The sequence below is a fragment of the Entelurus aequoreus genome, linkage group LG07 (genome assembly GCF_033978785.1).
Source record: "Entelurus aequoreus isolate RoL-2023_Sb linkage group LG07, RoL_Eaeq_v1.1, whole genome shotgun sequence".
Taxonomy (NCBI): Eukaryota; Metazoa; Chordata; class Actinopteri; order Syngnathiformes; family Syngnathidae; genus Entelurus; species Entelurus aequoreus.
This window is the reverse complement of record NC_084737.1, coordinates 32,816,976-32,961,154: the sequence shown is the minus strand read 5'-3', so window position 1 is coordinate 32,961,154 and position 144,179 is coordinate 32,816,976. Positions and strand designations below refer to the sequence as shown.

At 39.6% G+C, this 144,179-nt stretch overlaps 3 protein-coding genes and 1 non-coding gene across 8 annotated transcripts in view; all 4 read right to left on the bottom strand.

Annotated features, from left to right (window-relative positions):
• LOC133653689 (protein phosphatase 1 regulatory subunit 12B-like) overlaps positions 1-16,402 on the bottom strand; it is a 21,913-nt gene extending 5,511 nt beyond the window's left edge. Inside the window, exons 1-7 of one of the 4 annotated variants that reach the window (XR_009826762.1) lie at positions 15,918-16,402; positions 6,766-6,782; positions 5,273-5,399; positions 3,621-3,725; positions 3,499-3,549; positions 3,340-3,390; positions 119-368 (exon numbers count right to left, since the gene is read on the bottom strand). Coding sequence is in view for 3 of the 4 variants with exons in the window: in XM_062053249.1 (XP_061909233.1) it covers positions 1,168-1,209; positions 3,340-3,390; positions 3,499-3,549; positions 3,621-3,725; positions 5,273-5,399; positions 6,766-6,782; positions 15,918-16,019 (495 nt within the window). In the remaining variant the exon portion in view is untranslated. Of the gene's footprint in view, positions 1-118; positions 369-1,149; positions 1,210-3,339; positions 3,391-3,498; positions 3,550-3,620; positions 3,726-5,272; positions 5,400-6,765; positions 6,783-15,917 lie in introns of all 4 variants that reach the window. The other 3 variants (XM_062053249.1, XM_062053250.1, XM_062053248.1) reach the window with 3 other exon arrangements.
• A 29,693-nt stretch (positions 16,403-46,095) lies between these two features.
• Positions 46,096-66,637, bottom strand: zgc:66479 (uncharacterized protein LOC327541 homolog). The gene is made up of 5 exons (XM_062053247.1): positions 66,162-66,637; positions 60,136-60,590; positions 58,444-58,597; positions 48,702-49,059; positions 46,096-48,620 (listed from the first exon to the last, which is right to left on the bottom strand). Exons 1-4 carry the CDS (start codon positions 66,435-66,437, stop codon positions 48,724-48,726), a joined length of 1,221 nt encoding a protein of 406 aa, XP_061909231.1. The 5' UTR covers positions 66,438-66,637; the 3' UTR covers positions 46,096-48,620; positions 48,702-48,723.
• Positions 66,638-87,917: 21,280 nt separating this feature from the next.
• On the bottom strand, positions 87,918-117,881 carry LOC133653686 (immunoglobulin-like and fibronectin type III domain-containing protein 1). Of its 2 annotated transcripts, XM_062053246.1 has the most exons (29): positions 117,753-117,881; positions 116,346-116,407; positions 111,579-111,638; positions 110,625-110,747; positions 110,365-110,504; positions 110,158-110,257; positions 109,411-109,462; positions 109,164-109,320; positions 108,759-108,852; positions 107,197-107,469; positions 106,815-107,114; positions 104,247-104,321; positions 103,914-103,994; positions 103,581-103,655; positions 98,065-98,151; positions 97,917-97,985; positions 97,713-97,826; positions 97,106-97,230; positions 95,444-95,585; positions 95,048-95,344; positions 94,675-94,971; positions 91,286-91,465; positions 91,076-91,204; positions 90,711-91,010; positions 89,960-90,045; positions 89,650-89,842; positions 89,289-89,585; positions 88,143-88,469; positions 87,918-88,063 (listed from the first exon to the last, which is right to left on the bottom strand). In XM_062053246.1, exons 2-29 carry the CDS (start codon positions 116,383-116,385, stop codon positions 88,059-88,061), a joined length of 4,218 nt encoding a protein of 1,405 aa, XP_061909230.1. In that variant the 5' UTR covers positions 116,386-116,407; positions 117,753-117,881; the 3' UTR covers positions 87,918-88,058. The 2 variants fall into 2 exon arrangements, with proteins under 2 accessions (XP_061909230.1, XP_061909229.1); XM_062053245.1 differs by lacking the exon at positions 87,918-88,063 and having other exon boundaries at positions 88,088-88,469.
• Positions 91,967-92,039, bottom strand: trnam-cau (transfer RNA methionine (anticodon CAU)). Its single transcript has one exon. It is a non-coding gene; the product is annotated as a tRNA-Met (tRNA).
• Positions 117,882-144,179: the final 26,298 nt, after the last annotated feature.

The following is a 144,179-nucleotide window of genomic DNA, read 5'->3' as shown; positions in this document are numbered from 1 at the left end:
GCTGGTGGTGTGCCTCTGGACTTTTTATTGAAAAAAATGTGCTTTGCCTCAAAAAAGGTTGAAAAACACTGCTATAGTGGGCTTGGAGGACGGGTGCAGGGAGACGTGCACAACCTGCCTGAGAGGAGCACAGTGGAGGAAGAGCGGGTTATGGAGGCACCAGAAGGAGGGTTGTGCAGAGAAATGGGGCAGGAGGAGGAGGAGGAGGAGGCTTGAAAGGAGAACAGGTGAATTCAGAGGTCCTCTGTCTCCGGCACGGAAGCTGTCTCAGAGAGGCAGGACAGGGCACGCAGCAAGGCTCTGTTCTCGGCCAGGAGACGTTCGTTGATGCTCCGCAAGGTTTGCACCTGAGCCAGAGCGGGGAAAGTCTGCACAGAGGAGGAGAGAAGAATACAAGGAGGGGGAAGGACAGAGAAAGCATGCGAGGAAGAGGATGTGGGTGTTGTGAAGCACCCCGAGGACCTGAGAGACTCGCTGGCAAAACATGGGGAGGCTTCAGAAAGAAACGCATTAACAAGCAAAGCAATTTATGAAAAAAAGGAATTGCTTTCAAGCTTAAGATGATATTATTAAGATAAATAATGATGTCATCATTTTAGTTATATAAAGCTTTAGAGGTTATATGCCTAATTGTTTGTAATCATTAAACGGATGTTTTTTTCTTGGTTTGAATAGTTGAGGTCAACCTAATGTGTTCACTTGATGCTAATCCCGAGGGTACTCCTTTGAGAACACACACACACATACACACTCACACGGAAGACAAACAAGGAAGACATCTGGCTTTTTTTTTACAAGACTGAAACACAATTTCATATAAGCCATTTAAAGCGAGCCCATGTTTGGGATTTACCAGGTCATGCATGTAATGTTCTTTTTCTGAAGAAGTGCCCTTGGCAAGAGAAGGTAGTGTGACAAGAATTCTTGATGCTTTGTGTCATTATAATCATAATACTGTGCACTGTGCATTCAATTAAACTTCCTCATTTCAATACTGGGAGAGCCGTAATAGTGAGATTGTGACAAAGTGTGTGCTAATCATTGTTTTGATTGTGGCCACACGTGTAAACATGCCCTAGTGTTTGACAGAAGAATTATCACGTGGGGTGACAGGCATGTGTCACTATTCAACTCATGGCGACCACTCACCATTCCTACCCACACCCCTCAGGGTTGGTACCCACAACGGAACCGCAATGGAGGGTCCTGCTGAGGCAACCACGAGAACATCACACAAAGATCTACTCTAACCTCAATATCGGTCTGTCAGAGTTCTGTTATCTATGTGAAGCAAGTGAAGTTAGAGGTGTCCTAAATTCGTGTTTGACTAACCAATTCTATAAAAAGTGGGGAAAACCGGCAATGCCAGAAAATCTTATGAGAGATTACTGGACTGGAGAATGTTATAAAAATGTGAGTGTGTAACTGTACAAAGCTGACCAGGCCTGCACTCTTTGCAGCTCTTTGTGAAGTGGAACACACACTGTGCAGTACAAGAATGTCTCACAAAAGCCTATTGGACCAGGTTTGGTATTCAACTGGAACTAGGTCACCACGTTTATTCCTATCGGTGGGATAAGCGGAGCTGGGGAGCCGTGGTGTGGACTCCTCCTTAGCTTGACAGGAACTGAACCAGCAGAGCGCTGTGGCTAATAAGCTTTTAACTTTCTCTCCTTGACTGCCCCAAACCCACCAGTGTGGGTCATACTTGATCACTTTTAAAGAATATAATGTCATGGCTGTCTTGAGTTTACAATCATTTGTACAACTGTTATTTTTCTGTGGTAGAGTGATTGGAGCACATTTGACATCACATGGACAAAGATAAGACCTTCTGGAGGAAAGTTCTGCGGTCAGATGAAACAAAAAAATAGCTGTTTGGCCACAATACCCAGCAATATGTATGGAGGAGAAAAGGAGAGGCCTTTAATCCCAGGAACACAATTTCTACCGTCAAGCATGGTGGTGGTAGTATTATGCTCTGGGCCTGTTTTGCTGCCAATGGAACTGGTGCTTTACAGAGAGTAAATGGGACAATGAAAAAGGATGATTACCTCCAAATTCTTCAGGACAACCTAAAATCATCAGCCCGGAGGTTGGGTCTTGGGCGCAGTTGGGTGTTCCAACAGGACAATGACCCCAAACACACGTCGAAAGTGGTAAAGGAATGGCTAAATCAGGTTAGAATTAAGGTTTTAGAATGGCCTTCCAAAAGTCCTGACTTAAACGTGTGGACAATGCTGAAGAAGCAAGTCCATGTCAGAAAACCAACAAATGTAGCTGAACTGCACCAATTTTGTCAAGAGGAGTGGTCAAAAATTCAACCAGAAGCTTGTCAGAAGCTTGTGGATGGCTACCAAAAGCGCCTTATTGCAGAGAAACTTGCCAGAAGCTCGTGGATGGCTACCAAAAGCACCTTATTGCAGTGAAACTTGCCAAGGGACATGTAACCAAATATTAACATTGCTGTATGTATACTTTTGACCCAGCAGATTTGGTCACATTTTCAGTAGACCCACAATAAATTCATAAAATAACCAAACTTCATGAATGTTTTTTGTGACCAACAAGTATGTGCTCCAATCACTCTATCACAAAAAAACAAAAGTTGTAGAAATTATTGGAAACTCAAGACAGCCATGACATTATGTTCTTTACAAGTGTATGTAAACTTTTGATCGCGACTGTATATATATATATATATATATATATATATATATATATATATATATATATATATATATATATATATATATATATATATATATATATATATATATATCCATCCATCCATCCATCCATTTTCTACCGCTTATATATATATATATATATATATATATATATATATATATATATATATATATATATATATATATATATATATATATATATTTATATATGTATATATACACGTATATATAAATATATATTCATCCATCCATCCAACCATTTTCTACCGCATGTCCCTTTTGGGGTCGCGGAGGGTGCTGGAACCTCTCCCAGGAAGGCGGGGTACACCCTGGATAATATATATATATATATATATATATATATATATATATATATATATATATATATATATATATATATATATATATATATATATATATATATATATATATATATATATATATATCCAGGGTGTACCCCGCCTTCCTGGGAGAGGTTCCAGCACCCTCCGCGAAGGCGGGGTACACCCTGGATAATATATATATATATATATATATATATATATATATATATATATATATATATATATATATATATATATATATATATATATATATATATATATATATAAAGCTGAAGCAATCAAACAAACAATTTGCAAATACTGACCTTTATTTCGTCTTCCATGCCTGACACTCTCTTCTCGAGGGCCTGTTTCTCCTGTTATTAAAAACAATGTTTGATGGTCTTGTCATTTGAGGATAAGAAACAATCATGCAAGCAACAAGCATGTTGAAATAAAGATACACGACTATGGATAAAACGTACCTTTTTCTCAGCTTCAAGCTGAGTAGATTTCTCCGATATCCTGTCTTGCCTCTGCAAATGAGAACGATGTTTCATCGTGACGAAGCAATCGTCACATTTACAACGGAATGATAAAGTCATACCTGAGTTACTTTGTCCAACTGGGAACGAATGTTGACAAGTTCTTGTTTGCTGTCCTGCAGCCTAGACTTAAGGCGCTCATTCTCGTGTAGTGCTTCTGCGTACATCTAAAAAACAAACAAACATCATAACAATGTGCCTGTGTGTGGTTTCAACTCCCACAGTCCAACAAACATGAACAATTGAAGACACTGAAACAAGGCTATTCAACTAAATTGTTCTGGGGGCCACATTTCCAGAAAGCTGAGGACGGGTGGATAGACTGTACTATTTTGAAAATCAGAATCCTTTGTAGTGGACATTTTCTTGGTTAATATTTATTGTCAAGAGTTATTTGGAAAAAAAAACAACCTTTATGCAAAATTTAAGTGTCCACTGCAGTGGATTCTGGCCTAGAAGGTTCAAATGTCATTACAAGGATTACATAGGTCCAATATAGATGATCTTTGACTTTTTGCAGAAGGTCCTTAACTGTAGATTCTCAGAAAAATACAAAATTATAATAACAGTGAAAAGAGAAGTCCCGACCCCATGGTCCTTAGCTCTTTGGAAATGTGGCCCCCAAAACAATTTAGTTGAATAGCCTTGCTCCAGTGTCTTTAAGAATTTGCAACAAAAATATAAAAACATCTCCAAGTTTTAAAATGAACTCTGGGGCCATTCTATTATTATTATTACCTCCATATATTCATTGAATAGCTTTGCTTTAAAGTTTTCATTGTTTCAAGGTTTCTCTGACTTAGACAAACTTTATTGATCAACAAGGGAAATTGTTCCACACAGTAGCTCAGTTACAAAGGATGGAAAGGGTACGGCTGGAAAGGATCATGCAGGTATTAAGTAGACAAAAAATGTACCATAATAGCAATATAAAATATAACACATATGTAATATTTACATATTATATATACAGTATATAATATATACTGATATATTATTATATGATATTATTTTTGTATATAATATATACAATATATAACAAATCAGATGACAATATATAACAAACCACAGATGAGGCGCTAACTGTCCAAAGTCGGGACCCAGGGTGGACCACTCATCTGTGCATCAGTTGGGGACGTCCCCACTATGGACTGGACTCTCACACTATTGTGTTAGATCCACTATGGACTGGCCTCTCACAATATTATGCTTGATCCACTCGACGTCCATTGCACCAGTCACCCACATCTGCGGTCCCCCCAAGGTTTCTCATTGTCATCCCATTGGGTTGAGTTTTTTCTTGCCCAGATGTGGGATCTGAGCAGAGGATGTCGTTGTGGCTTGTGCAGCCCTTTGAGACACTCGTGATTTAGGGCTATATAAGTAATAGTTGATTAATTGATTGATTGAAATCCCAATTACCATGTACAATATTACAGTATATGTAACAGCTGCAGAAAAAAAAATGGCAGCATAAAATAGAGAGTAGATCCAGCAGAAAATATACATTATAAACAAAGAGAGGTAGCTAACATAGAGCGGTCAAGTAATAGACAGATATCATCTATTGCTGTATGGCGAGTGATTACACAGCTGGATGGAGTGCAGAAGGAAGGAGTTCTTGAATGTGTAAATGCTTTTTTTTTTGGTGCCCTTGTACCAGCTGAGAAACTATCCAGCTCACATGTGAATTTGAACCCCTGCAAAAAGTCACCTTCTTATAGTCTTTGCTCGTGGTGTCTTGCTCCTGCTTACTCAGAGAAGCCAGTCTGGTCTCTCTGCGGGTGTAGGAGCTGGTCCGCCCCAATTTGTCTGCCACATTATCTCCACTGGAGTCATATCTACATGCAGCACAGACCAGATTATTATTTGTAATATTTACTGATTGTCAGAGAGCAAAGACGTATATCGTAGGGATGTAACGATATTTTGGTTTCAAAATGCTCGCAATAATGTCGTGGAATGTGGCGTATCAAATGAGAAGTAGGAGTACTCCCACTAGTGTAGTTTTTTTCTGGCGCTATTGAGTGGGCCGATCTGATCAGTAAACTACATCTCCCATGGTCCCCTGCAGACCCTCCTGTGGAGTTTAAATCAGAAGTAGGGATGCATTTTGGTTTAACGGTGAACACAAAAACAATGGAGGTCTCTCATCGGTCCTATGAATGAGTATACAAGCAGGTATTTTCTGCAAAATAAAACTCTGACATATTTTAGATCCTACTGTTCCGATATCCCACATGTGGTAGTACTATGCCAGTACACATGACATGTATTCAATTATTTAAGATGTCAATAAACTTCTCAATAAATCAATCAATATGCCATGTTGTTCGTTGTGTGTTATTATCGTGCCGCTGTTTACATTCACTGCACTTTATAGAATTGCACATGGAGTTGCACTATGCCAATGTCGATTGATGACCCAATGCAATCTTGTTACCTTTTGTTACAATGACAACAAATGATTGAATCATAAATCTATTTCCTTCTGGCATAACTCTTCATGTGGTAGCGTGGATATGCAAAAAAAAAAGTTTGCAGTGCACACACTCTACAAGTAGTGTAAGTAGTGACTTGATGAACCATCACCCAGAAAATATCCTCGATGAGAAGCCAAGAAGCCAGCGAGGCCAAACATGTGAGGTATTTACATTATGCAAAGTTACATTGTCAGTTAACAACCTAATAACTTGCATTCTCAACACTAATATAAAAATGTCCACTGCACAGGACACTGCTTTTCAGGAAGTTGAAAGTTAAAACTGTCAGTATTTTTTTCATATTTGCATGTTACTTGAAACACTGGATGTTCCTGCACTTAAAAAATAACTGGATATGATAATAAATAGGTTCAAATCATTTCAGCATTATATTGGTGTACAATTACATTAAATGTGTTTACCCCTAACATTCCTGCCACTTCATTTTACACACTACGACATTTTTACCAAGTCATCTTTATGTTTTTGACAATACTGCAACAATGCTGTGCCGTGGCCATAATAGAGATTTTGACATCGTTACATCCCTAGTAAATACACAAAAAAACATTCATATTAGATACAATTGCATTTATGTATATCATATTGTCAATATGAATCTTTGAAAGAGATTTTAAAAAGTGTATTGTAACTATGTCAACTTTTACACTAATTAAAGGTTTAATGTTAAGCTTTTTTAAGAGGAGAAAAAAAAAAGATTTACCTTGACAGTCTGTCATGCTGAAAAACAAAAGTGAAACAATTGAATTGGGGTTCATTAAATGCACTGGAAACAATTTAGCGTGCTTGGTTCCAGATGTATCTGTGAGATTAAAGAACACATATTTTCCATTCTGAGACAAGCGGCCCCAGGTGAATTATCACAGCATGCACAGCATCCTGAATGGACATCAGCACTTTGCCGTTCAGGCAGGTCATACTTTGCCGGTGTAGCCGATTAATCCGTGCACTAAGACGACATCATCAGAAGTAATCAGATTGTTGTGCATATTATACCATTTTTGCTGGTGCAGCAAACATGGCTGCCAAACAGCCTGATGTGATCTCATTTGGAATTTATTTCCTTTTCACAAAGGAATTCAAGGCCTGTCATGCCTTCAGATGAGTTGTATGTTTTCAGTGACAGCAATGCTTTTAGAATCTACGTCTTCAAAAATCTGTCAGGGATATTGATGTTACGACTTTCCACTGCCCAACGAAGAAAATGTAGAACTTGCCACCAGTAGCTTGTAAACCTGACACATACGTGGATGTTTACGAGCATTTACTTGCCGAAGTGAAAGCCCTGCTGATCCTTGATCTTTTCTGCAATATCAGCTGTGGGCTTATGAACCCTCCACAAACACCTCTGTTGGCAATGAACGTCAAGGAACTGGCGCACTGGAGATGGCGTTAACCGCACACGCTTTGCAGGGGAGGAATTGACGTCTGAAGCAAAAGTGCTGACATTTATTCACATGCTCCGGGATATTGTACACGACGTCCAAGGAGGAATTCGTTAACACGTGTTTACACAACCGAGCCAGCGCTGCGTGTCCTTATGTGGTCATGTGTTTGAAGAGAGTGGACCAAACACAGACCTCCACATCTCCAGAGAGCCCCCGCACACTTTAAATCTTTCAATGTCAGACAGAAGAAAGCTATTGAGGAGATTTACAGCACAACCTCAGTAAAGGGTTTTTGGGGGTATATAATTGGACATTTAAATTTAGTGGCGTGGTACACCACACACACACACACACACACAGGGCAGCAGATTACAGAATGCTGTATTGTTCATTTATCCTCAAGACCACACTGTTCTCACTTCATTCGATTTTTTGCCAGAATGTGCCTTTTTTCTTCATAACAGAAGTATGAAAACAAGAGTAAGACTCACTCTGCTCCAACTACCTCCAACAGGCATGCTCAGTACAAATGTGTCTCATTGACAACCTCAAACAAGTCAAATAAGTGTCTCAAACTCAATTTAACTAGGGGATTCTGGGTAAGGCTGGACCGCACAAAGTACTCACTTCAGACCACATGACTAAATATGTAAACACTTCAGCTTGTTTGACGCAAGTTGCTCTTTGTGTTGTGCAATGTGTTTGTTGCGCTGTAATTTTTGTGTTGCACCGTTTGTGCAGTTCCTGACTAGTGCTAGGGGTCTTCAACGTTTTCCAACCTGGGCGAGGATCCCCTACTTAAGTATTGTGTAAACAATTGTGTTTTAAATTAAACTGGTCTCAAAGGTATGTTGTTATTGTGCAATACTAAGCTATTCTAATAAGTAAGTAAAGTGCTGCTAATCGCTAGCTGGTAACAAGCATGCTAATCTCCAGCTGGCAGCGAGCACTGCTAATCGCTAGCTTGCAAATGCTAAATTGGATTTTTTTCTTTAAAACCTGAAAGTGCAGTGAGTAGTGTGGCCATGTTACTGACATTTCTAAACTACACTGGATCAATTTTAATGTGCGTTTCAAGACATTTAAATTTGTGGGAAAACTTTAAAAAAATATATGTTAAAGACATATAGTCGAGGTTTCTGTGGTTTATCCGTTATACAGTACTCATCCCCTGAAGAGCAGGGAAACCTGCAAAACAGGCTTGTAGGGATGAAATAGCCTCTGTGTTTTTTTCCTGACCTAACATATATGTTAAAGAAATATATAATAAGAAAAAGTCTAATCAATCAAAAATGTCACGACCACCATGTAGTCCCTCTGCGGACCCCCGGTTAAATACCTTGCCATAATATATTTGACTATCAGCCCAGGGTGCAAGGGGTGCAATTGCACTAAAATACAAAATTAAGTACAGGGCCACAAAATAAACAAAGACTTACTTCCTGACACTTTAATAGTTGTGCTGGATAATGAGTTGACAGCCCGTGACTTTAGCTCTTTGGCTAGTCCTTCTTGAGTAGCTCTCAATCTGCAATAATTTGCAGACCCTGGTTCGAGCCTAGCTTGAGCAGAAGGGTCAGGATTTCGGGGATGGATTTTATCTGAATAGACCCAAATCTGAAATTTACTTTTGAGGGTGGGGGAACTTGCGGAAGTAACGTGCAGTACCTAAATCCAGCAGAGAGGCAGCAGCTGTATAATGTTCAGTTTCAGTTTCAGTTTATTTCGAACATGCATATGATACAATGTAATGCACCACATATTTCCAGTTGTTTCATTACAGCACGTCCGAAAAGGAGTAGGAAGAAGCAGAGCTTATTTAATCCTACCCCTTTTCCTACCATAGCAATTGTATCCAATTTCCTTGTTCTCTGTAACAGAACAGTGAACAAATAAATAATTAATAAATAATATACCATAGTAAGCAAACAAATATTAAATACATAAATACTCTTTGTCTCATTAAAAAAAAGGGGAAAAAAAGGGTTCAAGATGTTCATCATAATTCTTGTTCTGTGTAGTTTGTGAACACTTGTAGTTTGAACAGTCTCTTAAACTGAATCATATTGGTGCTTTGTTTGATTTCTTTGGTTAATCCATTCCATAATTTAATTCCACATACAGATATGCTAATGGTTTTAAGTGTTGTACGAGCATACAAATGTTTTAAATCAGATTTTCCTCTAAGGTTATATTTCTCCTCTTTTATTGAGAAGAATTGTTGTACATTATGGGTAGCAGGTTATAGTTTGCTTTGTACATCATTTTAGCTGTTTGCAAATGCACCAAATCGTTGAATTTAGCCCGCATACAGAAGAAATAACCTTTCAGGAGTTTGACTAAGGCACCTGCCTGAGACCTACGCATGAGAAGACCGTGAACATGAAAATATGATGTTTTTGACAACAACACGGGCCGTGATGAAACGGGGGATGATTCCTTTTTGGGAATCCTATTTGAAAATGTCACTCTGCTGGTTTATTACATTTTAGCTTACAGTCAGTAGAGGTATGTCCAAAGAATGATAGCTAATATTATGTGCATGCTTACATTGGAAGAATCCAAACAATTTTGGTTATTAATAATTTTGCTTTGTTAAAGCATATCAATTGTAAATGTAAATGTAGTGTTTTTGTCTGCTTTTAATGGGGTCAGAATTTGAAAGTTGGTATGTCTTACTTTTTATGCTAAAAAAATCCATCACTCATCTGGGCTATGTCCCAGTTCTTCTCCAATCCTAAATCCGCCCCTGACCACGGTTACACATGTAAATACTCCAAATAAACCAACAATATGACAACTTACGCAATCTTATCGGGAGCTGTGTCAAACATTCTAATGCTTCTAGCCTGAAGTGCATGTATCCTTATGAACGGGTTGTATTTGTTTGTTGGAGAATATGTCTGTTCGCTTTACACAAGCCTCCAAAACATCCCCCAGTTGTCCTCCTAATCCCCAACCCTGGAAGTGACTGACACTAGTCTCATAAAGTCTTCAACTCTTCACAGCTCTGTGGAGAATGATGTACGTGGTACCTCAATTTAAGAATGCCCCAAGTTAAGAGTATTTTGAGATTAAGGCTGTCTCTCAGCTAATTTAATATATTTTACTTGTATCCTCTTTGTATATAATTTAGTTTTGCATGTCTCATGACACATTATCTGTATGTAATATTGGCTGCATTTCAGATAGTTGTTGGTGTCCCATGTTGTTCCAGACCACAGCAAACGCCACCTAGCTTGCCAAATATTGTAATAAATCTATTAAAAGAAGACAGCCTGCCGTTTCCTTTAACTTGGACACACACATGTATACATTTGGCCATTAAAAGCCAGTAATTTCCAGGAGTTATCTCACCTTCTGAGTAGCCTCTGATTTACTAATAGTTTCTAATGTTGTAAAAATGTGTACAATAAATGTTACATTTCAACATTTCTGTCAACGAAGATTTGCTTCAGCCTGCGACACTTAGTAATTTTGATAGTAAGGTATTATAGCTAATATAGATACTTACGTCATGTGTTGCCTTCATTGTAAGATTTATATACGTTTTTTCATTTTTTGCGGCCCCAGACAGATTTGTTTTTTGTATTTTTTGGTCCATTATGGCTCTTTCAACATATTGGGTTGCCGACCCCTGGCCTATAGCTATAGTGCCTTTGTTTTCTTTAATCATTGGAAGGAAGTGTGAAGTATGAAGGACAGTTAGGGATGGGAATTGATAAAATGTTTCCGGTTCTGATTTCAATTTCGATTCTGCTTAACGATTCGGTTCTTTAACTGTTCTCTTATCGAGTCTTATTTGGGAAAAAAAGAGAACAAAAAGGTAGATTAGCATAAATTGTGTTTAGTTCAGAGCTAACATGACCTTACAAACCCTACAGTAAGGTCTTAGGAGGCACATAGCCTAGAAAAAACATTACTTGAAAATAAATGTAAGAAATACATATTTTGTAGAGTAAAAAAAAAAAAAATGTGTGGAAAATACTCAAGAATGTAACATTTATATGAACATTTTTAAACAATTCAAGAATATTTGGTCATCTCCCTAGAAAATATATCGGTGACACACTTGTTTAGATTTACAAGATGAAGGCATGTTATACATAACATGCAAAACAATATATTATAAGCCATCTTTTGATTTAATTTTGATGATTATGGCTTACAGTTTATGAAAACCTTGAATAGCTTTTATTCCCACATGTGACTTCTTCCCGGAAGTGAAAACCAGTGGTGGTCAACTAAGCTAAGATGGCTGTTGTACAGCAAGCAGTCCGCAAACTATCTGAGTAAAAAAGAGGCTTAAATCTTGCTGCAAAAAGCAGATACGAGCAAAAAAATCAAACGAGATCCCTATACTTTATCAAAAAAGATTTGTTGAGTGGTATCAAGTATTATATGTCGGTCGCATTCTCAAACATATTGAACGATTGTATTGCCATTCTACAGGACAAAACAGATGAAAACTTGTAAAAGCATGGAGGTCAACAACTTCTTTGTGTGTGGCTGGGTCAAAGATATTGGTATCAAGACTCTCCCTGATAAATATGCATAATTTTTGCTGGGGTAAGGTTGCATTTCATGCGTCTACAGCCACGTTTGCGGCTGTTGCACACGCCATTTACAAGCTGTGCTTTTCCTGTCTTTATAAAAATGTAACTATAGATGTCTACATTGTGTATAAGCTGAACTCTTCATTCATGATTATTGCCTCTGTTAAAAGCATAACACTTTTCGGTTTTGCTCACATTTGCTTTCTTTTCTTTGGACCCGCTGAGTTGGTGTTTTTCGGAACACCCGTGGCAAACATGTGTTTAAGAACTACAAATAATATCAAAATAATAATTAAATGGAAAATAATAAACGTTAAAAGTATATCAAAAAAACCTTTAACGAAGTGATCACCGCAAACTCATGCATTCTTCGACTCCGCTCCTTTGGACTGGAGTGTGAGCTGCATGCTTTTCTTGTCGTCCTTTTCACAAATCTTGCACTTTTTCACCATTTTTGATTTCCTCTTGAGGAACTCTGAACAAACGTTTATCTTTTCCGCGATTTAAACAGTTTGTACAGAAGAAAACGACACAGGCGTAGGGCATTTTTTCTTCGAGAAAGGCTAAACAGCGCCAAGTACTCATTGAGAACAGAGCTAGCTTGACCACCACCAGTATTCATTGGGCGGGACGTGAGCCGGACGTGACGTCAAAAACATCACAACAAGCCTGCTCAGTGGCCTTGTGGTTAGAGTGTCCGCCCTGAGATCGGTAGGTCGTGAGTTAAAACCCCGGCCGAGTCGTACCAAAGACTTTAAAAATGGGACCCATTACCTCCCTCATGGAACTGGGGGTTAAATCACCAAAATTATTCCCGAGCACGGCCACCGCTGCTGCTCACTGCTCCCCTCACCTCCCAGGGGGTGGAACAAGGTAATGGGTTAAATGCAGAGGCTAATTTCACCACACCTAGTGTGTGTGTGACTATCAGTGGTACTTTAACTTTAACAATTGAAAATCTTAGAAGATGTGGGGTCTTTAAAAACTGTAAGCCAATGATCATCAACATTATCACAAATACAGCCTGACACATCTCACTTTGCATGCAATGAGGTAATATCACATATTAGTTTCACATTTGAAGTTAAACTGCTGACATGAATGAACTTTTACACGATATTCTAATTTTATGAGTTTCACCTGAATGATGGAAACGACTGAGTGAAAATGTGGTTGCAGGAAAACATGCAACTTTTCTCCGACTACAATTGAACATTCGCTTCTTGAAAATCAGGAGCACTGTGGCAAAGGGGTGCAAGCTTTAAATCGCAAACTTAGTCACTGCTCGTAAAATTTCCCCGTCGCGATGAAAGGGGACGCTATAGCGCTGGGCGGCAGACATGAATATGGAGCTAGTACTTTCTGCCTGCCTGGGAGCCAATGATAATCTGTCTCTCGTCTTGCTCATCTGAATGAGAAGGCATTCATTTCAATTTAGCAGATAATAGCACTAACCTAATGAAAACCTCAAATAAAGCCAGAAATCTTGGGGTTATTTTAGATTCTGATTTACATTTCGACAGTCACATCAAATCAGTAACAAAATCGGCCTACTATCACCTCAAAAATGTAAAAAGACTTAGAGGGCTCATGTCAGCTCAAGACTTAGAAAAACTTGTACATGCCTTTATTACCAGTAGGCTAGACTATTGTAATGGTCTCCTTGCAGGTCTTCCCAAAAAAACTGTCAGGCAGCTACAGCTTGTTCAGAACGCTGCTGCTAGAGTTCTAACAAAGACCAAAAAATGTGAGCACATTACACCAATTCTTAAATCCTTACATTGGCTCCCTGTACATCAGAGAATAGATTTCAAAATCCTCCTGCTCACATATAAATCACTACATGGTCTAGGGCCCAAGTATATCACTGATATGCTCCCACTATATACGCCCTCTAGATCACTAAGATCTTCTGAGACCAATCTGTTAGCGGTTCCAAGAGTAAACTCAAATCAAGGGAGATCATCATTCAGTCACTATGCAACACATAGCTGGAATAAACTTCCTGAAGATGTCAGACTCTCCCCAACTCTGACTACTTTTAAAACTAGACTGAAGACTTTTATGTTCACCTTAGCTTTCAGCTAAATCTTTTAATCTTTTAACTTTTAACGTCTGCACTGTTTTTATTTTTATTGTCTGCATTTTAATTTTGCTTTTATTTTCTTTCATTTCACTTTGTTGTCTGTGAAGCACTTTGAGTCTGCCTTGTGTATGAAAAGCGCTATACAAATAAAGTTGCCTTGCCTTGCCTTGCCTTGCCTAATAGGCAGTGTTAGTTAGTACCTGTTGTATTAACGGCAGATGACATGCTAGGATGAGATAGGAGTGGTTAAAACCGCAACTTTCATTTGAAGTTGTTGCATGCTGTGTGTTCAAATATTTCAGCATATTGCTCGTATGTTGCTACTCCTGAAGAAGTAGCAACCTTACAGTCATTACAAGTAGCACTGTTGTAATCTTTTTTTGTAAAATCTAGTCAACTTTAGCATCATTTTGCGTGATGACATCATCCCCAACCAGTGGCATCGATAAGGGAATCGCTTGAAAAATTGGCAAGAGATTCCAAGGAATCTATACACTCAGAACCGGTTGGTTTTCGATTCCCATCCCTAAAGACCGTGCTGAAAAGAAGAAGTGGATAATATTCATTGAATTAAATGAATAAATCACCAAAACATGACGGAGCATGTAGAGGACTTGGTGAGACAATTTGAGTGCATCACTGCTACTCAGCACTATGCTGAAGCAGAATAAGTCTAACATCAGCCGAAAATGTAAAAATAATATTTATCCACGAAAATATGGAAAAGCTGCTGATGGTGTGTTTGACAGGGAAGCATCTGGAAGGAAATACCAATGTCCACTCTCCAAGGTAAAGACTGTACATTATTATTACATCACTTCATAAAACTACTGTAGTTGTTAGTAGTACGTTATATCGTATTGTTTTTGTACAGTATTTGTTTTCTAAAAGTGTGTTTTTCCATTTTAAAAGGCATTTTACTTGTTGAAATTGTGCTGTTTTGGGACTATAAAGCAACAAATACATTGATTTCAATTAATTTCAACGTTGATTTGAAATTTGAGTATTTGATTTGAGTATTTTTTGGTTACAAGCTGCGTCACAGAACTAATCAAGAACATATATTGAGGTACTACTGCATTTCTAATGATTTGAATAAGTTCATACTTCTTCCTGATTTTACTCAGGCAGACCAAAGTCTCATAACAACATTGAGGCTAAAATAATGCACCAATCAATGCTTCACATTCTCTCTCATTTGCAACTGACAGTGGACATCCATCATGGAAAAGGAATGCGTATGTTTTCGCTCACTTTTTTGGGGGGGGGAAAGATGAATTAATAACTGTGTCTGCAACAAAAACAAAAGGTAACGACTTTGCTGCAGCAAACAAACTCTGTGATGGATAATTCCTCTGTGTCTTTAACAGTCGTGCAGATGCTCGGACATAAACACAGAAGCCCACTGAGAATAGCCCACTTAAAGTGGGGAAAATAACAGGAAACAACAAAGGGGAAAGTTGTCTTTTTTCACAAAGTGCTGAGATTGCAGTTTAGTGTGTCATGTTTAACTATGAAGCAACGTAAAAACAATTACAAAAATCAGAACATTAATGTGTTCTGACAGGATCGTAACAAAAATAAATAAATATCGCACCGAAGACACAAATATTATGCAGATAATGTTGTATTTCAGGGATTAAAAAGCCCTTAAATCCCCTGTCAAGTGTATTAATGCTCCAGTAACACCTTCCGGATGAACAACCTTCACCAAGGAGATGGACATTGATTTGACAGAGAAGAACATCAACACAGAGATTTGTTTTCACAATGTTCATGACCAAAAGACATTAAAGAAGTACTTCTCAGGAAGAAACGCTCTTACTCGGAAGCTTTTGTCAGTAGGGGATGGAGAGGATGGCGGTGAGTCGGTGAGTGACCTCCTGGTATGAGTCAGGTCTTTGGTACGTGTGAAGTAGGATGACATCTCCCTCCTAAAGCTTCTCTTGCTTCCAGAACACCAGATGCAAAGATTCCCTCAGGCGCCACGGCCCATGATGGCGCTCCGGGGAATCCTCAGGGAAAACAGGTGTGAGCCTACTTTGGAAAGACTTTGTGCTCCTCGTTTTCTTCCAAACTTCAACACTGAAGCCAGCAGTTAGATAAAGACCGAAACGGCACAATGGCTCATTTTCTTTAGCCTGTCAACATAGATTCCACTCACATGGAGAAAACAAAAAAAAGATAACAGCCAAAAGTTTCTTCCTGTGCTGCCTTCTTCCTGCGATTCCCCCAAAGTTATACTCTCTCTTCATCTGCCTTCCTCTCTCTCTCCTCCTCCTCCTTTCATGGCTCGCTCGCCCTCCCAACCCTCCTCTCCGCTTCGCTTGTCCACCAAGCGTTCTGTGGCATCCTGCCAGTGGCTCTGCACAGGGACGCGCCACTGAGGCCTAACATTGTCCATTTAAGCACGGGCCTGCGCGGAGGAGGCGGAGCAACAAGCAAGAGGCATGAGAGTTTCTTCCAGGAAGGTTAAGAAGGTCACCTGAGGCGATGTCCACAGCCGATATACTGAGTTACTCTAGTCTTACCTGCCAGGTGACGGAGAGGAAGTATGCAGTTGCTCATCATTTTTACAATGCATCCAATTATATAAATAAAAATCAAGTATAAAGCTTCTTCATTGATTGGACAGCATAGTGACTGCAGAGTGCACAGAGGCACTCTTAGCGTCCAAATGATTGAAAATTCACTAACAAGAACTTGTAAATGGATTATACTTGTAAAGCACTTTTCTACCTTCAAGATACTCAAAGCGCTTTGACACTATTTCCACATTCACCCATTCACACACTGATGGCGGGAGCTGCCATGCAAGGCCCTAGCCACGACTAATCAGGAGCAAGGTTGAAGTGTCTTGCTCAAGGACACAACGGACGTGACGAGGTTGGTAGAAGGCAGTGACGTGCAGTCACTAGAGGCAGGGGAGGCACGGCCTCACCTGCCATCATGGAAAGAAAAAAAATGTAAAAAGAAAAAAAAAAAAATTAAATTGTTAAATGTATCCAGTGATTACACTAAAGTTATTTTCCATTTAACTTCACCGGTTTTAGATTATTTTTATTTCTATTTTCACATTTGCAGTTCAAATACTGAGAAGAGACGGTGATCAGCAGCCAGTTGAGGCACGTCACTCAGTTGTGCCTCAACATGGATTGTGCACAATGACTCGGCTAACTGCTGGCCTGCTGTGCAGTGAGATCGTATTGCTATATGAATTATATTATACATTTCCATAGTTTAGTTAGCTGAGGTATATAATGTACAGTGTATTTTGTCAACAACTGTATGTGTGTAAATTATTTCTTGTGCTGAGCGATCATAAAACTGCTGCGAAGACGCACTGTGAGAGGCTCGCCTCATAACTCCGCCTCCTTGTGCCAAGCACCCCCGTCGCAGAGTGCACCGCCCGACGGGAGCGCCACACCAACCAAAGCCCACACCCAAACCCTCCACGTGCAAGACCGAATCCACCCAAAAAGTCACTTAACAAGAAGCCAAAAAGTGCAAAAACAACAATGCTCGCGCCGAAGGAGCTGCGAACGACCGCAGGGACACAACATTAGGTACACCTGCAGACTGCAGCACGGATTTCATATTTCATTCATTTACAACTCCTCCAACACAAACACCACTGTTCCCGCACTTATAAGTAAAGGGAAGACCATAATAACGTTTTTTTTTATTAAATGTGCTTTTTTGTGTGCTACAGTTTGAATGTGTAAAGTTAAAGTTAAGTTAAAGTACCAATGATTGTCACACACACACTAGGTGTGGTGAAATTATTCTCTGCATTTGACCCATACCCTTGATCACCCCCTGGGAGGTGAGGGGAGCAGTGGGGAAAAGTGGGCAGCAGCGGCGCCGTGCCTGGGAATAATTTTTGGTGATTTAACCCCCAATTCCAACCCTTGATGCTGAGTGCCAAGCAGGGAAGAATGCTGGTATGAGCTTTTAAACATAACCCGTTAACTGCTGCCAATCAAATGGTGAATAAGATACTCTTTAGGGTGCATATGTTTGTAAATCTGACTGTGATGAAGTCAGTGCCTCACCAGTCATGAACCTCACCGCACGTCACTGGTAGAAGGTGGGGATTGAACCAGGAACCCTCAGGTTGACGGCACGGCCACTCTCCCAACTGCGCCACGCTGTCCCCGTAAGTAAAGTGCATGTATTTTTCACTCCTGAAAACGAATCTGCCAGTCATTTCCAATAACATCAATTAGTTGATTGATTGATAGATAACTAAATGTAATTGGAATTCCCCCTTTTGATATGCCGCCCCCTCTTGGTGGGACGTCATCTGCAAAACTGGAGTCCGATTTCCCCGCATAGACAGTGTGGATAAAGGCATGTCAAATATTATTTTGATCACTTAATTGCAAATGTTTGCAATGAGTACTTCAAAACTGATATGGTTAACATTATGGGCAAAAAATTACATACAATAGGTGACTGAATTTTACACTAGTTTGGACAAACGTGGCTTCTTTGCAAGACGACTCCGATTCAAGGTCTGGGTCGGAGATTTTGCATTTGGATTATCTTGACGAAGAAGCTGCAAATGGCCAATTAGCTCCCAATGGAGAATTTAACCAAACCGCTTTTATCTCTGAAGCCAAGGCCGTGTTCTTTCAGCATTTCCTTAAGCATCTTAAGCTAAAACATCAGTAGAAGAGGACGCAAAATAGAATACCGGCGGTTTACTTTCTTTTTCTCTCGCTTTTGAGTGCTGCATCTGCTCGTCTTTTTTCCATTTTTCTTCAAGCTGTGACTCAGTTTTTCTCCCCTCAAGGGTGCTCCTGGATCGCATTTGGCGTGAGTCTTTTACATTTGTTTCCATCCAAAAATCCTTCTTCGAATCATTAAAATAATTGCTGCAAATTACAATCCTCTGGTTTGTTCAAATTTTGCTTGGGTCAATTTGACTGGAGAGGTCCATACTTTCCTCATATTCTCATTGTTTTGAAATGTATGCAGGCTGACCCCTTCTTTAATTGTATTGCTACACCTGCAGCCATGCATCCGGCAGACATATTTGCTAATATCTTCAAATTCTTAGCCAAAATACTGTGATACGGGATGAAGATGCTACCAAAACACATACCAAGCAATATGCAATTGTCTCCAGTCTTCCGTGAGTGACGTCAGCAGACTGATCACATCACATATTGGAGATGAACGTGGCCGTTCCAAAATGTGCTGCAACTCAATAGAAAGCAAGCCTAATAACACTACTGTGTCTATTTTGTTGGTAATTTTACCTATAAACATACTTTTTAGATCCAGAACTATATAATAAGTACCAATGTTGTCAGCATTAGAGGGGCCCATTAAGTGTTACAGAGGTATGGCTTTCATTTTGTAAGACAAACTGCCTATTTGCGAATCTAATGAAAGAGATTAAAATGACCTTGGTTGCTACCAAGAGAGGTGTTTGAACATTATGCTTATTATTGCAAATACATGCAGTGGTGTTGATCTGACTCACACTGAAAGCTGTTTCTATTTGTACCATGACTCAAAATGATTCAGTGCAGTTTTACAACAATGCCAACTACAATTATTGAATAACCATAAATAAATCATGACCTGAATGTGTATTGGTATTGTGTTTTGGCATGACTTTATTGTACAATCCGAAGATTTTACATCATTAGATTGTGTCGATAATGAGGTCCTTGGTCAATGTGGCCTCAACATTAAAGATTACAATTGGCTATGAGGAATTGACACTCCTAACACATGACTATCTTTTTCCTTACAGAATGTGGCAGCAATTTGTCTCATTTAAAGACCACATCAGCCTTGTGCAAATTTCCGAATTTGGAATTCCAATTCAGTTACTTTGAAAACAATTGGCTGAATGGAATTATAGGAATTATCATTAGGTCAATTGCAATTTCGAGAAATAACGCAAATAATGTGTCAAATTTAACAAAAACAGTACATGGGCATTTTAAATATTTTCCAAATGCAAAAATTCCTTTTTTGACCATTTTCCATAATTTGGAAGATATATCACATTGAAATATGGATTTTTGTTTTGTTTTTATGTTTTCAATTGTTAATTAAAAACATGTCCTGTAATTTAAATAAAATGTGTACATGAGGGTCACAGTAGTAATACTTAATAATGAATAATAATAATGGATTAATTAAGTACAATAAACAAAACAGTCAGGTATAGAACATGGTAAGCAGGATTTTATAATACACAAACATGATCAGTAAGGATTTCACGGAATTACAATTACTTCCTGTTTGCAACCTCAATTGAAATTCATGGAATTTAATTAGTAGTCGGTATGCATTCTCAATTCAGTTCAATTTTGAACAATATGCTTTTACATGACATGTAATGTCTGGAAACAATCATTTCTTGTTTAACCAGTATCGTCATTAATGTCAAAGTATTCCTTTAAAAAGTGACCTATGATGATTCTAAACTTCACTTAAAACACCTCCTTGTGGTCAATATAATGCACATTGGGTACTGGATTTAAATTTTGCTCCAGTCACACATTTTACCCATTTATGAGTATGCCTATAAAATGTTTTGTTTCGGGGGAGGTCCTTTTAGATACTTTTAGATACCTTTCAGAGCTGACTAACCTTTCTTCTCTTCCTTGTAGTTCTTCAAATAGTAATGTCGGTATCGTGTCGTCTTTTAGCAGTAATTCTGCGGCTAATCTTATTTCTTATAGGCCCATATTGACAAAAAAGTCCCATGTAAAATGTTATGGTCAAATAAACACAGAAATATTTTCTTTTGTTGACTAGGAAAAAGCAAATGTATCCACATCTGCCTTGTTGTTAGGAAGCCTAAACAAAGCTAACTTCCCCTCACACCCAAACAAACATTCTCTTAACGTGCTAGCACTGAAGATGCAGAAAGTAGAGCAGCGTACAGGTTGGCCGAAATAAGAAGGAGGCTGGCCGTGGGCTAGGATGTCCATATATGCACGTCCGACACAGATTGACATCAATGTGACCCCCCTATTGAAAAAAGACTGGAAAATACAGCGTTCAGTGGCAACCAAAACTGCAACTATTTAGAGACTAATTCAGAAATGTAATGATTGGGACATTTCAAGTCAAAATATCTACCAAGTATTTACCAAGCTAATACCCTGCCTTCCACCCGAGTGCAGCTGGGATAGGCTCCAGCACCCCCCGTGTACCCAAAAGGTCAAGTGGTAGAAAATGGATGGATGGATGGATTAACACCAAACTTCCCAATATTGCCCAGACCTCCAAGCATAGGCGCTGATCTACATTTGTGCCAGTGGGTGCTAGACAAAGCTCGAACAAAATCTCGTTGACATGTATAACTTAAGTGTTATTATGACAATGACAATAAAAGAAATTGATTGATTGATTGATTGATTGGTGTGTGTGTATTAAAAAAAAGAAAATAGACATTCAGAGAAGTGAATATCCCATATGATTTGTGGCTTTATTATTGTTGTAAAACGGACCAAACTTGCCACAAAATTAACTACAACAAGATTGATTTTTCTAAAACTATTTATTTTAAAGGCCCCGAAGCACCCACGGGATCGGCGCCTATGCCTCCAAGGCGAGCAGTCTTGGCTCAGCAGAAGGGGGAGGATGCCACATAAGTCTGTCCGTCAAACTGTGGTGCCACAAATGTCCCACTGTTTAAAAAGACTGCAAAACACAGCGTTCAGAAGCATGCAAGCTTACGTCTTATGTTTTGACTCTTTGGCATTGTTTAACACGAGTATCCAACATTGTAACGACATTTATAGGTCAAAAAGATGTCACATTTAAAGTCGCACAGACACACAAAAAAACGCTCTCACTGTTTGCAACAGCTCGGCTCGTTGCTATCTTCCTTATATAATGATGTCTGCACGACATCCTTCCTTGCAGGCCAAACAGATGATTGGAAAGATTGTACTGGACAAACCCAAACAATGGAAAGAATATGGAGATTACTGCGATGCCCAAAGCGAGATCCATGCTTTTATGAAGTGCGGCTCCATAACGTGTGTTGTTTTAATGTCCAAATCTGAATAATAGCATTGGTATTCATTGTGTATACAGAGAGCGGAGCACACTGTCACTGGTGCAAACTAAGTTGCAGCTGGAGTGTCCCCAGGCTGACCCCTCCCACCTTCACTTCCTGCATACGAACTAGCATGCATTGCAAGATATGAAGACATGTCTAAGTAAGTGTGACGGGTGAAGACAATGATTCCCCCAGCCATGTACTTTGGATGTTGGTGCATTCTTGATGACTTCACTGGACACCAGCGAGGTGGCAGGATGTCTGAGTTGAATCCCTCTGCACCTGTCTTCCTGCTGTTTGTGGCCTCAAAAGCTCTGTGGAAAATGCGCGGGGATCATAGAGGAGCCAAACAGAGGTCGGTGCAAGTGACGGGCAGCACTGCCACTCTCTCGCAGAGGCCTGGCTGTGATTATCACAGACAGATATAGTCCTCTCAGTAATGCCGAGAGACTCTCGTGTTACCGCCGCCTGATCTCTGTTTCTGATTCCACCGTGGAGAGCAGCTGATCCTCTGACCCGGAATCGGCGAGCGATGAAATCGCTTTCCCTTCATACTGCGAGGGACATTTACAATGTGCTCTTTGACACGGTCCTCCAAGAGTCGTCCCTCACTGTCTAATCATCTCCTCGCCAGGCTGCAGTGGGAGGACTCTCAGGGTCAAAGTTCACACACACATAGCTCAGTATCAGCTAAGAAGGTAAAAGTAAGGGAGGCGATGCCGCTGATTCCGAGGCTCTGACTACACAGAGAGCGCCTGCCTTTTGCCCAATATGGTATGGAATGCCAAGGCACCTCAGCCATGTGATGCGAAGAAGCAAAGCCACTTCGAGGGGGGGCGGGGGTGTGTGCTCAGTCCTCTGTGAGATGCTCACATCTACGGTTGCAGCGTGTCTTCAAATGTTGCATCAGAGATGTGAGCTTAGCTGCCTTTGAAGCGCAGATGCCTTTCGGCTGACAGAGAAGCCAGGATGAGAATGTGGAACGAAGGCCATAATGGCAAAGAAGTCATCCCAAGCTGTGATAATGGAGTCGGTGCCTTCATATCAGTTGTGTAGATATTAGTTTTACTCTGTCAATTATAACTTAAGTATGTTATAAAACTAGTTTATCCTCAAAGTTCCTTTAATCTATCGGTTTGTGTTGCAAACAATTGTGAATAATATTTTATACTGGACTTGGTAGAGTACAATGGAAAGCACCATGACTCCCTCTAGTGGTAGTAGAGAGACTGACACAGAAACGGCACTGGAAACATTTTCACAGCCATGTTACAACTAAAATTAGATCTGTTTCCTATCTCTATGTGTCAAAACTAGGGCTGTCAAAAATAGCAAGTTAACTCATGTGATTAATCACCAAAAATATTACATGAATAATTTATGCATGCAGATTAATTAATTAATTATTTCATGGTTACCTTATAGGGGAACTGCACTTGTTTTGGAATTCCGCCTGTCATTCACAATCATTATGAGAGACAAGAACACACAGGTCTTTTTTTAGGATTCTAAAGATAAAACAACACTTACATGATGCAGCTAATGGGAGTCCCCTATATGGCCTTCAAAGCCCTCTAAAAGAACTTCATAAACTTGTACATATATATATATATATATATATATATATATATATATATATATATATATATATATATATATATATATATATATATATATATATATATATATATATATATATATATATATATATATATATATGTATATGTATATATATGTGTATATATATGTGTATATATATATATATATATATATATATGTGTATGTATATATACGTGTATATATATGTGTATATATATACATACGTGTATATATATGTGTATATATATATTTGTATATATATATACGTGTATATATGTGTGTATATATATACATACGTGTATATATATGTGTATATATATATTTGTATATATATATACGTGTATATATATGTGTATATATATATTTGTATGTATATATATATATATATATATATATATATATATATATATATATATATATATATATATATATATGTATATATATATATATATATATATATATATATATATATATATATATATATATATATATATATATGTATATATATGTGTATATATATATATATATATATATATATATATATATATATATATATATATATATATATATATATATATATATATATATATATATATATATATATATATATATATATATATATATATATATATATATATCAGTGGCGTGCGGTGAGGTTAATGTCTGGTGAGGCACTGCACCATCACAGTCAGATTTACAAACATATGAACCCTAAATAGTATCTTATTCACCATGTGATTGGCAGCAGTTAACGGGTTATGTTTAAAAGCTCATACCAGCATTCTTTACACAACTGTAGCACACAAAAAAGCACATTTAATAAAAAAAACATTATTATGGTCTTACCTTTGTTGCTGGACAGCCTTTGCGTGTGTACCACGCCGTTTGAAAAGAACGGGTCTTCTGTCCCGAAGTCAAAAGCAAACCTTTTAGCTCCGGCGTTGGTATGCCTTTAATTATTACTTCCTGCTTCGATTGAAAGTCCAGTTTAGAAAACTGTTTTATTTTACATATGTAATCCTCCATGTTTTTAATAAAAGTCCAGGCTAGAGGAAATAAACAATCGCTTGCAAACTTTTCTTTTTTTTTTTTTTTTCTTCTGCGGCCGAGGAATGATCTCTGGGATCACTACCGCCCTCTACCACCAGGAGGCCGGATTACTGCGAGCCTCAACCAGTACGTCTTTTGCAGCAGATTTATGAATGCTCAGCACAAGAAATACGTTACACACATACAGTTTTTGACAAAATACACTGTACATTATATACCTCAGCTAACTAAACTATGCCATAGTTTAGTTAGCTGATATAATTCATATAGCAATACAGTCTCACTGCACAGCAGCTCAGCAGTTAGCCGAGTCATTGTGCACAATCCATGTTGAGGCACAAATCAGTGACGTGCCTCATCTGGCTGCTGATCACCGCACCGTCTCTTCTCAGTATTTGAACGGCAAATGTGAAAATAAAAATAAAAATAATCTAAAACTGGTGAAGTTAAATGGAAAATAACTTTAGTATAACCACTGGATACATATAACAATTTAATTATTATTTTTTTCTTTTTACATTTTTTTTCTTTCCATGACGGCAGGTGAGGCCCCGCCTCCCCTGCCTCTAGTGACATTGTCACACACACACTAGGTGTGGCGAAATTATTCTCTGTATTTGACCCATCACCCTTGATCACCCCCTGGGAGGTGAGGGGAGCAGTGGGCATATATATATATATATATATATATATATATATATATATATATATATATATATATATATATATATATATATATATATATATATATATATATATATATATATATATATATATATATATATATACTGGCAAAGCTACGTAGCATAATTACATTTCCCAGTAGCTTGGCAGTAGCTTAGCTACTTTTTGAACGAGTAGCTATTTCTAGACCAGGGGTGGGCAAACTTTTTGGCAGCTTCCTCCATCAGTGTGTGAATGTGTGTGTGAATGGGTGAATGTGGAAATAGTGTCAAAGCGCATTGAGTGCCTTGAAGGTAGAAAAGCGCTATATAAGTATAACCCATTTACCATTTACCACATGTGGAGTTACGTACTTAACAAAAAAAGGTGAAATAACTGAAAACATGTTTTATATTCTAGTTTCTTCACAATAACCACCCTTTGCTCTGATTACTGCTTTGCACACTCTTGGCATTCAAGAGGTAGTCACCTGAAATGGTTTTCACTTCACAGGTGTGCCCTATCAGGGTTGATTAGTGATATTGCTTGCTTTATCAATGGGATTGGGACAATCAGTTGTGTTGTGAATGAGAAGGTGTGTCCAAACTTTTGGCCTGTACTGTATATATATATATATATATATATATATATATATATATATATATATATATATATATATATATATATATATATATATATATATATATATATATATATATATATATATATATATATGTGTAGCTTTGATGTAGCAAGCTATTTTTGCCATGTAGCTTGTAGTGTAGCTTGCAACAATTCTCCGGAGGTAACTCCCCCTGTAGCTTAGCTACATTTAATGGAGAGTAACTTGTAGCTTAGCTTAATACATTTGCCAAGTAGTAAATGTTGTAACATAACATTATATAATACAGGTAAAGTTCAATATAACGCAGTCCGATATAAAGCAATATTCTATAAAACGCTGTTGTGTCATAGACCCTGAATTTTTGCCCGTATTTTTCCACTGGAGTCAACCGCGTTGTTTTTCACCAAATTATCGGCTAGCAATACTGTATCAACCTACTGGTCGATAGTGCCAGCCCCATTCTGTGACATGGAGCACAAGCCACCATTCACGTCACGTCACTTAGGGGGCGCTCCACCAACATCGTTATCGTCATCAACCCTCGCCATTTGCCAGCAGAACCGTAAATCAACTGCGACAGATGTTTACTTTCAAGATGCCTTGTTCAGCTTTGCTGGGCTCTTTTTTTTTCTTTCGCCTGCTTACATCAAGAATAAAACAGACCTTTATGTTGTTGTTTCTGAAGCGGATCATTGATGCGTGCCCCCTTTGAAAAAAAATGCATCCTATAACTGCAACGAGACAGGATTATGCAGTCTTAACACTCACAGTGCATGTGCCTCACAATACGAAGGTCCTGAGTTCAATACCGGGCTCGGGATCTTTCTGTGTGGGTTCCCTCCGGAACCCACACAGAAATGCGTGGGTTCCCTCCGGGTACTCCGGCTTCCTCCCACCTCCAAAGACATGCACCTGGGGATAGGTTGATTGGCAACACTAAATGGTCCCTAGTGTGTGAATGTGAGAGTGAATATTGTCTGTCTATCTGTGTTGGCCCTGTGATGAGGTGGCGACTTGTCCAGGGTGTACCCTGCCTTCCGCCCGAATGCAGCTGAGATGGGCTCCAGCACCCCCCGCGACCCCGAAAGGGACAAGCGGTAGAAAATGGATGGATGGATGGAATACTTACTGTATTTTTGTCATTTGAACTTATTTCCTGGGCGCATTTATTTCGGTGCTTCCTACCTCCGGAAACCAATGTGTGTGTGTTCTAATCATGGCAGACTTCGTAACAGACAATGAAGACGACTATTTTTGGACACATTTGGGATTCACAACCTTCCCTTCTTAAAACTATGAACTGCTGGTTATAGAAGGTAAACAAGCACAAAAAGAGGGTAAAACACTGGAGCAGACAGAAGCCGAAAGAGAGTCAGGCAAACTGTTTGGGCTAACAAATCCTGCAGTGGTAGGAACCTTTTTCCACCTACTTTACCCAAAATCCACTAAAAACGTCACCGACCTGCTTGACCAATCGGACAAATGTCCATCGTGTGTGTCACTATAACATTGATCATGATACACGCAGCCATACTTGCCAACCCAATACTCCCGAATTTCAGTGCCCCTCACGAAAATTTCCCGGGACAACCATTCTCCCAAATTTCTACCGATTTCCAGCCGGACCTGAGTGAGGACAGCCTGTCGTCACGTCCACTTTTTCTCCATATAAACCGCGTGCCGGCCCAGTCACGTTACAACATCTATGGCTTTTAGAGCTCAGTGCGCAACTGCACACACAACAAGAAGGAGACTATTATATATGTCTCCGTTATCCATAGGTTTATCTATAACCCATAAAGTAGGCAGGCACGGAGCTATTGCTCAGCGTGTGTTTATTCCAGCTGGCACGGTAATACACTGACACACAACATCCGGATTCCCATCATGCATTGCTTCAAAATTACGGCAAGTAGTAGAGAGGAGTGTTATGTGTGTGTATATGTGTAAATAAATGAACACTGAAATTCAAGTATTTCTTATATATATATATATATATATATATATATATATATATATATATATATATATATATATATATATATATATATATATATATATATATATATATATATATATATATATATATATATATAAATAACAGTGTTTCCCACACATTCATTTATTTGTGGCGGCCCGCCACGAAAGAATTACGTCCGCCACAAATAAATAAAAAAAATAAATAAAATAAATAAAAATTATTATTATTATTAATATTTTTTTTTTGTCCTGTCCAGCTTCTCAGGCAAATCATATAGTTGATGTAGATGCCCATATAGGCTGTTCAGATTTACTTTACAAAAGAGAAGTGTAGGATACTTCTCTTGTTGCCTTATTTGTATTTGACCACTGCAGTTTTCTGTTTATTTGTTACTGACTGTGGCAGGACAACTCTGCCTCTGTTTCACTTTATGTTGCTGGTAAATAATATGGTTGTAGTAGTAGGCTAAAGTTAAATTATTTAGTATGCACTAATTAAAGGGGCAGAGCTTTAAGAGACATTTTAGCTTTTGTATTTTATAAGATATATTTTTTGTAAGAACCAGAATTAATAAATATATTTCAGTGAATAACTTATTGTTCAAATCTGTATATAAATATGTACATAAAGTGTTGTGATTATATTGTAAAATGGATGGATGGATGGATGGATGGATGGATGGATGGATGGATGGATGGATGGATGGATGGACGTTTAAAACAAAACTGTTATTATTCATTAGTAAGTATATATTTTTTTAACCTTTTTAGAGAAAATAATATCATTGTAGTAAATTATGCAAATTACTCGATGATGTCATGGTGACCACACCCATAGCCACGCCCATAGCCACGCCCCCACCGCCACAGGTATCTTGGCAGTTTATGGGAAACACTGTATATATATATATATATATATATATATATATATATATATATATATATATATATATATATATGTCCAGGGTGTACCCCGCCTTCAGCCCGATTGTAGCTGAGATAGGCTCCAGCGCCCACCGTGACCCCGAAGGGAATAAGCGGTAGGAAATGGATGGATGGATATATATATATATATATATATATATATATATATATATATATATATATATATATATATATATATATATATAAAAGAAATACTTGAATTTCAGTGAATTCTAGCTATTAATATACTCCTCCCCCCTTAACCCCGCCCCCCGGTCCGCCCCGCCCACTACGACCCCCCTCCCCCCATCTCCCGAATTCGGAGGTCTCAAGGTTGGCAAGTATGCACGCAGCACGTCATGCTTGTTATTACAACTACATACACTGTCAAGCTAGCTGTGTACAAACAAAACATGAAATCTGGGCCACTAATTTACAGATGTGTACAAAAGACTGTCTCTGTAACGCTTGTTTTCTTTTTGTTTCATTGGGTTGCTTGAGTGTAGTTCACTTTTACGACACTGGAGAGGGCATTGGACGCATCATTGCGTCATTGCTCCGAAAGTGACTTCGTTGTCAATTGTTTAATTGGCAGTGTGCGTTAATACGAAGTGAGTTACCTTTTATACACTTTATCATCACTTGCTATGTGCTTAAAACTGTATTGCAACTCATTTTGTCCGTCTTATTGTAGTCTAATGGTTGTTTGGCATCAAGTTCACAAGCTAACTGCTAGCTGAATATCATACCCTGGTTGGGGCCTGTTTGTAGCATTGGACATCTTTGTTAGCCCCAATTTCCAATTTAGAATTGTCGTTGTGATGCTATTTACATTATATTAATCATTACATTACTTAGGGCTGATATGTTCACATTCTGTGTATTTATGCACATGCTAAGTCACATCACAGCTAAGTGATGTATATTTCAACAGCCCTGTAGCAGGCTTGTGCCTATATTTCATTGCATTGTGGTCACTTTAGTTGATTCATAATTATTGTATTTGTTTTGTATACAGGGTTCGTACGGGTGCTTAAAAACCTTGAAAATGCTAGGATTTTAATGTTGTGTTTTCAAGGTTTGAAAAATGCTTGAATTTTAAGATTAAGATTAAAGTACCAATGATTGTCACACACACACTTAGATGTGGTGAAATTTGTCCTTTGCATTTGTCCCATCCCCTTGGGGAGCAGTGGGCAGCAGCGGCGCCGCGCCCGGGAATCATTTTGGGTGAAGTGCTTGGAAATGCTTGGAAATGTTTATCATATTCCTCGGCAGTCTGACTCAATAGGCTAAATATAAAATGGAGAAAAATAAAATACGTTTCCTTAAAAATGAAAGCTATGTGCTTGATCTGTTGGCTTTGCACGAGCCCTTACATTAGGTTGTTGTTCTTCATCGTATGGGCAGCTGTTTTCCGGCACCCGGACCTGAGGCCGAGGGTCTATGCCTTTTACCACCCCAGGCCCGGGGGGCCCTCCCGTTCATATGTCAGGACACACAGAAGTGAGCCAGGTCACCGAGCAGTCATCCAGGTCCGCCAGGCCACGCAAACCATTAGGAGCACGATAAATCGGGCAACGCAGGATCACGTGGTCGGCAGTCTGCTCCTCCGCGCCACACTCACACGTCGCGTTAGGTGCTAAGCCCCACTGGAACATGTTTGAGCGAAAGCGACCGACACCAGTTCGGAGGCGGTTAAGCCTCACCCAGGCCACTCGTGGTAGTGAGAGGCCTGGTATTGAGCCGGTGTCAGGTATGAAGTCACGGAGTCTGGAGGAGATGGTATGCTCCAGGTCCGTGCTCCATTTGTGATTCGCCCAGTGAGCCGCCCTGATGTTGTTGTCACTGCATTGCTGCAGGAGCTTCAGGGCGGCTGGTACCAGTGGGTCTCTGGAGGGGAGGCGGGGCGTTGGCTCTGAGGAGAGTGTGAGCCTTTCATGGAGCAGGTGGTTCTCATCCATGTTTGCCCGGCCCGCCAGAGTTGCTACAGCACCTTGGCGACGAAGCTCAGCGGGTTGGATGCCTGCTAAGATGGGCAGTAGCTCCACAGGGGTGGGGCGCAGGCATCCAGTGATAACACGCAAGGCTTCGTTGATCGGGACATCAAGTTGTTTAGAGTGAGTACTGCGCGCCCAGACAGGTGCGCAGTACTCAGCAGTTGAGTAGACCAGGGCAAGTGCTGCTGTTCGCAGAGTTCTTGCCCCGGCACCCCAACCGGACCCGACCAACCGTCTCAGCAGTGAGACACGGGTGTTGAGTTTCTTGCGTGTTGCCAAGAGGTGTTTACGGAAAGTGAGCGACCTGTCCAGGGTGACCCCAAGGTATTTAGGGTCAGGGCGAGGGTCTTCAGGTGTAGGACGAGGCCGGCATAGGGTAAGGGAAGCCCCATCCGGCTTCCGCACCTCGAACCTGATCTCACGATCCGCTTCCCAATTGTATAGGTGGAAAGCTTGTGTCACCGTCTTGGATTCGCTGAGCTTCAATCTCCAGTTATGGAGGTAAGCCACTAGAGTCTCCATGTCCTGGCTTAGAGTTCCCTCCAAGGCCTGCCAGTCCCTGTCGGAGTGCAGCAGCGCGAGATCGTCTGCGTATGCGAACCTCCGTGAGACTGTGGCAGGCAGGTCGTATGTATAGATGTTATACAGGAGGGGAGCCAGGACAGATCCCTGGGGGACGCCATTTTTCAGGCGCCGCAACCTGCTTTTATCTCCGTTACTGGTGGTGAGAGTAAAGCTGCGGTTCCAGACAAGCTCCATGATCATTTTGACCATGTGCCTGTCTGGAAGCAGGCGGAGAAGTTTGCAGGTGAGGCCGCGGTGCCAGACTGTGTCATAGGCAGCAGTCAGGTCTATGAAGACGGCACCGGCCTTCTTTTTCGCCTCAAAGCAGTCCTCGATGTCCTGGGTAAGGAGGGCGACCTGATCCACCGTGGACTTCCCACGTCGAAAACCCGCCTGCTCCCGGGGGAGTTGGGGGTCTATGATGGGCTCGACACGGGCGTGAATCAGGCGCTCGAGGACTTTAAAGGGGACGCAGAGCAACGAGATTGGTCTGTAGCTCGTTACGTCATCCTTTGGCTTGTTCGGCTTGGGGATAGCGACAACAGTGGCCCTTCTCCAAATCCTGGGGATCCGGAGTTGGCGCAGGCAAGAAGACAGGAAAACTCTCAGCCAGGACTTCATTGCAGGGGCAGCGTGGAGCACGAGTTCTGGGCAGATGTTGTCAGGCCCAGCAGACTTGCCTGGTTTGGTATACTGGAGGGCAGCTGTGAACTCCTCCGGTGAAAACTCACCGGAGATGTTACACTCGCTAGATGTTGTTATCCTCCAGAGGTCTGCAGTTTCCTGGCGCACCGCCCGGGAAAAATCTCGATTTATCCCGGTATATGCCCCGTTTTTCACAACCTGTGCTGCAATAGCATTTGCGGTAACGGGGCATGTTCGGGGTGCGCGCTCAGACCTACCAGTCAAGTTGTTCAAAGTGCTCCACGCGATACGGCTAGTGTGCGAGAAGTCGATGGAGTGGACTGCCTCTTTCCAGCGCTGGTGCCTCTTCCTTCCAAGAGTGGAAAGAAGGGCAGTGGCTGAATTGTTAGCCTCCGGGCCATAGGGAGCCCGGAGGAAGGCGCTGTAGAGGGTCTCGCACTCGCCATCCCAGCATGGTTTGTAGTTCTTACGCCGGCCGCGTGGGATGGCTTTTTTGGCCGCAGATGTTAGTGCCCTACAGAAGTCCTGGTATGCCTCGTCCACGTTGGGTGTGTCTGGTGGTGGGAGACACCGTGTGGACTTGTTGGTATGGAGGCGATAGAGTTTCCAATTGGCCTTCCGGAAGTTCCATCGCTTCATCGGTCCGCTCGGAACTGTTGTCACGAGGTCGGGCACCGATATCAGCGACGGTCGGTGTTGCGACCTGGGGAACATTCCTAGAACACGTCTGTCGGGGAGCTGGGTGTCCACACCGACACTCACGAAAGCCAGGTCAGGGTTCGTGTCAGTGTTATGCCGAGCGGAGTGAAAGCTGGCTGGGCCCTTCGGGTTGTAGAGAAGGTTGAGCGAGTTGCGCTCTGCCCAGTCAGAAAGAGTTTCCCCGCTCGGTGAGGTGGTACTGTATCCCCACCGTGTATGCCGGCAGTTGAAATCACCAGCATATACACACGGTGGTTCAAGCACTGGCAGTGACACTGGCGTGAGTTGTGAGGGTGGTGGTTTGTAGACGTTGACAATTTTGATGTCGCCAATGTCCACTCGCAGCCACTCGATCTCGGAGTTGTCCGGTGATCGATCGGCGAGGGTCCAGCTCAGATCGTTGTGGACAAACGTGGCAAGGCCATGCTTCTTGCTCAGGATTGACCCAGCTAGCGTGAAGTTGGTGATCGCTAGCTTGTCCGCTGTTGGGCGGTGGGTTTCCTGAAGGAGGATGACCATGGCTTGGGTGGTGTGGGCCATGTGCTCGATGACGGATGTTTTGGCATCTGTGAGCCCTTCAACGTTCAGTTGCAGTATTCTTGGTTGGAGACCGGCAGCAGTGTTGCTACCAGATCTCCGCCCAGACTGCCCCTGGACGCCAGAACGGGAGGGTACCCGAGTTGAAAGTTTTTTGTTTCGCCGCGTTGCCATGGAGTAGAGCAGCGCGGTTACTTGCAGGGATCACGGCGTGAACGTAAACTTTCTCGATCGGTTGTTGTCATGCCAGCAAACGAGTAATAACCTGTGGTTGAAATCAATTAATCCAAATAAAAAAATGTGATTAACCTAAAAAAAAAAGCACTAGTCCAAACACAAAACTTTCTTTAAAGTGTGAGGTAATTAATCCCCCCCCCAAATATGAAAATAAGTCAATAAATATTGATCATTAGGACAGCAACAATTAATGGATTAAAATGATTGGAAAAAAAGCTTTGATTTATTTTCTCTTGCTTCGATTAATTGTTTAATGAACAGCTAACTGTACTATCTTCCCTGAAATACGCATTGAGGCAATAAAATGTGTATTATCCGATTACTCGATTAATTGAAAAAATGTATCAATACCTTAAGCGATTGCTAAAATAACCGATAGCTGCAGCTAAAAGGTTGATATATTTATATAATCTCTTCACTGACACGTTTATTTGTCTGAAGTTGTTGGAATGATAAGGTTGGGGTTAATGTCAGTGAATTACCTCTGCAACTATGTCCTCACATTCTTCATATCCATCCCAAACATGTCGTCTGCCTCTGACTATTGTGCTGAAATGTTCTTCTTCTTCTTCCAATGGGTTCTGGTTTTCATCTTTCCACCGTCCCCCACCAGCTGCACATATGAAATTGCATCACCTATAAACAAAAACGTTATATATTTTTGTGATGATCATTGACAAACGCGAAAACTGACCTCTGAAGAAGTTGACGCTCGCGATGGAGGGTGAAGGCCGACCACAGGGCTCAGTGAACTCAGCCACACTTTGTAACGTGGCTCTAATGTTCCCCTGCTGCATATTCACACAGAAACCTTCAATTGTAATATTGTGATGTATAAAGACAACCTTTAACATTGCAAATGAATCAATTGGAAGAGAAAAACACACAAACCGCATCAGTGTTGCTCCATCTTGAGATGATTTTGGCTTCTGTTGAGTTACTCTCGACTTTCTCTTCCAGCAGAGACTCCTCAGAACGGCTGCTGATATTCTGAGCCTCTTTTAAGTCAGTCAGAGTCACACCCTGCAACGCATTCACTGAGTTTTATCAGTCACACACACACACACGCACACACACACACTAAGGCTGCAACGATTATACTATACTACTATAAAAAAATAATTGTCAAATATTTGTTTTTGTTAACGAATTGTGTAAAGTAGAACTTAATTTGTTATTGCAATGTTGCCTGTAATTCACTATCTCTATGATAGTGAATTAACACAATTAACACATTGTTTTTTTTAATGCATTCTAACTCGTAAATACATGTAAATAAAAGTCAGCTTACAATGGTAGCCATGACATCTTTGCGTCTATTGTTTTTATTCTGAACACAAAACACAATAAATAACAATCCAAAAACCGGCAACAATACTCCATTTACCTTTCATGGCCTGAATATTAACCAAGTATTAGCGATATTGGTATTATAAGTGCTAATGTTCTAAGGACCTACTTTTAGCGTGGCATTGATCAGAGAGCGACACCTTCCTTATACTGCTGTATTGACGTCATCAGCTGGTGAGCTGCTTTCTCGCCTCAGAGCTTGTGAAAGGTAATTTTAGATTAGTGATTCTCAAACTGTGATACGAGTACGACTGGTACGCAAACTCTATCTAGTGGTACGCCAAAGAGTCACTTAAAGCCCCACTTAACTTAGCCTGCTCAGTGGCCTTGTAGTTAGAGTGTCCGCCCTGAGTTTGGTAGGTGTGAGTTCAAACCCCTAGCCAAAGACTATACTAATGGGACCCATTACCTCCCTACTTGGCACTCAGCATCAATGGTTGCAATTGGGGGTTAAATCACCAAAATGATTCCCGAGCGCGGCCACCGCTGCTGCTCACTGCTCCCCTCACCTCCCAGGGGTTGGAACAAGGTGATGGATCAAATGCAGAGGGCAATTTCACCACACCTAGTGTGTGTGACTATCAGTGGTACTTTAACTTTAACTTAAGAAGCTTCAGTTTTGGTCGATTTTGGCGGCGCCAGTGGACCAAAGCGGTAGTGTTTTGCCAGAAGACCACATTTCCCATGATGACCAGCGCATATAGCGTCATACTGACATGATGTCTGCTGTGATATTGGCACAAATATTACTTCTCTAATGGTTATGCTGATGTTAAATAGCAGACACTATCAGGAAATGATCTTGGATAGCACTAAAAACATGACGCTACTACCAAGAATGAATCTGGGCGGATGCAGGTCTGAAGAGGAGGTTTTTTTTGAAGGAAGTAGTAATGAAACGGTCACGCTGGTGGCCATTTTTTGCTACCAGGCACATTTCCGATAGCTAACATTAGCATTATCCTTTTGATTTCAGCATCGAAAATCACTTCCCCGTCTAGCAGGAACAGGGCCAAGGCAGCATTGGTCTGAAATCCCTTCTTGTCTTTCTGAAAGCCGGGCCAATGTTGATCCTTGACTGTCCTTTTATCCGGGTCGCCTCCCTTTTTTGGAGCTTTGGCCATGATAGCAGTAAGGTGTAGGCGTTCTTCGTCTTCTAGTTTTCTGGCGCCACGCAGGCGTTCACATCGACTATCCTCTTTGTAACGAATGGACAAAGGGGGGAGGGACGTATGCCGTAAAGCAAGTCAGCACATATGTCGTTTTTTTGTGTGTTCCTGCTAGTATTGTCCCGATACCAATATTTTGGTAACGGTACCGGTATTAAAATTATTTCGATACTTTTCTAAATAAAGGAGACCACAAAAAATTGCATTATTGGCTTTATTTTAACAAAAAATCTTACGGTACATTAAACATATGTTTCTTATCGCAGTTTTGTCCTTAAATAAACAGTAAGTAAGTAAGCAAACAAAGGTTCCTAATTTAGCTGCTGACGTATACAGTAACATATTGAGTCATTTTCCATTCTATTATTTTGTCAAAATTATTAGGGACAAGTGGTAGAAAATGAATTGTTAATCTACTTGTTCATTTACTGTTAATATCTGCTTACTTTCTCTTTTAATATGTTCTATCTACACTTCTGTTAAAATGTAATAATCACTTATTCTTCTGTTGTTTAATACTTTAACTTAGTTTTAGATGATACCACAAATTTGGGTATCAATGGTGAGGGGGTATAGTACCGAATATGATTCATTAGTATCACGGTACTATACTAATACCGGTATACCGTACAACCCTAGTTCCTGCTACCCTCTTCAAAGTTGCTTATTGCCAGTGAAAGTGATACAGACTGCTTCAGGCCATGACACAGGTGTCATTTAACTAGTTGTAAATCCATGTATCATCCCAAAAGTTATGAAAATATTTTATGAAGGATGTAAAGTTACTTAGTGGCACTAAGTAACAACAGTAAAGCTGCACTAAGTTAGTGCTGCTTTACTGTTGTAATGTAACAGTTTTATTTTCCTATACTCAAACACAGTGTTACTGTTTAAATGGTGTGTGGTGTTACAATATACTTACTAAATAAAAACTTTTTAAAATGAATACTTAAGCCTACTAAGATACTGTATTTTAATGTATAATTATGTAATTATGGTGCTACTTGGAGAGCCAAGTTTTTTTTGAGGTAGTACTTGGTGTAGATTATAAATCATACCTCCTACCTGGATAGTAAAAAAAGGTGGACATATACTGAGAAGTTGGTAAACTCTGACAGCCATTTTAGACCCGGAGATGGCGAGAAAGACACACAAAAGACGCAGCTTAGCACACACCTTTTTTTAACACTTTGCAAGGATTACAGTATGAGTGATTCTTTATCTAAAGGTGAATATATCAACATCCTAACAGTCAGCATCCCAAAGACAGCCAACATTGTACAGTAAGTGATGTTTAATTATGTTTGTTAGGTCTCATGAAGTCTGCATTAGGGGTAGTCAGTGTTGTAGATGAAGGAAAAAGTGAACGTTGTGATGCGTCTATTAAATTTATTTGCCGCCATATGCTTAAAATGAGCAAAATAAATAAATATTACATGTTATTATGAATGTGCCTGTTACTACATTACATATATACTTTCAATGTTATATAAAACCTTGATGGAAGTCTTTGGATATTTTTTGAGCACTTTATAGGCAGACTACAGCGACTCTCATAGGCTCCCTTGTAAACAAACTTTTGATAGTATTTATTCATTAGTTAGAATGCATAAAAAAGATAAACATATGTATGCTTGTCTTACGTAAGAATTGTGAACGATAGATACAATTTCAAAAAAAGTGGATTCCCCGCAATACATTTTAATTGATTGACCGCAAGGAATGTTTATGTTTACACTATCATTACTTTAGGTAAATTTTTGCAGCTAAATAACGCTAACAGTACAGGATAAAAATACTTTTTTCACTGTCTGTAAATTTATTTGTCACTGTGGTTATACAGTATAAAGGTGTACAGCAAATCATCAGCAATAATCCTAAAAAAATAATCGCGGGCTAGTTGACCAATTAAAACGTTGCAGCCTTAACACACACGCGTACACACAAAGTGCAGCGATGTATTGGCTACTGTACGATTTAACATGCATGTGTTACCTGCGTTGACCTGCGGGTCTGTCTTGCATGACGAGATTTTGCCCTTCTTTGAGATTCTGCTTCTTCATCTCTGACTGGTGTCAGGTAAAGTCTGGGACTACAGCGTGCATAAAAGATATTCACATTAAAGCAATGCTGGTTTTAGACTACGTTTACACTGCAGGCCAAAGTGGCCCAAATCTGATTTTTTTTAAAGTCTGATTTTTTTCCAGCTGACTGTTTAAACTGCAAGTAAAATGTGATCTTTATCAGACTTCAGTGTAAACGTACACAGGCCCCAATTTGGCCTTGTTGTCACTTGCATGCACAGTTCGATAAAGTGAAAAAACAAAGGAAGTTGACCGGATTCCGTAAATGTATGTAAAATGTAAGAAAATATGGGACAGCGTGCACATCAACTACGGTCTTTCAACAATCCTTATTTCTTCTGAGTCAAAGTATATGGATATATATATATATATATATATTCGTTAGGTTAGGAAAACACACGGAGGCTATTTCATCCCTACAAGCCTGTTCAAACCTGAGAAACAGGCTTGTAGGGATGAAATAGACTCCGTGTTTTTTCCTGACCTAACGAATATTCCGCTCTACCACGGTATTGAGCACTGTATAACGGATAAACCACAGTAACCTTGGCTATATATATATATATATATATATATATATATATATATATATATATATATATATATATATATATATATATATATATATATATATATATATATATATATATATATATATATATATCAAGACTGACACTTTGGAGCATTTCGACTGGCAAAAAAAATTCTGATCCGTCTCACTTGAGGGCAAAAAAAATCAGATTTGGTTTGCAGTGTAAACGGGGCTTTAGTTAGGGGCAATGTTCCTTCTAGATTGTCATGTGTGTGAGCAAAAGTAAAAACTCCTTGGGCATTCAGTGGAGCACATGTGAGCAACATCAGACGTGCACCCTGTGGTCATACCAGCAGCACACCTGTGCCAAACCTGACATCATAACAATTTCAATGTCTTATTATTATAATCGAATGACAGCATCATTATTATCTAATATTGGTGATTTAGCCCACTTACAATTAAAATAACAAACAAAAAAACAACATTTATGGGCTATGGACTAGTATTGTATTTCTGGGTGGAGGTCCTGCTTCGGAAATAATGTGTACCCTTTTTAGAGATTTAATTCCCCTTAAAACATTCACATGTTGCACAATTAGATGTAAGCTTGGGATAACGTGTACATTCCACTGGCTTTCTGTCTGTAAAATATATCTTTTAATTAGCATTTATGCAATCTATGAACAGCATTTCATGATTAATATCCATAAATTCCTAATGAATGACAGTAGAATAAGCACACATCTGATTGGGAGTCATAGTGTAAAGACCTGGGGCCGTACTTATCAAGCTTCTTAGAGTGCCATTTTACACTTAAGTCCTGAGAATTTGCGAAATTTAGTCCTACTCTCAAACTTAAGAATAAAAGCTTTTTATCAACGTTCTTAAGTCTAAGAATCACTCCTACTCTCCACGATATTTAAGAGACCTTCAGAGGTGTCTTAAGTGGTTAGGAGTTCCCAGCAGGGGATGGCACTGAGGCGAGAGAGACGTGCGCGAACGTTCAGGGAACGGAACAATGTTGTTTTTTTTTTGATGACGAGCAGCTGATCAAACGGTATCGTTTAGACAGAGCAGATATTATTTTTGTCACAGATTTAATACTTTTCGATTCCTTGTTGATTTCTGCATGTGTCTGCAGTGGGCTAGTATATATAGAGCCACCCACACCAGTTTCAAATTAGTTGCCTAATTAATGAATTGGAAAGAAAATGTTATGACAGTAGCGTATGTGTGTGGCCGTGAGGTGAGTGACGTCAGTGAGTGTGTGGGCGATAGAAGAGAGGGAGCGGTAGCGTGAGTGCCGGCGGGGACTAGTTTGTTTTGTATTATTTTGTAGTTTATTGTCAAAATATACACTCCCATTGTCCACTTAAATATTTCCAAGATATTTCTTTATTCTTAGACAACGGATTCCCTTCCGTGATTGGTCATTTCTATGGACACAGAAATGACGTCACCTAAAATTCCGTTTACGGCACATAGTAATGTCGTAATTCAGCTCTGAGTGTGACACTTAAGATTCAGTCCTACACTTCGCTGAAAGTGTGAGTAAGACGCTTGATAACTAACTTTTAAGTGCAGCTTTCAGCGAATAATTTATTTACTCTTAAGTCAACTCTTAGCAGACTTCTTAGGAGTAATTCTAAGAAGCTTGATAAGTACGGCCCCTGGAATTTACACTTCATGTGTTGAGTTGGTGTTGTCCGACCGGCAGAAAGGCGAGAAACACTTCTTATTTTAAACAGACTGTCAAGACCCACTGTCAAAAGTCTAAAGACCCACCACACAGTTCCTGTCTTCACAATAAAAGCCCTGCTCCATCCTGCCTGCGCTAACAAAATAAGAATCTCAAATAGCTAGCGCACCCAAGCTAGCAAACTACAGAGTTTGTCCTCTACGTATTTCTTGTAAGGTGTACAAAAACGAGTATTGAAGCTGAACAAATAAGATGCCGAAAACCATCTGGTATTGGACAGAAATGAGGACTTTTTCTCACAACCACAATGTAAATTTAAAAATGTGGAAATTATCAGCACAACTGGGAATCCTGTCTGATTCCAATCAAAGCAAGTCATCAGAATCAGGTAATACACCAACTTATAATTTGTGCCTTCTTGAAGGAAAGGAATCTTTATGTGTTAAACATTCTTGTATTTTTATTATAAATTATAGATACATATGTGCTATTTCATCCCTACAAAGCCTCAAAACAAGCTTGTAGGGATGAAATAGACTCTGTTTTTTTCCTGACCTAACGTGTGTGTGTGTGTGTGTGTGTGTGTGTGTGTGTGTGTGTGTGTGTGTGTGTGTGTGTGTGTGTGTGTGTGTGTGTGTGTGTGTGTGTGTGTGTGTGTGTGTGTGTGTGTAATATATATATATATTGCCAAAAGTATTTGACCACCCATCCAAATGATGAGAATCAGGTGTCCTAATCACTTGGCTCGGCCACAGGTGTATAAAATAAAGCAGTCAGGCATGAAGACTGTTTCTACAAACATTTGTGAAAGAATGGGCCACTCTCAGGAGCTCTGTGATTTCCAGCGTGGGACTGTCATAGGATGCCACCTGTGCAACAAATCCAGTCGTGAAATTTTCTCGCTCCTAAATATTGATTGATTGATTGATTGATTGAAACTTTTATTAGTAGATTGTACAGTACAGTACATATTCCGTACAATTGACCACTAAATGGTAACACCCGAATAGGTTTTTCAACTTGTTTAAGAGTGTTTTTAGATAAGAGCCGTCTCTTAGCTAATTGTCATATTTTAAATTGCAAGCAAACATTTGAGTTACAAGTATCATCCCATTAGTCTGGTCTGGCTAGCATTAGTTAGTAGCTTGTGATCTACTTAACTCTGTTTTTCCATCAATGGAAAAGAAGAAAATGAGTGTGAAGGCTGACAAGAAGTGGATGGTATCAATTGAAGTAAAGACAGAAAATCCTCAAAAACATGACAAAGCTTGTAATCAACGTGGTGAAGCAGTTTATGCGTAAAGTCCGCACCAAACTGAAGCATAATGAGTCTAGTGCCAGCCAAAAATGTTAAAATTATATTTAATTGAGTGACATTTATCCATGAAAATATGAGAAAAAGCTGGAAGGAAATACCGTAAAAGTCCACTCTCCAAGGCAAAAGCTGTCCATTAGTATTGCTTTACTTCCTAAAACTACAGTAGTGGTTAGTAGTACAGTCTATATAGTATTGTTTTTATACAATATTTATCTAAAAGTTTGTTTTTCTTTTTAAAAGGCATGTTACATGGTCAATTGTTGGTAGACGTTGATTTGAGATATAAGTATTGTGAGTTAGAAACTCCATCACAGAATCAATTACATTTGTAAGTTGAGGTAAGTAGTATGAAAACATTTGTATTTCAAAATAAAACAAATACAACAAAGGCATCAACCATTTAATACGATATATGCAATTACATATTTCAATATGGTTTTAATGAATCATATTGGACATTGAAGTTTTTGTTGAATAACAGTGAAACATTTCCAGCTAACAATCACTCTAATTCAACATTTGTCCAGGGTATGAATCATTTTGGGTCAGCTGTATATGTTTAATGGATTCAGCATGAATTCTGAATGGCGCCACAGAGCAGAAGAGCTGAACATTCATCAGTGGCGAGGCTTAGGTTTCTTTGCTGCGGGCTTTTAGTGCAAGTGTGGAGTCTCTCTGAATCCTGACTGAAAATCGACAAGCCGGTCAGCAGCGCACTCTGTTGAATCTACAGTGTAAAGTCAGAGGACATGGACTCCATGACACTGCATAATCATGAGGCTAAAACCATAACTAGAGGTGTACTGATGCACTCATTAAGTTAACATTAAATAATAATAATAATAATAATAATAAAGTCTGTCAAACTTCACTTGATCTCCTTAATAAAATACACCAAGCATGCAACTGCTAGGAATGAACTGATAACATTTTTAAAAAGATGAGCATGCCGCTGAGGGAGGATATCTAATTACGTTTCCTGTCGTAATAATCTCAGCACCTGCACACGCATATTATCACGGGAGGACTAGGAACTTTGCCAAGACAGAAAGTAGATTAGGAAGTTAAGAAATTGAGAGAAGAAGAAACCTACCTGGGGACAAAGGCCTGCATGCTCCTTAGCAGAAGGTCACATATAAAACACTGCAGCAGGGAGAGGCTGAGACGGAGAGATGGACGGAAACACGATAGTGCATGGGGAGGAGCGCACACACACACTCACACACTCATCCACACAAAATCAATGGCAACTTTCTGTGTGCCAAAGTATGAATCAGATGCTTTAAGGGCACAAACATATTTCAGCCAGTAATCATGTGGTGAAAGTCCAATTATACAAAGTGCACACCAACAACCAACAAGTTTCACTTCCACAGATGGATCATATTTTATTGTCAGATGATCGGCTTTGCAGTTTAGCAGCAAGATTATTCGTTCATATTTGTGCCCATATTTGTGTGTATACTGTATGTTCTCTGCGATTGACTGTAGCGACCGGTCCATGGTGTAGTCTGCCTCTCCCCTAAAGTTAGACTGACCATACGTCCTCTTTTCCCCGGACATGTCCTCTTTTGCGGGGCTGTCCGGGCGGGCTTTCTTAAATGCCTCAAATGTCCGGTATTTTGAGTTAGGGTTGCGTGTATTTTCAATGTACGTCCAGGGTTAAGAAGGGGTTAAAAACAAAACAAATTGTGCAGCAACATTCGTGAGGGAGGGGCAGAGACAGAGAGCGAGACAGTCGAGAGACAGACAGAACACAAGAGAGAAGCCGAAACGTAAATGCAACTTCACGGATGATTTGCGGGAAAAGTATCTGTGTTTTTGTTCTGGCCATGACACATGGAAAGCAAAATGCACTGTGTGCATAGCAGGAATGCATGTACAGTATCTGTGGCAAATAAAGGGGCCAACGATCTACAAGCACATATCGACACTACAAAGCACAAAACAGCTGTGCAGGGCGAGAGCTCGTCTACTGTTTTTTTGTTTAAATTTAATTAACTTGTTTTTTGCATTATTTATGTTTAGATTATATACAAGAGGTTATTTTGAATATTTCTACCTCTGCACTTTTTTCCAAAACTGTGAATGTTACAGAATATAAGTGTGACTTATTTTGTTATACTGTCAACCAGTGTTGGCGTTAACACACTTTTTGTGTCTTTTTAACGCATTGAAATCAGAAAGGACGCAGATTCCTTTTTTTTTTTTTTTTAACCATTTGCGACCCACAGCTAATGTTTTAAAGGCCCACGCCACCTTCTAAAAATACTATTAAAATAAACAAAATCATAACAAAAGTGAAATAAAAAAGCTTACAGGTGAAATATAATTTAGAAAAAGTTGCAATGTTGACTAATAAAACAAAGCTGTTTTTTTTTTCTTTCAAACGGTCATTCTCAAAACATAATATGGAATCAAAATCAATGTTATTATGAATTATTGACCTATCAAAGGTTCCGATTACTTCACATCAAATATTACACTTTGAAAAATATTTTTGGTGGAAGATTTTGCATATTTTGTGTTTGCCAAAAAAAACATAGTTTTGTTTGACAAAAAAGGGCAGAAAACAAACAAACAAAAAAACAACATTAAAAAAACTAAAACATTTTGAAATGAGGAATAGATCTGAAGTTGATGTAGACTCCAGGTATTTAAATGTTAAATATAAAATGTATGTATGCCCTGGCACACCATTATCATCATTTCATGACCAAAGCAAAATACTTTTTACACTTTTATACTGAAATAAATACACCTACAACTGATTAAATAAAAACATAGAAAAAACTACCAGCAGCGGTAAAGTTTAGATCCACGAAGGAAAGAAGAAAGTGAATGAATGTTTATAACTGAATACATTTACATATATATACAAATTTGTCTTCTTTTTTTAATTATTTCTTTTAATGAATGAAGTAACGTTTATGAAAACCTTTTTCCAAAACACAATTTAGAATGTGAGATACAACAGGATAATGCATACATTTGTCATTTGTTTTCAAAACGCTTACAAAAAAGTGGGACCCCAAAAATTTACTGTGGGACCCCACTATTATGACTTGATGGGGTTCATGGGACCCCATTTTGAAAATTCCTAGCGCCAACACTGCTGTCAACATAGGAGAAAAAATGCTTTATTTAAATAAATATATGTTATTTATAAAGCAAGTTCGAGTATCATTGGCAAATTTTCACCTAGTCCAGGCCTTGGCGTGCTCCCCGCCTTGGCACGTATATATGTGTCCTCTTTTTGGGATTTCAGAATATGGTCAGCCTACACTAAATGTATTCAATCATTCCATTTTGACAGACAAAAGTATATGTACTGCATGGAATTGCATACCTTTTAAACTTTGGTATTATCCAATATTGAAAAAAAAAATATTACTATACTTTCCAAACATTATTATTTTTTGGTCAAAATAACAATGAATACTTAAATATCTGTTTCAAAGCATGTTACCCATCAAATTGCACACTGTAAAAATGACAGATTTTACGGAAAAAAATGACGGTGGTTTTTGCAGCATGTTACTGTAAATTAAAAAAATTATCACTGTTTTGTACTGTAATATTCTGGCAACTGAGCTAAAAGTTGTTGTTTTTTTTACCGTAAAATCTATGGTTGCATTTACAGTGTATACTGTAAATGGAAAAATCGGTACCACAGTTGTTTTTACTTACAAAAACTGTCAGCTTAGTTGCCAGAATTTAAATAAACAGTGGTACTGTTTTTCCATTTACAGTAATATGTTGTAAAAACTACTTCACATTTTACAGTAAAATTCTGCCGACTAACCTGCCAATTTTTTTTTTACCGAAAATTAACAGTGGTACTGTTTTTCCATTTATCATAATTTATTGTAAAAAAACCCCCCAAAACACTGTATATTTTACAGTACAATTCTGGAAACTTGAGTTTCAATTTTTTATACTGTAAAATCAACAAATATTTTTTTCTGTATACATAAAACATGTATATACTGTAATAATCAAATGCATAGGTATTTTTATATACTGTATTATTTGCTGTTACAAACAGCCCTCTAAGAGCAGCCATTACTGCTAAATGAGTTTGACACCCCTGAACAATAAAGTGTCATTTGTTAAATTTGATCAGCATCAAAGCAGCAGACAAGATAGATTACTGTACTATTACCATATGTACGAGCTAGAATAGCATTCACATAATCTTACAATGTTTTGTATGCTGAATTGAAATGTCTACAGAACTGAGAGAAAAACTCAAGAGTCAGTTTATGAAAGAGAACAATTGATTTTATTTTAAAAACAATGTGTAAAGGTTCCTACTTATGACAAATATAACCACTGCTAAGGGTGAACAGGAGAACATGTGCAGCAATGTCCAAAAAGAATAGTGCAATCCAGATTTGTGAAACATGAATACACACACAGCAGTTTATTAATTCAGAGGGTTTTAGAATTGTATCACAGCTTTTTTTTGCATTGCATAGTTGTTGGCGCTGATGCGGCCTCACATCGTTCCAGTTAACTTCAGAAAGAGTCATGTGGTGTCACCAGTAGGTGAGAGTAAGATTAAGAGTTCTGTAATACAAAAGAAAATGTACCAAACACATTTTTTTTAACGTGACTACTGGTCTGCTTGTATTGCAAAGATCTTTTGTGTAGCCCTCCTCAGAAGACAGTAGATCATCTGAAAACAAGGTAATCCAACTTGATCTTAAAGGCCTACTGAAACCCACTACTACCGACCACACAGTCTGATAGTTTATATATCAATGATGAAATCTTAACATTGCAACACATGCCAATACGGCCGGGTTAACATATAAAGTGCAATTTTAAATTTCCCGCTGAACTTCCGGTTGAAAAAGCCTTTGGAGGATGACGTATGCGCGTGACGTAGCCAGGGGAACAGAGGTATGCCTTCCCCATTGAATACAATACAAAAAAGCTCTGTTTTCATTTCATAATTCCACAGTATTCTGGACATCTGTGTTGGTGAATCTTTTGCAATTTGTTTAATGAACAATGAAGACTGCAAAGAAGAACGTTGTAGGTGGGATCTGTGTATTAGCGGCTGGCTGTAGCAACACAACAAGGACTACTTACTTGGATAGCAGACGCCTAGCCGATGCTAGCCGCCCACCGCACGGATGATCGGGTGAAGCCCTTCGTAGCGCCGTTGATCGCTGGAACGCAGGTGAGCACGGGTGTTGATGAGCAGATGAGGGCTGGCTGGCGTAGGTGGAGCGCTAATGTTTTTTTATCATAGCTCTGTGAGGTCCGGTTGCTAAGTTAGCCTTAGCGTCGTTAGCAACAGCATTGTTAAGCTTTGCCAGGCTGAGATCTATTAACCGTGTAGTTACATGTACATGGTTTAATAGTATTGTTGATCTTCTGTCTATCCTTCCAGTCAGGGATTTATTTATTTTGTTTCTATCTGCATTTGAGACAGATGCTATCACGTTAGCTCATGCTAAAGAGCTTCGTCGATGTATTGTCGTGGAGATAAAAGTCACTGTGAATGTCCATTTCGCGTTCTCGACTCTCATTTTCAAGAGGATATAGTATCCGAGGTGGTTTAAAATACAAATCCGTGATCCACAATAGAAAAAGGAGAGAGTGTGGAATCCAATGAGCCAGCTTGTACCTAAGTTACGGTCAGAGCGAAAAAAAATATGTATTTCACTGCATTCTAGTCCGTCACTCTAACGTTCCTCATCCACAAATCTTTCATCCTTGCTCAAATGAATAGGGTAATCGTCGCTTTCTCGGTCCGAATAGCTCTAGCTGCGTTGAAAACAATAGGAAAATATGAGGGAGTGAACAACTGACAACGTCACGCTACTTCCGGTAGGGGCAAGGTTTTTTTTTATCAGAGACCAAAAGTTGCGAACTTTATCGACGTTGTTCTATACTAAATCCTTTCAGCAAAAATATGGCAATATCGCAAAATGATCAAGTATGACACATAGAATGGATCTGCTATACCCGTTTAAATAAAAAAATGTCATTTCAGTAGGCCTTTAAACCAAGAAATCACTTATCGTAGGCAAATGTAATCTTAACTAGCAGCATTCAGTTTGTATGCACATTAGTTATGTGTGTTTATATGAGCAACACACACGTATCAGGAGAATACTTTGTCCCTGAGAAGCCCTACATTGAAGTTTCTTCAACACTTGAAACAGCAGCTTAGTTTGCAATTTACCAAACAAAAAGGTCAAGAACATTTTTTTAAAAATTACATTTCCTCAAAATTTCTATGTGCTTTTAGCTTATTACAAACATTATGCAATTTGGTAAATTGCATGTAAAATTGCAGCTGTAAAAGGGTGCAACAAATGCATGCATTCCTACAAATAGAAAACGTCCCATAAATCTTTAGGTATTGCAGCTGTTTCAGAGATGTTAATTCCCCCAAATTTCCCGTCAAATAGTGTACTTTATGCGATCATTTTATTTAAGATCACATACAAAGCATAGAAAAGGAAACCATTTTAATGGCACCGAGACAACACCCCAATGGCTTCAAGTTCATCAGCAAATGTGTTGAGTTTTAAAGTAAAGTATAATGCACGACCCAATATTTTCAAGCAGTAAGAAACACTCACTCGAAAGACAGAATAAGGCTTTGGAGGTTGACAGACCTAAAATCTGGTAATGACGTCATCTGTCTTTCAAAGAGCACCTGTGCCACATGATGTACCCTGCAAAAGCAGCGAGCACTGATACTTCTAGATTTGTCAAATCGCCACTTTAGTCTGAGGGAGTTCTTCTTGAAGGATGCATAGACAGTCCCCCACTGGTGACACCCACTGTGAATAGAAGAGGAAACATTAGCAAGAACGTGATGATGCAAGAAATCCTTTAGAATGTAAAGGTTTGATCTCACGCACCTTTCCTGCTAGTATGTTCTTCTTACAGTTCCTCTGGATAGTCAACCTCATCTTCTTCAGCTTCAAATATCCCCTCATCCTCCTCTATTTGACCAACATTTCCTTCTACAGCCACCTCCTTTGCTGGCCCCTTGTCATCCTCATCAACCAGTTCTTCCACGGTTGGCTCCTCCTCTTCTGCGTGTGATGCGTCAGTTTCTACCATTTCTGGAGAAGGAAGTGCATGGTCACTTGGCTCATCGGACTCAGGTTGTGCATCCACAAGGTTTGACTCCAACTCCTCTATAGCCTCTTCTACAACCAACGGAGCTTGTTCTTCCTCTGTTTGTTCCGATGTAGCGTAATCATTGCCCACCATCTTAAAGAGAAGGAAAACAAGTGCAGTATGTCCTAATCTGTGCTACATGAAATCTTGAACTAAACATCGCTCAAAGTGTGCATGGATAATGTTTCTAAACTTAGTTGTATTAACTTGTATTAAATTTAGTGTCATGGCACGTGCACAATCCCGCATGTCATCTGCCACAAGCTCTGCCGGCACCTCCGCTAGAACCGCGCCGGGACACGCCCCTGCTCGCACTGCATGCATCGCGGCCACGCGCCTGCAAGGCTGCAGGCAATCGTCAATCTGCGCACCTGGGTCTGATGAGGGCAGGCAGCATAAAGACCAGTGGACCCGAAGATCCAGTACCGGAACGTAGTTCACTCTTGCAGTAAGCATCCCGTCTCTGGCTTCCCTCCCGCGTACTTGCTCTCTCTCTGTGCCTTCCGTGTTACCGTGTCTTATGTCCTTTGTGTTTCCAGTAGTGCTTCCCCTGTTTCCCGTGATCTAGCAGTGCGCCTCGACTTCCCTCTGAATTCCGGACTGCCTCCCTCGATCCTCGACCCCTTCTTGGACATGGATCTCGCTGCATGTAACTTTTACATGGTTAATTCTACACATCGTCTTGCACCTTTCACTTAGAGTAGCATACACATCCCACCAATTCATCGGTGTCAATAAACCTATTTAACTGATTCCAGCCGTTGTGTGGTCTCCTTCCCCCGCCGTACGTAACATTTAGTCTTTATTCAGACAACATTGGCCCACTTTTCCGTTTATAAAAATGTAGCAAGCTGTTTGTACATTTTGTCACAAAGAAACTATGTATACTTTTAATGCCATGCAATATGGACAAAAATATATATTCCGATACAGGTCATTTTATATCCTAAAAATTAAATCATGATAGTATTTTTTTCGTAAAATGATATACAGTCCTCGCTACTTCGTGCTTAAAATGTAATCCTGGCTCCAAGTGGTTTTAGATCCACTTGAAGCCAGAGTCTGGATTCAAGTCCATACTCTGGCTTGGCTACTGCAAAACATTAATATTTTCGTCCGTTAACCATTGTTCACCACTTATGAGGTGTGTTTTGGGTTGTTGTCGTGTTCAAATGTACACTGGGTCCCACAGCCAAGTTTGTCTGCAGACTGCCTGATGTTGTACTTGAGAATCTATATACAGCCCTTTGAGACACTTGTGATTAAGGGCTATAAAAATAAACATTGATTGATTGATTGATTGATATGTATTGCTCTTGTTTCATGGTGCCGTTTACCGTGATTAGGTTTCCTGGTCTATTGGTTGAAAAACACCCCAAAGGCATTAGGTTCCCACCACAGTGTTTGACAGTGGAGATGGTGTTCTTAGGGTTAAGACTTTTTTTTACCCCAAATGAAGGATACATCATTGAGGCCAAACAATTAAATGTCTGTTCCATCTGACCATAAAACAGAAGACTTATTTGTCCAGATGAGCAATTGCAAAGGCCAAGGGGGATCTAGTTTGACTTATCAGGAGAAGGGGTGTCCTCCTTGGTCAGCATCCATGGAAGCCAGCACATATGGCTTTGTAGCCGTTTCCTGACTTGTGATCAGCCACAATGCGTAGCCACAGGTCTTGTGAGTTATTTTATCCTAGCCATGACTGTCCACAAACCAACTACAGAGAGCTGCTGTTTTTTACCTGTTGAGTTGATTAAAACAGCTATTTCCAAAGAATCAGGGTCATAAGAATGCTTTAGAACAGCTTGGACTATTTGGAATGGTACAGAATTCCCCATGGACTGTGACAGTTTGCTAAGGGTATGAATAATTTTGGACATGCCCCTTTTTGTTCAAATGTTAATAAAATCTGAGAAACATTTTTTTTCCCACAATGATGTCTCTTGTACATTGTTTTATTATCTTCTGGGAGATGCCTGTGCTATTTCCAATTAAGACAAAACTTTCTGGTTGAATAAAAGTAACTTTATGTCCAAATTTGCCAGGGGTATGAATACATTTGGGCTTGACTGTATCTATAAATACATACATACACTGTACATGTATAATTATACTATACTGTATATATAGACATAGATCATGTAGTGCTGTGCAATACAATGATATATATGTATGTATGTATATATATATATATATATATATATATATATATATATATATATATATATATATACCGTAATTTCCGGACTATAAGCCGCACCTGACTATAAGCCGCACCAGCTAAATTTAGGGGAAAATACAGATTGCTCCATATATAAGCCGCACCCGACTATAAGCCGCAGGGTTTGGATGTGTAATTACCGTAGTATATAGGGGTTCCTGCTACCACGGAGGGGATTGTCGGGACAGAGATGACTGTTTGGGAACGCAAAGCGTCCCATTTATTAACAATAAATCTTTCAATCATTCAATCAAACTTTCACATCTTTGACATGGCGAACAGCATTCGTGCAGAGTACAAATAATACAACGGTGCAAAGTAATACAAAGTGCTCGCCTGTACGTTATCAAAATAACCAGCCTACCGGTATATGAAAAGTCAGTCTTTAATCATTGTGTCATCGTCTTCCTCCTGCGTACTAAAACCACCGAAATCCTCTTCGTCGGTGTCGGAGAAGAACAGGCCGTAAATAAGCCGCACCCTTGTATAGGCCGCAGGGACCAGAACGAGGGGAAAAAGTAGCGGCTTATAGTCCGGAAATTACGGTATATATATATACGCATTATATAAATACCAAAATTATATGTATATAAACATAAATGATATAGATATATATTTATATATACATACGCACATATATACAGTATATACATATACACATACATACGCATATATATATATATATATATATATATATATATATATATATATATATATATATATATATATGCATATATATATATATATATATATATATATATATATATATATATATATATATATATATATATATATATATATATATGCATATATATATATATATATATATATATATATATATATATATATATATATATATATATATATATATATATATATATGTATATACATACATATGTATACACACACACATACATACTGTATATACACACACACACGCACACACAAACACACATCTATATATAAGGAGTGTGCATATCTACCTTAAATGGCGATTCAGTATGAAACCATATATGGCGATACGATTCACTAAACAAACATTTTTAAAACATTACGATTCGATAAGGTTCAATGTGATTCGATGCGATACGATTCGATGCAATTTGATGCAGATGGAAGCTTTGCATGGTGAAAAGAAAATTAAATGTATCATGTCCGAACAATGCCAGGTGGTGCATATATTAATTATGAGCAAATTTTTGGAAAAGCTACCAGGTATTTACTGTGGTTTGCTCAGGTAGCAACAATTAAATACAGAGAAAGAAAGCAAGCAAGCTGAACATCAAGTAGAGATGTTATAACACCGCAGTAACACAAGTGCAAGATACAATTAAGTGCCACCAAGTAAATTAAACAGCAACTTCAGTGTAGAAGCTCAAATACTTCATTTATTTATTTACTATTTCGAATGCATTAATAAAACACATCCGTCATCATGTCTTTCATAATGATTGTGAACGATAAGCAATAGTGTAGTTCCCCTTTAAGTGGCATTCACTTGAAACTGAATTAGTCTTGTTTGTGTGCATGACTTTGAGAGACTTTTGAGGATGGATTGTTGTGTTACAAACATTTTTGTGTGGTGTTGCTTCTTATTTGTAATTATTCCAAGCTGATTTGTTATGTGTTTGCAGTGGCAGCTGAATCCAATGTGACAGCGTGTCATAAATACGACGATCAGCTAGATAAAAAAATACCGTAAGCAGTATCATTATTCCAGAATCTTCACGGTCCAATTAGAAACCGGTCCTAAAATATATCAGTACTCGGTATACATCCCTAATGAACAGTGTAGTAGTTGATGTGATCACCCCACAGACTTGTGGCTAAGTTGGAGCTGGAAGTCTTTCAAATCAGTGTCCTCTTGTCTTGCCAGTTGATAGGTCAGCTAGCATTAGCAACCTTAGCTCCCTCATCGCCGGCTTGTGTGTCTCGATGCCATCACAACAGGTGAGTGCTCAGATTAGTCGTGTTGCCGCTACTTTATCGCTGCTTTCCAAACGTTAAAAATGGCCATACTTTTATCCAACGGACCATTCTTTTTTTTTTTATCCAAACGTTAATCACACTTTAGATTTAATATTCGTGGTTGCTTTGTTTTATAAACTATTTTGGTGCTGTCTGCTATGTTGCTGTGTCAGTCGCAAACGAAAACGGTACTCACATATTACTTCATCACAGAAGCGGCCATATTTCGTAGTAGATATACAAGCAACCGATTCATGATAGGGATGTCCAATAATGGCTTTTTGCCGATATCCGATATTCCGAAACTCTTAATTACCGATACCGATATCAACCGATACCGATATATACAGTCGTGGAATTAACACATTATTATGCCTAATTTGGATAACCAGGTATGGTGAAGATAAAGTCTTTTTTTAAAAATAAAATAAAATAAGATAAATAAATTCAAAACATTTTCTTAAATAAAAAAGAAAGTAAAACGATATAAAAACAGTTACATAGAAACTAGTAATTAATGAAAATGAGTAAAATTAACTGTTAAAGGTTAGTACTATTAGTGGACCAGCAGCACGCACAATCGTGTGCTTACGGACTGTATCCCTTGCAGACTGTATTGATATATATTGATATATAATGTAGGAACCAGAATATTAATAATAGAAAGAAAAAACTCTTTTGTGTGAATGAGTGTAAATGGGGGAGGGAGTTTTTTTGGGTTGATGTACTAATTGTAAGTGTATCTTGTGTTTTTTATGTTGATTTAATAAAAATAAAAAAACGATACCGATAATTAAAAAAACGATACCGATAATTTACGATATTAAATTTTTAAGCATTTATCGGCCGATAATATCGGACATCTCTAATTCATGACTTTCCAACCGGACATTGACTAATTCATACTATAAATAGATCGATCCAGAGGCTCGACAAACGATGTATTCATATCTCTAAAGTTAGACTCGGTTATCGGTAGGGATGGGACTTGATAAGATTTTTCCAATTCCGAATGCATTTTCAATTCTGCTTAACGATTCGGTTCTTTAACGATACTCTAATCAATTCTTATTTTAAAAAAAAGAAATAAAAGGTGGATTAGCCTTAATTTAGTTTAGTTTAGAGGTAACATGACCTTAAAAAGCCTACAGACAGGTCACATACATAGCATAGAAAATGAAGGTGCTTTTTTGAAAATGTAATAAATAAAATATTCTTCTGTAGAATTTAACAAATTAAATAATGTGGGAATTACACAAGAATGTAACATTTAGTAACATGTGATATTAACTTATTACATACAAAGTGAGATATGTCAAGCCTTTATTGGTTATGCTTTTGATGATTGTGGCTTACAGTTTTTAAAAACCTTAAATTGAAAATGAGGTGTTTCAAAAAGTGTAAGCCAAGATCATGAACATGATAAAAGCTTGACATACTTCACTTTGCATGTAGTGAGTTAATATCACATATTAGTTTCAAATTTGAAGTTAATTGCTGACATGAATGGACTTGTACACCATATTCAACTTTTTTGAGTTTCACCTGTTTAATTTCAGGGCATTCAATCGATCGCAACTGGACTGTTTGGTTTATCTTAGAATACATTTTGCCTCTCATCCGAGTAGGCTTCATCAGTTCATGCTCATAGACTTAGATAGGTAAAATCTAGTCTTAGTCTTACATTGGTCAGAAATGATCCAGCGGCTGGTGCCAAAACCCCACATATTTATTCTCCAAAAGCACGAGGCTGTGCCTGGGCAAGGATAGTTTCGCCCTATCGCAGTGAGAAAAACAACTGCTTTGATGCAAACAAGCAATCCTACTGTCAAAGCCAACGACAGTCGTTGAAGTGTAATTTCCCCTCATTAGCATTGAGTTATTGTGTGGCAGAACGATCGCTGTGGATTGACAATTACCAGTCCAAAATAGTCGGAATCAACCAAACAAATGGCACAAATGGAAATCAGAACCATTCTGGTCACCTTCTGTGACCAGAATGTTTCTAACTCCTGTTATTTGTTGGAGGCTAAATTGCAGAGTCTTTCAGGAGTATAATATGATGACTGAGAGAAAATCTGGTGGGAGGAAAACGTCAAACTTTTCTCTGATTACACTTGAACATTTACCTACCAATTAGGGGTGTCTACTGCAGCAAACTGACCACAACATTAGTCGCTGCTCGGTGATATTTGTCTAGCAGCAGACGTGAACTGGAGCGGGATTTGCCTGCCTTAGAGCCAGTCAGAATCTGTTTCTAGTCATACTCAAAAATGAGAAGGCATTCATTTCAATTTAACAAATAATAGCGCTAACATGATAGGTGGTGAGTTAGTACCTCTTGTATGCAGATGACGTGCTAACGTTACTGCTGCTGGGATGAGATTGGACCGCTTCAAAACACAACTTTCATTTGTAATTATTGCATGATGTGTGTTCAAATGTTTCAGCATATTGCTCGCATGTCTTCCTCTTGATAAAATAGCAGCCCAATAATTGTTACAAGTAGCGCTATTGCAATTTTTCTCGTAAAATGTTAGCGTTTGTTCCAACCAGGCATCGCCATCTTGAGATCTGACGTCACTACGTATGTTGCGTAATGACGTCATCCCCACCCGGAAGCATCGATAAGAGAATCGCTTGACAAAATGGCAAGCGATTCTAAGGAATTTATACACTGGGAACCGGTTCTGAACGAGAACCGGTTTTTGATTCCCATTTCTAGATATCAGTTTGTGCAGATTAATTTTTACACCCCTAATATATATACCTGTATATATATCTCAATATATATCAAAAATTATATCGCACAGCACTATATGGTCTGTAAATTTACTGTAGCTGCACACATAGTACATAAGTAAAATGTCCTATTGGTAAGAAAGTGTGGGGCATTAGATGACGGATGTCTGGATAAGTAAAACATATTTGAGCTTCAGTGCCTACTAAAATGTTACATCTAATACAAAACCCCCATTAGTATTGGTTGTATGGATTTAAAGGCCTACTGAAACCCACTACTACCGACCACGCAGTCTGATGGTTTATATATCAATGATGAAATCTTAACATTATAACACATGCCAATATGGCCGGGTTAACTTATAAAGTGACATTTTAAATTTGCCGCTAAACTTCCGGTTCGAAACGCCTCTGAGGATGACGTATGCGCGTGACGTAGCCCGGTGAACAGAGGTATGCCTTCCCCATTGAATACAATACAAAAAAGCTCTGTTTTCATTTCATAATTCCACAGTATTCTGGACATCTGTGTTCGTGAATCTGTTGCAATTATGTTCATTGCATTATGGAGAAAGAAGCTGAGCAAGCAAAGAAGAAAGTTGTCGGTGCGAAACGGACGTATTTTTCGAATTAAGTCAGCAACAACAGTATACAGCCGGCGCGTCTTTGTTTACATTCCCGAAAGATGCAGTCAAGATGGAAGAACTCGGATAACAGAGACTCTAACCAGGAGGACTTTTGACTTCGATACACAGACGCCTGTAGAGAACTGGGACAACACAGACTCTTACCAGGATTACTTTGATTTGGATGACAAAGACGCAGACGTGCTACCGTGAGTATGCAGCTTTGGCTTCTAAACATTTGATCGCTTGACCGTATGTGCGCAACTTTTTTTTTGCGTATGTACGTAACTTTTTAAAAATATATAAGCTTTATGAACCTTGGGTTAGGTGAACGGTCTTTTGGGCTGAGTGATTGTGTGTGTTGATCAGGTGTTTGAATTGTATTGGCGTGTTCTATGGAGCTAGGAGCTAGCAGAGGAGCTAGGAGCTAGCATAACAAACACGTAGGTGTTTTTATGCAGGATTAATTTGTGGCATATTAAATATAAGCCTGGTTGTGTTGTGGCTAATAGAGTATATATATGTCTTGTGTTTATTTACTGTTGTAGTCATTCCCAGCTGAATATCAGGTACCGTGAGTATGCAGCCTTGGCTGCTAAACATTTGATAGCTTGACCATATGTGCGCGTCACGTACGTAACTTTTTAAAAATATATAAGCTTTATGAACCTTGGGTTAGGTGACCGGTCTTTTGGGCTGAGTGATTGTGTGTGTTGATCAGGTGTTTGAATTGTATTGGCGCGTTCTATGGAGCTAGGAGCTAGCAGAGGAGCTAGGAGCTAGCATAACAAACACGTAGGTGTTTTTATGCAGGATTAATTTGTGGCATATTAAATATAAGCCTGGTTGTGTTGTGGCTAATAGAGTATATATATGTCTTGTGTTTATTTACTGTTGTAGTCATTCCCAGCTGAATATCAGGTACTGTGAGTATGCAGCCTTGGCTGCTAAACATTTGATAGCTTGACCATATGTGCGCGTCACGTACGTAACTTTTTAAAAATATATAAGCTTTATGAACCTTGGGTTAGGTGACCGGTCTTTTGGGCTGAGTGATTGTGTGTGTTGATCAGGTGTTTGAATTGTATTGGCGCGTTCTATGTAGCTAGGAGCTAGCAGAGGAGCTAGGAGCTAGCATAACAAACACGTAGGTGTTTTTATGCAGGATTAATTTGTGGCATATTAAATATAAGCCTGGTTGTGTTGTGGCTAATAGAGTATATACTGTATATGTCTTGTGTTTATTTACTGTTGTAGTCATTCCCAGCTGAATATCAGGTCACCCCCGGCTCTCACAGCATCTTCCCTATCTGAATAGCTTCAACTCCCCACTAGTCCTTCACTTGCACTTTACTCATCCACAAATCTTTCATCCTCGCTCAAATTAATGGGGAAATTGTCGCTTTCTCGGTCCGAATCTCTCTCACTTCATGCGGCCATCATTGTAAACAATAGGGAACTTTGCGTATATGTTCAATTGACTACGTCACGCTACTTCCGGTAGGGGCAAGCCTTTTTTTATCAGATACCAAAAGTTGCGATCTTTATCGTCGTTGTTCTATACTAAATCCTTTCAGCAAAAATATGGCAATATCGCGAAATGATCAAGTATGACACATAGAATAGATCTGCTATCCCCGTTTAAATAAAAAACATTCATTTCAGTAGGCCTTTAAGTATGATGTGAATCTATTACAGAAATTAATGTCAGGCAATTAGTTCATTTACTGAGATGAAAAGTTAATGATGTTCCCTCTGGTGATACAGAGAACAGAGAAGCTAAAGAGATCACATGTAAGGATTTAATTCTCTGCTTTTGAACTTAAAGTATCATCCCACAAGAGAAAAGAAAAAAAAGACTGCGTTTTTAATCTGGATTCAGCCAGTTTAAACCTGACTTAGTTTGTTTGGTATTACCTGTGTGACCTGTCTCTGTAGGTTGTCGAGCTGAGCCCTTAGTTCTAAGTGAAGGGTTTGGGCGGCCGATTTCTGATCTTGAATGCTGATTCGAACTGCATTAATCTGCTCCTTCATGTCCACCAGCTGAGAGTGTTCATTCGGCAGCAATTCTCTGCCAACAAAGCATGAATATGTTATTAAGATGTTGTTCTCATGTCAAAAAAAATATAATGTATGTGGGCTGGATTATATATATATATATATATATATATATATATATATATATATATATATATATACACACACACACACACACATGTATATAAATATATATATACATATACATATATACGTTAGGTCAGGAAAAAACACAAGAGGCTATATCATCACTACAAGCCTGTTTCGCAGGTTTCCCTGCAAGCCTGACGAGCAGGGAAACCTGCGGAACAGGCTTGCAGGGATGATCTAGTCTCTTGTGTTTTTTCCTGACCTAACGTATATTCCGCTCTACTCCGGTATTGAGCACTGTATAACGGATAAACCACAGAAACCTCGACTATACAAATACATATATACTGTATATACATATACTGTATATATATATATATATATATATATATATATATATATATATATATATATATATATATATATATATATATATATATATATATATATATATATATATATATATATATATATACTGTATATACATATACTGTATATATATATATATATATATATATATATATATATATATATATATATGTGTGTATATATATATATACACACACACATACATACATATATATATACATATATATATATATATATACATACATACATACACACATTATATATATACACACATATATACATGTGTATATATACATGTGTATATATACATGTGTATATATATACATATATATATATATATATATATATATATATATATATATATATATATATATATATATATATATATATATATATATATATATATATATATATATATATATATATATATACACACACTTATGCATGTATATGTCCATCCATCCATTTTCTACCGCTTGTCCCTTTTGGGGTAGCAGGGGGAGCTGGAGCCTATCTCAGGGGTACACCCTGGACCAGTCGCCACCTCATCGCAGGGCCAACACAGATAGACAGACAACATTCACACTCACATTCACACACTACAGCCAATTTAGTGTTGCCAATCAACCTATCCCCAGGTGCATGTCTTTGGAGGTTGGAGGAAGCCGGAGTACCCAGAAGGAACCAAAGCAGTCATGGGGAGAACATGCACAATCCATAAACAAAATTATTTTTAAAATAAATGTGTGTATATTTATTTACATGTGTATATTTATTTACACGTTTATATATATATATATATATATATATATATATATATATATATATATATATATATATATATATATATATATATATATATATATATATATATATATATATATATATATATATATATATATATATATATATATATATATATATATATATATATATATATACACACACACATGCTGGCAGGTTGAATTCAGCCCATCATCTTTTCATAATGTGAATATGAGGCCTACGAAGGGTGACCTGGAGCCAGCAGGGCTTTGACAAAACAAACATAATGTTATGGTTCAGAGGAGGGGAGCTATTTCCCCTTGTGCATAAAAAGCTGCTTTTGCCTACCTAAGAATCACCATCTCTGCTGTGTTGGCCTCCAGCTGAGGCTGGTAGGAGCCCAGCTGCAACTTCAAGTCAAGTAGCTGTGCAGCCTGCTCCTTCAGGGTGTCTTTCAAAGGAGCAACCTCATCCAGCTTGGCATCTGCTTCCTCCAGGCGCCCCGTAACAGCTTGGACTTGTTGAGATAGGCCCTCCAACTGAAGCCTGACCCCTTTAAACTGCTCAGTCTTCTCCTGTAGTGCCACCTGCAGCTGGCTCAGCTGCTCTGCAGACACAGCGGTCTGCTGGATGTCAGCCAGGCGGGACTTCATCTCGGTGTGGAGCGACAGCACCTGAGCCGGGAGGTCTGATGTCTTGAGTTGCTCTGCGGTAGCCAAGGCCTCGGCCACCTGTTTTTGGGCCTGTGCATATGACTCTTCCAAGGCATTGAGGCGACTTTTCAGACCATCTGAAACATGTACCTGCAACAAGATGCACAATTAGGGATGTAAGCAGCAAGCCACTCTCGGCCACATGTTTGCAAGTACTGTCACTTGTACGCTGCTGTATTACTGAAAATTCCCTTACTGTGTGGATTATTTCCAGTGTTATTTATATTGTGTGAGCAACAGTTGTCATTAGAAACACGCGGAAGAGGAGTGACTGCATTTACTCAAGGGATCTTTTAATGATTTTTTTCTACATTTAAAACACTTTCCTGCAGTCTACTTAATATGTGATGGTGGTGCTTTGGTCAAAATTTAGCATACTGTATGTTTTACAGACCATCTTCAAGCCGCTTTCTGACTGTCTCTTTAGATTGCGCTGATTTGTGGGCAGTCTTATTTATGTGCCGAAGCCCCTCCTCCAGGACAAACTGTGTCTCCACTCTGTCATGCCATATTGTAGATTTGAGCATTTGCATATGCAGTCTACAGACAAATAGGTTAGAACAGTTGAGAAAAAACTTGGCTCTCCAAGTACCACCATAATGATCAATATTAAAATACAGTAGCGTAGAAGGCCTAAGTATTCATTAAAAACAACAGACACATTTTATTTAACTTTCATGATCGTTGCCCTCCGATCATGTTTTATTTGTTTGAGTATTATTATTCCCTATGTTTGGCGTTTTGGTTTGGTTTTAGCACTCTTGGCTTCCTTTTGTTTACATTTCCGTTGCTAGGAACCTTTGAGCTCAACACCTGCTGGTAATTATGATTAGTGTTTCCACTTGTCACTTTGTTAATCACTCCCTGTTAAATAGCCGTGTCACAGCTCATTCGGCGCAGGATTTTTGTTTGCTTCAGCATAGTGTTGTCTCGATACCAATATTTTGGTACCGGTACCAAAATGTTTTTGAAACTTTTCTAAATAAAGGGACCACAAAAAAATGCATTATTGGCTTTAATTTAACAAAAAATCTTACGGTGCATTAGTCATATGTTTCTTATTGCAAGTTTGTCCTTAAATAAAATAGTGAACATACAAGACAACTTGTCTTTTATTAGTATGTAAGCAAACAAAGGCTCCTAATTTAGCTGCTGATGTATGCAATAACATATTGTGTCATTGTCCATTCTATCATTTTGTCAAAATTATTAAGGACAAGCAGTAGAAAATGAATTATTTATCCACTTGTTCATTTACTGTTAATATCTGCTTACTTTCTGTTTTAACATGTTCTATCTACACTTCTGTTAAAATGTAATAATCACTTATTCTTCTCTTGTTTGATACTTTACATTAGTTTTGGATGATACCACAAATTTGGGTATCATTCCGATACCAAGACGTTACAGGATCATATATTGGTCGTATGCAAAGTCATCATGTGCCCAGGGACATATTTTCTGAGTTTATAAACATAATATACATTTTAAAAAAACGGAAGAAGGTGTTGTTATGGCAAAAAATTATCAACGTAATTATAGTAGCATCGACTAGATACGCTACTGTACTTGGTATCATTACAGTGGCTGTTAGGTGTAGATCCACCAATGGCGTTTGTTTACATTTTGATGCCGGTGAGCTATGGTGTGTAGTGAAGCATGTTTAGCTATTCCTCGTACTGCAGGGATGATACTTGTAAGAAACGTACTTTATTTGTTGCCATGGAGGCGAGGATTAGTGATTTAGAAGTAGCTAAAACGCTGCCGACTGGGGCTGGACTTTAGCACTGGGCGTTTCAGTGTTATAACTTCACCTTTATGATAATTTTTTAAGCCAAAATGCATCCGTTCTCCCTTTTCTGTTTACACACTGTGTCTACTTGTAAGTACTCCATGATTGTGCACTGCAGAACATGCTCGTCTGTTCGTAAACCAGCAATGACACGATGTGACGACTACGGGGGTGCGGGGGACTGGTGGCGGACCGGTACTTTTCAGAGGCGGTATAGTACCGAATATGATTCATTAATATTACGGTACTATACTAATGCCGGTATACCGTACAACCCTACTTCAGCAACAGTTGCGTTTACCTTTGTTTTCACTGGTAAAGACTTTCTTGCTAGCAAATTCGCTATTAGCGCCGCAACTTTGTTTACTGTTTTTGCTCATTTCAACTTATCGTTTGCTGCTTAGCATGCGTAGCCAGTAGCTACATTTGTAATTTGCTGGTATAAACGGATTAAAAGCCTCCTACCTTCATGCAGCTGCTGATGCTGCCTGTCCTTTGCATCTGAGAACACAAACGCCGCTCCAATGCGACCCAAACATAACATTGACAATTATATTTTATATTTTTGGCCACTGTAACATTATACACAGTTTGAACAGTAACACTGTGTTTGAATATAGGAAAAGTCACTTTTCAAACGGCTTGTTTGGAACAAGTTTGGAATAAAACAAGTTTATTTTATATATTTTTTTGATTTCACATTTTCGGGATTTGTGCAGGAGCCCAAATACACAAAAACAAGTACCAATACGTAAGGACGTTTGTTTTGCATTGTAGCACCCTTTTAAAGGGCACACGTTTATTTTGTGCTTGGATGTCCTGGCGAGTGAGTAAGCATGCTTTGGTTTGAATTGTTTTGAGTATTCCTATTTATTTCTATTATGTGATGTGGCAGCTGGCATTAAGAACTGGTAAGGTGGAAACACATTAATCAAATGACAAGTCTATGTGCTCAGATTACATTTGCAAGTGAGCTTGTTTGCTGTGTGGGTTTTGACTTAGTCCATAACAAGTATTTATATTTATTTGTATGAGGAAGTCATCATTACAAACTGGTAAGGAGTTATTATATGACTCGGTTACATTGCACGCATGCAAGTACAGGCTTCCTGCTCACTTCTTCTAATCGTGTCAGAGCAGAGAACGTGTAAGTGCGGATCAGTGCGCTTACTACCCAAATGTGCCGGACATTAGGTGTTAGGTGGGATCAAGCATGGTATCTAATGTAAGTACACCCTTATTACAGATGCAATGCATTGCCTCTGAGCTAGACCCAACCCCCCAAAAACATCCAAAGAGGCTGAGGGAACTTGTAACTGTGTAGGTAATAGTGGTTAACTGTGTAGGTACTAGTGGTTAACTGTGCAGGTAATAGTGGTTAACTGTGCAGGTAATAGTGTTTAACAGTGTAGGTAATAGTGGTTAACTGTGCAGGTAATAGTGGTTAACTGTGCAAGTAATAGTGGTTAACTGTGTTGGTAATAGTGGTTAACTGTGCAGGTACTAGTGGTTAACTGTGTAGGTAGGTAATAGTGGTTAACTGTGCAAGTAATAGTGGTTAACTGTGTAAGTAATAGTGGTTAACTGTGTAGGTAATAGTGGTTAACTGTGCAGGTACTAGTGGTTAACTGTGCAGGTAAAAGTGGTTAACTGTGCAGGTAATAGTGGTTAACTGTGCAGGTACTGGTGGTTAACTGTGCCCCCACTTCATGTCGCCCGTGCTACAATGAAGCCTGTACATCACAGTTTTATGCAACTTGTTTGAACAAAGATACCAGGGGTGAGTGGTCCCGTAAATCAGTTAACTTTGATTCGGTGCAAATAATAACAGTGGGGTACAACAGATAATTTAAAATAATAGATTTTAACACGGCAGTACATTTCAACATTGCCATCGTTAAGATGTATGTTTATTAGCCAATAACTGATTGAGATAGACATACACTAATCCAGTCCTTTTCAACTATTGGGGGCGAGCTGTGATGCCAGCCAGGGGGGTATTGTGTGACGCCGGGGAACTTTATCAGTATCAGCTTTATCAGTATCATGCCGTCTCATGCTTCAAACCCAGCTTTAAAAAGCTGTGCACTGCAAAACGTGTTCATTGAAGCCATTATTCCTGACTTCCTTATTTTTATTTATAAAAAATCAGCACAAATAATTTTGACATTTTTGTTTTGTATGTTAAAGTGTTTTATATATTGTGCTGCTGAGTTAATGTTGCAAATCAATTTTAATTTATTATTATTTATAAAGTTTCTTTAGTTTTATTTTTCATTATCAAATAGCTCAAATCGGTCAAAATTGTTTCTAGTTTAAATAAGGATTAATGTTATTTTTTTTTTTTCAGGCACATTGATGCTCTTAAAAGTTTTTCTTTTACAAACTAAAAATCAATGTTAATAAAGTTATTTATCTGTTGTAAATTGACCTATTTTCCTTTTTTGTTTGTTTTCTTTAATAAGTACACAATGTTATGTTGAGGTGTACTTATAACACTTTTATGGAAACATTACACTATTTATAGTCCCGGCGGAGAGTGGGGGGTACAAAATGTTTTCTTCTTTTTGGGGGGTGCATAACAGAAAATAATTAAGAAGCATTGCACTAGTCACATGTAGTATTGTTCTACGGACATTGAAAGCTTTGTTGATCTAACCAAACTAAAAGTCAGTATTAAAGGCATTTGTAGTAGAGCTGCAGCTATCGATTATTTTAGTATTTGAGTAAACGATTGATTAGTTTGTTTGATTAATCGAGTAATCAGATAAACCATACTTTACAGCCTCCATGTGTATTTTAGGAAACATTGTTTAAATTGACAAATATTTCTATGCTTGCTATAAATTTCATTATTTTTTTAATGAACGCACATCAACAACATTTAAATTGCACATTAAACATGTTTTCTATCAAACTATATATATATATATATATATATATATATATATAAGCGTTTACATCTATTTATAGTCTTGCCACTCATTAAATGATTAATCAAAACATCAAATTATAAAGTGTAGCTTCATTATAATTTCATTAATTGATTTGATTGAATAATCGTTGCAGCTCTAATTGAATTTTTTGTTTTCTCTTTTTGTATTGAAGCATATATAAGCTTTTGTGGTTTTTACTTCACATATGAGCTTTGGGTTTTTTACAAATATGGTGAACAAGACCCTTCTGTCATTTATCAGTGAACTTTGACCCCATAAAAGGTTTTTCTCTTCTGGAAGAATGAACATAAATTCCTGTATGTATGTGAACTAGCTAGGTATCACTTTCCCCTTACTTTGTAGCAAAAAACATTTTAATCTTACATATTTTCAGGGAAACAAGTTGTCTAGTCTTTTTCATAACAAAATACCACTTTGGCCAAAGGACATTAGAACATTTCTATTCGATCAATATTTGAAAAATGTTAAGTTGACCATAACATTATATACATAAATGCAATTTTAAAAAAAGGCAAAATGAGTCATAGCTGAATTATTTTCCTTCAGGCAGCAAACAGCTTCTGTCCTTGTGTTCCATTGCCATTTCAACCACTGACTAAATTTAGACTGAGCACACTACTGCTACAATTTGTTATGGTTATTAATATTGTTTATATCATCACTTGGACTACAGGCTGTGGAAACACTACATGTACGCACATACACTTTTGAATATGAGTGTACCTGGGTGTAATTGATATAGTCAGTAGGCTCATGAAGGATGATGTGGAGTTCATTTTGAAAAGTATGTACTTATACTTACTAGCATGACGTAACAACATGGGGGCGGGGCTTCTCCTTTCCACAAACACTAATTGGCTGAATGCATTTTTCCCCCACTAATTGAGAAAGCCCTGATTTGGAAGTTCTTACCTTATCGCTCGTCTGTCGCAGGCTCTCCTGTGACTGCAGCTTGGCCACTTTCATCTGCATGCTGGTGAAGGAGTCTGTCAGGCGGCTTAAAGTCAGGTGCTGCTGGTAGCAGAACCAAGACCCAATGGAGCCGCCGAGCACAACGACGAGACATAACAAGAACACCAGCGTGGAGCTATTCCCTCCAGGGCGGACTTCGGAGTCGGCCACTTCAGTCTTTAAATTGTCTTCTTCGTGTTTGTGGTTGCTTTTCCCCTTCCGGTGCTTGGCCGTCATTGTGCCCGCACAAAGGACGCGATGTTCCGGGGAGAGGCGATCGAGTGGAAAGAGGAAGAAGAAGGCGTGGTGAGTTCGAGCTCAGTCCAGTGAACACGCACTAAAGAGGCTGCTTAGTCCCACTTACACACGCGAGGCAGCAGATAAGGCGTGGACTTCGTAGTGTGTACTTTTTAGTCCATTCAGGAAGCGGCGTCCTTCACTAAAGGGGAGGGTCTACGTGTGCGCTATTTTTTACTCCGAATGACATCGGAGCTGTGTGTGTGTGTGTGCGTGTGTACAGTATGTGTGTGTGTATGTTTAAACATGTTGAGCCATACCTTTCGAACACTCCATTGTACACAGTGTTCCATTTCCATGAAAGTCATGTTCATGGCATGTACCTTTGCTCCCTTTCAGCACACTTCATCTGTTACTCAACATACATGATCACCAAAATGGTGGCGCACCAACAACTTCGGAAGGCAACACACCACAAACTACATTCTATCTGGTGTGTGTGTGTGTGTGTTTAGTTATTTGGTCTCAGCAATTTATCTTTCAGTCCATGTTATACACACACATGTACACATACTTCAACAAGTAGAGCAGTTTATTTAATCATACCCCAGTGTTTCCATTTATTCAATTACTTTGTACTAGTGTTGTCCCGATATCAATATTTTGGTACCGGTGTTGGACCGAAATCTGTTACCCATCGGAATTTGTAACTCCAGGGGGCAATGTTCCCATGGCGTTTGTTTATATGGTTAAACGGCAAGCCCAAGGAGGAGGAGAAGAAGAACGCTTGCGTAAATGGCGTAAACTATCCTTAATGCTGAAACGTCAGTTGTCAGAATTTCAGCATTAATAAATTACACATATTCTGGAAATCAATGACTTACTTTCATTATAGTATGAGTCCATTGTATCAGCTGTTGATTCTCTCTCACACACATACATTTTCCAATATAGATATGGATAGTTTACGCCATTTACGCAAGCGTTCTTCTCCTCCTCCTCTTTGGGCTTGCCGTTTAACCATCAAACAAACGCCATGGGAACATCGCCCCCTGGAGTTACAAATTCCGATGGGTAACAGATTTCGGTACAACACCGGTACCAAAATAGTTTCGATACTTTCCGGTATTTTTCGATACTTTTCTAAATAAAGGGCACCACAAAAAATTGCATTATTGGCTTTATTTTAACAAAAAAATCTTACTGTACATTAAACATATATTTCTTATTGCAAGTTTGTCCTTAAATAAAATAGTGAACATACGAGACAGCTTGTCTCTTATTAGTAGGTAAGCAAACAAAGGCTCCTAATTTAGTCTGCTGACATATGCAGTAACATATTGTGTCATTTTCCATTCTATTATTTTGTCAACATTATTAAGGAAAAAATACAAGGACAAATTAATTATTAATCTACTTGTTCATTTACTGTTAATATCTGCTTACTTTCTCTTTTAGCATGTTCTATCTACATTTCTGTTAAAATGTAATAATCATTTATTCTTCTGTTGTTTGGATACTTTACATTAGTTTTGGTTGATACCACAAATTTGAGTATCAATCCGATACTAAGTTGTTACAGGATCATACATTGGTCATATTCATACGTGGTTCTACATGTAAAGCGACTTTGGGTACTTAGAAAAGCGCTTTATAAATCCCAGGTATTATTATTATTATTCAAAGTCCTCATGTGTCCAGGGACATATCTCCTGCGTTTATAAACATAATATACATTTAAAAAAAAGGAAATAACATAATCATAGTAGTATCGACTAGATACACCCCTGTAGGGGAAGGTGGGGCTAGAAGTCACAAAACTTGTATTTCTTGTCTCCTAGACCAGTCACGTCATAATTTAAAAAACTTTTCCAGATCAAAATGTTCAATAACAACTCAAGTAATAACAGAGCAGGTATGATTTAAGGCTGAAACGACGCGTCGACGTAGTCGACGTCATCGGTTACGTAAATACGTCGACGCCGTTTTTGTGCGTCGACGCGTCGCATATTTACGTCACACTACCGTCATGGCGAAGCGCAAAGCAGATGATCAAAGCAGACGATGCGAGCGAGGGGGGAAAAGCATGCCAAAAGTGGTCAAAAGTGTGGGAGTATTTCAATAAACGGCCTAATAATGTTGTTGTATGCACACTGTGTCGAGCGGAAATGGCCTATCATAGCAGCACAACGGCTATGAACGAACATTTGAAAAGAAAACCATCAACTAGTCAATCGTCCGCGTGAGCATACGTTGTCATCATTACACAAAAACATGAATGTGTCATTTGTATCTGCTAGGGGTGTAACGGTACGTGTTTTGTATTGAACCATTTCGGTACGGGGCTTTCGGTTCGGTACGGGGGTGTACCGAACGAGTTTCTAAGCTAAAGCTAAAGTGTTAACAAGCTGCTTTGCTCCGTCTGCCTCTGTCTCAGCACGCAGCAGTCCCACCCACACAACCATCTGATTGGTACACAGAAAGCATTATCAGCCAATCAGCAGTGCGTATTCAGAGCGCATGTAGTCAGCGCTTCAGCGTGGAGCAGATAGGTGTTTAGCAGGTGAGCATCAGGCAGCGGACTCTCCCCAAATGATAATAAACACCTCACAGTCAACTACTAGTAACATCACTATGAGCCCGTTGACCTTAAAAAATAATATAATATAAACTGCAGCTCAGCTCACTCGCAGTCCTGGCTTGAGGTGAAGGCTAATTACCTCTCAGTTCCAGCCACATCGACCCCTTTTGAGCGCCTATTTTCAGCTGCTGGGAATAATGTAAACAAGAAAAGAACCAGAGCATGTACACATGCTAACCTTTCTTCATTACAACTGTTAGTCACTCACTGGAATGAGTAGAATTGGTTATTGTGTACTGTGTTGGACTGGATGTTTATTTTGCACATTTTAAAAGCAGTACTTAATGTTTACAGTGCTCCAGAATATTTAGATTGGCACTTTTTTGTATTGGATGTTTATCTTTATTTTTGCACATTTTAGCAAATAAGCAATACTTTCACTTTTGTTGAAATGTTTACACTGTTGTTACAGAATATTTCGTTTTGCATTTTTTTGTATTGGATGTTTATCTTTATTTTTGCACATTTTAAAGCAAAATAAGCAATACTTTTACTTTTGAAATGCTTATACTATTGCAGAATATTAAGATTTGCACTGGATGTTGACTTTTATATTTGCACATTAAAAAGCAAATAAGCTACTTTTAATTTTGTTAAATGTTAAAAGTTTTAAATGTTTACATTGTTACAGAATATTTAGTCATGTTGTTGTCAATGTTGACTGAGTGGCCATACTTCTTTTTTTTTTGTAAATAAAAGCCATGCCTTTTGAAAAAACGGGCCTACATTTATTTTTTCATCTTCATTTTGAATTAAAAAAAAAATCGGTAAAAGGAAAAATAATCTATAGATTAATCAAAAAAATAATCCATAGATTAACCGATTAATCGAAAAAAAAAAAATCTATAGATTAATCGATAGAAAAATAATCGTTAGCTGCAGCCTTAGTAATATTTCATGTAACTATGTTTATTACCAAATATTTACAATTTTAGTGTTCACTATCAAGTGAGACTTTTTACCCCAGCTATGGGGTAAATTGTCACAGTGCATGGGATACATTGTCTCACTCCATTTGCACACGATCCACGCTATTTGTACACAATCATTCTCTGGATTGAAGTTGGTTCTGCTGTTCTCAATGATATGGTTTTATTTCTATCAAGAAAACCTCCTGCCCAGTCAGATCCAGCCATCTCATATTCGATCCAGGGTGGTGGTATATTGGTAACTTTGTTTGCCAGTGCCATTTGATATGCCAGTTTTCTTAAATCCGTAATTGTAATTCCATGGAATATTTTTGAAGCTTTTTTTACATACTCTACCAAACTATCTATCGTTTTAGTCAGCACTTGGCGGTGAGATGTGTAACCCAGTTGAACGTCATACAGACTGTTGTTATTGGCTTTGTAAACTTTAACATAGCGACCTAAGGTTTTATAGTTTACGTCATTGATGCTGGCTGATTTTCTGATGCTTAGACCGCCTTTAACAACAGCTTCAGCAGCAGCCTCCATCGCATCTTTTGAAAACCGTCCACGTTCTGTTTTTCGTTTGTAGTCCCGCATCTGCAAATAAATATTACTTTAGTTTGTACAAATAGACTCAGCTTAGCCTAAACATAACAGAAATGTACAATTATTCCAGTAAAATGATGGAGACATGTTACTCTCGATCCTTGGGGTAAATTGTCACACAGTGTGACAACTTACCCCAAGGCAACTTCTGGTTCAAAACGTCATATTCGGGTCGACACGCTTTACATATCTAAACTAGAAGTTATCCCATGCATTACTTATGTTTCTCACTATTTATTGCAACAAAAAGATTACGTTTATGATTACAAACATTAGTGTAACATCAAAATTCCTACCAAATCGTCTTCATAAGAAGGTAAAAATCACTGTAACCGTTTTTCTGATTCTGCTGCTAGAAACAAGATGGCTGACACTCACGCTTAAACAGAAGTATGTTTCCCGGATGTTATGACTTTAACAGGTTGCTCCCTCTACTGGAGATGCTGATAATAGGCTTGTGACAACTTACCCCTGTGACTTTTAGCCCCACCTTCCCCTACTTGGTAACCTTACAGTGGATGTTAGGTGTAGATCCACCAATGGCGTTTGTTTACATTTTGACGCCGGTGAGCTACGGTGTGTAGTGTAACATGTTTAGCTATTCCTCGTTCTGCAGGGATGATACTTGTAAGAAACATACTTTATTTGTTGCCATGGAGGCGAAGATTAGTGATTTAGAAGTAGCTAAAACACTGCAGCATGCGAATGGACGTTCGCCGCTAGCTAGCTAGCCATGTCTTAAAGCACCTCTTCCTGAGGGCGTTTCAGTGTTATAACTTCACCTGTATCGTTAGTTTTTAAGCCAAAATGCATCCGTTCTCCCTTTTCTGTCTACACACTGTGTCTGCTTGTAAGTACTCCGTGATTGTGCGCTACGAACATGCTTGTCTGCTCGTAAACCAGCAATGACACGACGTTTGATTGAATGATTGATTGAGACTTTTATTAGTAGGTTGCACAGTGAAGTACATATTCCGTACAATTGACCACTAAATGGTAACACCCGAATAAGTTTTTCAACTTGTTTAAGTCGGGGTCCACTTAAATTGATTCATGATACAGATATATACTATCATATATACTATCATCATAATACAGTCATCACACAAGATAATCACATTGGATTATTTACATTATTTACAATCAGGGGTGTGGAGGGAGGGGGGGGGGGGATATGGACATCAAGTAGTGGACATAGAGAGAGAGAGAGAGAGAGAGAGAGAGAGAGATCAGAAGGCATAAGAAAAAGAAAAAGTATCTGCATTTGATTGTTTACATTTGATTATTAGCAATCCGGGGAGGGTGTTAGTTTAGGGTTGTAGCTGCCTGGAGGTGAACTTTTATTGCGGTTTTGAAGGAAGATAGAGATGCACTTTCTTTTATACCTGTTGGGAGCGCATTCCACATTGATGTGGCATTGTTAGTTCGGAATCTGGGTTTAACGTGGTTAGTGGAGCACCCCCTGGTGTTGTGGTTATGGCGGTCATTTACGTTAAGGAAGTAGTTTGACATGTACTTCGGTATCAGGGAGGTGTAGCGGATTTTATAGACTAGGCTCAGTGCAAGTTGTTTAACTCTGTCCTCCACCTTGAGCCAGCCCACTTTAGAGAAGTGGGTAGGAGTGAGGTGGGATCTGGGGTGGAGGTCTAGAAGTAACCTGACTAGCTTGTTCTGAGATGTTTGGAGTTTAGATTTGAGGGTTTTGGAGGTGCTAGGGTACCAGGAGGTGCATGCGTAATCGAAAAAGGGTTGAACGAGAGTTCCCGCCAGAATCCTCAAGGTGCTTTTGTTGACCAGAGAGGAAATTCTGTAGAGAAATCTCATTCGTTGGTTAACCTTTTTGATTACCTTATTAACCTTTTTGATTACGAGGAGGAGGCGGGGGTGTAGTGGACTGGTACTTTTCAGAGGCGGTATAGTACCGAATAAGATTCATTAGTATCGCGGTACTATACTAATACCGGTATACCGTACAACCCTACTTTGTTCTAAGTAAAAATATCTGGTACAAACAGTTTTAAAGAACTATATGTTTAAACTGATGTTGTTGTTGTTGTGCTGGGACTCTTCACCCGTGAGCGTACTCCGGTTAGGGAATAAGGACACCGTTTTACGTTTTTAACTTCTTCTTTATATCTTGCTTTGTAGCAGCAGCAGCTAAGCACACTCTCACATACACACTGTTCAACACATTGCCCGAAGGACCCTAGAAAGTAAACATAGCTGCCCGGTAAACTGCCTGACTCAAAACAGACGTAACTTAAAGGTGCATGACTACAATAATAGCTTGTTTACGTCAACAATAATATAGTCAATTATATTCAACAATTATCATATTAAATAGGGAACTTTCTCTTAATCTTCTGACAAAGGGAATTTATAACAGCCGCCCCCTAAATAGCATGGCAATTTTGAAACAAACATAAATTCCCACAACAGTCCTTTAAACAGGATTATCCTCAGGAAGAGCTGACAGCTGGACCAGCCGAGCAACTGGTCTCACGTAAGTCTTCTCTCCAACTTTGACTTCAGCAGTCCGTATACATCCATCATCACTTGCATTTAACTTCACCACCCTGCCCATTGGCCAGTGAGCCCGTGGAAGCTGAGGATCAACAATCATCACAACTGTGTCCAGGGGGAGATGATCTGTGTGTTGGCGCCATCTCTGGCGGGTTTGAAGAGAGGGCAAGTAGTTTCTGATGAACTGTGTCCAGAAGTGGTCGGCCATCATCTGGCAATGACGCCAGCGCCTCCTGGTGAGGGTGTCAGGAGCATAGGCAACTTGTGGAAGAGAGGCATCCTGCCGCCCCATCAACAACATGCTGGGCGTCACTGGGTCTGGATCGGCCACATCCGAGGATACATATCCTAAAGGCTTGGCATTGAGGATGCCTTCTACTTCGATGATGAGTGTGAGCAGAACCTCCTCTTGGAGCACTTGTGCACCTATGACCACTTGCAGGGATTTCTTGACTGATTGAATCTCACGCTCCCAGACACCACCAAAGTAGGGAGATGCTGGTGGGTTAAGACGGAACTTAATCTGTTTTTCTGCAAGCCGCTCCTGCAACTGTGATTCCATTGCTGCAAAGGCCTCCTTCAGCTCCTTATCCGCTCCTCTGAAGTTAGTCCCCTGATCAGAGAGGACCTCAAAGGGAGTGCCTCTCCGTGCGATGAACCGTCTCAGTGCGAGGAGGAAAGCATCTGTGTCGAGGCTGGTGAGTAGATCCGGATGTATACATCTCGTCGTGAGACATTTGAAAATGATCCCCCAGCGCTTTTCACTTCGCCTCCCAGCCTTGACCATGTACGGGCCAAAGCAGTCCACGCCTGTTGAGAAGAATGGAGGCTTGAGCAGCCGCAGACGGGCTGAGGGCACGTCTGCCATCCTCGGCACCACTGGCTTCCCTCTCCACTTCATGCAACCAGTGCAAGCTCTCTGATACTTTTTGATAGCCTGCCTCCCTCGCAGAACCCAGTAGTAGCGCCTCATCTCTGCAAACACCCTATCAGGTCCAGGGTGGTGTAGCTGAGCATCCATCTCTTTAATGAAGAGTGTGGTGACTGCATGACGGGGATCCAACAGTATTGGGTGAATGTCAGTGGGGATAGAGCTCTCTAAACGGCGCAGGCGTCCTCCAACCCGTATAAGACTCAATGTCGGGTCTAATTCTGGGGCGAGCGTACTCAGCCTGCTGCTGGGTGGCACAGGCTTGCCGGCTCTGAGGCATCTGATTTCTTCAGAGAAGCAGTCTGTTTGGCTGGTTTTGAGCAGGTGGACTTCAGCATCTCTTAGGTCACACAGGGGTGAAGCAGGGTCGGCTGCCGCCCCATGAAGAGACTGTTGCGTGGCCTTGACCAACTCTCTCCAGCTGCTGAACTGGGTGAGATGTGGTATCTTGGGTGGTGAGCTGGTCTGTGTGAGAGCACAAAAAACCCTGTGTTTTAACTCACCACGGTCCTCTGGCTCTGTGATGCTAGGACAGGATGGCCATTCATCCGGTGGACGGCGAAGGAATGTTGGTCCCTGGATCCAACGATTTGGCGCAGCCAGCTCAGCTAACATCTTGCCACGGGTGAGATCGTCAACCGGATTGTTAGCTGTATCCACATACCTCCAGGTGTGTGAGGCAGTCAGCTCCTGGATCTCAGAAACCCTTGTTCCCACGAAAACCTTGAACCTGCACGACTGAGATGTCAGCCAGGTGAGAACTGTTGTGGAGTCAGTCCATAAGAAGGTCTGGGCAATACACAAGGTGAGCTCTTTGTGAAGGAGGGAGGACAGCTGGGCTCCTGTCAGCGCTGCACAGAGCTCCAACCGTGGCATTGACTGCTGGCGTTTTGGGGCCGCTCTAGACCTTGCCATCACAAATGAGACATAGACAGTGTCATTAGTTCTTGTGGTGAGATATGCCACTGACCCGTAGGCTTGCTCAGAGGAGTCACAGAAGACGTGGAGAGTGTACTCTGTGGTGTCAGTAGCAAGCTCCAATGGTGCATAGGTTCGAGGGATGGAGATGTTGGCCAGCTCGGGGAGTTCTCTCTCCCAGCTGGACCAGGCCTGGAGGATGTCAGGAGGGAGATTCGGGTCGTCCCAGCTCCTCTTCTTTGCCCACAGTCTCTGGACAAGAATCTTGGCTCGTGTAGTGTACGGGATAATGATCCCGATCGGATCATACTGGCGGGCGAGTACCTTATAGATGTACCGCATAGTAGGGGTCTCACTCTCTGGGGGCTTTGGCTTGAAACCGAGCCGATCAGATGGACAATACCACCGCAGACCAAGGGCCGGCTCCTGTGGATCGTTGCATTTCTCGGCCAGCCACAGCTCTGTGCTTTCAGATCGGGCACTGGAAGGCAAGTGGGAGACAACACATGAGAAGTTACTTGCCCACTGTCGAATCTCAAATCCTCCTGAGGCCAGACATTGTCGCATCTTGTCCACCAGGAGCTTGGCTGACTCAGTCGTTGACAGGCTCTGCAGACAGTTGTCCACGTAGAAAGACTGTTCGATGGACTGCAGGATGTCTTTATTTCCTGCAGCACATTCTTTGACATGTTTTTGCAGGGCAAATGTTGCACAACACGGGCTGCTTGTGGTACCAAATGGCAAAACCTGCCATTGGTATACGTCAGGCTGTTTCTCCCTTTGCAGGTTTCTCCAAACAAACCTCAGCAACGGCTGGTCCTCCGGTAGCAGCCGAACTTGGTGGAACATGGCTCGGATATCTCCACTGATGGCGACAGCGTGCTGGCGGAACCGCAGGAGGACCCCGATGAGAGATGGGCCGAGGGTTGGACCTGGGAGAAGCTGCTCATTGAGAGAGAGACCACCATGATTAAAGGAACAGTCAAAGACAAGGCGATGTTTGCCATTATGATGGACGAGGTGATGAGGTATGAACCATGACTCTCTGGAGCTGTTTCCCTCTCCCTCCTGGAGCTTTGTGACACACCCACCATCTATAAGCTTCTGGATCTCTGCTTCATATATTTTAGCTTTGACAGTGTCTTTAAGCAGTCGTCTCTCTGTACTGCGTAGCTTTGGCATCACTGCTTCAACATCTGCTTTTAGTGGTGGTGCACCTTTTATCCGGAGCAGGGGTGTAGTGTAGCGAAGTGTGTCACCAACCTTCACTCTCTTAGTGCGTGCTTCCAAGACGCTCACCGCTTCCTGGTCCAGGCGAGACCGCACTGCTAGCCGCTCGCTACGGAATGGGAGCACATCAAGCTGCCAGAGGCGTTCGACTTGTTGGTAGATGTCATCTGGTGTAGGCTTGAAGGCGGTGTAGTAGCATGATGCAGCGGGGGACTGGGAACCATCTGGGCCTTGGAGCGTCCAGCCGAGTGCTGTATGGATAGCTACGGGTCCTCCCTTTGGGCCAAACCTCACAGGTTCTGTAGCAGTGATCAGGTGAGTGTAATCTGCACCAAGGAGCAGCAGTGGTTGCACCTTATTGAAGCTCTGCAGTTGTAATCCTCTCAGGTGATGGTAGCGTCTCTGGAGCGCTGCTATTGGATAGGATTGCTCTGTCAGGGTGAGTCGACCTGCTGTGTAGGCCCTCTGAACCAAATGCTGCTGTGATGGTGATGCTGGAGAAGCTACATGAAAGTCAACTGATGCTCCAGTGAGGTGAACCACATCCTGACGAACAGTCCCCTGGGTGAGGGACTCTGCTCTGCCCCTGAGCTTCAGGTCTCAAACTGCAGCTGGGAGTATTATGGTGCGTTCAGCTCCATCATCGAGGATTGCATAGGTCTGCAGTGATCTGGTCCCATGACTGATAATGATTGGCACCACCTTGAGGTATACTTTCCCTCCCTGCATCGAGTTAGCCGCTGAGGTGCAGTCTTTGGGTGTGATGAGGAAGATTTGGGGGCCCGGCCTGGTGATGTCATGCAGCACTCTCAGGTGGATCTCCTGACACTCACTGCAAGGTTTCTTTAATGTGCAGCTCTCTTCATCGTGGTTAGTACGGCCACAGTTACGACAGCGCTTTCCACCTGCTATCCACTTCTCAATTTCCTGTGTTAAGCATTGAATAATGTCTGGACACTGCGACAAGTAGTGCTCTGTACTCTTGCAGAAGAGACACATCCTTTTAAACTTTTGTTGCTTAGCTGCTGGCCGAGTCGTTTCGGCTGATTTGGGCTGGTCTGCGCCGTGATACACAGAAACAGGCCGAGTCCGAGGCCGGGGAGAAGGAACAGGTCTGTCTCGATTGGCAGGCGGTGCTCCTTCAGCTCGATGGCGCTGTGCCATTTTTGCGGACAGTCTCTGAGCTTCTGCCTTCACCTTGAGCCACTCTGCGAGGTCTCTGAGGTTGTATGGATTTAGGCTGCTGGTGCTGAGGCGCCCCTGAACCTGCAGATGCTCCACAAAATTGTCTCTCATGTGTCTAGGGAGTTTGCTAAGTAGCCGGTCAACATGGCCAGTAGACATCACTTCCATCCCATTAGGCCCTTCCAATGAGGTTAGCATTCCCACTAGCAAGTCAACGTTGAGGGCGAAGCTCTGGAAGGCTTTGGGGTCTCCTGATTTGACATCAGGAGAGTTCAGGATGGCTGCAATCTCACTTTGTGCCAACTGATGTGGCTGCCCGTACTGTCTCTGCAAAGCCTGCATGGCGGCGGTGTAGGGCTGTACATAATGTCTGTGTGACTGAGCTATTAGCTTAGCTTCATCCAGGATCAAGTGTTCCATAAACACACGGTATTTGTAATGTTCAGAAAGTTCAGTGTGTGGATTGAGCAGGTGATCTAACGCCATTTTTAAATCAGCAAACTCTCTCTCACTGTCATGCACCAACTTAGGCAGTTCAGGTATTGGAACAGGCTGTCTGGGGGACTGGGTAGTGTAAGGTACCTGTAGTGGCGTATACTGAGACTGGGGACTGTACTGAACCTGTTGAGTTGATAGGGGCTGTTGCAGAGTGAAACCAGCAGGGGGAGACACCAGTTGATATGCTGGCTGAGTTGATGGCGGATACACAGGCTGGTAGAGTTGCAGCTGTTGGTTCTGCTTTGGCAGTGGTGACTGGTGTAATGGCTGTGTAGCGATGGTTGATGGAGGCTGATAGACAGTCCCCAGGGGAGTGGCAGCGCTGTAGGACGATGGATTGATAACTGGCTGAGTGCCAGCCGCAACAGGTAGCTGTGGTGCAGAATATGGCGCTGTTGCTATCTGTGGGGGTTGATAGGCTGGTTGTGCAAACAGTGGAGCGTGTTGCTGCACGGGCTGTGCAGACGGGAGTGGGGTGTATTGCCACACTGGCTGTGCGGACGGGAGTGGGGTGTATTGCTGCACTGGCTCTGGATTTACTGGTGTTTTCTGCATGGGCATGTATTGCAGTTGTGCAGCTGGTGGCACTCTGTCCTGTACATTGTTAATCATCACTGTGGTAGGCTGGTTAGACAGGTAGCCTGATGTAACTGATGTCTGTGGGCTGGCATAACTCGCTACTTGTGAAGCTTGAGGTGTAGGCTGCAGCATAGAACATTCAGCGTAGTGAGGGGAGGCGGTGCCCATGCCGATGTCACAGTTGAAGGCAAAGACTGCGTCAGTGTGTAGTTCTCCTGTCTACCACCTGGTGTAGGAGTATTTGCTGCTTGAAGCTCTAGTGTTGTAGAGATGGTATGTGGCAGTGTAGACAGGTGTGGCTCATGCTGAAGCAGCCTAGATGACCCAAGATGGAGGCTGGATGGCTGTGACAGAGGGGTGCTGTGAACTACTGGACAGTTTAGGCAGGGTGATTGATATGTTGGGACGCTCATATTGAGATTAGCTGGTGGCCGTAGGACAGGAGAACCCTGCCTGCTTTGATAGCTCCGCCTCGCGGGCGCCGCCGATGGTTGGCTCATATGGCGTGTTAGCTGGCTGGGCAAGTCTCTAGCATGTATCGCCATGTTCCACTCGCTCACCTTGTCGGCCGCTCCCGCCGAAAATGGACGATCGGGGATAGCGTGTGCTCCGTGCGGCTGGTCCTCCATGCACACAGACTCGGTCTGTAGGCTGAGTGACTGCAGCCGCTGGGCGCCGACGCTCTCTCCTCGGTCCTCCGCGCGGGCACCGTGAGGAATGAGGGACTGTGGGAGGCTAACCTGGTAGCTTTCTAGACGAGTTGGAAGCTGTCGCTGTCTTGCTCCGAGTGCGCCGCCGTCTGCCGCTGTTGTTAGCGCTGCGTCCATTTCTCCGTCGCGAGTGAAGATAATCCGGCTCGAAGGACCAATTTTAAAGAACTATATGTTTAAACTGATGTTGTTGTGCTGGGACTCTTCACCCGTGAGCGTACTCCGGTTAGGGAATAAGGACACCGTTTTACGTTTTTAACTTCTTCTTTATATCTTGCTTTGTAGCAGCAGCAGCTAAGCACACTCTCACATACACACTGTTCAACACATTGCCCGAAGGACCCTGGAAAGTAAACATAGCTGCCCGGTAAACTGCCTGACTCAAAACAGACGTAACTTAAAGGTGCATGACTACAATAATAGCTTGTTTACGTCAACAATAATATAGTCAATTATATTCAACAATTATCATATTAAATAGGGAACTTCCTCTTAATCTTCTGACAAAGGGAATTTATAACAAACAGCATTTTTTTTCAATATTTTGCTTTACACTTCCAAGTGATGTGTTGCATCGTAACGATTGCAATGCTAATTTGTGTTATCTTGTCATCGGGCTCATCCATTTTATGATAGCATTAAGCTGGTGGCATAAGAGCCAACCCTTATCCTGTATGGTTGCACTCTATTGTTTTTTACTCTTAGGCCATGTCCACACGAACATGGAGAGTTTCAAAAACACATATTTGGGTTTAAAACAATCTCCATCCACACAAGTGTAGTTTCAAAAGTGTCTATGTCTACACACAAACCCATACACCTGCTGTCATGCACATTTTGTCCAATCAGAAGCCTGAAAAAAGCAGCAATAGCTGACTTGGTGGTATTACACCTCCTACTAATTTTATTTTGATATACTTTAGACATACAATGACATGTACATTATCTTTAAAACCTTACACAGATCCCTGGGAACATTATTAAGGAGCGAATGCACACCTGTGCTGCTGACACCCAACAATCATAGAATTATAACATGTTCAGCAACATGGTGATGTATTACATGTGCAGTGAAGTATGTATTATTTCTAAAATCAGCACGCACGAACGAGCCAAGGAAACCATTTTGCATGTTTAAGTGCCGATATAAAGTGCACAGACGTGCGTGTATGGCTGCAAAACCCTTGTGGAATTGTAAAGCACTTAAGTGATATGGTACATGTGTAATGAGGTGTAAATTGTCTTTAACATCACACTACAAGGAGGACGCTACATTGTTTTTTTTTAGTTGCTTGGTTGCTTTTTACGCGCAAGCACGTCCATCTACAAAAATGGAAGCAACACACGCAAGTTAACTTCATGATTTGTCGTTAAACAAGGACTAAAAACATAGGTTAATGTTGCACCTTTCTTATGACAGAGCAAAAAGTCTTACTTGTCAAATAGAATAGAATAGAGTTTTATTGTCATTATTACAGTGAACAGGTTCAAAGAACAACGAAATTGGAGCAGATCCCCTAAGGTGCATACACAATCATTTGGTAAATAAATAGTAAAAAAAGATTTAAAAAAAGATGAAAAAGAAGATATGTATCTATATATATATATATATATATGTATATATCCACACACATGCACATATCCATACATATGCATATACCGTAATTTCCGGACTATAAGCTGCTACTTTTTCCCCTCGTTCTGGTCCCTGCGACTTATACAAGGGTGCGGCTTATATACGGCCTGTTCTTCTCCGACACCGACGAAGAGGATTTCGGTGGTTTTAGTACACAGGAGGAAGACGATGACACAATGATTAAAGACTGACTTTTCATATACCGGTAGGCTGGTTATTTTGATAACGTACAGGCGAGCACTTTGTATTACTTTGCACCGTTGTATTATTTGTACTCTGCATGAATGCTGTTCGCCATGTCAAAGATGTGAAAGTTTGATTGAATGATTGAAATATTTATTGTTAATAAATGGGACGCTTTGCGTTCCCAAACAGTCATCTCTGTCCCGACAATCCCCCCCGTGGTAGCAGAACCCCTATATACTACGGTAATTACACATCAAAACCCTGCGGCTTATAGTCGGGTGCGGCTTATACAGGTATATGGAGCAATCTGTATTTTCCCCTAAATTTAGCTGGTGCGGCTTATAGTCAGGTGCGGCTTATAGTCCGGGAATTACGATATATATACATATACATATATAACATTATTGCACATTATAGTCAGAAAAAATAAAAATACATGGGACATGACGGACACATTGTGCTCACTCAGTGCCTGTTTAATGCTACTATGGCTTTTGGGTAAAAACTGTTATATAGTCTATTTGTGCCCGCTTTTAGCACCCTATAGCGTCTGCCCAAGGGTAGCAGTTCTAGGTGGCAGTGCCCGGGGTGGGATGGGTCTTTCAGGATGCTCTGTGCTTTCCTGAGACAGCGGGAGCTGTACAGGGCAGCCAAGGAGGGGAGGGGGCATCCGATGATCTTCTGGGCGGTCTTTACGACCCTCTGGAGTGCTGTTTTCTCTGCGGCCGTGCAGCTGCTGAACCACACGCAGATGCAGTAGGTCAGGATGCTCTCAATAGAGCACCGGTAGAAGGACACCAGCAGCTCCTGTGAGAGGTGGTTGTTCCTGAGTATTCTCAGGAAGTGCAGTCTCTGGTGTGCCTTCTTGATGGTAGCCGTGGTGTTGTTGCTCCAGGTTAGGTCGTCGTCCAGGTGGACTCCCAGGAAGCGGAAGTCGGAGACCCTCTCCACGCAGTCACCGCTGATGACCAGGGGCAGGATGTCCGTTTTTTTCCTCCTGAAGTCTATGACTAGCTCCTTGGTCTTGGAGGTGTTCAAGGCCAGGTTGTTTACTGTGCACCACTCCGACAGCTTCTCCACAAGTTGTCCCATCAGGTGGAGGTTCGACAGCGATCACATCCAAAACAGCTGACTGTCATTAGCTTCGGCGGGAGTGTCGCAAAGACCATTTTGATGTATTTTTTTATTAATATTGACTGAAAATAGCTGCATGTTTACATTCAAACATACAGTAAGTCCTCTTATAGTGTGTTTAAAGGCAGCAAGGCAGTGTTGTTGAGCTTGGAAATGACACAACCGTGACGTCATCACAAGTCTCCGTTTGTGCCGTGTACACGCATACGCTAAACAGAGAGTTTTGATCTACACTTTGGCCAGCGTTTGCAAAAGTCTGCGTTTTTAAAGACAAAAGTATGCGTCTGCGTGGGGACAAGAGGCCTAAACGCAGAGATAAGTATGCGTTTATTAAGTATCTGTGTTCGTGTGGACATGGCCTTAGTTTACACAAATGTTGATTTAACATTAGGGGTGTAACGATTCGTTTTAACAATGACTCGATTCAATAATTGTGGTTGCCGTTACTATTCACCATTTTATTTTTTTTAGAACGATACGATCCGAAGCGAATAAGTGAGTGGAAATCGATTCAATAACATTCTGGCAAAAAAAAAAAGAAGACATTTACCAGTGTGACTGTGAAATAAAAACTGGATACTGGACACTGCAGGGGAAGTTTCCTATATTCCTGTTATTTCTTGTAAGGGAATTGGATACAAATGGATTATGATCCAAACAAGCAAGTAAACAACAATTAATGGCTAATGCATTCACATATTATTTGAATAAAGTGCAACCAACACTTTAGGTTGAATTACCAAGAGGAAACCTTCTCTGCTCACATTTTCAACATTTAAGCGTTTTTCAATAAAAAGTACAGTAACTAAAATTTTAACAGTAGATTTTCCTGCTAAATAAAGTTTGTCGACCTGGCCATACAGTATCTGTTCTCCACCCTGGCATCGCCGATGACAGACAGTGTCCCAGGTGTGCAAAAGCATGTATGACCCCCCTAATCCCTGTTAATGGTGTATGCTCCTCGCTTCCTAATTTCCATAGCCTCCTTGATCCATCTCTTCTAATACTTTGTTTCTCATCAAACTACTTGTGTTCCGGAAGCCGGTGTGTTGCCTTAACTTGCTCAAACTCTTGTGCGACCGTCGTGCCACCGTGTTCACTCTGCCGCTCTCACACACGTCGCACACAACAACACCACCCTTTAAAGGCACACACACATAGCGTGGCGTTTGTTTATGACCTTTCTCGACTACCATAGGTATACGCCATTTTTGTTTTGATGACGCCACAGACGGGCAAACAGTTTAACATCTTTATTAAAAACTAACTCAACTAAACTTTTTAAATCCAATGTTTTCCTTTTTTTTAGTATCGATATAATTGATCGATTCCCTTTTAACACGATCTTGGATCGATACTTATCTTCCGTAAGGCAAACTTGCCGAGCACAGACTGATATACTTGAAATTTAGGAACGTAAATTGATCTATCGATCGATATATCAATTTTATCGATACATTTAAAGTTTTACTTGCAGACGATTTAAAAGACAGAGAATCAGTGTTTTTTTCATCTTGCTCCTGTTTTTGTTGGCAGAAACAGGAGACATTGTTCAAACACACCTGTGGTCAAGGTATGAGAAGAGTGAACTTGATGTGGCTATTCTAGAAGCAAACAAGCCACTGATAAAGCTTCTAAGGTAACTGTGGAAAGTGGCAATTTGGAGGGCTCTGAAGTGCGCCTCACTCTCTTAGACAAAAGAGTAAAAGAGCCCATCTCAGATATGGGTCCCTGTGAAATTAAAGAATGAATTGGATGGAAGGGTTAAGGACATAAGAACATTCAACTGCAGCCTTAAATTAAGGAAAGCTTAATTTGTCATTGCATGGACGAGGGATAAGAAAAGCACAGAAGTGAAACTACAACACCAATGAGCGACGCCCACACTAATAGTAAGGATCAAACCAACAACTCGACCTATCTTCAATGGAAATGAGTCTGAAAAATATTGTAGAGATAGAGTGGCAGGAAATGGTCAGAGGCAAACTTCCAAATGGTTTAAGGAAGTGCTCTTTCATTCTCTAACAACATCTTAACAAACAATACAAAAAACAGATGGTCATCAACTCAAACCTCTTTCTCAATACACGCACAATGCATGCTCAGACTGCCAAAAGGGGGTCTCAAACCCAAACATGCAGCGATGTGCAAATAGCATAAAGAAAACTTGTAAATATTAGAACAGTCCATACAATTTAAAATATGCTGCCCACCTAAAAATATACATCATACATAAATTATGTTTGTTTAAATACTTGCACTCATTCAGCTTCTCAGTGGGTGTACTGTGGAGGCAGCGGTCGTTTTATATTTGTGGAATTCCTTGTTGGAAAAGCAAAACTGGTGGAACAAGAACTTCCGACTGTCAAATTATGATGAATTGAATGAACAGCTGGTGGTGTTTTACTAGTTTACTACCAGAAGTATTTGACAAAAGAACAACCGCCAGTCCCAGCGTCATGGGCGTGCCGTGCCCACCCAAAGAGTCAGCCGTGCCTGCTCTGGGCTGGAAGGCTGTTTATTGTATTTTATTTTTTACATCGGAGCAGGAAAAAATAGGACAATATTTAATCAAAACAAAGGCACGTTGACTAAGTTGATAACACAATTAACTGACAATTTAGTTAAGTATAAACAAAAGCCGAAAAGGTTGACAGAAACAAAATCCAATCGTTTTTAATTTTGTTTTGTCGATGGGTGGGACAAGTTCGGAGTATATCTGATCACAGCTCTATAACGGCGTACATTGAAAGAGGGGTGTGGGTTAGTTACGAATGACAGCCAATCAAATGATTTCCTCTTCCGTAGAGGAAGTCAGTAGTCCCCGCCAAAAACGAAACCAAAATGTGTGGCTTCAACATTTTTCACATCGTAGTTTGTGTACAACTTGGATAAAGTGAAGAGGACTCATTTGATTTTTACTCCTATGATGCCATCAGCAGCAGTCATCGATCGTGACATCACAACTGTAAATTCAATGTATTATTCCCGCTGCGTGAGCGTGCATTGATCGCTAAACCTTTACTGCTGGGGCTTTGTCTGTCAACAACTGATTACTACATGTAAGATCTGACACACACTTATATTCATTGTTATTGTAACGATATGTGTTTGAAATTATTTAAGCATTTATTTTGTTCAAAAATAAAATAATTGGCCATTTTTATGGCTTAAATGAGATTGCAAAGAACTGTTGTTGATCCAATGTTGATGTGCTAAAACCTTTTTCTTGTTTATAAGCTATATACAATAATAAATTATCTTTGTTCATGCACATAATAAATATTAATTAAGTGTTAGGGCTGCAACGAACACTTATTTTGATAGTCGGTTAGTCAACGATTATCTTAGCAATTAGTCAACTAATAAGATAATAACTCGTTCATGTATTTAATCCTGTAATTTTTTCATCGACTTGTGCTTACAAACAACAAAGATGAATAATTCATTGATAAATATTTATTTATACTTTGATTGATTGAGACTTTTATTAGTAGGTTGCACAGTGAAGTACATATTCCGTACAATTGACCACTAAATGGTAACACCCGAATAAGTTTTTCAACTTGTTTAAGTTAAATTGATAAACTGTACTGTATACTGTAACTGTGCTGCTCATTCAGCTATTATAAAAATCAAAATGACTAATAAAATGTTGTCCATTTAAAAGAAAGGAAAGGCGAAGTGCTAAAAACACAATTAACCTTGTTTATCTATTTAAAAAACAGTTAAATAGCAGCAATGAAAACCGACAACAAAACACAATATATAACTACCTCAAAATGAAAAGCATTTTGTGATGTTTAAATAGCTGCACACGGGTATATTGGCTATTGATTAACTCTTGGCAGTTTTAGCACTCTAAAAGACTCAATGTGTAATGTTTGTGCGTGTGTGCACTCGTGCGCGCGGTTTGCGTTTGTTAAACTGCCCTTTTTTTTCCGCATTACAAATTGACGCTGCTTTAAAACTTTCTTGAATTGATGTAGACAATGTTTAGCTGGATGACTTTGGCTCAAATGATAGATAGTTATTTTTCACACAACTTCGTCTCACTCTTGTTAGCCATCTCTTACCGAGGTTGAGACCGCATCCTCCCTCCAAATGTCCGACATCATGTCTCTGCTTTAAATGCTCGCGTATCACAGATAAAAACAAGACCCGCTTTGCAAAATGAGCAAGGTATTCTTATTTTTAACAGGAATAAGAGGAAATTTCCTCAAACTTTACACGTTATCACTGGCGTTGTTTTGCAAGTGACCCACTTCTGCCTGGAAAAATACAAGTAATGACGCCACGATTATTGTCAACAAATATAATTGTCAGCGACATTGTCGACAAATGTCGACTAATCCTGGCAGCCCTAGTTTGGATGTATTAATTAAATCAATGTATTCTTGGGTGCCAAAAAGGGATTCAATGTAATATTTTGATATTGACACATCTCATCTGTGCATATATGATTAGTTTACCCCAAGAGTTACTTATATCAATCAATCAATCAAAGTTTGCTTATATAGCCCTAAATCACGAGTGTCTCAAAGGGCTGGACAAGCCACAACATAGTTTAAAAAATATACGGTTGTGAATCCTCATTTGTCCAACAATAGTCATCTTCGTGTCTTTTACAAAGTCTGCCATTATTAGAAAACACAGGCTTTTGTTCCTGATAGTAGGAAGTGCAAAGCTTTGGGCACTAAAATAAATGCGCCCAGGAAAGAAGTTCTGGTAATGCTTAAAATGATCAAAATATAGTAAATATTGTATACATTACATATTGTTATGAACATGTCTGTTACTACATTATATATATTTATATATATACTTGCAGTGTGTAAATACAATGTTGATGGAAGGTTGTGAAGTTGTTTTAGAGAGCTTTGAAGGCTGACTCCCAGTAGCCACATCTGGCAGGCGTTTTTTTTTTCAATCTTTAAAATCCTAAAAAAAAAAAAAGACTTGTTTTCTTGTCTCTTATAATGATTGTGAATGATAGGCAAAATTAAAAACAAAAGTGTCGTTACCATTTAAAGTAAAGAAGCATGTACGGTCAAAATAAAATGCATGGTTAATCTGCATATATCTATTTATATACACGATTAATTCAATACTTTATGGCGATTATCAATCAATCATCAATCAAAGTTTATTTATATAGCTCTAAATCACAAGTGTCTCAAAGGGCTGCACAAGCCATAATGACCTGTTGACTTTGTATTTTTGACAGCCCAACTCTATTATATGTACATTGACCTGCAGTTGCCCCTTGCTACATCACGCTTCAAAATGTGCAACTTCACCACATTGCAGATTTTTGGAGAATATTTTCAAAGTACATTCTACACATTTTTTGGTCTTATATTACGTATTTTAAGCATACAAATGACTGAACAAACTAAAAATATCAATACTACAGTGGTATTGGCCACTAGAGAAGACCAAACCAAATCAGAGCGTGCTGTTCAGTATTATTGGCTCAGCCTCAGACAGCATTACTATATTGCATTAAAAGATTGTAGAGGTGACTAAATTATGTTGTTTCATGTCTAGAGGGCGCTCATAATGTTGAAAAATGTATTCAGAAGGTAGTATACAGTTTTTTAATACTGTAGCTATGAAAATAGTTGAGTTATAAATGATTACTACTCTCCAGAAATTCATTTTTTGTGGTCATACATGTAACCAATTAACAGCAATAAATGATGGATGACTGTTTTGCTAATGCCACACAATATGTCGTAATCCCATTTTTTAAGTTTTGAAGTACAACACAAAAAAAATTAATATGAGGAAAATATTTATTTTAGTTTACGTAACAGACCAACAAACGTCATGCAACGTGTGTGTAACATCCAAGCAGCACAACCACACAATACATGTGTCTGAGAGATCTAAAAGAGTAATAATAATTAAAAATTGTTTTTTCTTCTTCTTTAATCTGAAAGGGAGACAAAATGTTGTCATTTATTATGCAAGAAAAGCTTTGTGTTAAAGGTGCATGAGTCCTCCCTCCTTACCTCGAACACTGAGCATGGTGGAACATTCGGATCGTCCCAAAGCATTCTCTGCTGTGACTGTGTACTTTCCTACATCTTTAGGACCAACGCTGAGGATCAACAAGGAGCAGACTCCACAGGTATTTAAGATGTGATAGTTGGTATTAGTGTTTAGACTGACATGATTCCTGTACCACGTGATGCGAGGTTTGGGGGTTCCTGTCACGGCACAGCTAATGTAACATTCGTAGCCTTTTGGCGCCGTGTGAACTTTTAAAGGAACGATGAAGTCCGGAGCACATCGCAGGTCACGTTCTTCTCTGCAAGATGAGTTCAATGACACTTTTTCTGCAAAAGAGAGGTTTTAGGTATAATAATTACAACAGCGACAGTTTACGCCTCAAGCTTGTTCTGTGCTACATTTACTTAAGTCTTTTTTGGATCATTGTAATTTTTTTACAATTGACTAATTACTGCTTGTAAAGACTAATTGGTATGGTTTGTCAGAGAGACTTCTTGTCACATGACTCTGTTTCACTAATCCAACGTAAGCACTAGTTTGACTTCATTTCACTAATCAAATTAATACTGGCAGTCTCATGTCCGGTCCAACAAAAAAAGATATGATGGTGTGCGACTCGCAGTCAGAAGAGACAAGGCCTTCAAAGTTTACTGAAAAACTTGTAAAAAAACAAAACATCTATATCATTAGCTGTCATGTGTCAAAAGAAATGTAGAGAAATACATTGTGGTACCTCACTAATTTCCACAAGCAGCAAGTTCAGAGAAATACGTTCATATAGTAAGGAAGGAATTCATATGGCCCCATTTCTGGTTGGACCTCGCGTGAGAGGAAAAGGATGAGTTATTCATTTTGCAAAGCAGTCTACTGAAAATGATGGAAAGCGCCACTCTACATAGCAACTGATGCTGTGGTCAAAGTTGGAATTGCAACAAAACACATTTTAAGATATTCAACACTCAACTGCCACCTGGCAGGTAAGGTAGATAGTACATCCCCCAACCCCCCATTCGTCACGTTTCATGTGTCAGGTAAACTGCAACGAATGGGGCCATATGAATCTCCTTCCTTCTCTACAGTATCTTATGTACCAGTGCTTCGTACACCGTCATCTAAAATGTCAATGTTTTGTGTGACCCACAAACCTTTCTTTCTCTCTACCCCCCAGGTGGGTGACTCGGAGGGTGCCGATACGCCCATGTCGTTCTTGGCGTAGATCCGAAAATGGTATTCCCTGCCGTGCATGACGTTGCACACTGTGAACTTGTTATTGAAGAGTCTGTCAGCCACTGTGGCCCAAGTGCGTTTGGTCGAGTCCAGTTTGGAAACTGTGTAGTGTAGCCGGTCATCAAGCTTCTCATCAGGAGAAGGTTGCCACGTCACCGTTACTGTGCCAGGCACGTTTTCCTCCAGCTCCACCGGTCCAGGTGGCTTGGGATCGTCTGTGAGCAGAGCTAGATGTATAAACTTGGAAGTTAAAAAGCAGATTTTGCAGCAACCTTTTACCTGTGACCCGGACTTCTGTACTAAAGGTTTCCTGTCCTGCCAAATTCTTCACCAAAATGGAGTAGATGCCAGAATCAAAGCGCTCGGACGAAGGGATCAATATCTGTGATGCGCCGTCTGAGTTACTCACAGTAACTTGCTTTGGCACCGGCCCATTGTCCTTGAGCCATGTGATCTCTGGTGGTGGCGAAGCCTAGGAAAACAAAAAAAACCCTGTCATTTTGTCGAACTCGCTTGCCAAAATATTAGGTTGTTTTGCATTAGATAGAGCATTTCAAAATGAAAGCAGCATTAGAATTGTAAATCTTACCTCAAAGTTTATAGTAACCCTGACGGTGTTGCCAGCCCTGACCACCATGAACGTCTTCATCTTTTTGTTTGTGAACTTTGGTCTCACTGAAAAGATAAAAACAAAATGCCTCAGTAGTTTAATATATCAGTATCTTATTAATGTTTATCAGAGAAAAAAAAATGCATTTTTAGGGTTACATTTATACATTTGAATGAAAAGGAGATTTTGTGGTATTTAAATTGTTGTAAAAACAGAACAAATATTATTTACTGTTCACTGAAATAAACCTAAAGGATCTGGTCAATAATTTTGACTATGAGAACAAGTTATATGTGTAATCTGTTTCATATATTCATAAATGTTTCATTTATTTTGTGTAATATTTCAAATGCTCAACTGGACAATCTGTAGATGCCACTTAATTATTAGGAAAATATAAAGCCAAAGATCTGCAACCATCATTGTTGGAATACACAACTAAAATGAGTGATAGTTCAGTAGTGTTAACCATAGGTGCCGATCTACATTACTGCCAGTGGGTGCTCGGTGTGTGTGTATTAAAAAAAAAAATTGACGTTCAGCGAAGTTAATATCCCATGTGATTTGTGGCTTTATTATTTTGTAAAACGCACCAAACTCGCCACAAAATTAACTACAACAAAATTGATTTTTCAAAAATTATTTTAAAGATTGAAAGTTGCCATCAATCCCACGGGATCAGCGCCTATGGTGTTAACATTTAACTCAAATAAATAATATTTTGACAAACCGAGGGGTGGCATTGCAAGGACATAGTTGGGAAGCTCCTGAGGTTCACTCTCTCCGCCATCATTGCTTGCAATGACTCTGACCCAGTACATGTCCATTGCCCTTAGTCCTTTTGCCGAGTAGGTGGTGGTGATGGTGGTGCTTCGGGACCATTCAAGGCACTGTGCATTCCTTATCTCGATAATAAAGCTTTTGGCTTCATCCTGCATGTTAGGTTTGTCCTCGGGTTTGGTCCAGGTCAAGACAAAGTGGTTGTATGACGTTTCTGTCACTTTTAAGCCGATTACTTTACCAGGCGGTTCTGGAGAGAGAGAAGGATATGATAGTTAGAAATGAGATACAGTTGAGTGCAGTTGCAACACTTACTTTTAGGATCCCGTGCGAAAACAAAATCACATGGATTGCTAAATTCACCAGGTCCCGAAAGGTTCACGGCCAAAACTCTGAATTCATATTCCAGACCTGCTACTACATCCTTCACTGCACATTTCTTCTCTGAAAATACATGAAACTAAAATATGTCACTGCTCTTGTGCACATTAAAATCACTTTAGCACTGATTAAAATGTAACACACCTTTAACTGGCTCATTTGAAGCGTTCACTGCAGTCCAGAGGTTACTTCCCTTTTTGCGTTTCTCCAAAATGTAGCCCAGAATTTGTGAGCCTCCGTTATTACTTGGTGCTGTCCAAGAGAGGTTTATGCAGTCGTCAAAGGTACTGACCACCTTTGGAGGTGCAGGAGCACTAGGGAAGGCTGAAATATACAGAGGCACACACAACATAATAAAATACACACACAAAATAATTCCCTCAATTCCCCCCCAAAAACGGATTAACTTGCTAGAATATAAATACAATATAACATACATCCATAAACGTGGATGCATATGAAAAAGTGCAATATATCTATCTGTATAGTAATCTATTTATTTATATATGCACCTTATTGCTCTATTATCCTGCACTATGACGAGCTAATGCAAGGAAATGTCGTTCTTATCTGTACTGTAAAGTTCAAATTTGAATGACAATAAAAAGGAAGTCTAATTCTAAGATTATTACATTGGACAGGAGAAATACTGAATGTCCTGCTCAAAGTGATGTGGCCACAAAATAATGTATTATATTTTGTGGCAGGAGAGGTCGCTGCTGTAAAAATTTAGTTATAATCCTCAATGTACTTTGTGGATGAAAAAAACGGTAGAGCTAAATTTAAAATTGCATTTAAAAAAATTAGCTGGGAGAGGAAAATATCTGCCCCGTGTGAGGCTCGAACTCACGACCTTCAGATTATGAGACTGACGCGCTGCCTACTGCGCCAACGAGGCCTGGGAAAACGAGGTGCTACAATGGCTATACAAAGTTGCGAGCTAGTTCCGCATTACCATCGGTATGAGCCTGCTGTCCACTCATCTTTTTCTACACTTTAAAAACGAAAAGTCGGCTTTCTGTTTAACATCCTCCAAAATCACCAACATGTGGCCAATGAAAGTGCACCCTGCTGCATTTTCAACTACGTCGTGCGAGAGATGTGATCTGAGGTACGACGTAAATACGCTTCACGATGATATCTATAAGTGAATATGTCTGAGGATATGTGATACAATATCGTGGCTATGATGTGTTGTGAACTGTAATTCACCATGTTTGCTGCAGAGGGCAGTGGCGGTGTTGCCTGTATAGTCTGAGTTAAACCCAGCAGCATTGTCTGATTTAGATCCAGTCTGAGACAGAACAAGAAAGCAAGAAGTAACTTGTAAAGATGGGAATTATTTTGTTTTTCCTCTACAACATTTTTCAACATTTTCAATATTCACATTCAATATTCGGATGATATGGCCCGATCAGCGAATGTTGTCTATCTGTGTTGCCCCTACGATAAAGTGGCGACTTGTCCAGGGTGTACTCCGCCTTCCGCTCAATTGCAGCTGGGATAGACTCCAGCCACCCCCGTGACCCCGAGAGGGACAAGCAGTAGAAAATGAATGGCAGGAAATTATCATACATTCCCGATTTGACATTGCTCAGGACTATTTGCTATATTAAAAAAAAATACTATAAACATTCTGTAGTTTTTAACTTTAAATAAATGAGAGGTGGAAAAAGCTGCCGCTGGTACCAGGGCCCTGTATAGAAGGGGTATGACCAACTGGGTTTCAAAGTTGGAAGCAAATATGGCGCTCTGTGGTCATGTGAGGGGCTTTTGACCAATCAGAGAGAGTATGGCCAGAGGATATCATGATTGGTCACAAGCCCCTCACGTGACCACAGGGCGCCATATTTGCTTCCAACTTTGAAACCCAGTTGGCCATACTGGTATTGTAGAACAGCGCCCCTACTTGGTTGTAAAGAGGCACGTGAGACATCCTTACTCTGTAATGTCTTCCATGTTTATTTGAATTGAATTAACCGTGTGCCCCTCAGGTTAGGACTGATAGCTCGGCAGTTCGGATTCAGCTGTATGTTTGCTCAGTTTTTTTTTAACATTGTGAGTTAGTCATAGATTGCAAAGTACAGCAGGAAAGGGATTTATATGACCCCATTCCTGGGTGGATCTCGCACGAGACGAAGAGGGGTTGGTTAATCATTTTGCAATGTAGTCATTTTAAGATATTCAACACTAAAGTGAATAGTGCTCTCCCCATTCGTCATGTTAATGTGTCAGGTAAAATGCAACGAATGTGGCCATATGAATCCCCTTCCTACTGTACAGTATCTTATGTACCAGTGGTTGCTGCACAGTCACAGTCTGTTGTAGTGTTGTAACAATACCAATATTTTGGTACCGGTACTAAAATCATTTCTATACTTTTCGGTACTTTTCTAAATAAAGGGGACCACAAAAAAAATGCATAATTGGCTTTATTTTAACAAAAAATCTTAGGGTACATTAAATATATGTTTCATATTGCAGTTAAGTCCTTAAATAAAATAGTGAACATACTAGACAACTTGTCTTTTAGTAGTAAGTAAACAAACAAAGGCTCCTAATAAGTCTGCTGACGTATGCAGTAAAAATATTGTGTCATTTATCATTCTATTATTTTGTCAACATTATTTAGGACAAGTGGTAGACAATTATTAATCCACTTGTTCATTTACTGTTAATATCTGCTTACTTTCTCTTTTAACATGTTCTATCTACACTTCTGTTAAAATGTAATAATCACTTATTCTCCTGTTGTTTGATACTTTACATTCGTTTTGGATGATAACACACATTTGGGTATCAGTCCGATACCAAGTGGTTACAGGATCATACATTGGTCATATTCAAAGTCCTCATGTGTCCAGGGACATATTTCCTGAGTTTATAAATGTAATATACATTTAAAAAAAACAAAAGAAGATGTTGTGATGCCAAAAAAATATCAATGTAATCATAGTAGTATCGACTAGATACGCTACTGTACTTGGTATCACTACAGTGGATGTTAGGTGTAGATCCACCAATGGCGTTTGTTTACATTTTGACGCCGGTGAGCTACGGTGTGTAGTGAAGCATGTTTAGGTAATCCTCGTCCTGCAGGGATGATACTTGTAAGAAACTTACTTTATTTGTCGCCATGGAGACCAGGATTAGTGATTTAGAAGTAGCTAAAACACTGCAGACGACGGACGGACGTTCGCTGCTAGCTAGCTAGCTATGTCTTAAAGCATCTCTTTCTGAGGGTGTTTCAGTGTTATAACTTCACGTTTATCGTTAGTTTTTCAGCCAAAATGCGTTCGTTCTCCCTTTTCTGTCTACACACTGTGTCTGCTTGTAAGTACTCCGTGATTGTGTGCTACCGAACATGCTCGTCTGCTCGTAAACCAGCAATGACACGACGTGACTTTGACGCGGGTGCGGGACTGGTACGTTTCAGAGACGGTATAGTACCGAACATTATTCATTAGTATCACGGCACTATACTAATACCGGTATACCGTACAACCCTAGTCTGTAGTAATGCATCCCCTCACCTAGTATACCAGCTTGCAGGTCTTCAGTCTCCATCACCTCACTCACGCCCTCTGAGGTCTGAGCTCGGATTCTGTAACAGTATTTGCGTCCACGGTCCACGTCTGTGTCGCGGTAAAAAGGTACACCGGGGATCTCTCCTATTTTTTTCCAAGTGTTTCGCCCAACCTGTTGTCGCTCCATGATGTAGTTCATCACCAGCGAGCCGCCGTCATCCTTTGGAGGCCTCCACTTAAATTCAATGCATGTAGCCGAGCTCAGTGTTATCTCCGCGGGGCCCAGTGGAGAAGTGGGTTTGTCTGAAAGACATGGAATGCCAATTTGAATGTTTCAGAGAAATCCTGTGTTTGACTGAAATGGTGTTCATTGGCTCACCGAGTACAATCAGCTGTGTAATTGCTTCAGCTGTGCCATGTTCATTTTTGAGCTTGATCTTGATTTCTCCCGAGTCCCTCCTCTGGCATCTGCTCAACACCAGGCGGCTGTGATTGGTTGATTTTTTTACCCTGGTGCTGCTGGCGTCATCATAAACTTTCTCTCCCTCTCTGTACCACTGGATCTTAATAGGCTCAAAGCCGAGAAAATTCAGTTTAAAGACGGCGTTGTGCCCTATTTTAATTCTCAAGGGCTCCGTGAAGGCACTGAGGTCGTCGGGGTCAAACCTAGGAGGATCTGAAATGGGAACATTTTAGTTTATGCCACTGTAAAGTGTTTCAGCTAACACTGTGTGATTTCAAATTGAATATTTGTTGTCAGAGCGAACATTCAAACCTTTGACGTTCACCACTGCCTCTGTTTTTCGATTGTCGGCCTCAAAACGATATTTCCCGGAGTGATCCTCTTGGCATTTTATTATAAGTAATTTATGGATTGCACCCTCTGTAGAGATTATAAACGTGTCATCTGGAGTGATCTGATAGGAAAAATGGCGGATGAAAGTAAATGGATAAAACACTCACAGCCACATTATTCTACACAGAAATCGCTATATATATATATATATTGGGGATAGGTTGATTGGCAACCCTAAATTGGCCCTAGTGTGTGAATGTGAGTGTAAATGTTGTCTGTCCATCTGTGTTGGCCCTGTGATGAGGTGGCGACTTGTCCAGGGTGTACCCCGCCTTCCGCCCGATTGCAGCTGAGATAGGCTCCAGCACCCCCCGCGACCCCAAGAGGGACAAGCGGTAGAAAATGGATGGATATATATATATATATATATATATATATATATATATATATATATATATATATATATATATATATATATATATATATATATATATATATATATATATATATATATATATACATATACCTGTATATATATATATATATATATATATATATATATATATATATATATATATATATATATATATATATATATATATATATATATATATATATACATATACCTGTATATATATATATATATATATTTATATATATATATATATATATATATATATATATATATATATATATATATATATATATATATATATATATATATATATATATATATATATATACCTGTATATCTATACCTGTATATATATATATATATATATATATATATATATATATATATATATATATATATATATATATATATATATATATATATATATATATATATATATATATATATATATATATATATATACCTGTATATATATACCTGTATATATATACCTGTATATATATATATATATATATATATATATATATATATATATATATATATATATATATATATATATATATATATATATATATATATATATATATATAAATACAGGTATATATATATATATATATATATATATATATATATATATATATATATATATATATATATATATATATATATATATATATATATATATATATATATATATATATATATATATGTATGTATGGAGAGAAAGAGAGATATATTATATCGTACCCAAATATTGGGGTATTTTCTTCAGCAAATGTTATTTATGCAAGCAAATAACCTGTGATTAATCATAATTAATCACAGGTTTAGAGTGTAATTAATCTGATTAAAAATGTAATCACCTGACAGCCCTAAGATATTTATATATATTTTGTATTGATTTATTATTATAATTTTTTTTACTTTGGAGTGCAGCTGGAAAAGGCTCCAGCTCCCCCATGACCCTGAAAGGGACAAGCGGTAGACAAATGGATGGATGGACGTCCCCTGGGATGGTGGCAGGCAGGATCCGTAGTTTGGGGACCCCTCTGTTTAGCTATTGTGATTATTCAGTATAAGTCTTTGGTAATTACCCCCTTTTCCGGTCTAAACATATCAAATGTCAATGTGATTGGAGACAGAGAAAATGTTAATATATATTGTTTTCCTATTTGCTACTCTAACACACAAAAACATTTATTGTGAAAAGTGACCCAATGGCTGACCTTTTCGTCGTCTCTGAACCAGACTCCTTCGAAGTCCTCTTTGCTGAGTTTACACGTTAGCTCTGCATTCTCACCGATGATGGCGTTGATGTCAGACAAGCCCCAGATAAATTGAACCCCGGGATCTAACAACAGTGAGAAGTTAGTGGAGTAGATTTCCACTCGCTTCGAAAATTGAAGAGTGGCTAATGTCCTATTATAGTCAAGCCTAAAATTATTCATACCCTTGGCAAATTTCGACTTAAAGTTTTTATCCGAATGTCAACAAAATCCAATTAATTATTTTTTTCCACAATGATGCTTCTTGTACATTGTACTTTATCTTCTGAAAGATAAAAAAAAATGCCAGTTAAATAAAAGTAACTTCAATTCAAAATTTGCCAGGAATAGGCATCATTTCAGGCTTGATTGTAAACATTCATTACTTCTAGAACAAGAGAATAATGACATTGTGATTGTCTTTTGTTGGTACAATCAACATACAACACAGCTGGATTGCATGTTTGAGTATATGTAATCACAATTAGGGAGGTCAATTAATCCAAATCAGTGCATTCATTCTTCCTTTGTTGACTATGTCTTCTATGGTGGCCTTTTAAATACTTACCAATTACTACATCTTCTATCAGTGGGCCAATTCTTTTACGTCTGGGTTGTGTGGCAATACCAATCGCTTCTTCAGCCTCCATAGACTCGCTGTCTTCATTAAATAAATTCTCAACTATAAAGGAATAAATGGCATATTATATCCACAAACAGTTAAATGGTGAACAAGTTATTAAGCTTTCTGATTTTTTTTCTTAAAACATACGTCTTTTCTTTCTTTCCTTGAGCTTTGCATTGATCTCATTTAACTTTCCATCACATGCGTCGCTCCACTCTGTACAGAAGAAAAAAGTAGTCGATCCCCAAGACATGAACCGGCCCGCGATAAGAGCGGTGATATTGTCTGCATGTACCTTGTGCGTCCTGCTCCGTCTCTTCATCCTGATTGTTTGCTGCATCGCCGCCCTCATTTCCCTCAGACTTTCCTGCTTCAAAACCATCTGTGCAACGACAGGTTGTTAGCTTAATGGCGTGAAGACTCAGAGAGGATCATTGACACTCAACCGACTTGGTGCCAAAAATGGATAGTGTGAATGCTGAAAAACCAACGTTCACAGTAATTACTGTAGGCCCCGTTTACACTAAGGTTATCCAGGGTAGATCCCACCTAACCTTATCTGTGTCTACACACAACAATGCTACCGTTTAAGACCCCCTCCGTCCGCCGGCGCAAAGCGACGTAATACGCATGCGTGGAAAATGCACACGTCATAGACACCTCTAGTGTTGCTTTGTGTGCAAGTTCTTAAATGTAACTTATCTGAACAATATCCAATGTTGTGGTATTTCAATTAACTGGAATCCAGTGTGCTGTGGGGCCCCATTGTAGTGAATCACACCTGAGCCATCATAAATTAAAGGCCTACTGAAATGACATTTTTTTATTTAAACGGGGATAGCAGATCCATTCTATGTGTCATACTTGATCATTTCGCGATATTGCCATATTTTTGCTGAAAGGATTTAGTAGAGAACATAGACGATAAAGTTCGCAACTTTTGGTCGCTGATAAAAAAAAGCCTTGCCTGTACCAGAAGTAACGTGACGTCACTGGTTGAAAGGCTCCTCACATTTCCCCATAGTTTACCCCAGAAGCGAGAGCGATTCGGAATGAGAAAGCGACGATTACCCCATTAATTTGAGCCAGGATGAAAGATTCGTGGATGAGGAACGTAAGAGTGAAGGACTAGAGTGCAGTGCAGGACGCATCTTTTTTTGCTCTGACCGTAATTTAGGTATAAGCTGGCTCATTGGATTCCACACTCTCTCCTTTTTCTATTGTGGATCACGGATTTGTATTTTAAACCACCTCGGATACTATATCCTCTTGAAAATGAGAGTCGAGAACGTGAAATGGACATCCACAGTGACTTTTATCTCCACGACAATACATCGGCGAAGCACTTTAGCTACGGAGCTAACGTGATAGCATCGGGCTTAACTGCAGATAGAAACAAAATAAATAAACCCCTGACTGGAAGGATAGACAGAAAATCAACAATACTATTAAACCATGGACCTGTAACTACACGGTTAATGCTTTCCAGGCTGGCAAAGCTTAACAATGCTGTTGCTAACGACGCCATTGAAGATAACTTAGCAATGGGACCTCACAGAGCTATGCTAAAAACATTAGCTATCCACCTATGCCAGCCAGCCCTCATCTGCTCATCAACACCCGTGCTCACCTGCGTTCCAGCGATCGACGGAGCGACGAAGGACTTCACCCGATCATCAATGCGGTCGGCGGTTAGCGTCGGATAGCGCATCTGCTATCTAAGTCAAAGTCCTCCTGGTTGTGTTGCTGCAGCCAGCCGCTAATACACCGATCCCACCTACAGCTTTCTTCTTTGCAGTCTTCATTGTTCATTAAACAAATTGCAAAAGATTCACCAACACAGATGTCCAGAATACTGTGGAATTTTGCGATGAAAACCGAGCTTTTTGTATTGGATACAATGTGTCCGAATACTTCCGTTTCAACGATTGACGTCACACGCATACGTCATCATATATAGACGTTTTCAACCGGAAGTTTAGCGGGAAATTTAAAATGTCACTTTATAAGTTAACCTGGCCGTATTGGCATGTGTTGCAATGTTAAGATTTCATCATTGATATATAAACTATCACACTGCGTAGTCTGTAGTAGTGGGTTTCAGTAGGCCTTTAACCAAATCTTTATTAGACACGTAAACAATGTGATAAAGAACATTTAACATCAATGAAACTCGGGATCTAGATATCTGGTCAGGACACTCCTCACTCTTTTGCCTTCACCTTCATTGTCGTTTTCCTCGACAGCCAGGTAATACAAAGCACACGCTACCTTTTTTATCACATCCACGGGAGCCCGCATTCTCGTTGTCTCTCCTTCGACAAATGGACGCAGTTTTTCGCTAAGTAGAAACACAGCTGAACTCATCATTTGAAAGTTCTCTTGCCGTCTGAGAAGTGTTGTATCCAAAATAGCTACAATCGCTTTCTCTTAAGGTATTCATGTGTGATTTCCACAAGCGTTTGTACATGTAGAAGAAGGGGAAACATGGGCATGTCTGGATGTCTCCCAGTGGTTAGCTCCGAGTTACGAAACCGCTTTATTATGAAGCTGGCTGTGGCACGTTCTTTCTGACATCACTTCCTGTGTGGGCGAGGTCTTTCAGGCGTCACTTCCTCTCCGAAACTCACTTTGTAAACGATCAATGAGTCCATACAAAGCTAAGTGTCGGAGAGTCAAGAATTACACGGCTGACTTACCCATGTAAAAATTTGGCTAGGAGGGGGACCTTAAACGCTGGTTTAGTGTGGCTGAAACGGGGCTTACGCTAAATAATTATTCGTTTAAAGGGTTAAACGACTTAGTGTAGACATGGCCTTAGTGCAGGCCAACATATTTTCTTTAGCCAAATGCTAGTTGGTTCAGTCCTATATAACTTTTTTCCAAGAAGATCAAAAGTTTATAAACTGGAATGCAGTTACGCCCTAACATTGTCTCATAACCACATAAGATTCAGGTTCATATCTTTGTCTCTGCGGACCTTGGAGTTTTGGAGCATGTTAGGGTCATTTGAGACTAACTTGTTAATAGGCGTGAATGTGAGTGTGAAAGTCTATATGTGCCCTGTGATTGATTGACACTAATGTGGACAAGATGGGGAAATTGTTATAAATCCCATCTACAGCCTTTAGTCACTCTGCAGAAAAAGGCCATTAGGATTGTGTCCAATGTTCACTACAGACATCATTCAAATCCACTATACATGGAGTTAAAGCAACTTAAACTGCACGATGTGATGTTTAGGGCATCCCAAAACTTTATACCATCCAATATACAGAACCTATTCCAGGATAGAGATGCTCACCATAGTTACAGTCTAAGAGGAAACACCAAATTATATTTGCCTGAATTTAGAACAACTTTAAAATCAATGTGCATTTCAGTGCGTGGAGTCAGTCTGTAGAACAATTTAGGGGACGAGTTAAAAACGTGTTCTAACATGATTCAATTTAAAAGACTGGGGAGAGAGATGGGAGAGAGGTGTATGATCAGGGAGTGTTTGGGCCTCTGTGTGTGTGTGTGTGTGTGTGTGTGTGTGTGTGTGTGTGTGTGTGTGTGTGTGTGTGTGTGTGTGTGTGTGTGTGTGTCTTGTCTCATAGTAACAGTGGTGCTATTGTATTGTTAGTGTACAGGAGCTTTTCTTGTTTTTGTTTGTATAGTATTGTTCTTGTATTATATTGTTTATGTTAAATGTGGAATGAGTGAGAGGGGTTGGGATATTATAAGCATCTGCTTCATCCAACCCCTTTTCAAGCCTTGCATAAATGTCTCTGCCAAAATGTAAAAAAAACAATGTGTGTTGTTGTTATGTGCAGGTTTGAAATAAATACTTCAATTCAATGTATAGAAAATGGACGGCTCGATAGCCTCACACTGAATAAATGTCCAATCAAATTGGTTTGATGTCATCCCCAGATTGCTCATTCATAAAGGACAGTATTTTTTGGTATTAAGGATTACTAGCATACTGTATAATGTAATGTATTAACCAGGCTCAGTGAAATTGTGTCTTAGACCCTGTCTACATTAAGCCGGATAACTCATTAAACGAATAATTATTCAGCCTAAGCCCCGTTTCAGCCACACTAAACCATCGTTTAAGGTTCCCCTCCTAGGACAAATTTTTACACGGGTAAATCAGCCGTGTAATTCTTGAATCTCCGGCACTTAGCTTTGTATGGACTCATTGATCGTTTACAAACTGAGTTCGGAGAGGAAGTGACGCCAGAAAGACCGCGCCCACATAGGAAATGCAACAAAAAGAACGCGCCAGCTTCATAATAAAGTGGTTTCGTAGCTCGGAGTTAACCACTGAAAATATGAAGGCGAGTCATCCAGACATGCTCGTGTTTCTCCTTCTTCTACATGTACAGACGCTTGTGGATATCACACATGAATACCTTAAGAGAAAGCGATTGCAGCTATTTCGGATACAACACTTCTCAGATGGCAAGAGAACTTTCGAATGTCCAGGTCAGCTGTGATTCTACTAACCGAAAAACTTTGTACATTTGTCGAAGGAGAGACAACGAGAATGCAGGCTCCCGTGGATGTGATAAAAAAGGTAGCATGTGCTTTGTATTACCTGGCTTTTGAGGAAAGACTACGGAAAACAACGAATGCTTTTGGACTGGCAAAGCAGAATGTATCAGTTATTGTCTGCAATGTATGTCGCGGACTCAACGTGTAGGTCCAGAGTATTTAAAGTCACCAAAAACGAATGGACATTGAAGGTGAAGGCAAAAGAATGAGTGCCCTGACCAGATGAGTAGATCTCTAGATTGATTGATGTAAAATGTTCTTTATCACATTGTTTACTTTCACGTGTCCATTAAACATTTGATTAATTCACGATGTCTCAGGTGTGATTCACTTCAATAGGGCCCCACAGCACACTGGATTCCAGTTAATTGAAGTACCACAACACTGGATATTGTTCAGATAAGTTACATTTATTTTAAGAACTTGCACACAAAGCAACACTGGAGGTGACTATGACGTGTGCATTTTCCGCGCAAGCGTACTAGGTCGCATTGCACCGGTGGACGGAGGAGTATTGAGGGGGTCTTAAACGACCATTGTGTGTGGGTGGACAAGGATAAGGTTAGGTGGGATTTACCCTGGATAACCTTAGCCGGCTTAGTGTACAAGGGGCCTTAGAATTCAGGTGCAAATCTTTTTTATTGAGTGGAAAAATATGATATGCATAATCAGGGCTGTTACTAGGAACTCTGGGCCCACTGAAAGAGTATCTGTGTGAGCCCCTCTACCGCATTCATTGCCACCTTCAATGTTCTTGTTTTTTAGTGTTCTTGACGGTGCCTGTTGTATAAGACCTAATGTGTTTCCTTTTTTACGATTAACCACTAAACAAGTCAGAGTAATATTATGAAAATTATGCATTATTAGTTGTCTTATTCTGATTTCACTGATTTGCAACACATTAGTACACCTCTGATTGCAAATGTATTTTCAATTAACCACTGAACCAATAGGTAGTGGGTATTTTATTGTATGTAGCAATCAAGCACTGATATGATAAGTGTCCTGGCTAAAGATAATCCACACTTAAATTTGTAGCATTTAACTTAAATGTGCAAGTAAAATAAAGAGAACATGGAATACCTTGTTATAAAACAAATATCAAGCATCATCTAATCGCAATTCAAGTTTAAATTGAGGTATACAAAATGTAGCGTATATTTTAATTGAAATAGCCAAGGTGTTAATTCATGTCTTAGTCACTGCCAGTGTTACAGTAGTTCACTAATAAACCAAAACAGCCAACCAGCGTCTACATCACTCACTCACCATCAAAGGCATCAATGGACTGCTTGTGAGCGTCTGTTGGGGGTTCAAACTCAGATGAAGCAGCCACTGCTGATTCTGGAGCAGCAGAGCATACATGTTTATTTTTCCATTATATATATTGCAAGCATTAAATGTTATGTTTTATGGAAAAACTGATGGAAAACTAACTGATGCAAAACTAGCCTATTCTTGGACTAAATCTAAATGGGCTTCTTAGCACCATAACCCCAGGTGGACAGCTTCAGTTTCCCAGACAACATTTGTTTTTTAAACCAAAAGTCAATGTAAACTGTAAAGCAAAACAGCCAACCAGTGTCAACATCACTCACTCACCATCAAAGGTATCAATGGACTGCTGGTGAGCGTCTGTTGGGGGTTCAAACTCAGATGAAGCAGCCACTGCTGGTTCTGGAGCTGCAGAGCAGAAATTTTTATCTTTCCATTATATATATTGCAAGCATTAAATGTTATGTTTTATGGAAAAACTGATGCAAAACTAACTGATGCAAAACTAGCCTATTCTTGGACTAAATCTAAATGGGCTTCTTAGCACCATAAACCTAGGTGGACAGCTTCAGTTTCCCAGACAACAATTGTTTTTTAAACCAAAAGTCAATGTAAGCTGTAAAGCAAAACAGCCAACCAGCGTCTACATCACACACTCACCATCAAAGGTATCAATGGACTGCTGGTGAGCGTCTGTTGGGGGTTCAAACTCAGATGAAGCAGCCACTGCTGATTCTGGAGCAGCAGAGAATCAAGGTTTATTTTTCCATTATATATATTGCAAGCATTACATGTTATGTTTTATGGAAAAATGTATGCAAAACTAACCTATTCTTGGACAAAATCTAAATGGGCTTCTTAGCACCATAACCCCAGGTGGACAGCTTCAGTTTCCCAGACAACAAATGTTTTTTTTAAACCAAAAGTCAATGTAAACTGTCCAAAATACTAAATAGTCTTTTTTAGCTTGTTGTTGTCTGCCATCATGGTATATTTTATTTTTGTATTGCTACGAAAACAAATAACATTCTTTGAACATGTAACTTTTTTGTATTCAGACTATTCAAATGTCCCAATAATAACACATTTTACAAGACGACATTAAGCATGTCATGATAACATAACTGACCTTCATTAGATGCTAATAATTAGTAATTATGAGCCTCTGACGAAGGCCATTATTCAGTTACTCAGTAATTATTAATGATCAATAATAATATTTATTAATTACTGAGTAGAACTTCAATGTGTCATAATACAATTCAATGCAGCCTCTGAATGTGTGTGTACTGGAGCACTATCCAACAGTGATTTGTGTGAAACACACAATCACACCATTGCTCTACAATGAAGTGGTGACTTTTTTTTTTATGAACTGGCAACTTTCTTTTAATGAACTGCCAACTTGTCCAGGGTGTAGTGCGGCCAGATGACAGCTAATGTAGGCGCCAGAGTCCAGCCTGCGCCCCATCAAAAGCAATGTTACAGACATTAAATAAATGAACAAGTAGGCTATTTGTTTTAACCACCCTAAGTAGTTTTATTCTGTCACCAGTCTTAGAAAAAAGTTTTGTAATGTCCTGGCCTTCTTTTAAATTATTTTTTAGTGTCCGGACTTGTGCTTTTTGGGGGGCATCCTAATCCTTCTGGGGTTTGCTCGCTCTCACTTAATTTCAATGAGGAAAAACCATGGGAAGAAGTTGGAGTTGTCCAACTGTTTTTGTGGCTGTGAACACTTCACTGCCTGAGCCAAGTGTGTGTGTCTTTTGATGCAAATGAAAGCTCTCAATATAACATATTTTGTTTTGGTATGATTAAGGCAAAAAGTGATTAGTTTTGCTAGATAATAGTTTTGTTGTCGATGTTGTTTTAGTGTGGTTACGTCTGTCAGTAATCAGTTTTGCTCTATAAAATGATTGTTGACGCAGACCACCTCCTTAACCTCCTTAAAATGTCTAACGTCGTCATTGTTTTATCTGTTGTGACCACTTGTTGAAAATGGTACAAAATAATGTGATATGTGTTTATTTTGTTTAGAGTTTAAATTGTATTTTGGATTTGGATTTTGTGCGCTGTGTAGATTTCCCTTGCGCAATGGGAAAAGTGTGCATTTGCACAGGCAGGGATCTTAGAGGGAACATTGGTGTGGAACAAACCATTTTTTAAGAAGGGGCCAAGGGGGTTTTGCAATTATTAAAATTAGAATATTGTATGACTTGTGTCTTTGTTTGAATTCAGATTCATTAGTATGAGTATACATTAATTCAGTCTATGCATAATCGTTTTCTCATAGAAGCAGTTGGGGGTTATTTATACACTATATTGCCAAAAGTATTTGGCCACCTGCCTTTACTCACATATGAAGTTGAAGTGCCATCCCATGGAATTGTGTATACTGGAGCATTCAAAGTTCGTTTCACTGGAACTAAGGGGCCAAGCCCAACTCCTGGAAAAACAACTCGACACCATAATTCCTCCTCCACCAAATTTCACACTCGGCACAATGCAGTCCAAAATGTAGCGTTCTCCTGGCAACCTCCAAACCCAGTCTGGTCCATCAGATTGCCAGATGGAAAAGTGTGATTCATCAGTCCAGATAACGTGTCTCCACTGCTCTAGAGTCCAGTGGCAACGCGCTTTACACCACTGCATCCGACGCTTTGCATTGGACTTGGTGATGTATGGCTTAGATACAGCTGCTCGGCCAGGGAAACCCATTCCATGAAGCTCTCTGCGTACTGTACCTGGGCTAATTGGAAGGTCACATGAAGTTTGGAGGTCTGTAGCAACTGACTGTGCAGAAAGTCTTTGCACTATGCGCTTCAGTATCCGCTGACCCCTCTCTGTCAGTTTACGTGGCCTACCACTTGGTGGCTGAGTTGCTGTTGTTCCCAAACTCTTCACTTTTCTTATAATAAAGTTGACTTTGGAATCTTTAGGAGCGAGGAAATTTCACGACTGGATTTGTTGCACAAGTGGCATCCTATGACAATTCCATGCTGGAAATCACATTCTTTCACAAATGTTTGTAGAAACAGTCTCCATGCCTAAGTGCTTGATTTTATACACCGAGCCAAGTGATTAGGACACCTGATTCTCATCATTTGGATGGGTGGCTAAATACTTTTGGCAATATAGTGTATGTGGGCCCTAGTGGGCTGTGGGCCCTTAGACTTGTCATTACCTTTCCCCACTATACGACGGCCATAAATATAAAATTGTACTTACCAGTGACACTGAATGCAGTGAGCATTGACTTGAGAATATTGTCATTCATGTTTGCATCATGCAGGTCTTTGTCACCCCCGCTGAAATTGACAGGTCCAGTCAAAGAAATGAGCTCTCCATCTTTTCCATAAGTGGACAATGTTTTCTGCTCTGTCAGTTCTCCTGCGTCATGTTTTGCTTTGACAGCTTCCAACAGTTTCTCCATTTGCTCTCGATTTTTGATTTGCTGCTGTCTGACCACTTGCTCAAGGTCTATACCTGCCCCTCCAGTTTTCTTCTTGCCCACCGCTTCAAGGTCAGCTAAAGGCACAAGCATCAACACTCACATTTCCTCTTATTTCTGGAGAATGGTCAGATCACATTCAAATATTGATGCCGTTACCTTCCACATCTAAGGCAGCCTTGCATGATGCACTGCCAGCCACAGCTGAGTAGAGACCTTTGTCTTCCCCGGTGCAGTCTTTGATCAGCAACCTGTGGATCATTTTGTGGTCGGACACGCTGATTTTGTATTTTTCACCATCCTCAAGAACGTTGCCATTGCCCATCCAGGTGATCTTGGGCAGTGGCTCGGTAAGGACACATTCAAAGAGGGCAGTGTCTTGTTCTTCTGTTACTGCTTTTTGAAGTTTAACAAGAAAGTCCAGATTGGGAACTGAAATCACACATCATAGTAAATTAGTAAAAAACTAAACTCACTAATGGTATTCTATTGTTTAATTGTTGTATTTGTATGTGTTTTTACTGTTATTGACATGACCCAGCGTGAATTAATGTATGGCACATTACACATTGGAATAGTTAACACATGTTAAATGATCAATCTTGCATTTAAGATTTGTGTGTTGTTAAAACTCGTGCACATTTGATAACCTACACTAAGCTGATCTGCGTAGTTCGCGCGCAGAGGATTGCATCTCTTAAATGAGCAAAGCAGTATAGTATAGTAGTCCATTTAGCATGCCGGTTTTCATGTACAATATAGGCAGAATATATGCAGATTATCAGAACATCTGCAATAGTAGGAGGAGGAGATGCCAATACAATCATTTAGCGATCACAATATGATTGATCAAGCCTGAAACTGTGTTGCGGCCGCTGTTTTCCATCTATATTTAGTATGTTTGAAGGTACACACATACATACATGCAGTGACAGACGATGGAGAGAATCGTGATGACATAAAGTACTTTTCTATCAAAAATAATATTAGATGTATCGTCTGTCCAGCGTTTCCATTTTGGAACTAATGAATGACATAAATGCCAAAATAATGACATTTTAATTGCATTTAATGACGTTTTACTTGCATTTGGGTCATTCCAGCGCACCAGTTACTACCGGTGTTGTTTCAAAAACAGTGCGGTCTCCCATAATGCACCTTTGGCGTGCTACAAATAGGTTCTGTTGTCTAGATTGCGCTTCTATATTGCCCAGAAAAGATGGCACAGATTATGTTTGTGTGCTGCATGTCAACAACATAGCAATGCATCACAGGTTGGAGCATGATGCCCAGATGTGCAGTAAATGACTGTCTCCATGGTGACACGCACAATTCTCATTTAAACAGGGCGTGCTTCACCACTTTTGCACTTTTTATTAGTAGATCACCCTCAGCATGCCTACTAATATTACATACAATTTTATAGTTTGCACATGCTATTGAGCACATGTTATTTGGTGTCTTAGTGGATTTGGCCCTAAGTGTTTAAGGATCATGCTTTTATAAACACTACATTAAATGTATTCTGTCTCCATTTAGAGAATCTTACATTTACTAAAATTGTCCTAAAATTTTTGTCTATGTGAACTTGGAGCCTATTGATTCAAGGCCTTTAAAAGTTATGTCCTTTAACACAATAGTATGCAACCATGTTTTACTTAAGTCCGTTCCAAAGTTTTACATTGTCCAAGCAATTCTCATGTTAAGTTGTGTAAACGTACTTGCAGAGTCTTCAGCGTCTTTTGCCTTTGCACTTCCATCACTTACAAAACCACTTTTCGTCAGTAAATCTTTCTCGGAGGCACTTACTTCAATCTGTTTAAGACAAAATATATCATGTATAAGCCTGAGAAAAAAATGCTAATGCATTAGCATGAAGCAAACAGCAGGGTTGGTAAAGGCACATAGTGTAGAGTCGTTGCCAAAAGCATATTTTTTAAACCTGCTCAGCTAACTTCAGTTGTGTCAAGGCAAAATGTTTAGTTCCTCCATTGAGTGAGTGAACATAGTCTGGGTTGATCAGAAAACAAAACATTGTACAGAAAATCAATTTGTGTTTGTATCCTAATTTTTTGAGGGGGGCTCATCAACAAATTTTAAAGTACGTAGTCTGTCTGATTTCATACCTGATCCTTTAATGCTTGCTGTCTCTTTTCTTCCATTTTCTTCAGCATGATCAAATGCATGTCTTCAGGTCCGAGTCCATCATAGTCCCTCTGCAAAGTGTCCCGGTATCGCTCATCTCGTTCTTTGAATTTATCTGCTTTTTTTTCATCAAAAATACTAAAAAGTATTGTAATTAAATGAGTATACTATTTAGCACCACTGACGCTTAATTGCCATAAAGGAATGTGCATACAAAATTGTTCTTACTTCGAATTGGTCTTCCTCAACATTTTCCTGAAATCTGATGGGTCGGTTACAACTAGGGACACAGAAGAATAGACAATTTTATGCAGGGGTTATAATACTCAAGCTGATTTAAAAAGTGCTTTCGGAATTAATTATAGTTGTAAACATTTCAACCTAAGTGGTTACTTCAAACCTTTTTCATAGAAATTAACTTTAGAAAAGTTCTAATTTTGAAGTAACAAATCTTGAAGCTTAAATAAAATGAACAGTAGCAAGACAGTCCAAATCAACCCATTTTGTTTTAAAAACTGTTTAAAAACTTTAACATGAACACTATTGTTATTATTACATGCTTATTAAAATTACAGGCTGAAGCATTGTAACAGTATTAAAAAAGCATTTGCTTAATTGATTATTTTGCAATCACCGAAAGACACATGACACATTTTTTACATTGTTCTTAATAAAACCTATAAGAATATAAAATATGCGTAATTTAAGGGACATTTTTGGTTCAGAATTGTTGTTTTTGCTCAGGTTTGAGCCCCGGGCAGACAAGCATGGGCTGGACCAGGTGGATTACACAATAACATGATTAACTTGCTTAAGCCTTTCTTAAGAACCCCTGGAGATCACCGGACCCCAGTTTGACAATGCCTGGTTTCAAGTGTAGCTATAAAGTTGCTGGAGAATAACGGAAAAAGTGTGTACACTTTTGTAATTCAAAAAAATTTCAAAACGAAATTGATAATCACAATATTCACTTACTGTCTGTCACATTTAATGCTGCAGAGCAGAGAGCCTTGCCATATTCATTCTCTGCAATGCACTTGTACGTATCTGCATCACTACCCATTACTGCTTGAATCTAGAAGAACAAACAACATTGCATTGCAAGTTACTGATGCACATGGATGGAATTTAAACAGATTTTCATAATTGGGGTTTTTCATTTCAACTTGCTGACTGACTTACCTCTAATATGTGCTCTCCTGTTGATTCATCATATCTAGTCTCATATTTTCTCCCCTCTGAAATGCTGCCCCTTACTCTTTTCCATGTCACCTTAGGTTTTGGCTCTCCAACAATCAATGCCTTGAAAACAGCTAATTTCCCTAAAGAACAGGTAGAAGTGTTGACTCTTTGTTTTCTTTGCAACAAATTGTAACTGCAGTTTATAATTGGACTCCTGCTGTGAGAAAAATATTTGTCTCATTTTTGTCTGAACAACTCACCTTCTGGGACATTTACTTCATTTAGTTTACATTTGAAATCAGGTACCCCTTTTCCCTCTGGTATGTTCGCTGTATATTGTGTGATGACCACCCCAGGGATTTTAGATCTTCTCCGAATAAAAGCTGAAAAAAACAACAATGAATTGATAAATGGATATCAACAGTAACAAAAAAAAAAATTCAAGAAAACAATCAAAGCTACGATGTGTCCAACAAAGTGTGTGAGTGTGAGTGTGAGTGTGCGCGAGTGTGCACGTGTGCGTGTGTGTGTGCTTGTGTGTGAAAAGTGAAAGTGAAGGTGAAAGTGTTTAATGAATACTGTACATTAGCATCATAACTTCATAACATCATTAATTAAAGGCCCCTTTATTCTTTAACGACTTCTGTTGGTTTGAAATCCAATGTTGATGGGGTGTGTATGTGTTAACAGTTGTCCATATACTTGATGCTATTGCTGATGGGTTGATAACGTCATATATGTACATATATATACTGTATATATGTATATAGTTTAGGTTTCTGTGGTTTATCCGTTACACAGTGCTCAATACCGGGGTATTGAAACCTGCAAAACAGGCTTGTCTGGATGACATAGCTTCTGTGCTTTTTCCTGACCTAACATACATACTGTATATATACATATATATTGTCGGTCAACTGTTCCGTGTTTTCTTTTGTACTCAAATTTCCCATGGAGAGGCCAAACGTACTGTTTTGCTTCTTCCATATTGACCTGTTCCTACTGCATCAACTCAGCATTTGCATATGCGTAATGGTAACAATAACAATAACAAGCTGTCCAAAATGTGAAAAGGCATTTGAGAGTGTTTCAGTCATTACTTAATAGCATGGCTTATTAAAGGGTCATTTTGACAGCCATATTCAGTATCTATTATCAGACATATGATTATGGTCTTGTAGAAGAATATTCTTCTGATACAAAGAAAGAGTTACCTGATTTGCTGCCGGCTTTCTCATTAAAATGCTGAATGTACTGATGAACAAGGGAAAAACCTGTTGACAAGAACCAACAAAGTAAAAAAATATATTAGAACAGTACGATCAAGGGCATACCACCAAATCCTGGGTCCCCATACACGAGACTCTTAAGGGACCCCCATCCAACCCTAAACCCAATGTCACCGCCTCATTGACACACACTTAGAATGTTTACATTCAGTAAAGAAAGTAATTATTGTATGGATTTGATCGAAACTAGCTTTTTAAAGGGGTCAAATCATATTTTTTTTCCTATTTTTAAAACAATTCATTTTGGTCTATACACAATAACATATAATGATTTTTTTGGGGTCAAAATTGGAATAGATTTTGCTGTAAATACCTATCTTCAAGCCCATTTTAGGCTTCCTTTAAAAATGGTTGGTTTTGAGAGACACAGTTGCTAGATGCAAATAAAGCCCTTCTTACTAGGCCTCTCACGCTGACTAGCCTTTCTTCCCCGCCCCGGCAGCCTTGTTTTTGTTTTGCTCAGACCGTATGGAATATGGACACCGGTGATTGCCACCAGCCATTTAAATTTTACTCCACTTTCACCACAACACAACATCTTGGATAATATTTGACCAGTGGCTCACTGTGTATTTTTTTGTCTGCTGAATGATGAGACGACCCGGCAGACACAAAGTAAGGAAGCCGGGTCGAAAATTTCTGGTACAAAACACTGGCCAAGGTTAAATTTCTTCCGAGTAATTATCTCTCCAATAACAGATCCTGGATGTATGCATGTATACAGTATATTGACAGTGAAATGTTTTTCTATTTTATATCATGGTAATACTTTTACTGGACTGCTGTTTCAAATCCTCTTAAACAATAGAGGCCCCCAGCTGGTTAAGACAGTTAGCTATGTTACGGGCTACATAATCGTTCGCGAGGTCTGGATTATAACACTAACTAGTCCATTGCCAAACACAGTAGACACGGGTCCAATTAAAAGTAGTTTTTAGGAAGATTATTCTTTATTCTGCCGGTGGACGTTGATGCTATTCTACACATTTCAAGGCTAAGTTAGCTACACAACAACTGAAGCTAACATTGCTTACGTATCGTTCATACATTTCTTACCTACTGTTATTACTTACTGTTTCATTGTCTCTTCCATTGCATTAAATAGTAATCACCAAGCCCGCTATTAAAGGTATGTTTTTGTTTTTTTAATCCATCTTTTTGTGAAGGTCTGTGGTGGAAGCAGGGCTAACCTTTGCACACTTGAAGCGACTTCCTCACAGTGGAAGGTTACATCATACAAGTTAAAAGTTAGGCACTTTTTACTTCAGATGAGGCTGAAAGTTAGTCCAGTGACTTAGTGTAGTTACAGATAACAGAGCATTGTCCTTTCATCGACAAAATGATGTTGTGGCAAAGCCGGACTTACATAAATTTAACTTGGCTGAGTCACGCAAGGATGTTTGGCTAAATGTCTACCATTTATTGATAATCCACCAATGTCACACTTGCACAAAACGTCATCCTTGAACAAAAATCCAAATGGACCGTTTGGAGGAAGTACGAAGGAAGGCAAGATTGTTTTATAAATATCTCTGCAACGCCTACACGGTTTGATTTCAAATTTCTGGAACTTATGCAGATCCCAAATACACATAAGCAGGTACCACCAGGTAAAACAAGTTGGTCCCTTTTAAAACAAATCGAAAAACCTTTGTTAGGTTTTTGACTTTATAAAGGTGGGATTACATATCTTGTGTTTCCTTAGTTTCTGTATTAATTTCCTGGTCAGTGCTCTTATTCTGCTTCCATTTCCTGTCTGGCTCCCGCAGTGGTGCGTGTGCCTAAACACACTTGTTTGTTGTTGCCAATGAGGTATCTTTATATGCCGGCCCGCCCTGCAGTCAGTGAGGGATCATTGTTTTGTGCCAACTCAGTTTTGCCTTGCACATGATGTTTTGTACTCTCATGCATTTTTTGTTTTGATAATGATTACATGTGTATACCTGCTCTATGCCTGCTGTCTCCGCATCTTGGGGTTCCAGGCCACCAGAACATAACATAAAGTAAAGATTCATGTAGGATTATCATAAATGGATAATATGAATCATAGTAATATATCATTATTGGGACAAGCGGTATGTGGTTAATTATATCATGTATAATCATCTTATAGGATTGGAAGTAGCATGTGTTTGTATTTGGCCACTTTAATATTTTAAAAGTATTCTTCTACTAAGGTCAAAGTGCAAAGGTCCAAAACCGGCACTGTAGAGAGTGTCCACAGGAGATTGGGAATCCCATAAGAATGTAGGTGTCAGGAGGAAGATTAAAGACATTAGCAACACCTGGTAGAAGGTCCACAGATAGGGACAGAGGATAGGGTTCGGAGATCACCCGACTTAAACTAATCACAGGAATAATGACAAGGAAAGATAGACAGGCCAGACTGTCCGGCATCAAGATTAGACCCACAAGGAGAGGGGGTCTACGAGAAATGGTATTTAAATACAAGTGTTCCGACAGGACAGCAGAATGAAGAGATTTGGCACACTTCTTCTCCTAGAGCTGCAGCTCTAGTCCGAGGCTCACTGAAACAAATAAAGCTTTTTATTCAACGATTCCTATTGGTGTCTCCTTGGCTCATCACCCATCACACGACCATCAAAGAAAATGGATGGATGGATATTATTATGATGACGCCTTTGTTTATAACTTACATAGAGTCCTTGAACATAACAGTTATAGGTATTGATATACAAAATTTAAACTTATATGTAGCCGAGCTAAATTGTATTTTATTTTATTTTAATTTTGGTAAATTATTCACATAATGTTTTGTTTATTTTCCGTTACATACCTTTTTGTTTCCCTGGGGGGTGATTTGGCGTCACACCTTTGTGACCAGCTTCAGTGAACACTGAGCTCGGAGCTGGTAAGTCACGTTTATATCTCTCTCCCTTTGTTTTTTTTATAAACTTTTTGGTTGTCGCTTTTAAAAGTGTTTTGTGGGAATGCGCACTGTCTTGTGACTTGTTGGTGCGCATGCGGGTTGAATTCCCGAATAATGGTTGTTGAATTGTTGAAAAAAACGGACTTTTGTATGCTAAATGAAGTGTGGATTAGCTTGATTAGCTTACTGCTAGCGGCAGTTGTTGCGGGGTTTCCTGGTCTCGTGAGTTTGTGCACGGGTCAGGGGCTCTGCTGTGTGTCTGTGTGGACATCTTGTGTGCCGCTGTAGCATTAATATGAGTGTGTATTATTCCTTTCTTTATTCTTTAGTGGAGAGAGATCCTGTTTGCTGTGGACTGTGTGTGATGCCCTGTTGTTTTTGTTTCTATTCAAAAAAAGGTATGTCTGTTATGAGTTTATTTTGGCATAGTTTATTGTATAAAAAAATATAAAAAGAGTTGATGTGGGTGGGAAAGATGAGGTGTATTGCTGCACATTTAAGGATCCTTTTTCTTAATATATATTGTTATTTGCTGAAGTATATATTTTATATACTGTGTTTTATTTAATTCATTTATTTGAGACTATTTTATGCTTTATTTACATTATTATTATTTTATTTATTATTATTATTATTATTTCCACATGTGAACATACATAATTGAATTGAGTGAGCACTGACGCTCAGAGCTGTGGAGAGAGATCCTGTTTGCTGTGGACTGTGTGTGATGCCCTGTTTTTTTTGTTTCTATTCAAAAAAAGGTGAATAAATCCTCCAAGACTCAACTCCGGTGTGTGCACCTCACTACAAAATACACAACGCAGAACAGTGACTGTTACATATACATACCTTATACATAACTTTCTCCAATGCTGACACATATAATGACCTTTCTTATATCCTTCCATCCTTGTTTCTAAATGCTGGTGCTGTGTCGGAATGCTTAAAAGTGAGCTATTATGATGTCTGTGTTAAGTGAAGTGTTCCAAGCTAGGTTTGTTGCATTTTGTATTTTCAATAGGGGCATGTAGGTCTTATAGACATTCTTATTTGGATTTAAGCAACCTTATTATTGAACTTTCATGGCTAAATGTATTTTATTTGAACATTTATGACGTATTTTCTTTTTTTATAATAACTTACGTATTTGCTTGAAGCCCAGGTACGCATCCCCACATCCCCTATACTTTGACACCACTATTACAAATTTTAGTTCAATTTATAATACAACATTTGCCAACATAAATATTTGCATGTATTGTATGTGTAAGTGGAACAGCTATGGTATCTCAGGAGAAAAATATATAAAGTACATGAGTTGAAAGACAGGAAGTGGAAGTCAGTCAGGCATAGCATGTAAAAGCTTAGCGAGGCCTAAACAAATTGAGGCAGTGGAGGGGTCACAGTAAAGGGCAGTTTGCAGGCATCCTTAATCCAGGGATGTTTTCTTCTCATCATCGGTTTATTGTTAAAGCCTGAGAGAGAAGTGTCCACTCAGCTGGCCCAAGCTGGCTAAAAGGCTTGCCAGTTCTGGCAACACTCACATCAATTGGAGCACAGATGCTACGAGGCTATATCATGGCAAAATACAGATAGGGTATTACTTTGACTTTGACTTCAGTTTCATTTTAAAGCTTCAGATCAGGAACGACTAAGGAGTTGACGACTGAATACGATACTATTATTACTTATGGCTCTACTTGTGGTTTAATCAACAACAATAGCGCTTTGTCATAGACTCTGGGAAACTTACCCTAGAAATATACCACCCCCCAAAAAACATTGAGAGTTTTAATACTTACAGTGTTTCGTGCGCCCCGAGCCCTTTGTTCTTTTCGACATTTTGCCGAGATTTTGCCAATACCTTGTAAAAAGAAAACAAACATAAGTACCAAAGATTCTTGAAACGTGTACTTTCATGGTGATGCATTATTGGCATTCTCGCTGCGCTAAGCTTTTACTTCTGTTCTGCAACCTGTTTTTTTAGGACCTCCAGAGAGCTAGACTAAAATACATTATTAACAACTACTGTAATGGCCTTTAGCTGTTTCTGTTTTACGAGTGCTCCACCTAGAATAGAAGTGATGGAGGGACAGGCTGACTTAGACCTTGTGTTTATTTAGCGTTGTACCACAAATGTCACATGAACAGTTTCCATCATAGGCACCGATCTACATTTCTGCCAGTGGGTGCTCGGACGGGCGGTAAATCTGACGTTTAATTTTCTGAGCATGATTTTGCTTGGTGGTGAGAAAGAATTTGCCATGATCGCCATTGTCCGTGGGTGCTCGGGCCCCAAAGCACCCACGGGATCGGCGCCTATGGCTTCCATGATGGGGTAGGACACCATAAGCTTTAGAATAAATAAAAACAATACTGTATGTATGCAGCTTGTGGCCCAAGGTCATTACATTACCTGAATAATCATTTTTTGTGACTATCTCCCTCCAACTGGCTTCACCTTTAGATATGCCATATGTTTACGGCGGCTCACAAATGCGTAAAGGTTTGGTCCTGGGTTAATGATAGAATTTTTGCAGAATGAGGAATTAATTGCTGTACACCACCAAGTATTAAGGTTTTAAATAAAACTTGTGAACATAGTTGTCATATTCAAGACTAAAAAAAATCAAGAATGAAGTTATTGAGCAGCAATGTCTTACACACCTCTGCAACTATTGTTAGCCTTGACCCTGTGGTGACTATGGTGACACAGTCTGACTGCACACGTTTGTCACCTAAAGAGTTCCATTCTAAGAAGTCAGATGCTGAGAAACATACTGTATGGCTTCAAGGGACTGATCAAAATAGATATTATTGTTCATCTTTCTGCTGTATTTTCCTACACAAAAGGCAACGTCTTTACATTCGTAAATGTATTTAGATGACACAAAACTGGGAATACGATCAGAAAATTTGACAGCTAAGAAAATATGGTGATTTGGGCTGACATGTGATGTAACAGTTAAAGATCACTTAAAAAGTAAACTGTTTGATACAACTTGTATAGTTCTATAGTGATGAATTGACTTGACAGAGAATGTACCTCAGCATAACAACAGGATAAAGCACACCATGAATTCTTGCATCAAATCACTGTTGTGTGTAACCCCCCTCCATCATGGATGCACCTAACATATCATTTTTAACATAAAATGTTTACCAAGCCATCTTTGAGAAGGCTGACCACAGTCAGTCAGGTGCTTTACCTTATGACAGATGTATCCACTTGCCGACTGGGGTGGTGTTAAGATCTTCTACCTCTCGGCTCTTACTGGATGTTAAATCCTCGGGGAAAACAACTTTGCAAGTTGGTCAAAGAGTAGCTTCCCCCGTTTGGGCTCTGGGATGCTCCGAGGGGGTGACTTCTTATTAAGGGCGAGAGGGGCGGGGGTATGTGGGGGCGTCAGATGAGGTAAGGAAGGATGAAATGTCTAAGGAGGAGAAGAAAGGGCTACTAATTACAACTTAGTGGTATGGTTTGCAGTTGCTGATGACAGTGGGCTCATCTTTCAGCATACACATGTTGACAGGAATGTTCATCTGATTTATGTGTACAGTATACCGATTCTGCTACAATTCGTGGTACAATGGGCAGGTTCCTCAATAATTGCATTCACTAACGTTAATGAGTGTTGGCTACTGTTCACATTTGAATTGACACGGCTCCAATTCCTGGTTTTTTGGTACCATTTTTCAGTACATTTGTGAGTGTTCAAATGTGCTAATACATGTTAATAAAAAAAAAAAAAGTTTAACACTAAGTTGTGCTGTCCAGTTATCTTGATTTCTTACACTTCTGTGTCTCATTTGCAAGAACTCTACTGTACTCTTTTACATAGTAGTTTTTGCATTCAGTTTTAATTCCAAGACATTAGATAGCAGTATCGTTTGTTTACTTAGCCAGGAAGTAATCTTTGGCATGAAGTTGAATGTGCCAGTTTTTTCTTTTGTTGAGCCCTACAAAGTGTTAATACTGTAAGTATTGCATTTAATACACACCATCTATTTGATTGTAACGTGCATCTTAGTTATATGTTTGATTACCAAATTTGGAGATGTTGAAATCGCCATGTAAAATTGCTAATGCTTATCTTTAGCATGTTTATGGCAAATCCAATGTAATTTTGCATCAAACCAGCACATTTTCAAAAGTGAGGCCTTACCGTACTTTTGAGCAACTTATTCTTGATTTTTTTGTCAATAACATTTGTAACATTACCTAGATGCAGTCTGGCTGAGTCCGCTCTGAGTGCTTGACTGCTTGTTTCCCAGCCACGTGCTTTAGCCAGTGCCAAGTTTGCAACAGGACGTGGTGACCTCACGTGCAACAAAGCTGTCAAAATATGGTATTGTTTGATTTTTCTTGAATCAGTAACTGGTATTACCAACAGACTTCAGTCGGTAGCTATAAAAGTACGGAAGATGAGACACATCCCTACTGTTAACATCTATACATTCCACAGGACAGTCGTCCCTCGCCACAACGCACTTAAAATTTTGCGGCATCTATCATCACAGGTTTTCCCCCCGTTTCTTTTTGAAAAAGCAAATGTTACGTATTTCTGGTCTAAATACAGTCTTATTTATGTCATATATGTATTACAGTACAGTATTTGTCTTAGTATGTATTTTAAGTTGTAGTGATAACAATAGATAGTGTTTAAATAGAGAGCAGAGTCGTTATCACTTAATGCTAATGACACTACTAATGACAGCACCATCTTTGCTGCGACGATCAAGTTGACCGGAGCAATGATGATAGAACATCCTCCAGCTACCGGCAAGGAGAACATACTCAAGGCCACTATTTTTGGGTAAAACTGGTATAAAGGCGACTATATGGAAGTTAGATCAGGTTTAGAGGGCTCTGATAATGGAAAAACACATTTTTAAGGTTGTTTATGAGTTTTTTCATGCTCTACATATGGAAATATTACTGTAAATTCGGGATTATAAACTGCTACTTTTTGCCTACGCTTTAAACCCTGAGGTTTATGAAATGGTTTGGGTAATTTATGTATTTTTCTTCGCTAACAGCCGTAATGCAAATAGTATTCATTAAACACAAGCAGAGACACTGAAAAGGTGTGTTATTATTTGTGCTATGGCGCCATCTTTTGGACGAGTTTGCTCACTGCAGGTGCTGCAGGGTGAACGTCTACAGTATTACCTTCTGTTTAGTGCTTTCAACCGGAAGTACAAGGGCCGTTCCCTCTACTAGTCATCCATAGCGTTTCTACTGGTAAGGATTCTCCATTCATCACTCCAATCAACTTTTGTAAGTTTTACAATATAACTAAAACTGTTTACGCTTACTATACCGTCTCATGTGTTATGTCTGTAGGAGTGTTTTCATGCATATTTGTACGTGCTATCATAATATAATCAAGCTATTGTCGTTAGCATTAGCATTTAGGAGTGTCTGTTAGTATTTTCAACGTACAATGGCATTCTCTTTGTATTGTTTCAGTTTCACAAAATCCTCTGTAAATTCACCAAAATGTCACCATGGAGTTTTGAGTCTGTTTAGCTGATTGGAGAGCTAGCTTCTGCAGTTAGTGGGTTCATGATGATGACTTCTGTTTTGTTTGATCAGCCGTTTTACTGCCGTGTTACAGACACCATTTGGAAACAATTAAAATATGTAAATAAACATTTACCGAATCTTTCAATGTAAATAACTCACTTCACAACTTATATATCTGTGGCTTATAGTTAGCTGCGGCTAATTTATGGAAAACATTTTTTATCTTCTCAAATTTAGTGGGTATAGTTTAAATAGTCCGTAAAATACAGTAGTTTATAAACAAAAATTATGACTTTGTGGAAATCAGTTTACCGTGATTAACCCCGGTACCAATTCGAAGCGATAAATGAGAGCTTACAGAAAAATATAACAGTCTTGTCAAGCTGTTATTGCCAATGTTAGGAATGTTTTCAGTGACCTTGCCTTGTGACTCTCAGGTACCTTGGCCCAAGCAAACCCTGCTATTTATTTTGCATGGAGTGTGGCGCTCATAATAGAATGCAGCTGTATGTCTTGCACCAAATTCAACTTCAAGGTGGAATGATGTCCGAACAAATTCACAGTTGGATTCTGAATCGGCCCCTTGCTAGGGGAAGATCACACACGGCGAACAAAGCTCTTGGGTCCTTGTCTTGTATTACAATGTATTACATAATCAAGGTTGTGGCATTTGTCTTCTTGTGAAGGGAAGATCAAATGAAGAACAAGGCGGCATTTGTCTTCCCAAGGTCAAGTGTCAGTATTCAGCACATACTAATTCACTGTGTGTGTATACAGTGTGTTGTGCTTGTAAAATGTAAAGTGCCACTTATAGCATCCGGACAGCCCACTCAAAGTCTTTGTTTTTTCAGTTGCCGATCACATTTCTTCATGCGAGCCTACTGTATTTCATTCCTGGTATGTCCTCTGCTTGGAAACGTGTTTGTTTTTCTGACACATTAGCAACATTGGCTGCGCTGTCTCTCGGCTTGTTGGTCGCCCACCACTTTGGTGTTGAGGCACAACTGCTGAACTAATTTTTCCATCAAGTGTGATTTACATAAGAATTTTTAGTACAATACACTCATCGTCCCCACCCCACTTATACCTCTCATTTAGCATTATTGGCAAGTTAAATTATATCCATTTATTTTTTTACTAGTAAATCTTAGGGACTAGCATAATGCTTACAATTGCCTGCTGTCACCGGTATCCTCTGACAATTGGCAACATATTTATGCTCCACAGGTGCTGCCATCATGTGGATATCACTGTTAAGTTTACTTTAAACATTCCCTCTTATTTTAATCTGCTGTGTTTTTTTAGCTTTATGTTCTATCCCGCAGTCATGTACACTGCACTGCAGGCAGGATGGTTTTCGTTGGTTTTTGCTTTCACCTCACAGCCAAAAAGTTTGGATCCTGGTTTTGTCCTTTCTGTGCAGAGTTTGTATGTTCTCTGTAGGTGTGTGTCTCGATGTGGAGGAGAAGCGGCTTTACTTTGAGCTACCCCCGGATGGCAGAGCTTCTCACCCTATCTCTAAGGGAGAGCCCCGGCACCTAGCTGAGGAAACTCATTTTGTCCGCTTGTACCCGTGATCTTGTCTTTTCGATCATAACCCAAAGCTCATGACCATAGGTGAGGATGGTAACGTAGATCGATCGGTAAATTGAGAGCTTTGCCTTCCGGCTCAGCTCATTCTTCACCACAACGGATTGATACAGTATCCGCATTACTGAAGACGCCGCACCGATCCGCCTGTCGATCTCACGATCCACATTTCCCTCACTCCTCCACATGGGGCAGGGTCTCTTCCACAACCCGGAGATGGCACTCCACACTTTTCCGGGCGAGAACCATGGACTCTGACTTGGAGGTGCTGATTCTCATCCTAGTCGCTTCACACTCGGCTGCGAACCGATCCAGTGAGAGCTGAAGATCCTGGCCAGATGAACCCATCAGGACCACATTATCTGCAAAAAGCAGAGACCTAATCCTGCAGCCACCAAACCGGATCCCCTCAATGCCCTGACTGCGCCTAGAAATTCTGTCCATAAAAGTTCTGAACAGAATCGGTGACAAAGGGCAGCCTTGGCGGAGTCCAACCCTCACTGGAAACGTGTCCGACTTACTGCCGGCAATGCGGACCAAACTCTGGCACTGATCTTACAGGGAGCGGACCGCCACAATCAGACAGTCCGATACCCCATACTCTCTGAGCACTCCCCACAGGACTTTTCGAGGGACACGGTCGAATGCCTTCTCCAAGTCCACAAAGTACATGTAGACTGGTTGGGCAAACTCCCATGCACCCTCAAGGACCCCGCCGAGAGTATAGAGCTGGTCCACATTCCACGACCAGAACGAAAACCACACTGTTTCTCCTGAATCCGAGGTTCAACTATCCGGCGTAGCCTCCTCTTTAGTACACCTGAATAGACCTTACCGGGAAGGCTGACGGTCTTCTTCTTATTAAAGACAGGTAGAAAAAATAAAGGGAGAACATCGCGTGTGACGGCATCTGAAAAGTAAACAAACATTTGACGCATCTGCCTTAACTGCTGGCAAACGGGGAGGGTTGATGATGTAGCGAGACTCGATCAATGTCACTCTGTACAATGTATGTCTGCTCTTGGGTCTGTGCTGAAAATTTAATTTTTTTCACTTTTTAAGTGCAATGACAATAAAGTGGGGCAGCACGGTGGACAGGGGTTAATGTGTGTGCCTCACAGTAAGAAGGTCATGGGTTCGATCCCCGGGCTCTAGGTCTTTCTGTGTGGAGTTTGCATGTTCTCCCCCGTGACTGCATGGGTTACGCCTCCAAAGACATGCACCTGGCGATAGGTTGTTGGCAACACTAAGCTGGCCCTAGTGTGTGAATGTGAGTGTGAATGTTGTCTATCTGTGTTGGCCCTGCGATCAGGTGGCGACTTGTCCAAGTAGTACCCCACCTTCTCCCTGAATGCAGTTGGGACAGGCTCCAGCCACCCCCAAGAGCCCGAGAGGGACAAGCAGTAGAAAATGGATGGATGGATGGACAATAAAGTGCTATCCTATCCTATTCTATAATGCTGCTACCCCTCCCAGACGTCACGCTCATGAACAGGCACTGGCACACACTAACACTCGGTGACTTAATGAAATATCTCTCAATGGCATATGCCTAATATATCATTAATTGACCTTTTGGGGACAGTAACTAGTAACTATAGATAATCTTTAAAGTAATATTCCTAAGACTGCTCATAAAAATATGCTTGCATGATTAAATCAGATGGTGTAATAATTAATTATTGTATTATTTTTCTTGTGTTAAAACGATGATTTTTACATTTTGAAACCTTTGCTAGAAAGGGTTGTGCAGTCAGATCTGTAGTAAAATTGTTTTTTTTTTTGTCAGGGTACTTTAATACATTGGATTGTTGCAATACACCTGTTTTGTGCTATGTTAAAAAGAAAATAAGGGTGTAAATTAAGAAAAAGGGTAGAAATTAAATATTATTTTTGATCTGACTTACTAAATGTGTTCACAGTGATCTTTGTTGGTTGCCCGGCCCTTGGTTAGGGTCAACAAAAGCACGCTGCCAGCTAAGAAGCTCACCATTTGGAAATTTGGAAACAAGCTTCAATGTGCTCTAGTGTCTCATTGAAAAGTGATTCACCAAGACAGTTCCGAACATCTGGACATCTGTTGCATGCTTTGAGATGCACTTCACAGATAATTTGTTGGTTGCTGGATTCTGAAAGCTAAGATTATTGCTGGTTGTCAATATATTCACCCCCATTTCCATTGCTCATCAGTTGAATCTGCAAACACATGACTCCAAGGATGCCAGTGTCCTGTCATCCTTGTCCTTCCACGTGCAGCAAACCTGAAATTCATCTGAATAGCCTCATGAGTGTGCTTGATCCCAAATAAAGCCACCGTATTAAGAATTAAACCTCTTTGGCTCGCCCTCCATATATTGATGAAATGTCATGGCCCATAGCTTTCATTCCAGCTCAAGGGAACCACAGAGAGGAGCCGCAGAGGTGCTAACTCGATTGGCTCGCATCCCTGTCGTGTAAATTGCTCTCAGAAGAGAAACCTTATCAGTGCATCAGCTGAGGCCTTGTCAGTCACTCATAAACAAGGAGTAAAGATAGCCATAGCTAGCCTTCACCAGCAATAAAGGATAAATCCCCACCATTAAATGATCAGAAATAACTAATCCGACTATTTCCTTCACATGTTTATAGAAAAGTCAGGCAGGCCAGTGGAGTAACTGATTACATGTTGCGGCATTACATAATTAGGGTAAAAAAACAGGGTAACTGGTCATTGCCAGCAGTGTTCGGAAAAACTAACAGCGTCACCTTTTAACGCCGTTAGTTTTACTAGTAACGGGTAATCTCATTAATTACTTTTATGTACATTACAACACCGTTACCAATACGTTTGATGGGGATGTGACAGGATGTAAATTTAGTTACTAGTAGAATACAGTGATTGTAAGTAGCAAAGTAAGCTCTTGAGTTGTATTACTATGTCATTTTATATTCGCAACTTAAAAATGTTTATTGTTAATGACAACAGTAAAGCACCGTTATTTGTAGAATATGGAGCTAATGTTATTGTAATGCCAGCATTAATACGAGCCATTGTAGTACTGGACGGCTCCAGCAGGGGGCGCGTTGTGCTGGGAGCTATACTAGAGGACACCTGACTTCCTCCTTGCAGTCATTACAGACGTGAGCAGAACGAAGTTGTGTCCTCGTATCTGTATACTCAAACATCTCCCTTCTCAGGTACAAGTGTCTTTGTGTAAATAGTTTTGCCCCCGAATGTATGTTTATAGTGTTTAAACATGTTTGAAAGAGTATATTTATATGATATGTGTCTTTTCAGTCGACAAAGCTTTATACATGACCAAGCTAATGCTAAAGCTAATTGCACTGCCGATGACGAAGCAGATGCTAACTGCATCAACAGTGTTAAATATATAGAAAGGTACTGTGCATAATTAATTATTAATCTGTGTATATTGCTGATGAAATGTGTATTTACTGCAGTTTCTGGGACTAATTCAGTGTAGTTTGTTTAATCTTAAGGAATGATAAGTGACTTTTGTTACTAAAACAATATAGGCTTACTGTATTTGGTGAACCTTTGTATTTACTTGTTGAGACATCTTCAAATAATGTTACACTAAGGTAAAGTCTATTAGTGCAAAGAACAGGAAAACCTACTCGATTATTTGAATGTAAAATCCGTATGATAATATTGGAGTGCATTTTATGTTTGTTGCAATACTGTGTACTTGTACATGTTTGGTGTTTGATTTGTTGGCAGTCGATACAGACGTGAGCAGAACGAAGTTGTGTCCTCGTATCTGTATACTCAAACATCTCCCTTCTCAGGGCGATTACAGGGACAGGTCAGTGTTAGAATCCTAGCAAGTTGACTTCGGGAAGTAGCTCTATACTAGTGCAAGTGGCATCGACCTCATGCACAGGGGGATAATGAACATGCAATAAATGCTGAGCTAAAACAGCCAATGAGCGTGCCTTTGCTGACATCACGCTTTACTTGGCAACAGACAGGGCCTTTTAAAAACACACACTGACTCGCTCTTCTCTCATGAAACATCTCTCAACAGCAGATGTATGAACGTTTAAAAAAAAGTAACACATTAAAGGCCTACTGAAACCCACTACTACCGACCACGCAGTCTGATAGTTTATATATCAATGATGAAATCTTAATATTGCAACACATGCCAATACGGCCGGGTTAACTTATAAAGTGCAATTTTAAATTTCCCGCTAAACTTCCGGTTGAAAACGTCTATGTATGATGACGTATGCGAGTGACGTCAATCGTTGAAACGGAAGTATTCGGACACATTGTATCCAATACAAAAAGCTCGGTTTGCATCGCAAAATTCCACAGTATTCTGGACATCTGTGTTGGTGAATCTTTTGCAATTTGTTTAATGAACAATGAAGACTGCAAAGAAAAAAGCTTTAGGTGGGATCGGTGTATTAGCGGCTGACTACAGCAACACAACCAGGAGGACTTTGACTTGGATAGCAGACGCGCTATCCGACGCTAGCCGCCGACCGCATCTATGATCGGGTGAAGTCCTTCGTCCCTCCATCGATCGCTGGAACGCAGGTGAGCACAGGTGTTGATGAGCAGATGAGGGCTGGCTGGCGTAGGTGGATAGCTAATGTTTTTAGCATAGCTCTGTGAGGTCCCGTTGCTAAGTTAGCTTCAATGGCGTCGTTAGCAACAGCATTGTTAAGCTTCGCCAGGCTGGAAAGCATTAACCGTGTATTTACAGGTCCATGGTTTAATAGTATTGTTGATTTTCTGTCTATCCTTCCAGTCAGGGGTTTATTTATTTTGTTTCTATCTGCAGTTAAGCCCGATGCTATCACGTTAGCTCCGTAGCTAAAGTGCTTTGCCGATGTATTGTCGTGGAGATAAAAGTCACTGTGAATGTCCATTTCGCATTCTCGACTCTCATTTTCAAGAGGATACAGTATCCGAGGTGGTTTAAAATACACATCCGTGATCCACAATAGAAAAAGGAGAGAGTGTAGAATCCAATGAGCCAGCTTGTACCTAAGTTACGGTCAGAGTGAAAAAAGATGCGTCCTGCACTGCACTCTAGTCCTTCACTCCTACGTTCCTCATCCACAAATCTTTCATCCTGGCTCAAATTAATGGGGTAATCGTCGCTTTCTCGGTCCGAATAGCTTTTGCTGCTGGTGTAAACAATGGGGAAATGTGAGGAGCCTTTCAACCTGTGACGTCACGCTACTTCCGGTACAGGCAAGGCTTTTTTATCAGCGACCAAAAGTTGCGAACTTTATCGTCGATGTTCTCTACTAAATCCTTTCAGCAAAAATATGGCAATATCGCGAAATGATCAAGTATGACACATAGAATGGATCTGCTATCCCCGTTTAAATAAAACAAAATCATTTCAGTAGGCCTTTAATTACTTTTCGCAGTAATCACTTACATATATTAAAGAATAATCCATCCATCTATCAATTTTCTACAGGGAGGCGGAAGGCAGCGTACACTTTGCACAAGTCACCCCCTCATTCTATTAGTAATGAAATTACTTTTTTAAGAAGTAAAAAATAAATGTAATTGACTATTTTTTTGGAAATTATTTTCCCAACACTGAATACCAGTATATTTAATAAAACCAGATTACTTACCAGGATTACATTTTAAATCCAAACATGATATACCACAATGCAGCAGAAGCATACACAGAGTGCACGCTTTCTGGTGTTTGTATTTGTTTTGGCTTTTGCAATTGTGCCGTGGCTTAAAGTTGTTGCGTTGTTTGTTCCCCTTTTGACCTCATTTTTGTGCTGTAGATGTCCGCACCTGCTTGGTTAGCATTGAATAACTCTTTTTGCCTGCTCTTCGGCTCTGTCCCTGTATTTTGGTGTCACGCACCATACCACCTAATGACACAAAGCTCTTCTGTATGACATGACTGTTTTATTTTTTTTTTTTAGGAAATAATAGTAATAAGAAAAGATTGGCTCTATATAGTGCCTTAATCCAGAGACCTAAAGTGCTTCACAACAAGAAACCATTAATTATTCTCAAATGGTGGTGGTAAACTACAATCTGTAGCCACAGTGGCCCTGGATTAGATGTATGCAATCGTGGCTGCCAATTTGCGCCAATGACTTCTCACTCCAAACATTTATAGACATGTATACCCCAGTGTGCACTGGAGGCTGTAAAGTGTCTTGTCCATGGACAGAACAGCAGTGACTGGAATGCAGGGTGCAGAGTTTGAACCATCTCATGCACTTCCGGTTTCTGGGCGATCTGTTCTACCTCCAGACACAACTTCTCTACAGTACTCAATCAATCAATCAAGCTTTATTGCAGACTCCAACGTCCAAGTAGACATACAAACACATACAGTACATAAAGCAAAGAATAAAAGGCATTATCACATATTATTAAAACAGTGCTTGTGCATATTCAGTAAAAGGCATCTAATACATAAACAAAAGCAGCAATAAAAAATATACTTTAAAAATGTGTCGACACATTTTATACAAGGCACAGATACCAGTGTTTCCATATATAGGATTGGGACCTAACAGAACTACACCTATGATTGGTTATCTGTATAATAAGATCATTCTCGGACCCCTGCAGTCTACATATAAACTTAAACATCAGTTTTCTAAGTGTGGCGTGGAGTGTGTTTATCCCATCCATCCATCCATCCATCCATTTTCTACCGCTTATTCCCTTCGGGGTCGCGGGGGGCGCTGGAGCCTATCTCAGCTACAATCGGGCGGAAGGCGGGGTACACCCTGGACAAGTCACAAAAAAGCTGTAAATTTAGGCACTAGTAGAATGCAGCAATTGTAAGTAGCAGAGTAAGCTCTTGGGTTGTATTTGTATGTCATTTTATATTTGTAATCTTAAATTTATTTTATTGTTAATGGCAGCAGTAAATCACAATAATTTGAATTGTATGAAGCTAATGTTATTGTAATGCCAACATTAATAAGAGCCATTGTAGTACTGGAGGGCTCCAGCAGGGGGTGCGTTGTGCTGGGATCTATACTAGAGGACACCTGACTTCCTCCTTGCAGTCATTACAGACGTGAGTAGAACGAAGTTGTGTCCTCGTATCTGTATACTCAAACATCTCCCTTCTCAGGTACAAGTGTCTTTATGTAAATTGTTTTACCCTGAGTGTATCTTTATGGCGTTTAAACATGTTTGAAAGGGTATATTTTTATGGTATGTGTCTTTTCAGTCAACGAGGCTTTATACATGATCAAGCTAATGCTAAAGCTAATTGCACTGCCGATGTCGAAGCTGAGGCTAACTGCATTATTAGTGTTAAATATATAGAAAGGTACTGTGCGTAGTTAATGATGAATCTGAATATTAAGGAAGGATAAGTGACTTTTGTTACTGAAGCAGTATAGGCCTATGGTATCAGGTGAATTTCTGTATTCACTTGTTGAGACATCTTGCAATACTGTTACACTAAGGTAAAGTCTATTAGTGCAAAGAACAGGAAAACCTATTCGATTGTAATTTGAATGTATATTCGTATAATAATACTGGAGTGCATTTTATGAATATTTGTTGCAATACTGTGTACTTGTACATGTTTGGTATTTGATTTATTCCTGGCAGTCGTTACAGACATGAGCAGAACAAAGTTGTGTCCCTGTATCTGTGTACTCAAACATCTCCCTTCTCAGGGCGACTACACTGGCACTACTACACCTGGGCTTTCTGAGAAGGATTCTGAGACAGTCATTATGTGCAACCTGGAGTTTGCGCAAGCTCTTTTCCTTGAACCTCACCCAGAGGGGTGTCGTATACATAGGGGTGCAGTAAGCTCTAAACAAGTACACTACCAGTCAAATATAGTCAGGAACGATGACCATTGTTTTTTTTCTTTTCTTTTTTTCTGGAAATCTTGGTCCTCTTTAAAATGTGGGCCCTTCTGATGTTATTTAAGGGCGGGATTTGGCTTGCTATAGCTAAAGGTTATTTAAAGTGTTGTAAATGTATTCAGTGCAATGACACTGCAATTATTTGTGAGATACTTGTAAACTGCATAGACTCCTCATACAAGATAATGTTGCACCATCTGTAATGTACGCTGACAGCTTTGTCCATTAGACGTGGAAAGTTAAGGGGTGTTAGGGATTTTCATTGGTTCACGTGTAAATCAACTCCTATTTTTATTATCCAGAACTGATTATATTGAATTTACATACTTTGTTTAGTTGGGTTTGAAACCATATTAATTGAGTTGTATAATACCTCATTTGAATTTATATGAGCAGCTATGGATTTAAGGGACAATATTTTAATAGCAGAAAGGATGAGATGGCACAAAATGTTGTACAACAAGAACATGCTGTATGTACATACTAATTTCAATATATTAGGCTATCAAAGTAATATGATCATTAGGGATGATGTTTGAAACCGGTTCTCCCGATTGTTCGATAAGAAAAGAACCGATTCCATGGATTTGAATCCCTTTTTGAGAAACGGTTCCCGTTATCGAAGTCACTATAGTAAAGAAAAAGATTTGGTTCTTAATTCGAATCCCTGGGAACGAATCCCGTGTCACAGGAAATGTCCTGTGGCACGTCACAGGAAATGACGTAGCTCAGTCATTCGGCGGCAGATACAAAAGCAGCAACAACAATGGGCCGGAAAGAAACGCTCCAAGGCATGGCTTCACTTTACTAAAAAATTCTACGAGGAAACGGCTATCTGCAATTATTGCCAGGCTTCGCTTTCCCTTAAGGGGAGCAGTACAACAAACATGTTGAAACATGTTCAGGCCGTACATAACCTGAAAGTTAGAGAAACGTGTCGTGTCTTCGACACGTGGAGAAGCAGCGACAGAGATGACGAAGCAAACCCCTCTTCCTCTGTTTCAACCTGCAGTCCCAGTGATAGTGCCGGTGAGTAACTAACGTTAACTGTTGCCGGTTAATTTCCATATCTGCTCACTTGTAGCCTTTATGCTAAAATAATGTTACCTCTTATGTCAACCAGGACTGCAGTAATGTTAGCTAGACTAACGTTACCTAAGCATCAGTGGCTAACGGTAACGTTAACGTTAGCCTTTTTGTATGTGTCTGATAACGTTAACGGTATCTTGTAGCCTACACCACTCCAGAGTTTGCAGGTCTGTCTAATAAACTAGTGCTTGCAAGATGTGAATTAAGATAATGTTATATTATTTCAGATGATGACATTCATGACAGCCAGAGTGACCAGGGCAGTGTTTGCTCTGTAGCACAGAGCGTTAACCCATTTACCATAGCGAGGTATAACGCAGAGCGCAGCAAGATGAGTGAGGAGGAGAGTAACAACATTAGTCGCAAGCTAACGAGAATGATGGTGAACACAGACGAATACAAGTAGGTTAATAATAGGTTAATAATTGTATTTTGCTGACATGTAATGGAGCAAAAAGTAATCAACACCATTACTCTGAGATTTGTTTCAATACAATACAAATGAATGCAGGATTTTCATTGCATGTATTTTTCTTAAGTAGCCCACTTAAAGGGGCAGTCAACATTTATTTATTTATTTAATTTTTTTTGGGGGTAACAACAGTCAATATTTATTTATTTATTTTATTTTAATTTTTTCTTAAAAAATAAAAGTGAGCTTTTGTTAACCAAGAATTGTGTGTTTTTTTCCCATATACAACAACCTATCTGGATTTGATAAGAGAATCGATAAGGAATCGGTTCGATAAGAGGATTCGATAACGGCATCAAAATCGATAATTTCTTAACAAACATCATCCCTAATGATCATAGGTAATAGGAATAGATTATCAATATAATAGAGTCAATAGAAATATGTGGATATTTGGAATATTTACAAAACATATTGAATCAAATTATAATACACTGGTGTATTTGAGAAAAGGTATAACTGGAGGCGTTTTTAAACTTTCATCATCAATCAATCAATCAATGTTTATTTATATAGCCCTAAATCACAAGTGTCTCAAAGGGCTGTACAAGCCACAACGACATCCTCGGTACAGAGCCCACATACGGGCAAGGAAAACTCACCCCAGTGGGACGTCAATGTGAATGACTATGAGAAACCTTGGAGAGGACCGCATATGTGGGTAACCCCTCCCCCCTCTAGGGGAGACCGAAAGCATTGGATGTCGAGTGGGTCTGACATAATATTGTGAAAGTCCAACACATCAGCGAAAGTCCAGTCCATGGTGGGGCCAGCAGGAACCATCCCGAGCGGAGACGGGTCAGCAGCGTAGAGATGTCCCCATCCGATGAACAGGCTAGCGGTCCACCCCGGGTTGGGAGCAGAGTAGAAAAGAAAAGAAAAGAAACGGCAGATCAACTGGTCTAAAAAGGGAGTCTATTTAAAGGCTAGAGTATACAAATGAGTTTTAAGATGAGACTTAAATGCTTCTACTGAGGTAGCATCTCTAACTTTTACCGGGAGGGCATTCCATAGTCTTGGAGCCCGAATAGAAAACGCTCTATAGCCCGCAGACTTTTTTTGGGCTATGGGAATCACTAATAAGCCGGAGTTCTTTGAACGCAGATTTCTTGCCGGGACATATGGTACAATACAATCGGCAAGATAGGCAGGAGCTTGACCGTGTAGTATTTTATACGTAAGTAGTAAAACCTTAAAGTCGCATCTTAGGTGCACAGGAAGCCAGTGCAGGTGAGCCAGTATAGGCGTAATATGATCAAACTTTCTTGTTTTTGTCAAAAGTCTAGCAGCCGCATTTTGTACCATCTGTAATCTTTTAATGCTAGACATAGGGAGGCCCGAAAATAAAACGTTACAGTAATCGAGACGAGATGTAACGAACACATGGATAATGATCTCAGCATCGTTTGTGGACAAAATGGAACGAATTTTAGCGATATTACGGAGATGAAAGAAGTTTTAGTAACACTCTTAATGTGTGACTCAAACGAGAGAGTTGGGTCGAAGATAATACCCAGATTCTTTACCGAGTCGCCTTGTTTAATTGTTTGGTTGTCAAATGTTAAGGTGGTATTATTAAATAGATGTCGGTGTTGAGCAGGACCGATAATCAGCATTTCCGTTTTCTTAGCGTTGAGTTGCAAAAAGTTAGCGGACATCCATTGTTTAATTTCATTAAGACACGCCTCCAGCTGACTACAATCCGGCGTGTTGGTCAGCTTTAGGGGCATGTAGAGTTGGGTGTCATCAGCATAACAGTGAAAGCTAACACCGTATTTGCGTATGATGTCACCTAGCGGCAGCATGTAGATACTAAAGAGTGCAGGGCCAAGAACCGAACCCTGGGGAACTCCGCACGTTACCTTAACATAGACCGAGGTCACATTGTTATGGGAGACATACTGCATCCTGTCAGTAAGATAAGAGTTAAACCAAGACAAGGCTAAGTCTGACATCCCAATACGCGTTTTGATACGCTCTAATAAAATATTATGATCAACAGTATCGAAAGCGGCGCTAAGATCAAGAAGCAGCAACATAGATGACGCATCAGAATCCATCGTTAGCAATAGATCATTAGTCATTTTTGCGAGGGCTGTCTCCGTAGAGTGATTTGCCCTGAAACTGGATTGAAAAGGTTCACAGAGATTGTTAGACGCTAAGTGTTCATTTAGCTGCTGTGCGACAATTTTTTCGAGGATTTTCGAGATAAACGGAAGGTGGGACACCGGCCGGTAGTTCACCTTGAGGTCAGGATCGAGGTTAGGTCTTTTGAGTAGAGGATGAATAACTGCTTTTTTGAATGCTAGGGGAACAGTGCCAGAGGAAAGTGATGAGTTTATAATATTTAACACAGATGGACCTAATAAAACAAAAAGCTCCTTGATAAGTTTCCCAGGAATTGGGTCAAGTAAACATGTTGTTTGTTTTGTCCCATTTACACATTTTAACAGTTCCTCCAATGTTATTTAATCAAAGAGAGAGAAACTATTTTGGAGGGCAGTGTCCGTCGTATATACAGTCGTATCTGTGTTAATAGAACCCAGTTGTAGCTGAGATGCATTGTCTTTAATCTCTTTTCTAATGACTTCAATTTTCTTATTAAAGAAATTCATGAAGTCATCTGCTGAGTGGGTGGAACTACTGGGAGGAGTCCCTTGTTGGGTTAGCGATGCTACTGTACTAAACAAAAATGTAGGATCATTTTTGTTGAGGTGGATGAGATTTGAGTAATATTTAGCTTTAGCTGAGGTAAGCATGCGTTTATAAGTTATTAAACTATCACTCCATGCTTGATGGAAAACCTCAAGTTTAGTCGCACGCCATTTGCGTTCCAGCTTTCTACATGATAATTTCTGGGCTTTAGTTTCTTCTGTAAACCATGGGGTAGGCCTTTTAGGGGCCCTTTTTAGCTTTAGTGGTGCTACACTATCAATGGTGTCGCGCAGGGCGTCGTTAAAGTTGTTAGTGAGGTTATCAATAGAGCCCACATAATTTGGGAATGGTGCCATTACCAAAGGCAGTAGGTCAGTAAGAGTCGTCGTTGTGGCAGGATTAATGTTGCAGCTGCTATAGTAGTTATAATTATTATTATTAGTTTGTTGACAATGAGTCAGAACTTCGAATTTTATAAGGTAATGATCGGACATTACTTTAGTGTACGGGAGTATCGTAACTTTGGAGGTGGTGACACCCCTGACAAGCACTAGATCTATCGTATTACCGTTGCGATGCGTGGGTTCATTTATTATTTGTGTAAGACCACAGCTATCAATTATAGTCTGGAGCGCCACGCATGGAGGGTCCGATGGGGTATTCATATAGATGTTAAAGTCTCCCATTATGATTATATTGTCGGCGTGCGTCACTAGATCAGCAACAAACTCTGAAAATTCATTGATAAAGTCCGAATCGGGCCCTGGGGGGCGGTAGATGACAGCCAGGTGCAGAGGCAGCGGTGTGACAAACCTCACAGTAAGCACCTCAAACGAGTTATGTTCATTATTTAGGTCCGAGGTAAGGCTAAAGTTTTTGTTGTATATTAGTGCAACACCCCCACCCCTTTTAATGGGACGGGCAATATGCGTTCCCGTATAGCCAGGAGGAGACGCCTCACCCAGCGCAAAAAATTTGTCTGGTTTGAGCCAAGTCTCGGCTAGACCAACGACATCAAGATTGTTGTCTCTAATGACTTCATTAACTAATAACGTTTTGGAAGACAATGACCTTATGTTTAAAAAGCCCATATTATAGGTAGTGGGCTGTTTTGAGGAGTTTTTGTTGAAAGTATCCGTAGTAGCAATATTAATAATGTTACGTTTATTATGCGTAGTGCACTTTAAATGATTTCGACCATATCTAGGAATTGATATGACAGGAATTTTTAGATTGTTTGCCACCTCAGTAAAATGCATGTCCACCTCTGACACAGAAAAAACATTATGTGAGTTGTATATTATTCTAAGAGAATTGCTATGTGTGCAGGGATTATCCAGCCTGGCACTGGCTAGTTCTAGCTTAACAGACTCCTTATTAGCGCTTCTTTGTGGATTAGCATTTAGCTTTTTCGTTAGCCCCGCTAACAACAACGCCTTTAGCTTTGTTGTTAGCCCTGCCCGACATCCCCGCTTCTGCTTCCGAGCGCACCGCTTACGTCTCTTTCGTTGACGGTCTCCGCTGGTAGTGGACGCCGCTGCTTCAAAGGCCACTGCTGGATGTAGCTCGCGAAGAATTCCCAAGCTAGCGAGTAGGTCCACCGTACACGCATCTTTCAGCCCAAAATGGCCCGATCTCTCCACATCCAGAATCGTAAGTCGGTCGTAAGTGATCACGGAGTGAACACGCTGTGAGCCAGCCATGAAATTGACTGAATTGGCGGGTATTTTTGCCAAATCGGTCTACACTTCCAAGAGCGCTCGCAAGAAGCTGCCGCCGTGACGCGCTGCCATCTTGAAAATGTGACCTGTGATATTTTTTTCATAGATAAAAAGGTCTTCTACTGAGAGATTCTCTCTAAATGTGCTTCACATCATCATGTGGCCCCATTTCAACCTCACTCAGCTCCAAATATTTCAATTCTCAGCCACACCTCATTCATTCCCCTCACTGACAAATTTGTGTCGAACCACACAGACTCTGGTCATGTGATTGTTCCTGCACTTGCACACTTACCAGCTAAATATGAAGCACAGTCTAACAAAGCTGCACATCCCTAAAGCTTACTGTATACACCCAGCTTGACCACCATTTAGGGCACACCCTATCTGCAAAATGCTAATATTTTAAAAAGTGTTTAAGGGGAACTGCACTATTTTGGGAATTTTGCCTATCGTTCACAATCATTATGAAAGACATGGCAACATTCTTTTTTAAATGCATTCTAACTAGTAAATACATTTAAATAAAAGTCCGCTTTCAAAGGAGCCAATGGGAGGTCCTCTGTTTCACCCATAAAACCCAATAAATAATCATCCAAAAACCGCCAACAATATTCCATTTACATTTCGTGACTTGAATATTAACCAAGTATTAGTGATATTGTTGTTATAAGCGCTAACACAGACAATCTATTTATAGCGTTGCCGTGATCACAAGCTTGTGTGCCTATTTTGACGTGAACGACTTGTGAGCTGCTTCCTCGCTTCTTTGCTTATGGAAGTTTATTCTAGAACATAAATCATGCCTCTCACCTGGAATGTAGAATGAAAAGGACGTATTGGTCAACTTTGAAATCAAATTTAGACCGGGAAAGGTGAGAACGACACGAAACGACGCTTGGTTACACCCCCCTTTTCTTTGCGAGGAGTCATCCTTCATCTAAACGGGAATATAATAAGATTATTTCAGTCGGCATCATGATGACAGCAGACATTGTACAATAAGTGATGTTTTATTATGTTTGTTGGTCCTAGGGTTGTTCCGATACCAATATTTTGGTACTTAAATAAAGGGGACCACAAAAAATGGCATTATTGTCTTTATTTTAACAAAAAATCTTACCATTAAACATATGTTCGAACAATTTAGTCCATAAATAAAATAGTGAACATACGAGACAATTTTTATTTTATTAGTAAGTAAGCAAACAAAGGCTCCTAATTTGGCTGCTGATGTATGCAGTAACATATTGTGTCATTTTCCATTCTATTATTTTGTCAAAATTATTAAGGACAAGTGGTAGAAAATAAATGATTAATCTACTTGTTCATTTACTGTTAATATCTGCTTACTTTCTCTTTTAACATGTTCTATCTACACTTCTGTTAAAATGTAATAAACACATGTATTCTTCTGTTGTTTGATACTTTACTGTAGTTTTGGATGATGCTAAAATTTTGGGTATCGATCCGATACCAAGTAGTTAAAGGATCATACAATGGTCATCATTTAAGTCCTCATGTGTCCAGGGACCTATTTCCTGAGTTTATAAACATAATGTATATATTTTTTTAAACTAAGAAAGATTTTGTGATGCTAAAAAATATTGATGTAATCATTGTAGTATCGACTAGATACGCTCCTGTACTTGGTATCATTACAGTGAATGTCAGGTGTAGATCCACCCATGGCATTTGTTTACATTGTGATGCCGGTTAGCCGCTGTCTAGCTAGCCATGTCTTAAAGCACCTCTTCCTGAGGGCGTTTCAGTGTTTTTAAGCCAAAAAATGTCCATTCTCTCTTTTCTGTCTACACACTGTGTTTGCTTGTAAGTACTCCGGGATTGTGCGTTTCCGGAAATGCTCCTCTGCTCGTTAAACCAGCAATGTCATGACGCGCCATCGTGCCCGTTAAAAAAAAGCGGGAGCAGGGACCGCTACTTTTTAGAGGTGGTATAGTACCGAATATGATTCATTAGTATCGCGGTACTATACTAGTTCCGGTATACTGTACAACCGTATTTGGTTCTCATGAAGTCTGCAGTGAGTAATAATCAGTGATGTTTAAAAAAAAAAGCGAACACCATGATTCGTTTTTAAAAATCGATGCGCCGTGTATGCTTTAAATGAGCAATATACGTAAATATTAAATGTTATCATGAATGTCCCCTTTTTTATATTACATATACAGCATACAGCATACATTACAGCATGTATATAAAACCTTAATGGAGGTGTTTGGATGTTTGTTTTAAGGGTGTTATAGGCAGAATAGATCGAATCCCATGGGCTTGATTGTAATTGGACTTTTGATCGCATTTATTTACTCTTTACAATCCATAGAAAAAAGAAAAACCTGTGTTCTATTGTACATCATGATTGTGAATGACAGGCAAACCCCCCCAAAAAAGCAATTCCTCTTTAGGTACTGAAGGACCAAATACTATAAAAAAAACCTCCTTATTTTATATGAGTTTTTCTTCAAAGCACAATTAAGTTCTGGTGTATCAACACACAGACGCCATGTTCTGCTGTGGGTAGTCTAGTAAACCAACAACTGCTTTATGGGTGACCCGGGGTAATAACTATGCATTACGATTTGAAAGCTAGCCCTTTTCCATTCCCACTGAATGTACACAATGTAAAAAAACACAGAGGGCCTTCTGGCAACACGGAATGACACCTACACAATATTTGGTTTCATGGTTTGTGGTTGACTGGTGAAAATGAAGCTTTTCTGTCTTCTTGTCCAAAGCATGATGTAGGAGAGAGTAGGGTTAGTTGTCACACTGGTCGGCTGTCACTCTCACTACGAGAGGGTGCTGTCTCTCAACTTGAGGATGGACATTTAATGAATTGGGATCAGAGCCCACCTACATAGTCTTCTCTGGAGTATGTGAAGTGAAGTGAATTACATTTATATAGCGCTTTTTCTCAAGTGACTCAAAGCGCTTTACATTGTGAAACCCAATATCTAAGTTACATGGGGGACCACTGGTCTATATGGCAGAGTAACCATGTAATAATCCTCCATATCAGTAGGTGGCAGCAGGTAGCTAATTGCCTGTCGGGAACACGTGTGTGAGATGAAGATGTTTGTCGTGATCCCAAAATGCAGACGACAGCGGGAGGCAGCATGCAGGTAAAAAGGTATCTAATGCTTGAACCAAAAATAAACAAAAGGTGAGTGCCCCTAAGAAAAGGAATTGAAGCTTATGGACAGCTACGCAGAACCGAACTAAAACTGAACTGGCTACAAAGTAAACAAAAACAGAATGCTGGACGACAGCAAAAACTTACAGCGTGTGGAGCAGAGACAGCGTTCACCAAGTACATCTGAACATGACGTGACAATCAACAATGTCACCACAAAGAAGGATAGCGTCCGCACAACTTAAATCGTCTTGATTGCTAAAACAAAGCAAGTGCGGGGAATAACACTCAAAGGAAGACATGAAACTGCTGCAGGAAAACACCAACAAAACAGGAAAAGCCACCAAAATAGGAGCGCAAGGCAGGAACTAAAACACTACACACAGGAAAACACCAATAAACTCAAAATAAGTCGCGGCGTGATAAGACAGGTCATGACAGTACACCTACTTTGAGACAAGAGCTATAGTGATGCATGGTCTGTTATGGTTTAAAGTCATATCCAACAATTGCAAGAACGACTTTTTATTGTCAATATCGGCTGCTGAGTTTCTATTTTAATGATTTCTGTTGGTGGTGTGCCTCAGGATTTTTTCAATGAAAAACATGTGCCTAGGCTCAAAAAAGGTTGAAAAACACTGGTCTAAGCTTTTGCAAAATGGGTTTGATGCTAGCAACAAAAGAGAGAAAAAAATTAAACCCTGGAGTCATTCGTCAAATTCTCTTTGGAGTTGACTGTCACATATACCCCAGTATTCTATATACATTGAAGATGTTTCCTGCACATGTATGTTCTTTGCTAATTTGTGTTATGTATTTCTGAACTTGTCAGTGAAATTAAACGTATGCTTTCTTTTCCTCTTAAAATCGGTTGTCACATTGCGTCAGAGCGTCTTTGACATTTACTTACATCCATCCATTTTCTACCGCTTGTCCCTCTCGGGGTCACGGGGATAGCTGGAGCCTATCCCAGTTGCATTCAGGTGGAAGGCGGGGCACACCCTGGACACATCGCCACCTCACCGCAGGGCCAACACAGATAGACAACATTCACAATGAGCTGGAAAATGAGAGGGATAAACATTTCAGCTTTATTTTATTGAAGGAATGACTATTGAAATTTGTTTGGATGATTAACATTTCAGAGTAAAAGAAAACATTTTCCCCTATTTACAAGATACATGGATTAGTGAAACAGAAGTAATCAATTTTTAGCTTTTCTTATGGAAAAGTACAAGAGACCTTATGTAGATTGATATTTGAAAAAAAAAACCCACCAACTCTGGCTTTCCTTCCCTGTCGATTCCACTTGATGGCAGTATGTTTCCTTTAATATGCAGGGTAATACTCTGCAACATGCAGATCAACTCTTTAAGAACCTGCTGTTTCTTTGAAAGACAATAACAACAAGGAAGTTGCATGAGCGTGTGCCATGGATGATATTTGTGGAAAGATGATGACAATAATCTGTTGTTTTTACTTAAACACATTATATATGTCCATTTGTACAAATGTCCAAAAAAATATACTTGCAGGAATAGAATAAAGACATTTTTAAGAGCTTAATAATCTTCAGTGATCTCTATTTTGAGATCACTGAATGGCTTCTTCTTGGAAGAGTACCGTATGATTGGGACGATATGGCGAGACAATTCTGTGTAATCATTGTAAAGGGCTCTTCTGGGTAGTGAGGCGGTCATTTTCTAATAGTGGCTCAGCAATTGGATGTAGCTTGGTGGACATCTTACACCTCAGTAATATTATACCCCATCTATTAAGGGGGGTCAGCGAGGGATGACGTAATACCCCTCAAACAAAGCTCCCTTTGTGGGAATACCAAAAAAATAGCCCTACGTCACATCTGTCCGCTATTTTTTGTAGTTTTTAAGGCATCCACCATTTTGATTTGTAGTCCCACATACCGGCAATTCGTCATAATGATTTACGATCCCTACGTAAGAACCGGAACCGAAAGTAATAGTATATATATATCTTTTAAGGAAAAAAAACATTGAATAAACCACCAAATTAGCCAGAAACAAACACAGTACAGTTGCAGCAATGCATTACGGGCACTGTGGCATTCATTCTTAACTGGTCAGTGTCCGCAATGGCAGCCACCTTGTAACACTAAAGACATTCTGGGTAAGCCTTTTAAACTCTGATCCTTAAGGGGGAACTGCCCTTTTATAGGATTTTTTTCCTGTCGTTTACAACCATTATGAAAGATGAGGTTTTTGTTTGTTTTGAAATTCTAACATGTAAAAATCATCTCGTTTTAGGTAGCTAGCAATGCAGCTAATGGGAACAATCAATTCTACTAGCAAATCACGTTAAAAATGCATTCAAAAACCTTCATCAATACTTCATTTACGTTCCGTAACCTGTATAATAACCAAGCTGTAGCAAAATTGTTATTGTAAGAGGGAACACAGAGGAACTATTTTTCTAGTGTAGTAACACATTGGCGTGCTTCGGTATTAGCCATAGAAGCTAGCTAGGGAAAGAGATACGATAGCTTTTACATCAGCACGAAACACGTTTGAGTTTGTACTGCACACAACTGCGAACAAACGCCATTCTGTACTGACTGAAAAACATGAACAAACAAAAATACAGTGTTTGTAAAGTATTAGCCAACATTTCAGGTTTTGTTTGTACACAGCATGACGTGCTGCGTGTGTAAAATGATCAATGGTATAGTGACTCACTCGATGGGCGTTTTTTTCCAGTTTATTTGGGGTAGGCACACCATTTATGTCGAAATAGCTTGCCTCCAAATTCCACATTTGCAGGTTCGTGTCACTTTGTTACCAATCTGTACTTGGTGCCTTCATGATACCTTCAACCACTCGAGCCAATTGGTTTGAGAATTTCTCGTAGCTATATGAATGCTTTGTTAAAAGAAAGCACCTGCTAGCCAAATGTATAATTACAAACAGCTGAATCAATCAATCAATCAATCAGCTTTATTGTCCATTCTTACATGTACAAGACACATAAGAACTGAAATTACATTTTCGGCACAATCCCGCTAAGAGCAGACATACGTTACAGGGAGACAAGACGGGACCGCCAACGGATCAGCCTCACTTAGGCGCTCCTCAAAAAGGTGGGAAAAAAGTGACATTGGGGGGAGGGTGGAAGTAAAAAAAATATCAGTCTGAGGCTGGACCCTCAGGAATGGTCCAGACTGAGTCCGAGGAAAAAAACCTCACATAGCATGGCACACATAAACAAGGTACATTTAATCACAACAAACTCGCAACAAAGTCATCCAACAGGACCTTGAAGGCCGGCAGCTGCTGTTAAGCGCTGCTCAGCCCCCACAACCCCGGAGGAATAAAGCAGTGGTGAAGGCGTTGATTGGGGAAGGGTATGTGCGTGCATGTATGCCCAATTAACTTGGGTGAGATGTTGGATTGTCTTTATGGGCCGAGGCCGGCCCCAAGAGTTCAAGAGTTCAAGAGTCCGACCCAGGTGCTTTTGAAGAAAAGGGAAAGGTCAAAAGCGTCCATCTTTGAGGAGTCCTCGGGGGAGTGTTTTCAAACAGCCTGTTCCTCAAGGCCATTCGAGGGAGTCAAATCGTAGATTAAGATGTTGTTTTTTTCTTCGAGCAGTCAAAACAATGACATTCCTGCTCTATATGCTGGCTCTGACAATTCCAATTTATTCTTTCTGTAACATCATCAAGATCGAATCTACCTTGCGATTCAAATCAGCAATCGCTCCAGTCTGTGATCCCACAGCACGACCCATTCCTTCCATTGCGTTGAACAGCCTGTTGGCCCCTTGAGTGGCTGCCATCGTCTTCCGAATTTGACGATACACCAGAGCAATGCCCAGCCCAATCAGCAAATGCCCTGCGATCACAGCTCCAAATAGGTAGATGTCTTCCACGTCCTCGATGGAAAGGACTGAGAGGCACATGATTCTCCAAGTATTCCAGGAATCTCTCACGTACCCCGCAGCAATGGTTCCATCAGGGCAGCCAGGCTCCCCCGAGCCTCTTTTCCTTGTCGAAAAGACTGTGTCAATTGCGTCGAGAGTCCAGTTGATCAAATTCATTTTGATGTTTAGATTTGAGGACAGCTCAAGAAAAGAGGCTTCAAAATAGTTCAAACAAGACAAAAACAAAGAGAGCAAGCAGGGAGGGAAGGAGGGAGCGGAGAGAGATGCGACCGCCCTCACCAGTGGCAAGACAGAAAGGTCTTAAATCTTAACCACATAATGCATTTTGGTATCATTTAATATTCACAAAGAATATATCTTACTAAGATATATCCTATATGATAACAACTTATTGAAGAGTGTATTTTTTGTCTTGAGCACAGTAGTGCAGTCTCTTTCCCATGCACCGTCTGCGGTAAAAACAAGAAAAAGGGGAGGTCAATGCATATGCACACACACCTGCTTGTAAAATGCCCATAAAAAGAGGAGAATGAGTCTTGCTTCTTTGAAAACATAGCAAAAAGCCATGAATGTGCAGTAAATGAGTGTCTCTGTGGTGATGCCCCGAATAGTACACGCAACATCCTCATTTAAATAAGGCGGTTTTCGCCAGTTTTCAATTGCACATGCAGTCTTAGTAGATCATACGCAACACGTCCACACACTATTCTATAGATTGCACATGCTGTTTAGCGCAAGGTTTTTAGATATTAGTAAATAAGACCAAATATGTGTTATATGTATTTCTCATTTTTAGTTTTTCATTATGTTTTACTTTTGTTACTGTATATACAAATCTGCACTGCAACCAAATCACGTTTTCATTGTGTTATTCATAAAAGTATAGCCTATCCTAGCCTGTAAAATGGATGCAATAACAACAGGGATAAGGTAAAGCTAGAAAGAGCTTAACAAATAAATGTTAATGAAGAATCACATTTGTTGTCATTTTAGGTGGTGTGCCAAAAAAAATGGCAAAACTGTTCCAAATTGGTGTTTGCTGAGTGCCTGTTGTTCTGCTGTGATGATTTGGCTCCAACATAAGTGGCCTTGTTAAAAAAGAAACGGTTGAAAGATTGCTCCTGCGGAATCATCTCTGTTTCTGTTTCATTGTCTTTATGTGTCAAAGGCTCAAAGCCTGCCATCTTAAATTACAATCATCATTGTGTCAGCAACAGCGCTCATCTTCTTCAAAAGACAAACTTGTTCTTTGTGTTGACTTTCAAGCTTCGTCTGCGTTTGTCCCTGGTGTTGGGTGTAACATCTGCACTGCGTTTATGACCAACAGCATTGGACTCTCTAGGGTCAACTTTGTTTCCATGCTGCAAATCCAATCATTTGTGTTGTTTATGATGTTGTTTTTCATGCAAAATGCTTAGAACTCCTTTTATGTCCCCCCGATTATATCTGTTCTTCATGAATAATGTTATCTTTGTCATTCTGGTTAAAAGATAAACATTCAAAAAAATACATTCTAGAGAATAATACTAATATTTTGCGATTTCTCTTAGTTTGTTGGGTAGAACCAGGGCCCATCTTATAAACACTCTATGCAGCTGTTTACGACCACAACCACATGATCATGGCCTGAGCTTTTGTAAATAATTTTCCATCGGTTACAATCTAAAG

What these genes read in the sequence shown, in the direction of transcription:
- zgc:66479 (XM_062053247.1), bottom strand. Translation starts at nt 66,437, where the DNA reads ATGACGGCCAAGCACCGGAAGGGGAAAAGCAACCACAAACACGAAGAA. An exon ending in GCAGAGATGGTGATTCTTAG is followed by an intron (nt 58,598 to 60,135) that starts GTAGGCAAAAGC and finishes CTTTGTTGGCAG; the next exon opens with AGAATTGCTGCCGAATGAAC. An exon ending in TACAGAGACAGGTCACACAG is followed by an intron (nt 49,060 to 58,443) that starts GTAATACCAAAC and finishes CTTCTCTTTAAG; the next exon opens with ATGGTGGGCAATGATTACGC.
- LOC133653686 (XM_062053245.1), bottom strand. Translation starts at nt 116,385, where the DNA reads ATGTCGAAAAGAACAAAGGGCTCGGGGCGCACGAAACACT. An exon ending in GTCCATTGATACCTTTGATG is followed by an intron (nt 103,995 to 104,246) that starts GTGAGTGTGTGA and finishes TCTGCTCTGCAG; the next exon opens with CTCCAGAACCAGCAGTGGCT. An exon ending in GGGGGTAGAGAGAAAGAAAG is followed by an intron (nt 88,470 to 89,288) that starts GTTTGTGGGTCA and finishes TCTCTTTTGCAG; the next exon opens with AAAAAGTGTCATTGAACTCA.